Below are 121896 nucleotides of genomic sequence, written 5' to 3'. Positions count from 1 at the left end.
ATTTGTTTGATATGAATATTAAGCATGTAGACCTAGTGCAGCATGGGAGCCACTCAGGAAGTTTATGCAATTAATAAACTTTCATGCATAATTTACTATGAAGTATGCAGAATTTCAGCCACTTCTCTACACTTAACATTTAGTTGTATATGTGAACTCTCCTTTCTTAACTGGGGAATGTAGCATTATATAGTATGTTGTTAAACTTAATTTTAATTTTAATCCTTCTTGACATTAACTTTTTGTTTTGTTTTGCTTTTGGGGGGATTGTTTTTGGTAAACCAAGTGATCTGCCTTTAAGCAGTTGTCTGATTTTGGTTCTTTGAAACTGTGATTTTTATTTCATTTGTACCCAGCCATTGTAAGTATTTTGTTTTGTTTCTTGGAAATTTTGTTTTGAAACAGAAAATAAAGGCTGTGTTATAAAATGAATATGTTATCTTATTAAAATGCTTTCATAGTCATTGCAATCACCTGGCTTAAACTGGTTCTTCATTTATCCAGTGTAATTTAGCAGATTTAAAAAATTTAGTCCTATAGATTATGCTGACTGAACAAATTAACCAAGCCGTGTATTACCTCTTGATTTATAGCCCCAGGAAATTTTGAGCTGTACCTCTTCTCCACCCTTCTCAATGAGCCATAATTGTAACAGTCACTATGACTTTCTTAGTACTTGTTGTGTTATCTAGGCCTTTACCTGTGGTATTTTTAATTCACAAAACAATCCTATAAACTAAGTCTGTTATTATCTCCACTTTACAGAGAAAATTTATGGATCAGAGAGATTAAAGAATTTTCCATGGTAACATAGCTAGGAAATGGTGAAGCCTGTACCCAAACCCAGGTCTGTCTGACTCCCAAGCTCATGGGAAAAACTCCAAGCCATACAACTCTCAGATATACTGTATGAAAAATAATGCAAATACATTTGCAATAAGTTTTCATCTATTATCAGGATTACTATGTACTCTTTTCTTATATATCTTTCATGAGGTTATATCCAGTGCTTGTTTCTTTTTAATTTTTTAACGTTTATTTATTATTGAGAGACAGACACAGAGTGTGAGCAGGGGAGGGGCAGAGACAGAGGGGGAGACACAGAATCTGAAGCAGGCTCCATCCAGGCTCTGAGCCGTCAGCACAAGCCCGGCACGGGGCTCGAACCACGAACTGAGATCATGACCTGAGCCGAAGTCGGTAGCCCAACCAACTAAGCCACCCAGGCGCCCCTCCAGTGCTTGTTTCATAAAGGATTCAAAATGTGCCCTTTGCACAAACTTGAGTTTTCCTTTCATATTGACAATGTTTCAACAATACACCTTTAGCAAAAAGTACGTTTTGAAATTTCCCTCCCACATCTCTCATTTATCACACTACAGTGACTTGGGAAACTGCCCAATGAGATCAGATCACTTGTTCACTTGATAACTTAGAAGAAACATGCATATGTTTATGCAAACAGCCCTGGAGGAAGAGTTAGAGGCTTATCAAAATTATCCAAAATTAGATGAGGATTTTAAAAAATCTATTACCTTATTGACCTGGTAACTCTGAGGCATTGTTTCCAGACTAAATGAAAAAGCATATAAAGAGCTTAGCATTATATCCGGCACACAGTAGGCTTCTTCAAATGATAGTAACAACTACTCAAGGGACGTTACATATTCGCTATGTTAAGAGGAAACAGGTGACAAAATTGGACCCAACTTGTGAGTCAATGTGAGGTCTGTTGGTGGAGGAGGTTAGGTATTGGCCCAAAAGGTGTTGGATGATGTGACAGAGTGAGGTTCAGAGGTGAAAGTGTTTCAGTTGGGGCATAAGACAATATAAAACCCATTTAAAATGTACACCACTAGATACATGAAATGGTAGAGAGCCACCTGGGTGGCTCAGTTGGTTAAGTGTCCTATTCTTGATTTCAGCTCAGGTCATGATCTTTGTGGGTTTGGGCCCCACATCAGGCTCTGTGCTGCCAGATTCTGTGCTTGGGATTCTTTCTCTCCCTCCCTAGCTGCCGTTGCCCCAGTGTACTGTCTCTGTCTCTCTCAAAATAGATAAATAAACTTTAGGGGCGCCTGGGTGGCGCAGTCGGTTAAGCGTCCGACTTTAGCCAGGTCACGATCTCGCGGTCCGTGAGTTCGAGCCCCGCGTCAGGCTCTGGGCTGATGGCTCAGAGCCTGGAGCCTGTTTCCGATTCTGTGTCTCCCTCTCTCTCTGCCCCTCCCCCGTTCATGCTCTGTCTCTCTCTGTCCCAAAAATAAATAAACGTTGAAAAAAAAAATTTAAAAAAAAAAATAGATAAATAAACTTTAAAAAAAGTTTTAAAAAAAGAATGAGATGGTAGAATTTTCTGTGACTAAAGAGTTTAGAAAGAGCTGAACTAGGGGCGCCTGGGTGGCGCAGTCGGTTAAGCGTCCGACTTCAGCCAGGTCACGATCTTGCGGTCTGTGAGTTCGAGCCCCGCGTCGGGCTCTGGGCTGATGGCTCGGAGCCTGGAGCCTGTTTCCAATTCTGTGTCTCCCTCTCTCTCTGCCCCTCCCCCGTTCATGCTCTGTCTCTCTCTGTCCCAAATAAATAAATAAACGTTGAAAAAAAAAATTAAAAAAAAAAAGAAAGAGCTGAACTAGTAGTAGTTGGGGAAAAGAAGGTGGGGTCTTACAAAGGAAGCTCAAGACAGAAATGAAGATGTACAGCATAAGTAATGGTCCAAATAGGAGCAGGACCTTGTGATAAAGAAATGGAAAGGACTAGCTCACATGCACGTTACAAATAAGGAAACAGCCTCAAGAATTTAAGCAGTATTGGGGCGCCTGGGTGGCTCGGTCAGTTGGCTCAGGTCATGATCTCGCGGTCCATGAGTTCGAGCCCTGCGTCGGGCTCTGGGCTGACAGCTCAGAGCCTGGAGCCTGTTTCAGATTCTGTGTCTCTCTCTCTCTGACCCTCCCCCGTTCATGCTCTGTCTCTCTGTGTCTCAAAAATAAATAAACGTTAAAAAAATTTTAAAAAAAAAGAATTTAAGCAGTATTTGTAAGGGTTCTACATTCCAGCTCAGAGGTTCTCAACACTGACTGCATATTAAAATCACCTGGGAAGCTATTTAGAGCTATGTAAAGCACAACAATGTGAATATACTTAACACTACTGAATTGCACACTTGAAAATGGTTAAGATGGTAAATTCTGTTGTATGTATTTTACCACAAGTGAAAATAAAAAATGTGTCTGTGTCCCATCCCTATAACCAGTATCATTACATACACACAGTAATGTAATTAAGGTTGAGGACCACGGTCATCATCTCCTTTATTAATCAAATGACTTCCCTACTTGTTATTAGCCAGTTATTGGTTCAAGAAAAGCAAGAAATATGACAGCCTCATTAGACCTTCTAATGAACTACTTTCTATAACCATATGAACCTATAGCCTCTCAAACAGGGCCCAAGGATTTGGGCAATAGAGAAAGCTAAGTGGGCCCCTTGCAGAAACTGAACAGCTAGTTGCTACTTAAGTGGAAGATGTCAGAAGATTGAGTCCACTGTCAACTCTCTGTGCAACTTCTTTATGTTTCTCTCCACCCTTCATGACACGAGTGAACATTTATTAGGAACTTACTGTGCCAGTTATTGTGCTAAGCACTTTACATCATTTAATCTTCACATTTAATCTTCACAATCCTCACAAGCTTCTGAGGTAAGTATCGTTACCATCTCACTTCTAAGCTCCCTGTCGAAAACTGCTTTTTCCCCAGTGCCCAGCTTTATTCCAGGCATGTAGTAGGTGCCAAATCTGTTGAATAAATTAACGAGTCCCTATTTCATAGATACAGTAAGGGATCAAGAGGCTAAGTAACTTGTTAAAGTCAGATAGCTAATAAGGAGTTGAACTGGTATTGGAACCCAGATCTTGGCTCCAAAGCACGCACTTCAACTACTATTCTGTGACATCTATTGTCCCCTCTCAGGGCTTCAACTTTCAGGGCTTTGGCCTATGTTATCTCTACCCTCTTTGGCCAATCCAGCATAAAGTTTCAACTGTATTATGTTAAGACTCTTGTGTACAAGTAATAGAAATCTGATGTGAACAAGCTTAAGCAAAAAGAGGAATTTATTATAAAGATGGTAGTGTCTCACAAAACCCAGGGATAATGCAGATGGGCCTTAGGAACAAATACATCAGATGCTTGAATGCAACCAGGATTTTTCATCTCTCCTCCAGCTCAATCCCAAATTCTCTATGAAGGTACATGAAGGATGGCTCCTGCTGCAGCCCTGTGGATAAGGCAGAGAAGGTGGTAGAAAAGGGGTGCTGGGAAGACAAAACAACGGATGTTTACTTATACTTCTCTTCTTCATGGTCCATCAACACATATGCCATCTTCCCCATATCTACAATTCCCAAATGCCCATACCTAACATAATCCACGGACAACTGCAAGTCACATGCAACTTCTGCAACCGGAAGCAATAGCATGGCATAGACCTGCCCCTTCCTCGTCTACTTCAGCGACAAGCTAAACATAACTCCTCTTGATCCTGCAACCTTTAATAAACTTAACTACTAACAATAAATCTAACATGAGAAATAGAGAAACAGATTAACCACAATCAAAATTCCCCTTTAGGAAAGAAGGGCACACCATTATCAGCCACCAGGACCAAGTATGCACCGAAGTGCACCTGGATAGGAATAAAGGAATAAATTACAGGCATAGAAAAATTTATGGGAGTCAATTTACCTTCTCACTTAACCAGTCTGTACTTGGGCCTAGGGCATACTCTAGAAGAGCGGCGATTCTCAAACTTGAGAGTGCATTAGAGTCACCTGGAGGTGAGACCGGCAAAAACTTTCCTGACATGAACTCTCCCTTCAAACACCTGCACCAAGAGACTTGACCAAACTTTAGTATGGCTTCTAGCAGCCTAAGGCTAGTCTCTGAGATGACCCATTTCCCATCTGGAAAGCTTAGGGCTATCAAAAGAATTTATAGTTTGTTCTAGCCAACACTTAAAGATAGGCCCCTGACCTCCCTTTTAGAGCCTTGTGAGTTCTTCCCCTGTCCCCTTGAGATGTATATGTATCTCCTACAACTCAGATATTTCTTAAGTACCTGAGAGCCACTCCTTTGAAATGTAATCATCAGGAAGGCTAGGGCCTTTACCTCCCCCCCCCCAGTCTGTAGGAGGATAGCATCCTAAGTTCAACAACTGCCAGCTAGCAGACCAAGCTGACCTACTCCCTTTTACACTATCACCCACTTTTTGTAATTTTTCACTTCCCTCACTCTACTTGAGTCCTTGTGCCCTCCTTCTCTTTCTTCCCTCATCCTCTCTTTAAAACACCTAGTCACCTCTGTGCAAGTGGGAACAGAGCTCAGTTTTTTTTCCCCCTACTGGCAGTAGTTACTGAATAAAATGTTTTCACTGCTTTAACTAATGTTGAGTTTTGTTTATCTTTGACATTACTTAAAATGAGTATTGCTGGCCCCACTCACGGTTTCTGATTCTGGAGGTCTGAGGTGAGGCCTGAGAATTTCTAACAGTTTGTAGTTGATGCTGATGCACCAGTCCAGGGACCAAACTTTGAAAATCGCTGTTCTGACTCTGGTCCCTATTCACTAGATACGATTTTCTCGTGATAAAACTTCCTCAGAACCTAATTTGACTGCCTGTGGATTTCATTTGAGGGGACTCTGAATGCTAATCAGTCCAAGAATCTTGTCAAATTATGCCCTTTGAATCTTCAGATCTACTAAAGGGAATAATCTGGCTCATCCTGTTGCAGTTTCTATTTCTTAGCACTCTACCTAACGACTTGGCTCATTCTCCCTAGGATTCCACTCAAGATCTTCAGTTTAGAGCTTAAGTAGGAAATAATAGGCTGTGTTCAAGGCTGTAAAGCCTCTCTTTTCTGATCTGCTCTGGGAATGTTACGCCTACCCTCTCTTTGATTCCAGCTAAATCCATTTACAGAAGGAGACCTCATCACATTTGGGGGATTTGGAGAACAAGGAATCTATAGAGGCTTACACAGATAACCTCATTCCAATTACCTAAGTGCCAATTTCCTAACCACTTGAACCACTGAAACATTTGACATGAGACAGAGTTCTACCACTGTTAATTCAGCAAAGCCCATGCTCTGTTTTGAGCCCCGAGAGCAGTAAGCAACTGCTTTGCTGCCAGATAACACAGAATGCCAACTTCCATTAACTGATGTGGGATATCTCCAATCTCTGCCAATTTCGTATTTTAGGGTCTGTAAATTGCCATACTCTATTTCTCATATCAGGTCTTGAACTTTGTTTTTGGTCATAAGTAGTTTCTAACTACTTTGTAAAAGTAGTAATAATAAGTATATGGGGTTGCCTCACAGAAACCAAGGACTAGAAATGTTTCAGGAATGATAACCTGGAACTTAAACACAGTGAAGACTATGTCTCATCTCTGTGCTGAGAATCTGCATTTTTCTTCTCTTTCTGTAGATCAGTATCTTATACCTCTGTCCCTGTGGTGGGAAAATCGCTGACAGCTTCCAAGTTTTATGCTTAGGAAAAACTGATCTCTGTGGTTCAATTCTAGCTTTCTAGGGAATGAGTCTGATGGACCCAGCTTGGATTATTTGTCCACCTGTGACCCACTGAGCTACGGTTATAAGAACATGACAGTTTTTGCTGTAACTCTGTCAATGGGAGGAGAGTCATTTCCCAGAAAAGGAGGGCTAAGCAGACAATCCAACAGGTGTTCACTGTACTAGAAAACCTCTATTCTTTCCATCTTTCATCCATTCAAGCTACTGTTCTCTACTTTCACTGGTCATTTTCAAGAGTTCCCTATATGCACTGCTTCACCATTTATTTATTCTTTGCAAATCTGTCTTGTTCTATCTCCACTATTCTTTTATGATAAATTCCTTTATGGAGCTTGAAGCTTTTACAGCTTTTGCATCCTAATAGACTGTTCTCCAACTTCATTCATCTTTACTACTCTTGGGCTCTGCACTTTTGCATTCTAACTCTGCCTGCCATGATCTCCCATCTCTCATGTTCCAAGCCAGATCTGGCTACTATTACAAAACATGTTTTCTGCCCTCCTCCTGCTAAGAGAGTGGGCCCTAAAGGCCAGCCAGAAGACTGGTGCTACATCAAAAATCAACTGAAAATCTATTTTTTTCAAAAGATTATGATTCTGTCCGTCCAGAATTGTAGCCCTTGCAGTTATTTTGCAAAAGCTTCCTGACAGATTGATTCACGATGAGGTTTAGAAACAAAGGTCCTAACTATACAACACTGTAGCTCAGTGAGTACTGGAAAGATACAACTTGAAGTTTAAGTTGTATTGGTACTTATTTTCCACACCAAAGAGATTTTGAAGAAAAGGGATACTCAATTTCATTTTGTTTCTGCACTGCGTCCGGCAAATAATGTCAATTTCACCACTCATAAATTGGGGCCAACAATGCTTTGAAGAATTATGGTAGTTAAAAGTTAAGTGGATTACTACAGAAATGTCGGTTATCGCTTTTAAATTTCATGTGTCCCATCTCATTCATTAAAAGCTACGCATATTATTCCCCCACCACGCCCCAGCAAAAAAAAAAAAAAAAAAAATTCTCCCTCCTGGAGAATTTTAACATACTTTAGCTGAATTCAATTAATCCATTCTACTTCCTTTCCCATGATGCATCACTTCTCCCCAAACTCCTTTTCCTGGAAAAGGCGGTAAATAGCCTGAAGCAACTAGGCGGACGCCAGGAGTTGTAGTGCAAATCCTAAACACATATCACACCCCACCACTTCGGATCCTGTGAGCTCAAGGGCAGAAAGGGGTGGTAAATCTTGTTCCTAGACTGCATCCTGAGGCCGTAGAGAAGACTACAACTCCCAGGATGCCCCTCCGCCCCGCCCCGCCCTGCTCCCCCTCCCCCGTCTAGAAAGCGAGTACCATAGAGAAGACGAGGCAACATGGCTCCCGGCGGTGGAAGGGAGAGCCTTCACCCCTTTTGAAGCGGTGAAGCGCGGCCGGAGGTGGGGGGGGGGGGGGGGAAGTGACTAGAGTCCATCATCGCTTTTATCCTCTCAGCCTTCCCTAAATCCGGCCGGCCTCACTCCTCCTCCTCACCCAAATCCAATCTGTTGGTCTCCTCCCCACCCCGCCCTCATCCCCTCGCCCGCTCACCCCTCCCCTCGGGAATCCTTTTCCCGCCCCCTCGCCCCCCGCGGAGTGCGCACGCGTCCGTCCCCAGCTTCGCGCCCAGATCGCCACCTAACCTGCTCGCGCAGCCGCCGTCTCGTCTGCCCACCGACGAAGCATGGGCGTCCAGGGCTTCCAAGAGTTCCTGGAGAAGCGCTGTCCCGGGGCCGTGGTGCCCGTGGACCTCCTCAAACTCGCGCGCACGGTCTCGCGCCAGCAGCAACAGCACCAGCATCGCCAGCTGCCGCCTCCGGCAGCGCTAGCTCCCGGGGCTCCACGCACCGCCAGGGGCTCTGCGCCTTTGCAACCGCCACTCCCGCCCGCTGCCTTGGGTGCCTACTCCGGGGGCGCGGGGCCGACTCGGCACCATCACCCCGCTCACCACTTCCACCACCACGGCCAGGCGCACCCTGGGCTGCACCCGCCGCCCCCTCCGCTGCCCGGGGCCCGGGTGCTTGTGGACGCGGGCTCGGCGCTTCCGCGGCTTTATGGTGGCTACCAGACGGATTGGGTGTGTGGTGGCCAATGGAACGCCATGCTGGGCTACTTGTCAGCGCTATGCCAGGCTTGTGCCTATCCCGGCGGCGACGGCCTGGAGCTGGTGGTCATGTTTCCCGGGGGCCTGGGAAAGGACCGGCTGGCCGAGTGGGGCCGTCGGTGCCAGGCCGAGCGGCAGACAGCGCAACTGATCGTGGGACACGTGGGCAACAAGGGCACCCCTCCTCCACGGGCCTGGTTCCTGCCACCGGCCTGCCTGAGCCACTGCGTGAGGCTAGCACTCATCCGCTTCCGGGTCAAGGTGAGGGAGGGGCCGGATCTTAAATAATATGCCCCACACCTATACCCTCCCAGCTAAACACCTAACCACCCACTAACCTGCCACCCATCTACCCACTCACCGCCTAATCAGCTAATCCACTTGCCTAATTATCCACTGTCATTTTATCCATCCACCTTCCCCTTCATACCACCGCCTACCGATTCGCTGACCAACAGAAGTACATCTCTACCTGTGTCACCCCAGTAACTCTCTTTACTTTCACTTATCCAGTGACCCGTCTCTGGATTTTAGCCGAATTTCTTTTGTAGCCCCATCTTTCTCCTACTGTCTTCTGCCTCAAGCTGAAATGCCCTTTCCAGTTGGCATCTCTCTTCAGTATGTCTCTTTTCCAACCTTGCAGCAAATCAGTTAAACAAATGTTACATGAATACCTTTCGTCTACAACTTTCCCCCCATTTGACCCATTGAGATTTTTTTTTTACCCATGTGTCCATTCAGTCTTTTTCATTTGCATATGCTTCTGTTTCCTCCTGCTTTAGCCTAAACAAAAAATTTAAAAACCCACTGACTCAGTCACTGTTCAACAATTATTAGACCACTGAGAGTAAGGGGTTTAAGGGACATGTGAGACATGGGGGTCCTACCCTTGGAAAATCAAATATGTAAGCATGGAAGATTTATTTAATGGTATAAGTGTGTATGTGATTATGCTTCATGGTACAGATTGTAAGTACAGTATCTGTTGTGTGTGTGTGTTGGGGGATATCTGTGGGCTACTATTGTAAGGGGAGGCTTCCTCAAAAAAGTTGGATCTCATTTAGTTCTTCAGGGATGGGTTGGATTTGAATGGGTTATGGGTTTGGGAGGAGGCTGCTTTAAGTAGGAGAAAGAATGAGGAGCAAAAGGAATATCAAGCATGTTAGGCCCCATGGACAGTTAAGTCCAATCTCTGCTTGTAGTTGGTTACTGTTTATGGGGCCTGGGGAACAGCTTGGCAGCCTCCCCAGTTCTTGGCACCACTCCTGCTGCTCTGATACTTTCCCATACTCTTAGGTTTCAAGTTCTTACGTGTAGGGAATAGCAAGGTTTGGGAAGTAAAGGAGGTGGGCAGGAAGAAGAAAAAGTACAGGGTTGGGTAGGACAAAATCTCAAACCCTATTCCCATCCGAGGCTCTTGGGTATGTGCTCACAGTTAAAAGACAGGACAGTGAATTTTGAGAATGATAAAGAAATGGTCCTGGGTGGAGAAATGAGGAGGAAAAAAAAATCTCATTGAGAGACTGAAAGCTTGCAGTGGTCATAGAGTTTGTGGCCATAGTTCAGTCATGCTAGAACGCCTTGTGCACATCAAATCTGTGCCTGGGCTGGATAGATTATAGATGTTTTTAATAATAAAATCCAGTCATGAGCTATCTTAAATATATATAGTAGAAAAAAATAATAGACATTCATTTGCTTGCCTTCCTGACCATATTTCAGTAAATTCTTCATTCATGATGATTCTTTCCACTTTGTTTTCATTGCTGCCACCCAAGCTTTAAGGACTTTTTACCTCATTTGTCATTAACCTGGTTGCTGGCAACAATGACTAACTAATGGAATGCTTAGTAGGTGTCAGGTGCTAATCTATGTGCTTTAACAACAAAATTATTTTATTTGATCCTCACAATAACCTGTGAAGCAGTATCATCCCTGTTTTCCAAATGAGGAAACTGAGGCACAGGAGGTTTAGAAACTTGCCCAAAGTCACCCAGCTATTAATGGCAGAGCTGAGGTTCTGGGATCCATGCCCAGGCAGTCTGGCTCCAGAGCCCATGCTCTTAACAACGGTGCTCTAAGATGAATCTTTCTAGAGTGCCAATGTGATTAGATCATTCCCATACTCAAAATGTTCCCTGGCTCCTTGGTAAAGACAGGTCTGGGTCATTCGTTTATATTCATTTATTGAGTGCTTGCTGTAGGCTAGGTACTATGCCTGTTGCTGAGGATTCAGAGGTAAAAAAAAGAAAATCCCTATACTTAAGGAGGTCAGTTTAGTGAAAGACAAAACCGAGTTGCAGATACTGTTAGCTAATTGCAAATGATGAAAAATATGGCCCCTACAGGGGTCATAGTTAATTCTGGGTGAGGGTTTGAAAGTTGGGGGAGGCTTCACAGATTGGTGCTGAGCCTTGGAGAGGGCTGGAAAGGATAAGCAAGGTGGTGGACAAGGGTGTGGAAACCTAAAATGGCTAGCCATGAGATCTGAATGGATTTGGATTAGAGGTTGGCAGGAGAATTAAACACGGAGTATGGATTTGTGGTTTCCAAACTTTTTTTGTTCATGCACCCCCAGCAGTCAAAAGTTTTGAGAAGCAAACTTAATATGGCTTACCAAAATTCTCCATCACACATAGTCTCATTTTTAAAATCCCAGCAGTTTATCACAATAAGATGGATTGATATGTGATAAAGCAAGTGTGGAGAAAATGGTAGAATCTCAGCGGTGGGTATTTACTCACTGTAAAATTTCAACTTTGCCAAATGTTTGAAGTTTTTCATAATAAAATATTGGGGAAAAAATTCCCAGCAGTCCTCTTCAGTCCTGAGAACTACCATTTGGGGAATATATAAATCTTATTCCCTATGCTACATTGTAAACACTCTTTGATCTTTTCATATTCTCCATAATATGTTGTATATTTTGGGTTTAGGACACATTTTTTTCCTGAATGAATAGGTAGGTCAGTAATTCTGAGAGAGTGGATTGTATGAGTAACCTAAAAAGTGTGTAGTGTGGCTCTTAATATAGTGAATTTAAGACTGACTGCAAAATCACATACGTAAAGAAATTATTTATTTTCGTTACCAGTGAATGAAGTTCTCTTTCCTGATTTTGGTTGGTGATCTTTGTTGTTGGAATGATGGAGAGCTTCCTGGTTTATAGTACACACTTAAAAGATACTGGTTAATAGCTGAGGTAAACAGCTGTGATTTGCTTTTATAGAGGAGTGTTCCACTATTTTGAAGATAGCAGATTTTCACTCAGATGATCTGCATGCTTACCACTTCTTTTGACTGAAATGCTAGTGCTTCAGAACAAAACCCACTACTGTATTTCTCTTCTTGGTTTTGTTCTTCAGACTAAGCTACAAAATGAGTCTTTATTCCTAATCTTATTTCCGTTTGTGCAGGTATTAAATAAAAGATAAATTGTTGGGTTGTCTGGTTAACGTTAGGTAACTTAAGACTGCCCATGAAAAGATTATTGGCATGAGTTTTGTCATTTGGTTGGTTTCATTGCTATGTCCTGCAAACCTTTGTAAGTGTAATCGTCAATAGCATTAAAATGAAGTAAACTGACCAATTGCTAGCCTGGGTCTCAAAAGTAGAGCAGCCAAAAGCAGTTTTAGAATGTGGTTTGGGAAATGATGTGGGGTGGTTATGGGGATGAATACTTTAACGGTTAAAAAAAGATAACACATAAAACCCACCACTTCACAGCTATAATTCTTTAGAATGGGACCAATTAAAGAAAAATGAGTTGATTTAAAGAAAAGTATTAAGTTACAATACTTGGATGTGGCAGAAATCATGTTGGTAGTACATGAGCGATCAAAGTTTTGAAAAGTCTGACCAAGAGCTGATACCATTTTATGTTTTCATTCTCTAAAATGCAGTATAGCAATGACTGCTATGCTTCCGGGTTATTTACTTATACCCTCAGTGCCACTCCTAGGTGCTCTAGTGGTAGGAAAAATTATTATAATAATTATTATTACTTCTTGAGCACCAAGTTGTACATAAAGTGCTTTTTAAATACCTCATTTATTCCTCACAAGCTTGCAAGAATGCCCAGTATTCTTCCCATTTCTTTGGTCTGGATGCTATTAGGTGCTGGATAAAAATCCCTGTTCTGGGTCTGTATTGCTCAAAGTCCCTTTCCAGAGTTCCACTACACTATTTCCTTCTTTTTAAAAAAATTTTTTTAATGTGTATTTTTGAGAGAGAGAGAGAGAGAGAGCAAGCGAGAGTGAGCAAGGGAGGGGCAGAGAGAGAGGGAGACACAGAATCTGAAGCAGGCTCCAGCTCTGAACTGACAGCACAGAGCCCGACATGGGGCTCGAACTCCCCAGCTATGAGATCATGACCTGAGCTGAAGTCAGACGCTTAACCAGCTGAGCCATCCAGCCACCCCTATTCGCTTCTTTTTGTATCTTCTTGTGTAAGATTGTGTACTTTTATTGGCCAGATAATATGAATAAATACATGAAGAAAAATAATAATAAATCAATTTGTTAAGCACTCTATGCCAGCATTGCTAAATGCACAAATACTACCAATATAAAGCACATGTGTAAGCTAAGTGTGAAGTGAGTGAGTCCTAGCAATCTTTCTTTTCTGCCTTTTCAGTCTCTCTCTCTCTCTCCCTCTCTCTCTCTCTCTCTCTGTGTGTCTCTCTCTCTCTCTGGTTTCTTTCACTTACAGCATAAACAAATAATCTTCAAACAACAAAAACCTTGCCTTTACTTTGTAATTCCCTTAAGCCATTATCTTTATCCCTGTTCTTCCCTTTTAACCATTATTCATGAACAAAGAAGACTGTATTAATTCCCATTCCCTAGCCTATTGCCACTTGATATCTAATGTCACCATTCTGAAGCTGCCGCATCCATTTCCACTGTTACCCTTTCTTGGTCCTTTTTGAGGTAATTTTCACTATTGAGCTATCCTTTCTTTAAATTTCCTTCCTTGAATTTCATAATGCTGCTCACTTCTGATTCTCTTTGTACGTCTCTAGTTCTTTCTCCTTTCCTAAGTTATTCCTCCTCCTCTGCCTGCTTCCTTAAGCTTCAGTGTTCTCAAGACTTCTGTCCTAGTCATATTCTCCTATATTCACTTCCTGAGCAATCTTCTCCATTATCATGGCTTTAAATATTAACTATATTCTGATGATTCTTATAGCTCTTTCTCTACCCCCAACCTCTCTCATGAGCTTTCAAAGTATCTTTTCAGCTCTGCTACTCAATGTCTTACAGGTCACTTAAATTAAAAAAAATACTCAAGATGGAGCTCATTATTTTCCCTCAAAACGTGTTCTATTTTCAGTGTTCTCTTTTCCTTTGAACTTTGTCTTTTATCTATTTCAAGCCAGAAAAGATGGAGTCCTTAATTCTTCACTCTCCTGTCACCTCCCATATCCACTTGGTTACCCAGTCCTGTCACCTCTATACCTCAAAAATGTCTCCTGAGTCCAGCCACTTCCACCCCCATTGCCTTAGTTTAGGCTGCCATCATTTCTTATCTGAACCATGAAAATAGCCTTAACTTTTTCCTTTACCACTTTCTGGATAAGAGCCCGTCTTCTACATTACTGTCAGGGATATCATCCTGAAAACCAAAGCCGACTTCATTGTGTGCCCAAAGATAAACACTGGCTACTTTTTACCTACCCTTCCAAGTCCAGACTTCTCAGCCTGGCAGACAATGCCTTTCACAGTCTGATCCCAAACTCTTGGTGTTTACCCACACCTGGTCCAACCATTCGGAATGTCCCAACCATTCTGAACTTTTTAGTTTCCTGGGTATACAGTGTGTTCTTACATAGTGCTTTTCTTATGTCGCTCTCACCCTTGCATAGCATATTCCTACATATTGATCAAAAATAATCAATATGACTCTTTCCCAGCCAAGGTTGATGATGTGCGACCCAAATGCTCTTGAATTACCTCTCATTTTTTCTCTTTCATAGTATTTTTATATCACATTTAATTCTTTTTTTTCCCATGCTGTACATTACATCCCCAGAGCATATTTATTTTATAACTAGAAGTTTGTATATAATTCTCTTTTAATTGAATTCCAAGACGGCAGGGATTTGCTTTTAGGGCTGGACACATTGTATACAATAATGGTTGTTGTGAGAAAGAGATTGGTTGGTTGATTGACTATAGAGAGCTTTAAGGGTCAGATGAGGAAGAATTTAGAACCAGTGTTTTATAATGTTACATATTAATTCCCTGTAAGTCAACTTAAATTCCAAGTGGAATTGAAAAACTCTGTTAAGTAAAAGTAAGTTTGGTAGCTACTTAGCAATACATTTATAGAATACATTCCTTCTTGATGGTAGTAACAATAGCTACCACATGGGCTGGGTACCTTACATAGATTCATTATGTCATTTCATCCTCACAACCATCTCTCAGGATATATATTAATGTCCTTTTTTTTTTAATGGCTAAAATAAAAACAGAATCAGCATAAGTTTGCACTGCTAGAAAACGGTTGAGCCAAGATACAAACCTAAATATATTTGAGACCAAAATCCTTCATCTTTAACATATTGCAAAATAGCACAGTTGCATTTCAAACTAAACCTTTTCCAGAATATTTTTCTTATATTTAGCTTGTGGAGCATAATGGCTAAGACAACAGAACTTGGAACCAGACTGCCTGGGTTTAAATCCTTGTTTTTCTCCCTACTAGATAGGTAAACTTAGGCAAGTTAACCTCTCTGTGCCTCCGTTTCCTCATCTGGAAAATGAGGGGTAGTAATAATACCTGTATCACACATTTTGTGGTGAGTCTTAAACGATTTAATGCAAGTAAGGTGCTTATAACATTACATGGCACATAGTAAATCCTATATAAATGCCAGCTACTATTACTTTGAACAGAATATCTTTGGTGCCACGTATGTTGGACCTAGATCATTTCACTCTCATGCTTTAAGCTTAGGATGGTGGCCTGCAGAGTCCTTCGTGTTCTGCCTGCCATTCTCTGGCCTCATTTCATCCTATTTGTCTTCTCAGAACAGTGAATGGTTTTCAGTTCAAGTAACATTTTTTGAGCATCTTCTTTGTGCCAGACCCCATGCTAAGTACTATGAACAATGGAATTCATTCATTCAATAAATATTTATTGCACGAGTCCTGTGTGCCAGGCACAGTTCAAGATTATGAAGATAAAGTAGTGAACAAGACAGTTTTCTGATCTTATGAAGTTTACATTCTAGTGGGGAGGACAGACAATAAGATAAAAAGACAAAATATATATAATATTTTAGGTGGTATAGTAAGTGCTGTGGAGGAAAATGAAGTAGGGATGTGAGTTAAGGGAGTGTTGAGGTCAGGAGGATACTCTGTCTCTCCAGGACCTTTGTTAGGTGAGACAAGTATGAAAATACTAACAATATGAGCCCAGAGGATCATTTCTCTGGCCCTTGTCATAGGCCCAAGGACATAGTCAATGGAAGTGGCAGAACCACGATTTGCATACCAGACACCAAAACCCTTACTCTTTTACCATAAAGGAAATTACAAAGATTATGGCAAGGATGGCAAACTGGCAGCCAGTAGGCCCATACATTTTTTTAAAGAACTCCATTGATCTTTATTGATCAGCAGTGTTTTGATCAGTAGTGTTTACCAGAATCTGAAATCAAATAGCGGGTTTGGACTGAATATTAAGGCATCATCTAGTTGAATGATGTTTCATTTCCCTCTATCATTTAACTTGCATTATATGAACACATTTCTTTTTTGAAAAGTATGGATTTCTTGCCAGCATTTAAAAAATTGTGAAATGTTACAAAAAATTCTGACTTTCCAACCACTCTTGAACTATCAGACCCTTTGGCAACACCGATTGCCCCCTTTTGCTGAGCCACATGGTCTTCATTTATTGGAATCTCTGTGATTCCATGGTGTCTTCCTGACACAGTGACCAAGTACCTCTTGCCATTCATGATAGCCATCTTATATCAATGGCTCCCAATGATTCCCACCTGCTGGTATTCACACTCTTGTGTAATCTCCCCCCATCCCTTGTTTATGGGCTGGACCTAGTGACTTGTTTCTAATGAACAGACTACAACAAAGTGATGAGATGTCACTTTCAAGATTAGGTTATTAAAAAACTATGACTTCCATCTTGTTTGCGCTCTCTCTCTCTCTCTCTCTCTCTCTCTCTCTCTCTCTCTCTGGCTCTTCTTGCTTGATCACTCTGATGAAGCAAGCTGCCATACTGTGAGCTGCCCTATGGAGAGGCCCACATGACAAGAAATTGAGGGCAACCTCCAACTAACAGCCAGTGAGGAACTGAGGCCCTCAATCCAACAACCCACAAGGAACTGAATCCTGTCAACAGCCAAGTGAGTGAGCTTGGAAATGGATCCTTCCCAGTTGAGCCTTGAGATGACTGCAGCCTTGGCTAATACTCTGATTGCAGCCTGTGAGAGACCCTGAGCCAGAGGACCCAGTTAAGCCATGCCCACAGATACTATGAGATAATAAATGTTTTTTTGTAAGCCACTAAGTTTTTGGGGTAATTTGTTACACAGAAATAGGTAATGAAAACATCATTGATTGTTGTACTTTTTAATAGTAGTTTTGATAAGCATGAAATATTTCTTGCACCCACATCTATGAAAAGTGACAAAATCACATAAGAAGGTCATGTATTTAAAGATCATAATTTTTTTAATTCAGTGACAAGAGATTGTTGTGCTATAGTGAAAAGACCAAATGAATTAAAGTCCAAAGACTTGCATTCAAGTCACTAGTGGGATCTTGGGTAATTTATTACTTCATTTTGAGAATCTTCGTTTATGAAGTGGATAAGAAAGTGATACCATGTTTCCCAGGACAGTCGAGAGAATTACCAGCTATAATATATGTGAAACCTACTACATACGTGTTAGTTCATATTAATTTCAGTCTCTCCTGTGTTTCCATAGTACTCTATATATTTCCATTGGCTTGTACCATAATATATTGTGATTATCTGTTATATGTAGGCGACTTGATCTTTGCATCTACTCACACAGTATTTGGGCAGGCACATGGCAAGTGTGCAGAAAGCACTGGTTGAAAGAATGAACAGTTGTTACATAACTAATGAAAATTTAAGGGGCGCCTGGGTGGCGCAGTCGGTTAAGCGTCCGACTTCAGCCAGGTCACGATCTCGCGGTCCGTGAGTTCGAGCCCCGCGTCGGGCTCTGGGCTGATGGCTCGGAGCCTGGAGCCTGTTTCCGATTCTGTGTCTCCCTCTCTCTCTGCCCCTCCCCCGTTCATGCTCTGTCTCTCTCTGTCGCAAAAATAAATAAACGTTGAAAAAAAAAATTAAAAAAAAAAAAAAAAGAAAATTTAAAAACACTAAAATATGCTTAAAATTCTTAACCGAGGTATCTTTCGTCTTTGGGAAACTTCCTTTTGCCAATTTGCTGATAGGCATATCTGTAAAGAGGTCAGTTTCAGCAGAAAGGTCTTCATATCAGGTCACTATGTAAGGCTTAAATTTGGTCTATTGAACAATTCTTAGCACAGCCGAAGCACCTGATCCAGAACTGTATGAGGAGGCTAGTCCATCTTCTGGGCACTGTTATGGCACAAAGAATACACTGAAGTACTTAAGTCTCCATACATTTTATGCCCTAAGGCAAAAAGCAGTCATGGAGCTTGAGGTGTTGTCTACCATTTGTAAGGCTTCCATTTGTATCTCAAATACCAGTTTTAGATATTCACTCTCTCTCTTAAATCAAAAAGCTGGCAATAATCATCTGAAGAAGATCACATATTTAAAGGAAAATCAGAGAGAACCTATTTCTTGGTGAAAGTGATGAGTATTCCTCTATATCTAAATAAAATATGTCTGTTGAAATACTGCAATTTAAGACACCATTTTAAAATAAACCATTGTAGGAAATATGACCAGTGTATAAAAATGAAGAGTGCTGAAACAAAACTTTTAATGGGGCTTGGAATTTCAATAGGCTGTGTTTTGGAATACAGACAGAGTAGGTGATACTGTTATGAAATGCATTTATATAGTAAATGAAAGCATTGCCAGAGCTTGAAAATCTTGTCGGTGGTAGTTTAAGAAAATGTCTGTTGAATACAGCAGAAATTACATAATGAACAAGCATTTGTAAAGGTACGAAATACTGTTGCTCAGGATGTTAAACATTGGTGGCTGAACATTTTGGGGACAGTAAGTTATTTGTGAAGTTTTAGATCTCAGTTGGCTACATAGATATAAGCACTCCCCATATAGCTGTACACTTCACTGTGCCTAGCCAGTAGTTCTCACAGTATGGTTCCTGACCAACAGTACTGTATCACCTAGAAACTTGTTAGAAATGCAGATTCGCAGACCCTAGTCCAGACCTACCATATCAGAAGCTGGAGGTGGGGTTTGTCAATCTGTTTTAACGAGTCTTCTAGCTGATTCTGATGCACCCTAAAGTTTGAGAAAAATTGCACCTAGATATAATTCATGTGTTAAGAATTTTGATGGAATCTAATTCTTTGGGACTTGGAGCCTATGACAGGTACATTCACAAATACCTGGATTTTGTGTGTTAAGGAAAGTCATGAAATTTTTGGTATAGGTTGGTCAAAATTATGACTACAGAAGGTGCTTCTGCCATAGTGTTACTCTTGGACTCAGAATATTTCAATTTGAAGCAGAAACACTTTATAAGGACAAAGATTTTAATTATGTCACTCCTTAGGATTCAATTATTATGCAAAAATGTTCAAAATGAATCATGTTAGGAACTAGTGATTAATAATGTGGCTTACACCAAACAAAGCTGAATACTTTGAATTATTAGATGCACGTTATGGAAATCTGCCCTATTATATGTAGATTGATTGCCTTGGCTGAGGCGTGGTGCTGAAGATACTAAAAAAAGGGACTTCTGGCATCCAAAGAGCATTCAGTGCACCAGCAAAGATTGAAATAGAATACTTGACCTGTTTGGTTGACATTGCAACTCATCTAGAGAGGCACTCTGAATAAAAGCAGGTTTATTCAAAAATACCTTCACAAATGTATGGTTGTATTTGCTCGTTTCTAGCAAAATTACGCCTTTGGGAAACTCATTTGGCAGGTGATAAACTGGCTGACTTTGCTGAAATTGGTTTCCAAGAAATGAAAGTGATGGCCTGAACTACATTCCCAAAATTGTGAAGTTGTCTGTTACATTCCAGGAAAGGTTCTCTGGCATTATATTTTCAGAAAAGGAACTAATATTGTCCAGTTAGCCTTCCTCAATGTTTATGGTGTAAAAGAAGAGCTACAATGGAGATACCGAATTACTGTTTTATGGTATTGAAAATGAAGCATGGTGTCATTGGGATACCAGAATTCTACAAATATCTTGGGGGTCGTTACCCTAAATATAAAAAACAGTGTGCAAAATGTCTGTGTTTGGAAACTCCTACCTTTCTAAACAGCTGTTTTCTATTACAAGATGGGATAAAATTAATCATTCCCAAGGACCCAAAGCTAAATTCTTTACTGCACACCCCAACACAAAAATACAAAACCTAACATTGACCTCTTGGCACACTTGGCATCAGACCTCCTGTTCTAAGTTAAAGGAGAAAAATCACACACACAGATGTAATGATTAACTTTTTTCTATTTTTAACTTGTGTTATTAACTTTGAATTTTAAGATGTAAACTCCAGTATCTTGTATGTTTATATCATTAACACTGACAGTGTAGTGTAGTTTAAAAGAAATTAGGGGCACCTGGGTGCCTCAGTCAGTTGAGTGTCCAGCTTCAGCTCAGGTCATGATCTCGTGGTTCATGAGTTCGAGCCCCGCGTCGGGCTCTGTGCTGACAGCTCAGTTAGACTTTGAGGCACAGAGGCCTTGCAGCTGAAATATAAACTGTCCATATTTCTATTGCTAAAGCAGACTTATACATAATCCACCCCTCCCATTGGCTTTTCTTATGCTTCCTCGTCATCTCTGATTTCTTTTCGCTTTGGAATTGAGAACAGAGGGAAAGGTGGACTACAGAGCTCAGCCTGAGTCAGATACCAGTTTGGATTTAACACTATGTGGGGAATGAGGCTAGCAATTCAAGAGAATTTGGGATGAATTGGAGGAAGTCAAGTATCACAGAGGTCAGAAAGTGGTGTTGCTTCTGTATTAAGCTCTTTCTGTGGTCCAGGCAGGCTTCTAGACAGCCAGATGGATATAATAAAATCACAGCAACTAACAAGCTCACAATCTATTTATTCTTTATGGCCCTATGATTATTGTATTACTTTATGAATTGATCTGAAGTTAGTGAATACTCAGTTTTCCAGTAGCCTTTATTTGGTAAACATGTTCGATGGAAAGAGCATTATTTTGCAGATAGACCTAACTAGGTTCAAGTCCAAGTTCTGCCATGTGGCTGGCTGTATGATTTGGGGCAAGTTATTTAAATTTTTCTATTGAGAAAGAGTCGCCTGGGTGGCTTAGTTGGTTGAGCATCCATCTTCAGCTCAGGTCATGATCTCGTGGTTTGTAAGTTTAAGCCTTGCATCAGGTTCTCTGCTGTCAGCGTGGAGCCCACTTCAGATTCTCTGTCCCCCTCTCTCTGTACCTCCCGCACTCATGCTGTCTCTCAAAAATAAATAAAACATTCGAAAAAAGGAGGGAGGGGGATTAAAGATACTCATTTCACAGATTTAGAAAGATAAGTGAAATACATCTTAAATTATTTAGCCTGGTGCCTATCATGAAATAGTAATCACTAGAATGTCACCTCCATGAGGACAGGAATTTGGGCCTCTTGGTCACTACAGTATTTCCACACCTAGATGAATGCCTGGCATGTATCCGTGCCTGGTCCAGTAAACACTGGTTGAAAGTCAAAATGTACCAAGAAATCATGGCCTTCATGGCGCTCACATTCTAGTGATAAATACTTCTAGTTGTTTCTAATAGCAAGTGTTTTTCAATAAATTACTTCTGAAAGAACCAAAGTATGAGAGATAAAATGGAGGGGCGCCTGAGTGGCTCAGTTGGTTAAGCATCTGACTTTGGCTCAGTTCATGATCTTACCGTCTCGCAGTCCGTGGTTTTGAGCCTCATGTTGGGCTCTGTGCTGACAGCTGGGAACCTGGAGCCTGCTTCAGATTCTGTGTCTCCCTCGCTCTCTGCCCCTCCCCCACTTGTGCTCTATCTCTCTGTGTCTCAAAAATAAATAAACCTTAAAACTTTTTTTAAAGATAAAATGGAGAATATGAGCTCAGGTTGAAGGAAAAGCAGGAGTACCTTTCCTGTCTGGTGGTTTTGTCCAATTCTCCATCTACCCAAATACTGGTTTGGTAAGCACAATTTGAAAGCCACTTCTTTAGACTACTTGCTATTGTAAATGAGACATTAAACTTTTTTCAGAGAGCTGTTTCCCCCTGAGTTTTATAAATAAGTGTCGCTTCCTCTAGAAATCATTGCCCCATTGACTGGTCAGGTGCCTTTGGTCTATGTTTCCATGGCACCCTATGATTATAACTTCTTAACGTATTAAGTGTCTTACTCTGTGCTTTCTGCCTCCTGGCACTTAGAAGGCCCCAATTCATATTTGTTGTATTGAACAGTGAGCTAGCAATTAAAAGCTAGAGGCAGTTGTTGAGAATCTCAACTCTTACTTTCTTTAAAGGTCAAATGTGCTTCTTTCTTGATTAGTTACTTGGGTATGTTATTGTTTAAAGCTCACCTAAATCATTTCAGTCTCCTGAAAAATTACAGAGTTAACAACTGAACTGGATCCGTTTGAGCCAGGAACTGAAAGTCCTTCTGCTTACAGATGGTAGCATTCATCATACATGTGGAAATGGAGCCAGGGTACTCAGCTATTCTGAAGGGTGTTGTGGCTAGAAGGCTTCTTCCTTGCCCTGATCAGGATTTAATTGCCATCAGTCACTCTAGATGATATTTTGCTAAAAAATAACAATCTGACTAGAGAGCACTGTTTCTTAAACTTACCTCATCATGACAATCATCTGGGGTTCTTGAAAGCAACCTCAGTGTCTATTGTTGGATGAAAGAGTAAAGAAAATATGGCATATACATACAATAGAGTATTATTCAGCCTTAAAAAAGAAGGAAATCCTGCCATTTGGGACAACATGGATGAATCAGAGGACATTATCCTGAGTGAAATAAGCCAGACACAAAAAGACAAATACCATTTAATAAGGAGTCTAAAATTGTCACTCATAGAAGCAGAGAGTAGAATGGTGGTGGCCAGGGACTGTCAGGAGGGAATATTGGGGAAGTATTAGTCAAAGGGTACAAAGTTTTGGTTATGCAAGACAAATGGGTCCTAGAGATCTGAACAGCATAGTGCCTATAATTAACAATATTGATTTGTGTACTTAAAACTTTGCTTATGTTAAGTGCTTTTATCACAAAAAATAAAGAGGGCAGGAGGAAACTTTTGGAGGTTATGGGCATGTTTATGGCATAGACTGATGCCAGTGATGATTCTTATCTCTGACCTCAAGGTGTATACATTAATTATGTACAGCTTTTTGTATGTCAGTCGTACCTGAAAAAATACATATATATATTTCTAGGCTAGCGCTAGACCTACTTCATCATACTCCTCAGAGTCGAGAGGCCTGGAATGGGAATTACCTTCAGGGAATGGAGGTAAAAGGTCTGCAGGCATAACCTCATTTTATTGTATTTTGCTTTATTGCATTTCACAGATACTGCATTCTTTTTTTTTTTATTTTATTTTTTTTTATATATATGAAATTTATTGACAAATTGGTTTCCATACAACACCCAGTGCTCATCCCAAAAGGTGCCCTCCTCAATACCCATCATCCACCCTCCCCTCCCTCCCACTCCCCATCAACCCTCAGTTTGTTCTCAGTTTTTAAGAGTCTCTTATGCTTTGGCTCTCTCCCACTCTAACCTCTTTTTTTTTTTTTCCTTCCCCTCCCCCATGGGTTCCTGTTTAGTTTCTCAGGATCCACATAAGAGTGAAACCATGTGGTATCTGTCTTTCTCTGTATGGCTTATTTCACTTAGCATTACACTCTCCAGTTCCATCCACGTTGCTACAAAAGGCCATATTTCATTTTTTCTCATTGCCACATAGTACTCCATTGTGTATATATACCACAATTTCTTTATCCATTCATCAGTTGATGGACATTTAGGCTCTTTCCATAATTTGGCTATTGTTGAGAGTGCTGCTATAAACATTGGACCTACCCTATGGCCCAGCAATAGCACTGCTAGGAATTTATCCAAGGGATACAGGAGTACTGATACTGCATTCTTTACAAATTGGAGATTTATGACAACCCTGCATCAAGCAAATCTATCGGTACCATTTTTTTCCAACCGTATTTGGTCACTTCCTGTTTCTCTATCACATTTTGGTAATTCCCACAATATTTCAAACTTTACTATATTTGTTACAATGATATGTGATCAGAGATCTTTGGGATGTTACTCTTTTTCATTGTTTTGGAGCACCACAAACATCATCAATACAAGATGGTGAATTTAATAAATGTGTGTGTTCTGACTGTTCTACTGACCAACAGTTCAGGTTTCCCTATTACCCGAGACATAAGAGTATTAAAATTAGGCCAATTAATAACCCTACAATGGCCTCAGGTGTTCAAGTGGAAGGAAGAGGTGCACATCTCTCACTTTATTTTTTAGAAAAAAGTTTTAATGTTTATTTTTGAGAGAGAGCAGGTGAGTTGCAGGGGAGCAGGGGAGGTGCAGAGAGAGAGGAAGAGACAGAATCTCAAGCAGGCTCCATGCTCTCAACCCAGAGCCCGATGCAGGGCTCAAACCCACAAACCGTGAGATCATGACCTGAGCCGAGGTTGGTCACTCAACCGACAGCCACCTAGGCGCCCCACATGTCTGTCACTTTAAATCAGAGGCTAGAAATGATTAAGCTTAGTGAGGAAGGCATATCGAAAGCTGAGACAGGCCAAAAGCTAAGCCTCTCATGCCAAAAAGGTAATCAAGTTGTGAAAGCAAAGGAAAAGTTTTTGAAGGAAATTAAAAATGCTACTCTAGTGGGGCACCTAGGTGGCTCAGTCGGTTAAGCCTCTATTGATTTCGGCTCAGGTCATGATCTCAGGGTTCTGAGTTGGAGCCCCATGTCGGGCCCTTCACTGACAGTGGGGAGCCTGCTTGGTATTCTCTCTCTCCCTCTCTCTCTCTCTCTCTGCCCCTCCCTTGCTCACTCTCTCTCTCAAAAATAAATAAGCTTGTTTAAAAACGGTACTCTAGTGAACACATGAATGATAAGTGAAACAGCCTTATTGCTGTTATGAAGTAAATTTGAGTGGTCTGGATCAAACCAGCTACAACATCCCTTTAAGCCAAAGCCTAATCCAGAGCAAGGCCCTAACTCTCTTTAGTTCCAGGAAGCTGCAGAAGAAAAGTTTGAAGCTAGCAGAGGCTGGTTTGTGAGGTTTAAGGAAAGAATCAATCTCCAGAACATAAAAGTGCATGGTAAAGCAACAAGTGCTGATGTAGAAGCTGCAGCAAGTCATCCAAAAGATAAAATAGTTCATGAAGGTGGCTACACTAAACAGATTTTCCATGTAGGTGAAATAGCCTTCTATTGGAAGAAGATGTCCTGGGGTGTCTGGGTGGCTCAGTCGGTTAAGCGTCCGACTTTGGATCAGGTCATGATCTCATGGTTTGTGAGTTTGAGCCCTACGTCAGGCTCTGTGCTGACAGCTTAGAGTCTGGAGCCTACTTCAGATTCTGTGTCTCCTTCTCTCTTTCTCTCTCTCTGCCCCTTCCCCAACTCACACTCCTGTCTCTCTCTCTCTCTCTCTCTCTCTCTCTCTCTCTCTCTCTCTTTCAAAAATAAATAAACATTAAAAAAATAAATAATAAAAATTTTAAAAAAGGAAGAAGATACCCTCTAGGACTTTCATAGATAGGAGAAGTCAATGCCTGGCTTCAAATATTCAAAGAACAGGCTGACTTGCTAGGGGCAGAGGCAGCTAGTGACTTTAAGGTGAAGCCAGTGCTCATTTATCATTCTGAAAATCTGTGGACCCTTAAGAATTATGCTAAATATATTCTGCCTGTGATCTATAAATAGAAAAACAAAGCCTGGATGACAGCACATGTATTCACAACAAGGTTTACTGAGTATTTTAAGCCCATAGTTGAGACCTACTGCTCATAAAAAGAAACCTTTCAAAATATGACTGTTGACAGTGCACCTGGTTACCCAAGAGCTCTGATGGAGATGTACACAAGATTAATGTTATTTTCATGCTTTCTAACACAGCATCCATTCTGTAGCCCATGAATCAAGAAGTATGATTTCAATTTTCAAGTCTTGTAACTTAAGAAATTTTATAGGGGTATAGCTGACATAGATAGTGTTTTCTCTGATGGATCTGGGCAGAATACACTGAAAACCTCTGGAAAGAATTCAGTATTCTAGATGTCATTAAGAACATTCATGATTAATGGGAAGAAGTCAAAATATCAACATTAACGAGAGTTTAGAAGAAATTGATTCTGGTCCACATGGGTGACTGAGGTGTTCAAGACCAACAGAGGAAATACTTGCAGATGTGGTAGAAATAGCAAAAGAACTAGAATTTGAAGTGGAGCCTGAAGATGTGACTGAATTGCTGCTATCTTATGCTAAAATTAATGGGTGAGGAGTTCACTTTTATGGATGAACAAAGAAAGTAGTTTCACAAGATCGAATCTACTGGTGAAGATGCTATGAAGATTGTTGCAATGACAACAAAGAGTTTAGAATATTGCATAAACTTAGTTGATATGCAGTGGTAGGGTTTGAGAGATTGATTTCACTTTTTAAAAAAATTTTAATATTTTTTTTTGAGAGAGAGAGAGAGAGAGAGGGAAACAGAATCTGAAGCAGGCTCCGTGCTGTCAACACAGCCTGCTGCAGGGCTCAAGCACACGAACCTTGAAATCATGAACTAAGCTGAAGTTGGACGCTCAACCCACTGAGCCACCCAGGCGCCCCAATTGACTCCACTTTTGAAAGAAGTTTTGCTGTGGGTAAAATGCTATTGAATGGCACCACATGCCACAGAATAATCCTTCCTGAAAGGAAGAATCGATGAGACAAACTTCATTGTTGCCTTATTTTAAGAGATTGCCACGGCCACCCCAGCCTTCAGCATCTACCACCCTGATCAGCCAACAGCCATCAACAATGAGGCAAAACCCTCTACCGCCAAAAAGATTATGACTTACTGAAAGCTCAGATGATTGTTAGCATTTTTGAGCAATAAAGTATTTTTAAATTAAGGTATGTACTTTTTTAGACATAATGCTATTGCACAATTAATAGAGTACAGTAGGGTATAAACATAACCTTTATATGCACTGGGAAACAAAAAAAAAACCTCATTTTACTTACCTTATTGAGATACTTTATTGCAGTGTTCTAGAACTGGACCTGCAATATCTGAGGCATGCCTGTATTACTTTTCACCATATACCTTCCTGTATTCCTGATTTTATTTTTACCTGGAGTATGTTCTGCTTTTATTCAGTTGTAATTTACCTTTTGAATTAAATGTTGCAATTCATGATATAAAAATTCAAAAGGTTGGGGCGCCTGGGTGGCGCAGTCGGTTAAGCGTCCGACTTCAGCCAGGTCACGATCTCGCGGTCCGTGAGTTCGAGCCCCGCGTCAGGCTCTGGGCTGATGGCTCGGAGCCTGGAGCCTGTATCCGATTCTGTGTCTCCCTCTCTCTCTGCCCCTCCCCCGTTCATGCTCTGTCTCTCTCTGTCCCAAAAATAAATAAAAAACGTTGAAAAAAAAAATTCAAAAGGTACAAAAGGATATATGATAAAAGAAAAATCTCCCACCTCTGTCCCTAGCCACTAGATTCTTTTCTCCAGAGTTGACCAATATTATCAGTTAGTTTTGTATTCTTCCAAAGTTATTATGCATATAAGAGCAAATACTTATAACCACTTAGTGCACACACACCACAAACAGACCTTTAATTTAATTTTTATTTATTTTGAGAGAGTTAGAGAGCAAGTGGGACAGGGGCAGAGAGAGAGAGGGAGATAGAATCCCAAGCAGGCTCTGTTCTGTCAGCGCACCCTGATACATGGCTCAAACCCAGGAACTGGCTGAAATCAAAAGGATGCTTAACTGACTGAGCAACCCAGGCACCCCCACAAATATACCTTTTAAAATCTGGGAGCATACTGGGACACCTAGATTGCTCAGTTGGTTAAGCATCCGACTAGACTTCAGTTCATGTCATGATCTCAGGGTTGTGAGATGGAGCCCTGCATTGAGTTCCTCGCTGGGTGTGGAACCTGCTTAACACTCTCTCCAGGCACCCGGTGGCTCAGTTAGTTGAGCTTCCAACTTCGGCTCAGGGCATGATCTCACAGTTTGTGAGTTCGAGCCCCACATCAGGCACACTGCTGTCAGCAGAGCCCACTTCTCTGTCCCCCTCTCTCTCTGCCTTTCCCCTGCTCACATTCGCTCTCTCTCAAAAAAACATTTTTTAAAAATATTCTCTCTCTCTCTCTCTTTCTGTGTGTGTGTGTGTGTGTGTGTGTGTGTGTGCGCGCGCGCGCGTGCATGTGTGCGTGCCTGGGTGGCTCAGTTAGTTTGGCGTCCGACTCTTGATTTCAGCTCAGGTCGTGATCTCACAATTTGTGAGATTGATCCCCGCCTCAGGTTGTGTGTTGAGAGTGCGGAGCCTGCTTGGGATTCTCTCTCTCCCTCTCTCTGCTCCTCGGCTGCTTGCATGCGGTCTCTCTCAAAATAAATAAACATTTTTTTTAAATGGTTGCATACTAAATTTGTACTTTGCTTTTTTCATTTATTGTATCATGCTTTTTTCATTTATTGTATCATGCTGTTTTCCATGTGAGTACATAAAGTTTTAATTTTTTATGGTCCCACCGTGTTCCATTTTACACATATGTTATAATATATGGATAGTCCCTTATTGATGGGCAATTAGATTTTTCCAGTTTTTAGCTATTATAATAATGCTACAATGAATACTTGTACAGTTGCAATGCTCTTGCTTATACAAGCACTTGCAGTGTTGTTCCAAGTGCTTTACATATCTAAAAGATGAATGTGTAGAAACAAAATTACCAGGTCAAAAGGTATGTTCATTTGTAGTTTTGACAGATCTTGCCAGATTTTTCTCCAAAGACATTGTATCATTTACACACCTACCTTCAATATTTGCGAGTGCCTGTTTCCCTTACCAGTGTAGTATTTGGTAATCTTCTAGGTGAAAAACCCTCTTTCAGCATTGTTTTAATTTTTACTTCTTATCACAAATGAGTTTTATCATCTTTTTATATGCTTACAATCTACTTGTGGTTCCTTTTTTGTGAACTGTTTTCTTGTGTTGTTAGGCTTTTTAAAAATTTTCTGTTAGAGGAATTAGCCCTCTATACTATGAGTTGCAATTTTTGTGGTTTGTGGGTTTTTTTTTGCAATTTGTCATTTGTCCTTTGAGTTTACTTACATTGGCTTTTCCTAAACATAAATGTTTTATTTTTATTTAGTCAAGAAGGTTGATCTTCCTCTTTACTGTTACTGGTTTTTCTCTTATATGTAAACTTCGAAACTATTATATGTAAACTCTGAAATTATTTTTAAAAATTCTACATGGAGTCTTCTATTATTTTTATAGTTATCCCAGTTAAAGTATGAGGAATGGATCTAATTGTTCTCGAATAAATGTCCAGTTATTCCAACACCATCTGTTGACTAATCCATATTAACTGTGTAATTTAAAAAGTGAGTTATGGATTTTGTAACAATTAAATGGCATTTAATAAAGTCAAGGGCAACTGTTACAAGATATGTAGAAGCTGTATCATCCAAATGCAGCATGTGGACCCTTTTTGGATCCTTATTTGAACAAACCAAATGTCAAAAAACATTTTTAAGGCAATCTTGGAAAATAGAGTAGCTACTGGATATTATGGTATTAAGAAACTTGTTAACTTTGGTGAAATACTAGTATTATTTTAAAAGTATTTATCTGTTACATATAAGGAATGAAGTATTTATAGGTGATTTGATATCTGCAATTTGCTTGAAAGTATGCCAGAAATGACCAATAATCATATGAAAAGATGCTCAACATAACTATCAGAGAATGCAAATGAAAACCACAATGAGATATCACCTCATACCCATTAGGATGGCTACTATAAAAGGAAACAAAAGAAAAGAACCAGGAGTTGGTGAGGTTGTGGAGAAGTTAGAACCCTTGTACACTGTTGGTGGGAATATAAAATGGCACAACCCCTATGGAAAGTAGTATGGAGTTTCTTTCAAAAAATTAAAAATAGGGGCGCCTGGGTGGCGCAGTCGGTTAAGCGTCCGACTTCAGCCAGGTCACGATCTCGCAGTCCGTGAGTTCGAGCCCCGCGTCGGGCTCTGGGCTGATGGCTCGGAGCCTGGAGCCTGTTTCCGATTCTGTGTCTCCCTCTCTCTCTGCCCCTCCCCCGTTCATGCTCTGTCTCTCTCTGTCCCAAAAATAAATAAACGTTGAAAAAAAAAATTAAAAATAAAACTACCATATGATTGGGGTGCCTGGGTGGCGCAGTCGGTTAAGCGTCCGACTTCAGCCAGGTCACGATCTCACGGTCCGTGAGTTCGAGCCCCGCGTCAGGCTCTGGGCTGATGGCTCGGAGCCTGGAGCCTGTATCCGATTCTGTGTCTCCCTCTCTCTCTGCCCCTCCCCCGTTCATGCTCTGTCTCTCTCTGTCCCAAAAATAAATAAACGTTGAAAAAAAAAATTCTTTAAAAAACTACCATATGATTAAGCAATTGTACTTCTGAGTATTTATCCAAAAGAACTGAAAACAGGATCTTGAAGAGAGATTTGCACATCTATGTTTATAGCAGCACTATTCACAATAGCCAAGAAGTGGAAGCAACCCATATGTCCATTCAGTGATGAACAGATGAAGAAAATGTAGTATGTACATACAATGGAATATTATTTTAGCCTTAAAAGGGAAGGAAATCCTGTCACATGCTACAAAGTGAATGAACCTTGAGAACATTGTTAAATGAAATGTCAGTCATAAAAAGATAAATACTGTATAGTTCCACTTATATGAGGTATCTAGTCAAATTAATTGAAACAGAAAGTAGGATGGTGGTTGCCAGAAGCTGGGGAAGGCGGAAACAGAGAGTTGTTGTTTAATGGGTATAGAGTTTCAGATTTGCAGGATTAAAAAGTCCTGGAGATCTGTTTCACAACAATATGAGTAAACAACACTACTGAACTATACACGTAAAAATTGTTACATTGGTAAATTTTATGTTATGTGGTTTTTTAGTCACAATTTAAAAAGTGTATTTAAAATTGGCAGAACAAAAGCAGGGCACAGTAGATGAAACAAGAATGACTTAACATAGATAGTAGCTGAAACAGGATAATGGTATCATAGGGGTTTATTATGGTATTTTCTTTACCTTTGTATGTTTAAATTTTTCCATAATAAAAAGTTTTAAAAGGGAGAGTTCGGAAGCATGGGCATTGTGGACAGAGCTGAATTTTTTTTTTCTTCAATATATGAAGTTTATTGCCAAATTGGTTTCCATACAACACCCAGTGCTCATCCCAAAAGGTGCCCTCCTCAATACCCATCATCCACCCTCCCCTCCCTCCCACTCCCCATCAACCCTCAGTCTGTTCTCAGTTTTTAAGAGTCTCTTATGCTTTGGCTCTCTTCCACTCTAACCTCTTTTATTTTTCCTTCCCCTCCCCCATGGGTTTCTGTTAAGTTTCTCACGATCCACGTAAGAGTGAAACCATATGGTATCTGTCTTTCTCTGTATGGCTTATTTCACTTAGCATCACACTCTCCAGTTCCATCCATGTTGCTACAAAGGGCCATATTTCATTCTTTCTCATTGCCACATAGTACTCCATTGTGTATATAAACCACAATTTCTTTATCCATTCATCAGGTGATGGACATTTAGGCTCTTTCCATAATTCGGCTATTGTTGAGAGTGCTGCTATGAACATTGGGATACAAGTGCCCCTATGCATCAGTACTCCTGTATCCCTTGGGTAAATTCCTAGCAGTACTACTGCTGGGTCATAGGGTAGGTCAATTTTTAATTTTTTGAGGAACTTCCACACTGCTTTCCAGAGTGGCTGCACCAATTTGCATTCCCACCAACAGTGCAAGAGGGTTCCCGTTTCTCCACATCCTCTCCAGCATCTTTAGTCTCCTGATTTGTTCATTTCGGCCACCCTGACTGGCGTGAGGTGATATCTGAGTGTGGTTTTGATTTGTATTTCCCTGATGAGGAGCGACGTTGAGCATCTTTTCATGTGCCTGATGGGCATCTGGATGTCTTCTTTAGAGAAGTTTCTATTCATGTTTTCTGCCCATTTCTTCACTGGATTATTTATTTTTTTGGGTGTGGAGTTTGGTGAGCTCTTTATAGATTTTGGATACTAGCCCTTTGTCCGATATGTCATTTGCAAATATCTTTTCCCATTCCGTTGGTTGCCTTTTAGTTTTGTTGGTTGTTTCCTTTGCTGTGCAAAAGCTTTTTATCTTCATAAGGTCCCAGTAATTCATTTTTGCTTTTAATTCCCTTGCCTTTGGGGATGTGTCAAGTAAGAGATTGCTACGGCTGAGGTCAGAGAGGTCTTTTCCTGCTTTCTCCTCTAGGGTTTTAATGTTTTCCTGTCTCACATTCAGGTCCTTTATCCATTTTGAGTTTATTTTTGTGAATGGTGTGAGAAAGTGGTCTAGTTTCAACCTTCTGCATGTTGCTGTCCAGTTCTCCCAGCACCATTTGTTAAAGAGACTGTCTTTTTTCCATTGGATGTTCTTTCCTGCTTTGTCAAAGATGAGCTGGCCATACGTTTGTGGGTCTAGTTCTGGGGTTTCTATTCTATTCCATTGGTCTATGTGTCTGTTTTTGTGCCAATATCATGCTGTCTTGATGATTACAGCTTTGTAGTAGAGGCTAAAGTCTGGGATTGTGATGCCTCCCGCTTTGGTCTTCTTCAAAATTCCTTTGGCTATTCGGGGCCTTTTGTGGTTCCATGTGAATTTTAGGATTGCTTGTTCTAGCTTCGAGAACAATGCTGGTGCATTTTTGATTGGGATTGCATTGAATGTGTAGATAGCTTTGGGTAGTATTGACATTTTGACAATATTTATTCTTCCAATCCATGAGCAGCGAATGTCTTTCCATTTCTTTATATCTTCTTCAATTTCCTTCATAAGCTTTCTATAGTTTTCAACATACAGATCTTTTGCATCTTTGGTTAGGTTTATTGCTAGGTATTTTATGCTTCTTGGTGCAATTGTGAATGGGATCAGTTTCTTTGTCTTTCTGTTGCTTCGTTATTAGTGTATAAGAATGCAACTGATTTCTGTACATTGATTTTGTATCCTACAACTTTGCTAAATTCATGGAACAGTTCTAGCAGACTTCTGGCGGAGTCTATCGGATTTTCCATGTATAATATCATGTCATCTGCAAAAAGTGAAAGCTTAACTTCATCTTGCCAATTTTGATGACTTTGAATTCTTTTTGTTGCCTGATTGCTGATCCTAGAACTTCCAACACTATGTTAAACAACAGAGGTGAGAGTGGACATCCCTGTCGTGTTCCTGATCTCAGGGAAAAAGCTCTCAGTTTTTCCCCATTGAGGATGATGTTAGCTGTGGGCTTTTCATAAATGGATTTTATGATCTTTAAGTATGTTCCTTCTATCCCGACTTTCTCAAGGGTTTTTATTAAGAAAGGATGCTGAATTTTGTCAAATGCCTTTTCTGCATCAATTGACAGGATCATAAGGTTCTTTTCTTTTATTAATGTGATGTATCACATTGATTGATTTGCAAATGTTGAACCAGCCCTGCATCCCAGGAATGAATCCCACTTGATCATGGTGAATAATTCTTTTTATATGCTGTTGAATTCAATTTGCTAGTATCTTATTGAGAATTTTTGCATCCATATTCATCAGGGATATTGGCCTGTCGTTCTCTTTTTTTACTGGGTCTCTGTCTGGTTTAGGAATCAAAGTAATACTGGCTTCATAGAATGAGTCTGGAAGTTTTCCTTCCCTTTCTATTTTTTGGAATAGCTTGAGAAGGATAGGTATTATCTCTGCTTTAAACGTCTGGTAGAACTCTCCTGGGAAGCCATCTGGTCCTGGACTCTTATTTGTTGGGAGATTTTTGATAACTGATTCAATTTCTTCGCTGGTTATGGGTCTGTTCAAGCTTTCTATTTCCTCCTGATTGAGTTTTGGAAGTGTGTGGGTGTTTAGGAATTTGTCCATTTCTTCCAGGTTGTCCAGTGTGTGGGCATATAATTTTTCATCGTATTCCCTGATAATTGCTTGTATCTCTGAGGGATTGGTTGTAATAATTCCATTTTCATTCATGATTTTATCTATTTGGGTCATCTCCCTTTTCTTTTTGAGAGCCTGGCTAGAGGTTTATCAATTTTGTTTATTTTTTCAAAAAACCAACTCTTGGGGGCGCCTGGGTGGCGCAGTCGTTTAAGCGTCCGACTTCAGCCAGGTCATGATCTCGCGGTCCGTGAGTTCGAGCCCCGCGTCAGGCTCTGGGCTGATGGCTCGGAGCCTGGAGCCTGTTTCCGATTCTGTGTCTCCCTCTGTCTCTGCCCCTCCCCCGTTCATGCTCTGTCTCTCTCTGTCCCAAAAATAAATAAAAACGTTGAAAAAAAATAAAAAAAAAAAAAACAACTCTTGGTTTCGTTGATCTGCTCTACAGTTTTTTTTAGATTCTATATTGTTTATTTCTGCTCTGATCTTTATTATTTCTCTTCTTCTGCTGGATTTAGGCTGCCTTTGCTGTTCTGCTTCTATTTCCTTTAGGTGTGCTGTTAGCTTTTGTATTTGTATTTGTATTTTTCTTGTTTCTTGAGATAGGCCTGCATTGCAATGTATTTTCCTCTCAGGACTGCCTTTGCTGCATCCCAAAGCGTTTGGATTGTTGTATTTTCATTTTCGTTTGTTTCCATATGTTTTTTAATTTCTTCTCTAATTGCCTGGTTGACCCATTCATTCTTTAGTAGGGTGTTCTTTAACCTCGATGGTTTTGGAGGTTTTCCAGACTTTTTCCTGTGGTTGATTTCAAGCTTCATAGCATTGTGGTCTGAAAGTATGCATGGTATGATCTCAATTCTTGTATACTTATGAAGGGCTGTTTGTGACCCAGTATGTGATCTATCTTGGAGAATGTTCCATGTGCACTCGAGAAGAAAGTATATTCTGTTGCTTTGGGATGCAGAGTTCTAAATATATCTGTCAAGTCCATCTGATCCAATGTATCATTCAGGGCCCTTGTTTATTGACCGTGTGTCCAGATGATCTATCCACTGTTGTAAGTGGGGTGTTAAAGTCCCCTGCAATTACCACATTCTTATCAATAAGGTTGCTTATGTTTGTGAGTAATTCTTTTATATATTTGAGAGCTCCCATATTCAGTGCATAGACATTTATAATTGTTAGCTCTTCCTGATGGATAGACCCTGTGATTATTATATAATGCCCTTCTTCATCTCTTGTTACAGCCTTTAATTTAAAGTCTAGTTTGTCTGATATAAGTATGGCTACTCCAGCTTTCTTTTGACTTCCAGTGGCATGATAAATAGTTCTCCATCCCCTCACTCTCAATCTGAAGGTGTCCTCAGGTCTAAAATGAGTCTCTTGTAGACAGCAAATAGATGGGTCTTGTTTTTTTATCCATTCTGATACCCTATGTCTTTTGGTTGGCGCATTTAATCCATTTACATTCAGTGTTATTATAGAAAGTTACGGGTTTAGAGTCATTGTGATGTCCGTAGGTTTCATGCTTGTAGCGATGTCTCTGGTACTTTGTCTCACAGGATTCCCCTTAGGATCTCTTGTAGGGCTGGTTTAGTGGACGAATTCCTTCAGTTTTTGTTTGTTTGGGAAGACCTTTATCTCTCCTTCTATTCTAAATGACAGACTTGCTGGATAAAGGATTCTCGGCTGCATATTTTTTCTGTTCATCACAATGAAGATTTCCTGCCATTCCTTTCTGGCCTGCCAAGTTTCAGTAGAGAGATCGGTTATGAGTCTTATAGGTCTCCCTTTGTATGTTAGCGCACGTTTATCTCTAGCTGCTTTCAGAATTTTCTCTTTATCCCTGCATTTTGCCAGTTTCACTATGATATGTCATGCAGAAGATCGATTCAAGTTACGTCTGAAGGGAGTTCTCTGTGCCTCTTGGATTTCAATGCCTTTTTCCTTCCCCAGATCTGGGAAGTTCTCAGCTATTATTTCTTCAAGTACACCTTCAGCACCTTTCCCTCTCTCTTCCTCCTCTGCAATACCAATTATGCGTATATTATTTCTCTTTAGTGCATCACTTAGTTCTCTAATATTCCCCTCATACTCCTGGATTTTTTTATCTCTCTTTTTCTCAGCTTCTTCTTTTTCCATAATTTTACCTTCTTCTCTCCTCTGCCTCTTCAATCCGAGCCGTAGTTGTCTCCATTTTATTTTGCAGCTCATTGATAGCATTTTTTAGCTCCTCCTGGCTGTTCCTTAGTCCCTTGATCTCTGTAGCAAGAGATTCTCTGCTGTCCTTTATACTGTTTTCAAGCCCAGCAATTAATTTTATGACTATTATTCTAAATTCACTTTCTGTTATATTGTTTAAATCCTTTTTGATCAGTTCATTAGCTGTTGTTATTTCCTGGACGTTTTTCTGAGGAGAATTCTTCCGTTTCATCATTTTGGATAGTCCCTGGAGTGGTGCAGGACTGCAGGGCACTTCCCCTGTGCTGTCTTGAATAACTTGCGTTGGTGGGCGGGGCCGCCGTTAGACCTGATGTCTGCCCCCAGCCCACCGCTGGGGCCACAGTCAGACTGGTGTGTGCCTTCTCTTCCCCTCTTCTAGGGGTGGGATTCACTGTGGGGTGGCATGGCCCATCTGGGCTACTTGCACACTGCCAGGCTTGTGGTGCTGGGGATCTGGCGTATTAGCTGGGGTGGATTGGCCAGGTGCACAGGGGTGGGAGGGGAAGCCTCAGCTTGCTTTTCCTTCAGAGATCCGCTTCGCGAGGGGCCCTGCGGCACCGGGAGGGAGTCAGACCCACCGGAGGGATGGATCCGCAGAAGCACAGCGTTGGGTGTTTGTGTGGTGCAAGCAAGTTCCCTGGCAGGAACTGGTTCCCTTTGGGATTTTGGCTGGGGGATGGCCGAGGGAGATGGCGCTGGAGAGCGCCTTTGTTCCCTGCCAAGCTGAGCTCTGTCATCCGGGGCTCAACAACTCTCCCTCCCGTTGTCCTCCAACCCTCCCGTTCTCCGAGCAGAGCTGTTAGCTCATAACCTTCCAGATGTCAAGTCCTGCTTGCTGTCGGAACACACTCCATCCGGCCCCTCCGTCTTTGCCAGCCATACTCGGGGGCTCTGGCCGGTGGGACACCCCTCCACACCGGCTCCCTCCCGCCAGTCCGTGTAGCGCGCACCGCCTTGCCGCCCTTCCTACCCTCTTCCATGGGCCTCTCATCTGGGCTTGGCTCCAGAGACTCCATTCTGCTAGTCTTCTGGCAGTTTTCTGGGTAATTTAGGCAGGTGTAGGTGGAATCTAAGTGATCAGCAGGACACGCGGTGAGCCCAGCGTCCTCCTATGCTGCCATCTTCCCAGGATCCCAGAGCTGAATTTGATTTCTAGTTCCATTTTTTTTAATTGGGTTAAAAAAATTGGGAAATAATTCACATAATGGCATAAAATTTACAATTTTTTATGTACAATTCAGTTGTATTCACAGTTGTGTACAACTGTGACCACTAATTCCAGAACATTTTTATCACCCCAAAAGTGAACCCAGTACCCTCTACCACTCATTCTTCATTTCCCTTTTCCCCCAGTCCCTGGCAACCACTAATCTATTTTTCCATCTCTATGGATTTTCCTGTTATGGAATATTAATATAAAAAGGAATCATATAATATCTGGCCTTTGTGTCTGGCTTCTTGCACTCTGTAGTGGTTTTAAGGTTCATTTATGTTGTAGAATGAATCAGTACTTCATTCCTTTTTATAGCTAAGTAATATTCCCTTGTGTGGATATATCACATTTTGCTTAACCATTTTTCTGATGATGGACATTTGTTTTTGTTTTTTAATGTTTCTTTATTTTTGAGAGAGAGACTGAGACAGAGAATCCCACGCAGGCTCTGTGCTGTCAGCACAGAGCCAGACGTGAGACTCAAACCCACGAACTGTGAGATCATGACCTGAGACGGAATCAAGAGTCGGACACTCAACCTGAGCCACTGAGACACCTCTGTTGATGGACATTTGGAATGCTCTGTGGCCCTGAGCATGGCATCTCCTTTCTCTGAGCCTCAGTTTCCTCATCTGTAAGATGGGGCTTATAACGCTCACATTGTCTGATTGTGATGATGAGAGGGAAGGTTTCACACTTATACCCAGTACAGGCAAATGCTCAATAAGTGACTTGTATAAGAGGTATGCTGAAAAAAACTATCACCAGGGGGACAGCATAAACTGTACTCCTATCCTGACCCAATTGGAGTTTATCATAACTCTAGGTGTAAATATGTTGCAGTACAAAGTAAGGATTTTTGGTTCCTTTGTTTGGATATCAAACATATACAGACATTAGTTTGCTATCTGCTTATCAGTGTCCCTCCCCCTGTGGACTTAATGTGTGACATAACTATCTACTGTGACTAGACTCTCCATATCCTGGGAGAAACTTAATGCACTAAAATCCCTGTCAGACTCCAGAAAACTACCATTCTTTTATAATTTAAATGAAAAAAAAAAAAAACTAGGTCAGTTGAGTTCAACAAAAATATATAGGTCCACAGGCTCTAAAGCCAAAATCCAAGCTTTGTTCCTTCCAGTTATGTGACCTTAGGAATAGCAATGTAAAAATGGGAATGATAACAGTTATAGCCTTATAAGATTATTAAATGAATTAATGTGTGCAGAGTACTTGCAACATTGCTTAGCACATAGTACATGTTCAGTATCTGTTAGCTACTTTTATTCATATCATGCTCCAAGCATTATCTTGGAGCCCAAAATCGAGAGATAAATAAAGTCTCTGCAGTCAAGGAAGTTAGTGTGGTAGAACCAGTATGCAGATTATTTCAGTATGCTCTAAGTGCAGTGATAGAGGCATGCACAGGAAGACCACTTAACAGTCTATTATATAAAAAATAGTGCTTTCCAGGAAGAAGCCTGGTACAACGGAAAGTATGTATTCTCGAGTCAGAACAGCTTGGGTTTGAATCCTGTGTACACTTATTCATTATGCAGCTTTGAGGGGAGAGAACCTCTCATACTTTTAGTTTTCTCATTTCTAAAATGGGGTGAAGATTCTGACCTCTACCTGCTGGAAATGCCCTGTTTGGGTGCTCTGTGGTTTAAGGTGGTTCTAAAAAAAAGCAAGCAAGAAATTTTTTTTTTCTGTTTTTTTTTTTTTTAATTTTTTTTTCAACGTTTATTTATTTTCGGGACAGAGAGAGACAGAGCATGAACAGGGGAGGGGCAGAGAGAGAGGGAGACACAGAATCGGAAACAGGCTCCAGGCTCTGAGCCATCAGCCCAGAGCCCGACGCGGGGCTCAAACTCACAGAGCGCGAGATCGTGACCTGGCTGAAGTCGGACGTTTAACCGACTGCGCCACCCAGGCGCCCCGCAAGAAATTTTTTTAAAAGGAGTTAGATGAACTTAGAATCAGATTCTTACTATATGTTATTTAACCTCTCTGTATCTATTTCCACATGTAAGTTTTTTTATCCTTATCTACCTTGCTCAGAACAACCATGGTTGTTCTGACAATGAGATAATGTATGTAAAGTATATGTGGCATTTCAAAGGTGCTAAGCAATACATAATAGTTTTATTTCTAACAAAGATATCTTCTGTTATTGTTTAAGGTGAAAACTTAAGTAATATATACCATGTTAATTTCAGTATTCTTTTTTTTCAATTTATTTATTTTGAGAGGGAGAGAGAGAGCACGTGCTGGTGGGGCAGAGAGAGAGAGGGAGACAGAGAATCCCAAGCAGGCTCCACACTGTCAACACGGAGCCCGATGTAGGGCTCGAACTCATGAACCTGTGCCAAAACCAAGAGTCAAACACTTAACCTACTGAGCCACCCAGGCTCCCTAATTTCAGTATTCTTTTGAAGAGCCTCACACGACAGTTTCATGAAAGGACTGGGCATTTAAATGGATACATGGATGGTGATGTCTTTGTTTATAGTAAGAATAATCAAGTTCAAAGATGAGAAAGACTTTTTTTGAAGAGTATTGTGTTCAACCATTTGTGATCTTAAATTCAACAAACTATAAAATATAGTTGCTAACCTGGACTTCTAACCAAATATATCAGTTTCTGTTGCATGATATGTTCTTCTCTCCTTCCCTCCTAGGTCTTTCAGAGCCTTGAAGACCACCATTTGGAAGTGGTGGCTTTTTTCAGGGAAAATGGCTTCCATGGCCTTCTTGCCCATGATTCCGAGTATGCCCTCTACAATATTCCCTCTTACTACAGTTCCCATGCTCTGAAGCTGAGCTGGAATGGGAAGAATCTCACTACCAATCAGTTCCTGATGCAGGAAGTAGCCAAGCAGCTGGGCTTGAAACGGATGAATTTTCCTATATTTGCTGCACTGCTCGGTAGGTATCCAAAGAAAAGACTCCAGTGATTGGTAAAGTTTCCTCTTCCAATGCTAAGACATGAAGACCAGAGCAATTTAGCCTGTCACTATTGAATTTATCTTTTTTAAAGTCCGCATGACAAAACACTATGCTGGGGAAAACCCAGCAGTCTTTTGGGCTTCTTACTAGAAACTCGGCATCTTTGTCTTATGAATTTAATACAGGATATTCCAGAAAATATTTCAATTTTTCTAAAAACTTTTTTGTTATATTCCATTATTATTTTATGCAGAGCACTGTCTTAGGCTAAATGTTTTATTAGTCTTAGATAGCTTTGGTTCCCCATTCAGAGCATGAGCATTTCTTTCCCTCTACCTCAATTTACTTTTTTTTTTTTTTTTTTGGCTCTAGCACCTTTCCCCTCCGAATCTGTGTCTCAATTTAGATCAAGAACATAAACTGCTGTATATGTTTTTCTTTTTCTGTTGTGCTAACATTTTATTGTGAAAATTTCCAAACATACATCAAAATTGAAAGAATTTGGTAGTGAAAATCCTATATCTGCCACCAGTATTCCTGCCATTAAGATTTTCCTATATTTGCTTTATCATATATATCAGTCCAGTCTAGTCATCCATCAATTTATCTTTCAAAAATGCATTTAAAAGTAAATTACAGACAGGTGATTATGTTTTGAGTTGGTTTTCCATGTACTGACAGCATGATGGTTAATATGTTGTCTCAGGTGTAACCTCTGCTTATGATCCCAGTGGATTTGAGTTTGGTTCATATAACGGAGCCACCACAATTTTTAGAATTAGGCCTATGGCAAATTACTGAAGTTACACCTGCCTGGTTTCAATTTCCTTATCTGTGAAATAGAACAGTATATTTCATTGTGTTACTGACAATATTAAGTGAAATGAGATATATAAAACACCCAGCACTTACTGGGCAGTCAGTAATTGTAGCTGCTATTATAAAAAGTAGAATGATTAGGTAATAGATAATAGTATGTGCTTTGAAGTCCTCTTCTTATCCTGGTGTGGGCATTTAAGTCACCAAACTTAATGCTACTTTGTGCTAAGTCACCAAACTTGTCTGAACCTCAGTTACCTTATCTGTAAAATAGGGATAATAATACTACTGGCATGGTTATTATAAGGATGATACATATAATGCATAAGATACATAGTGGGTAATCAAAACATAGCTACTATAGATATTACATTGAAAATCTACAACTATGTGAATTATTTTATTATTTTCTTACCCAGAGGCCCTTTCATAGCCTGGAAGTTCTATGAATACATTTGTACTGTCAGTAAATGACAAATGTACTTTATAGGTAACCACATTCTCCCAGATGAGGACCTGGCTGCTTTTCACTGGAGCCTCTTGGGACCAGAACATCCCCTTGCATCACTTAAGGTAAAGTGTGCCCTTTCTTACCTATACATTCATGCCTAGGGGACATTAGGTTTTTTTCATCGGAGTTTTGATAGAATAATTGCCTTTCATTAGGCTTAAAATATTTCAAATACTTACAAAAAATTATAATTATGATCAAATCCTTAAAATCTTTTTTATTAACTTTTTATCTTAATTCCAGTGTAGTTAATATACAGTGTTAGATTATTCTCAGGTATACCATATAATGATTCAACAATTCCATTCATCACCCAGTACTCTTCACAACAAGTGCATTCCTTAAACCCCATCACTTATTTCACTTTTCAACCCCACCACCACCCACTTACAGAGTTTGTCCTCTATATAGTTACGAATCTGTTTCTTGGCTTATCTCCATCTTTTTTTCCCCTTTGATCATTTGTTTTCTTTTTCAAATTCCACACATGAGTGAAATTATATGCTGTTTGTCTTTCTCTGACTGAATTATTTCACTTAGCATTATATTCTCTAGATCCACCCATGTTGTTGCAAATGGCAAGATTTTGTTCTTTTTATGGGTGAATAACATGTATACACACACACACACACACACACTAATTCTTCTTTTTTAAAATTTATTTATTTAAATTCAAGTTAGTTAACACACAGTGTAGTATTGGTTTCAGGAGTAGAACCCAGTGATGCATAACTTACATATGACACCCAGTGCTCATCCCAACAAGTGCCCTCCTTAATGCTCACCACCCATTTAGCCCATCCCACCCCCCACCTCCCCTCCAGCAACCCTCAGTTTGTTTTCTGTATTTAAGAGTCTCTTATGGTTTGCTACCTTCTCTGTATCTTATTTTTCCTTCCTTCCTCTCTCCCTGAGAAAAAATCCCACACCTGCACAGTGTGTAGAATCTATGGTGTAGCACTGCTAAAACCAGCAAAGGTTGTATTCCCTCTGGGTGTGCCTCTGTCCCATGATGATGAAAAAGGCCTTTTGCTGGCACCTGCATGGTGTTTTGTCCTTGGGGAGGCAATAAACCCTTTTCCAAAAGTACTCCAGGAAGGGGACTGTTCTCTCCCAGTGTGCCCCAGAGATTCCTACACTAGGCTATGCACTCCAGAGCTAGCTCCCTCCTCCCCAGGAATGTGTGCCATAGCTCCGCTCCAGAGAAAGTCACGCACTTCCAAAACCTGAGTTTGAGCTCCAAATGCTGTTTAAGAAAAAACTGGGACACTCAGTACTTTTCGCCCCAAGACCATGATCCAGAGAGGTTTTCCTCTTGTTGTAACTTGATCCTACACTTTCTCAACCCATGTGTCTTTCTCTCCCTTTTGTCTCTCCATGGAAAGGGTTTCCTCCCCTCCACAGCACCACAATTTTTCTCTTCCCCAGTTCACTTCCACATACTTCACACCTGCCATGCTGTCTCCCTCCAACTGTGGAGGTCCTTCGGTCAGTCCACAGATCGATTTCCTGGGTATTCCAAATAATGTAACCTCAGTACAGCTCTGTTTGAGGGAGGAGGAAAGCCCAGGGTCCCCCTATTTGGCTGCCATCTTAACTCCTCTTATGCTATTTCTTCTTTATCCATTCATCTGTCAGTGGACCCTTGGGCTACTTCCATATCTTTTTTTTTATTAAAAAAATTTTTAATGTTTATTTATTTTTGGAAGAGAGAGAGAAACAAAGCATGAGTGGGGAGGGGCAGAGAGAGGGAGACACAGAATCTGAAGCAGGCTCCAGGCTCCCAGCACAGAGCCCAACATGGGGCTCAAACCCATGAACCACGAGATCATGATCTGAGCTGAAGTCAGATGCTCAACCGAGACACCCAGGTGCCCCAGGCCACTTCCATATCTTGACTATTGTAAATAATGTTGCCATAAACATGGGGGTGCATGTATCCCTTTGAATTAGTGTTTTTGTATTTGTGTAAATACCCAGTAGTGCAATTACTGGATTATGAGGTTGTTCTATTTTTAACTTTCTGAGGAAACTCCATACTGTTTTCCACAGTGGCTGCACCACTTTGCATTCCCATGAACAGTTCATGAATGTTCCTTTTTCTCCACATCCTCGCCAACACTTGTTGTTTCTTGTGTTTTCGATTTTAGCCATCCTGACAGGTGTGAGGTGATATCTCATTGTTAGTTTTGATTTGCAATTCCCTGATGATAAGTGATGTTGAACATGTTTTCATGTGTCTGTTGGCAATGTGTATGTCTTCTTTGGAGAAATATCTGTTCATGTCTTTTGCCTACTTTTTAATTGGATTATTTGTTTTTTGGGGTGTTATTTAAGTTCTTTATATATTTGGATACTAACCCTTTTTCATATGTGTCATTTGCAAATATCTTCTCCTATTCAGTAGGTTATCTTTAGTTTTGTGGATTATTTCCTTTTCTGTGCAGAAGCTTTTTATTTTGATGTAGTCCCAATAATTTATTTTTGCTTTTATTTCCCTTGCCTCATGAGACATGTCTAGAAAAATGTTGGTATGGCTGATGTCAGAGAAATTACTGCTTATGCTCTCTTCAAGGATTTTTAGGGCTTCAGGTCTCACATTTAATCCATTTTGAATTTATTTTTGTGTATGGTGTAAAAAAGTGGACTATTTTCATTCTTTTTCATGTAGTTGTCCAGTTTTCTCAACATCATTTGTTGAAGAGAATACCTTTAATATTTTAAGGATTCATACAGATCTATGAAGTCAAATACTAATACCCCAGTAAATGAAATAATGAGCAAAAGACTGAAGCAGACAATTCACAAAAGAAGAAATACAATGGCCAGTACTATGACTAGATAGATGTTAAATCTCACTAGTGATCAGTCATGCAAATGAAATTATTTTTTTAACCTAATAGTTTGGCAAATATTGAAAAATTAGTGTACCTACTCCTTTTGAGGCTATGTTGAGAGTAATACTCATACACTTCTGATGGTAGTTTAAGTTGCTGAATATATTACTTTTCTCTAGTTCTTTCACTCTGCTAGTTCATACCTTTTCCTCTCTCCTAACGCCTCTAATACTCCCTCCTCCTTGTTCCCTCAGCTCATGAGCTGGCTACATATTTCACTGACAAAATGTAAGCATTTGGAACAGAATTTCCACCAGCTCCTACCCTTTCATCTTCTCACCCACGTGCATCTGTGTGCCCACTTGTTCTGCCTGCCTTGTGTTAACCGTGGATGACCTGTCCTTGTTCCCATCTAAGGCCAACCTCTCTACGTACATGCCAAATCGCATCCCCTCTTACTAACTTAAGGTCATCCCTTTTGCAAGTCTTCCCTCTTTCTCCTGCATCAATTTTTCTGTCTTCATTGAATTTTTCCCATCCCATATATAAGCATGCATCCATCTTAAAAAATAAAGCAAATTCTGCTCTTGACCTTAGTTCCTCCACTGAAGCTACTATTCCATATTTCTTCTTCTCTTCTAGCCCATATTTCTTCTTCCCTTATCGCAAAGCCTCCTATAGAGTCGTCTATACTTGAGGTGTTTATTATTCCTTTTCCCTACTCTCTCTCAATCTGCTTTGCAGAAATGGCTCTTGATGAGCTCAAGGTGTTAATAAACCTCGATGTTAATAATCTAACGGCCAGCTTTCAGTGTTCATCATATTTGACCAATCAGCAGCATTTGACCCATTTGCTCGCTTCCTCTTCCTTAGAACGTGTTCTTCACTTAGCTTTAAGGACACCACTCTCTTCTAGTTTCCTTCCTATTTCACTGGCTGCTCCTGTTTCCTTTGCTACTTCTTTTTCTTCTTTTCTTATCTTTGGAGTGACCCAGAATTCTATCCTTGGTCCCTTCTCTTAGTTCTACCTATACTTTCTGCCTTAATGGTTGATCTCATACAATATCATGACTTTAAGTATCATCTGTCCATTGATGACTCTTAAATATATGTCTCTAGTTTTTTAAATTTTTTTTGAGAGAGAGATGGAGGGAGAGCACGTGCATGAGTGGGAGAGAGGCAGAAGGAGAGGGAGAGAGAATCCTAAGTAGGTTCCATGCTGAGCACGGATTCAGGATGATGCAGGGCTCCATCCCACAACCCTGAAATCATGACCTGAATCGAAATCAAGAGTCAGATGCTCAACCAACTGAGCCACCCAGGCACCCCTCTATGTCTCTAGTTTTAACATGCCTCTTGAACTCCAAATCGTAATATCTAACAGCCTACTAAACACCTCAGGGTCATATATCCAAGTGGAAACTCATGATCTTTCCCCTAAATCTGTTCCTCTGAGAACCTTCCACATTTTCATTAATCACAATCTCATCCTTCTAGTTGCTCAGGCTAAAAACCATAGAGTCATCTCAGATTTCTTTCTCTCTTTCTTACACCCTGCATTTCCTCTGTAAGCAAATACCATCAGTTCTCCCTTCTATATATGTCCACTTCTAACCATTTTCATTGCTACTACCCTGGTCAACTCACCATTATTTCTTGCCTGGATTATTATAACAGCTTATTAACTGTTGGTTTTCTGTTTGCACTCTCCCCTCTCCCAAATCTATTCTCAATATAACAGCCAGAGTGATCCTTTTAAAACCTTATTCAGATCAGTCACTTCTCTAATTCAAAATCCTCCAGTGGCTTTCCACGTCACTCACTCAATCTTTACCATGGCCTACAAAGTCTTGTACTGACTGGCCTCTGTTACAGCTCTGATGTCATCTTCTCTTTTCTTTTGCTTGTAGAACCTTTGTATTTATTATTTTCTCCACTTGGAATTCTTTTTCCTCCCACATAACTATGTCCTCACCCTTACAGGTTTTCTCAAATGGCATTTTCTCAGTGAGGCCTTTCCTGACCATCTTATTTAACATTGCATGGTTGTATGCGTGCACACACACACACACACACACACACACACACACTTGCATTCCCATGCCCGTCTTCTGCTTAGATTTTCTCCAGCACTTACCTATATATAACATAGTATGCATTTTACTTATTTATTCTGTAAGATATCCTGACACACTTACCCTAGAATTTAATCTTCCATAAGGGCAGCAATATTTATCTTATTCACTGCTGTGTTCTTGGTGCCTATGACAGTGCCTAGTTAGTACACAGTAGGCAGTAAATATTTGTTGAAGGAATGAATGGTACAGCTTTTTGCCCAAACAATTTTATATAAAAAGCCTTTAAAAAGTTTATACCCTTTGACTGAGTAACTACCATTTTAGGAAACTTGTAATTTAATAATTGGAATGTGAACAACAAATCATACCTACATTTTATCACATTAAAGAAAACCTGTATTTAAAATTTTTTCAAGCATCACAAAAGTAGATAAAATAATAATGTAGTGAATCACTATAGTAACATGTGTCCGAAGGCAAGGGAAACAAAAGTAAAAATGAATAGTGGGACCTACCTCATCAAGGTAAAATGGTTCTGCACAGCAAAGGAGACAATCAACAAAACTAAAAGGCAGCCAACAGAATGGGAGAAGATATTTGCAAATGACATATCAGATAAGGGTCATTATCCAAAATCTATAAAGAACTTACCAAACTCAACACCCAAAAAACAAATAATCCAGTGAAGAAATGGGTAGAAGGCATGAATAGACACTTTTCCAAAGAAGACATCTGGATGGCCAACAGACACATGAAAAGATGCTCAACATCACTCATCATCAGAGAAATACAAATCAAAACCACATTGAGATACCACCTCACACAGGTCAGAGTGGCTAAAATTAACAACTCAGGAAGCAACAGATATTGAAAAGGATGTGGAGAAAAGGGAACCCTCTTGCATTGTTGATGGGAATGCAAACTGGTGCAGCTGCTGTGGAAAACAGTGTGGAGGTTCCTCAAAAATAAATAAACGTTAAAAATTATTTAAAAAACTGAAAGCTGCCAAATGGTATTATGAAAGAAAACTGATTATGGCAGTGTCCTCAACTAGTGGTTATCTCTGTAGTAGGATTATAAATGATATGACGTTATCTTTCTTTATACTTTTTTGGGTTTTTTCCCCCAAGTGTTCTATGCTGAGAATTATGAGGAAAACTATTTTTTAATGTTTATTTACTTATTTTTGAGGGAGAGAGAGAGGAGCGGAGAGAGGGGGAGACAGAGAATCCCAAGCAGGCTCTGCACTGCCAGCGCAGAGCCCCACGCGGGGCTCAAACTCATGAACCGTGAGATCATGACCTGAGTTGAAACCAAGAGTCGGCCGTTCAACTGACTGAGCCACCCAGGCGCCCCTGGAGGAAACTATTTTTAAGGAAAATATTTTAACTATCTCTAAGTGGATTTACTGAATTTGAATTTTCTGGCTTACCCCTACATCACTCTTTCTCTTAGTGATCATCATCAACCTCAATGTACCTTGCTTATCTTATCTCTTCTAGGTCCGAGCTCATCAGCTGGTTCTTCCTCCCTGTGATGTGGTGATCAAGGCTGTTTCTGAGTATGTTAGCTCCATTAAAGACCCTTCAAATCTGGATGTGGTTGGGAAGGATGTTTTCAAACAGTCTCAGGTGAGCTAGACTTCTTCCTAAGAGTTGCCGGTTTTCTTACCTTCACTAGTGCCACCAGCAGATTTGATTTTTTTTCTGTGCTACCTACCTTCTCTCCACCTAGCTGCTTGTTTTCTCCATGCTTACAGACTGGACCCCCAAAGTTTCCTTTGAAAACATTACTAGGTCTGGAATGAAAGAGTTCTTTGCCTTTTTCCCCACTATCAAGATAAAAAAGCTTACTCTGGAAAATCTAGAAAATAAAGACACTTAAAATCTCATTACCCAGAAACAACTTGATATAGTTATCACTCTAGAATATGTGCTTCTACCCTTTTTGTGTTTCAATGTATACCTTGATATAAAGAAGGTCTTGCTTAGTTGAGGTTAATGGGTCATGAAAAAGACTACTTAAAGTAGGTCCACATAAAACAAAAATCAGTATTTCATTGTTAATAGTGAGAAAAAGACTCTACTGGGGAATTTGTCTTGTGAAATGAAGCTAAAAGTTAGGAAAATAAGTCAGTTTTGTTTTTAATAATTTAATTTAGACTTGCACAATGGGTTTTTCAGTTTATTTTTAAAGTTAACATAAAGTGGGCATCTGTGTGGCTCAGTCAGTTAAGTGTTCAACTCTTGATTTTGGCTCAGGTCATGATCTCATGGTTCATGAGTTCGAGCTCCACATCAGGCTCTGTGCTGACAGTGCGGAGTCTGCTTGGGATTCCCTCTCTCCCTCTCTCTCTGCCCCTCCCCCATTTGTGTTTGTGCACACTCTGTCTCAAAAATAAATAAACTTTTAAAAATTAACATAAAGTAAAACTGACTTTTATATGTGTGTGTATATAGTTCTCTGAATTTTTAGCACATGATTTATGTAACCACCATCACAATTAGGATCAGAACAGTTGAGCCACCCCCAAAAATCTCTCATGCTGTCACTTTGTAATCACACCCGAACTTATCCCTAACTCCTGGCAACTACCAGTCTATTGTTTGTCACTACAGTTATATCTTTTAGAGGATAACATATTAATGGAATCACACAGTATTTAATCCTTTGAGAATAGTATTTTTCATTCAACATAATGCCTTGAGATTCTTCTACATTGTTTCATGTTGCATCTATCAATAATTCTTGCTTTTTATTGTTAAGTGGTATACATTGTATGGGTATGCCACAGTGTATTTATTCATTCACCTCTAAAAGATATTTGAGTTGTTTCCAATTTTTGGTAGTTCGAATACAGTTGCTATAAACATTTATGTACAGATTTTTCTCTAATGAACATAAGTTTTTATCTCCCTGGTGTAAATACCAAGGAGTGGGATTTCTGGGTCATATGGTAAGTGTATGTTTAACTTTGGCTTTATAAGACCCCGCCAAACCATTTTCCAGTGTGGCTGTTCCATTCCTCACTAGCACTTGTTACTAATCAGTATTTTTTATAAGCATCCTAATAGGTGTGTAGTGGCAGCTCTTCATAATTTTAATTTGCATTCCTCAAATGACTAATGATAAACATTTTTTCTTGTGCTTACTTGCCATCCATATGTCTTCTTTGGTGAATAGTCTGTTCATGAACAGTCTTTTGCCCATTTTTACTTGAGTTGTTTATTTACTCACTGTTGATTTCTGCGAGTTCTTTATATATTCTTGCTTAAAGTCCTTTGTCAGATATGTGGTTTGCAAATATTTTCTCCTAGTCTGTAGTTTATCTTTACCTCCCTTTAACAGTGTCTTTTGCAAAACAAAAGTTTTTAATTTTTATCTTTTATGGATCATGCTTTTGGTATCATGTCTAAAAATTCATTGCCTAACTTCAGGCATGACAATATTATCCTTTTTTCTTATAAAAATTATATAGTTTAAAATTTTACATTTAGAACAAATCATTATTTACAGTTCATTTTTGTATAAAAGGTGAGGTGTTTTGGTTTGTTTTTGCATATGGATATCCAGTTGTTTCAACACAGTTTGTTGAAAAGACTGGCTTTTCTCCATTGAATTGCTATTTGTGTGGGTCTATTTCTAGACTCTGTTCTGTTCACTTGACCCGTGTGTCTATCTCTTTGCAAATAGCACTCTGTCTTGAATACTACAGCTTTGTGTAAGACAAAATTAGGTAGTGATCCTTCCAATTTTATTGTTTTTCAAAATTATTTTGTCTATTCTAGTTCCTTTTGTCTGCCCAAATTAATTTTAGAATAATCTTTTCTATATCTACAAACAATAATACTGCTGGGATTTTAATGGGAATTCCTTATATTAAATATACAGTTGACCCTTTAACAACATGTGGGTTAAGGGTACCGACCCCCCCCCATGCAGTAAAAAATCCATGTATAACTTTTGATTCCCCATAAACTTAACTACTAATAGCCTGCTTTTGACTGGATGCATTACTGATAACATAAACAGTTGATTAACACATATTTTGTATGTTATATGTATTATATACTATATTCTTATAATAAAGTAAGATAGAGAAAAGAAAATGTTAAGAAAATTATAAGGAAGAGAAAATACATTTAAAATACTGTATTGTATTTATCAAAAATATTCACATATAAGGGCACCTGGGTGGCTCAGTCGGTTGAGCATCTGACTCTTGATTTCAGGTCAAGCCATAATCCCAGGGTCATGGGATTGACCCACATTGGACTCTGCACTGAGCATGGAGGCTGCTTAAGATTCTCTCTCTTCCTCTGCCCCTCACCCCCACTTGTGCTCTCTCTCTCTAAAATAAAAAAAAAAATTCACATATAAGTGGACTCACCCAGCTCAAATCTGTGTTGTTCAAAGGTCAACCATATAGATGAATTTGTGAGTTTTGAAATCCAGTAATATGATATCTCTCTCCTTTTATTTAGTTCATCTTTGATTTATCAACATTTTATACCTTTCAGTATACAAGTCCCATACATTTTTTTAAATATTTATTTATTTTATATTTGAGGCACCTATTATAAAGGATATTGTTTTGTTCATTCCTAGCATATAGAAATATGATTGATTTTTGTGTGTTAACCCTGTATTCTGCAAACTTTCTAAACTCACGAGGAATTTTTTTGGTAGTTTTTTGGTATTTTCTGTGTAGGTGATCATATTTCTCTAAATAAGGACAGTTCTATTTCTTTTGTAGTCTGTGTCTTTTTTTCTTGACTTAATACACTGTCTAGGATTTCCAAACGATGTTGAATTGTAGTGATAATAGAGGATATATCTTATTCCCAATCTTTGGGAAAAACAGTCAGCATTAAGTATTACATTAGCTGTAGGTTTTGTAGATGCACATTATCAGGAAGTTCTCTTCTCTTCCTAGTTTACTGAGAGTTTTTATCATTAAAGGATGGTATATTTTGTCAAATGTAATTTTTTGCATCTGCTGATAAGATCATGAGCTTTTTGAATATTGAACCATCCTTGCATTCCCAGGATGTGGTCAAGGTATATTATAATTTTTTTATATTATTGGATCTGAATTAGTAGTATTTCAATGAAAAGTTTTACATTTATTTTCATGAGGAATATTGGCCTGTAGTTTTTTGTGCTGTCTTTCTCTGGTTTTGATATCAGGGTACTACTGGACTCAAAATGAGTTAGCAAGTGTTCTTTTTTTTTTTTTTTTTTTCTTGGAAGAGATTGTGTAGAATTGTTTTTTCTTTTTTTTAAGTTTATTCATTTATTATTTCTGAGAGAGGGAGGGAGGGAGAGAGAGAGAGAGAGAGAGAGAGAGAGAGAAAACGCACAAATGGGGAATGGGAAGTGAGAGAGAGACAGAGAATCTGAAGCAGTCTCCAGGCCCTGAGCTGCCAGCACAGAGCCTGATGTGGAGCTTGAACTTCACTGAGCTGAAGTAGGATGCTTAACCAACTGAGCCACCCAGACACCCCTGGTTTTTCTTCTTTAATTATTTGGTAGAATTTGCCAGTGATGTGTACTTTGAATTCTGGTCTTCTTCCCCAATCCCCCTGCTAGTGTTTACTTTTCAGAGTCTTCAAATAGCTGCTCCTAGGTTTTATAACTACCTTCAGTGGAAATACAGTAGAGTGTGCTTACTCTATCTTATCCAGAATGGAAATCTCTCTGTAGATTTTTTTTAGGTGGACAAAGCATGAAATCATTGCTTCATTTTGGGGAGCATAAATTTTCCTAACCAATTATATGATAGCACAATCTAGCATCCATTACTTTGCATCTGACTTTCTAGCATAATATAAAAAGGGCTGGTTTTCATTAAAAAATATACTTGGGATTTATTTTCCCTAAAGGGTCTAGTTTCTTTTGATATTCAAATCATTGTTTTTTCAAGTGCCTTTCCTGCCATCATCTTTCATAATTCGTTCTTCCACCATTATTGAACACTAACTGTAGTGATACTTACTTGTCCATGACTTCTAGCATGATGTGTGCAGTCCTCCATCATTTTCTTTGACTTAAGGAAATCCTGACCTTTATGACAGATTTTGTTCATTCACTTTGTTGATTTGCATTGTACTTTCAGCTGCTGGCATCAGACAATTAGGAAGAGACTGACCCACAAAGAAAGAAATTGACATAGTGGGGTAGGGAGAGAGGCTAATATTAAGTAGGGGATACTGTTTAGATGGAGAATAAATTAAAATTCCTTTTTTTATTGTGGTAAAATATACATAACATGAAATTTACCATCTTAATCATTTTAAGTGTACAGGCCATTTGTATTAAATACATTCATAATGTTGTATAACCATCACTATCATCCATCTCCATAACTCTTCTCATCATGTAAAACTGAAACTCTTTACCCATTTTTTAAAGAAATAATGGCCATAATTTTTTTAAGTTTATTTATTTATTTTGAGAGAGAGAACCAGCAGGGGAGGGGCAGAGAGAGTGGGGGACAGAGGATCTAAATCAGGCTCTTCACTGACAGCAGAGAGCCCGGTGTGGGGCTCCAACTCACAAACTGTGAGATCATGACCCGAGTCAAGGTCAGACACTTAACCGACTGAGCCACCCAGTCGCCCCAAAACTCTATACCCATTAAATGATAACTTCCCATTTTCCCCTCCCCTCCAGCCCTTGGCAACCACAATTCTACTTTTTTTCTCTATGATTTTGACCACTTTAGGTACTTCATCTAAATGGAATTATACAGTATTTGTCTTTTTGTGACTGACTTATTTTACTTAGCATAATGTCCTCAAGGTTCATCCATGTTGTAGCATGTTCCAGAATTTTTTTCCTTTTTAAAACCAAATAATATTCCATTGTATGTTGACAGAGGAAAAATTTTATAAGTTTTCAGTTGAGTGGTGAATATTTTTAATGTGATAACTTTTACTTCCCTTTATAGCTTCATGATGTTTGGAACCTGGATAATGACTATTCAAGGATCCACTTTTTCACTAAACAATAAGAACAAAAAATTTTTAGAGGTTTTGCTATTAATTCCACTCTAAATGTTTTATAGTGTTTCCTATAAACATTCCTTTTGTATGTATGTTTTGAGGTGGTAGTCATCTCAGTGTAAAAAGTGTCTGCTTTTTTCACTGAACATTATGTCTTAAACCGATTTTCATTGTTGTTATATAATTTTCATAAAATTTCATATAATCATTTTTAGCAATTGTAGAATTATGAGAGCTCTTCTAAACAAACATGCAGAAACTGCTAGGTAATAGCATCAAAGGGATGGGATTCTACTCTGCTACCTATGGCCTCTGGGGATCTATAAAAGAAAAGGATAGGACTTTATTAAATATGATCATGTAGTAAATACTGAATGAACTTCCACAGGCAAGGTCCCATGCTAGGCACTAAGATATAAATGTAAATAAACCATTCTCTGTTCTCACAGAACTTTAGGTTAAATGGGAGCAGAAGCAAATAAATAAGTATAACAAAGACAAACCACAATAAATGTGTCATAGAAAGAGAGTTTTCATAGAAGTGGTGTCCTTTCAAGAAAGAATAAATGTTTGTCAGGGCACAGAGCAGTGGTACACTGAGGGAAGTATATGTAATTTGGTATTTCAGGGGATTAGGTCATAAGATCTATACTCATTGATGTTGAATAGTTTGCAAGTTAAATGCAGAAAGTGAGTTGAAAGACAGTATAATATGATTCTATATGTATGAAAAAAACAAAACCATATTGGTGTACATACATGTGTCTGTATAAACACAGCAAAAGTTATGATAGGACATATACCAAACTTATAACACTGGTCACCTCTGGGGAGGGAAGTGAGTATAGAGCTATAGATATTAAGGAAGACTGTGTATGGCTTGTATCTTTTTAGGAGATTGTTATGTGTGTAATTAAATATAATATGGAAATAATAGTGAATACATAACTAATGGAACCTTGATAAAGCAGAACACTATTCAACCAAATATATTTCATTCTATAAGTCAGTAATTTGCAGATATTGTTTAGATTTGGAACGCTTTTTCAAACAATTGTACTAAGTCTACAGTTTTTTGAGAAAGCCAAACGATTTTATTTCTAAGCAAGGCTGGAGGACCTGGAGATAGATAGATAGATAGATAGATAGATAGATAGATATTTTGAGAGAGAGAGAGAGAGTACGAGCAAGTGGGAGAAGAGCAGAGGGAGGGAGGGAGAGAGACACAGAGAGAGAGACAGAGAATCTTAAGCAGGCTCCACGCTCACTGCAAAGCCCAACGCTGGGCTTGATCCCGGGATCATGACCTGAGCCAAAACCAAGAGTCAGACACTCAACTGACTGAGCCACCCAGGCTCCCCTAAAGATCTTGATTTCTGTGTTTGTGTGCCTACATACATGCAAGTAAAGAGATCTGGAATGCTATATAGATCCTAGAATGTTAACAATTACAAATTCTGAGAGAGAAGATTATAAATGTTTTCAATTTTCCTTTTTTGGATTGTATGTTTTAATATATATTCTCTATGTATTTCTATAAGAAATGTTTGTTGCAATTAGGAGATGATTTTTCTGTAGAGAATATAAAACCCTGGAGCTATGTGGTGACTTGGGCAATCTTATGCATTGATGATGAGAGTATAATGTGAGACATCTGTTTTGGAAAGAGATTTAGTATCATGTGTCAAGAGTCTATGAAAATGACCATATCCTTCGACCTAGTAATTCCACTTCTAAGAATATGCCCTATGAGCATTGAGGAGGGCACTTGTTGAGATGAGCACTGGGTGTTGTATGTCAGCGATGAACCATGGGAGTCTACCCTGAAAATCAAGCACGCACTGTACACACTGTATGTTAGCCAATTTGACAATAAATTATATTTTAAAAAATAATAATGAATAAGATAAAAAATAAAAACAAAAGAATATGCCCTGTGAAATAACCCAAGAAACTTATGTAAAAATATGCTTATCAAATAATTATTTATAATGATAAGTTAGAAATGGCTTTAATAGTTTATATTCCATTTGATGAAACATGAAGTTCACAAAATTAAATTCAAGAGGACTTTAAAATTTATGGGGCGCCTGGGTGGCGCAGTCGGTTAAGCGTCCGACTTCAGCCAGGTCACGATCTCGCGGTCTGTGAGTTCGAGCCCCGCGTCGGGCTCTGGGCTGATGGCTCAGAGCCTGGAGCCTGTTTCCGATTCTGTGTCCCCCTCTCTCTCTGCCCCTCGCCCGTTCATGCTCTGTCTCTCTCTGTCCCAAAAATAAATAAACGTTGAAAAAAAATTTAAAAAAAAATAATAAAATAAAATAAAATTTTGTTGGAAAAGGTTTGATAAAGAAAAGTTCGGGACACCTGGGTGGCTCAGTAGGTTAAGCGTCCAACTTCACCTCAGGTCATGATCTTGCAGTCTGTGGGTTTCAGCCCCGTGTCAGGCTCTGTGCTGACACCTCAGAGCCTGGAGCCTGCTTCGGATTCCGTGTCTCCCTCTCTCTCTGTCCCTCTCCTGTTTGCGCTCTCTCTCTCTCTCTCTCTCTCTCTCTCTCAATAAATAAACGTTAAAAATTAAAAAACAGGGGCGCCTGGGTGGCTCAGTCGGTTAAGCGGCCGACCTCAGCTCAGGTCATGATCTCGCGGTCCGTGAGTTCGAGCCCCGCGTCGGGCTCTGTGCTGACAGCTCGGAGCCTGGAGCCTGTTTCAGATTCTGTGTCTCCCTCTCTCTGACCCTCCCCCGTTCATGCTCTGTCTCTCTCTGTCTCAAAAAATAAATAAACGTTAAAAATTTTTTAAAAAATTAAAAAACAGAAAAGCTCCTTTTCAGTCAGCCTCAACCCTTCAGAGATAAATAGTATGTTTACTTCTATTGCCATAGATTAGTTTTGCTTCTACTTGAACTTTATATATTCTCCTTTTTGTCTCTCTTCTTTCACTCAGCATAAAGTGTTTGAGATTTATTTATACTGTTGCATGTATCAGTACTTTGTTCTTTTTGTCAGTGTATAGTTTTCCATTGTATGAATATATCCATTTATCCATTCTTCTGTTGGTATACATTTGAGTTAATTGAGTTTGGGGGTCTTTTTAAAAAAATACTTTTGTTTATTATTATTAATTTTGAGAGAGAGAGAGAACACAAGCAAGGGAGAGGCAGAGAGAGAAAGAGGGAGAGAGAGAGAATCCCAAGCAGGCTCCACACTGCCAGCACAGAGCCCTATGCAGGACTCGAACTCACAAACCATAAGATCATGACCTGAGCCAAAATCAAGAGTTGGAAGCTTAGCCAACTGAACCACCCAGGCACTCTGAGTTTGGGGCTTTTATAAATAAAGCTGTTGTTAGCATTCTTGTTCATATCTTTTGGTGGACATATGTACTCATTTCTCCTGGGTAAATACTTGGGAGTAGGATAGCTGTGCCATATGGTAAATATATGTTTAACTTAATAAGAAATTGCCAAACTGTTTTCCAGACTGTACCAATATACACTCCCACCAGCAATGTACTGGAATTCAAGTTATTCCATATCTTTGCCAGTGCTTGATGTTTATAATCTTTAATTTTAACCATTCTGGTGGATATATAGTGATGACACATTGTGGTTTTTGTATATGTTTAAGTGCTTTTTACTTTAGTGTTCATACCTTTTGAACAATAATTCTACTTTGGGGACATTTTCCGAAGGACATAATCAGAAATCCAGAAAAAATTGATCTGTACATGTATGTTCTTTGCTGCATAACTTATAAAAGCCAAATGTGAGAAATAACCTAAATGTCAGGTATTAGGGAAGTAGTTACATAATTTATGACACATTTATAATGATAAAATATACAGTCATTCAAAATTATAAAAGAACAATATGAAATTGTATATTATCAACTATAGAAAATTGTGTATTAAAATAGACCAATAATATGTTAACAAAAAGTTTATTTTAAAATACTGGAAGAAGCCTTATCAACAATAGCCAAACTATGGAGAGAGCCCAAATTTCCATTGACTGATAATATTACTCAGCCATCAAAAAGAATGAAGTCTTGCCATTTACAAACACATGAATGGAGCTAGAATGTGTTATGCTAAGTGAAATAAGTCAATCAAAGAAAGACAAATACTGTATGATTTCACTCATATGTCGAATTTAAGAAACAAAATAGATGAATATATGAGAAGGGGAGGAAAAAAAGAGAAGAGAGGGAAGCAAACCATAAGAGACTCTTAATGATAGAGAACAAACTATGGGTTGACAGAGGGAGGTGGGTAGGAGATGGGCTATATGGGTGATGGTTACTAAGGACAACACTTGTTGCAATGCGTACTGGGTGTTGTATGTAATTGAGAAATCACTGAATTCTATTCCTGAAACCAATATTGTACTGTGTGTTAACTAAAATTTAAATTATAAAAAAAATCTTTAAAATAAAATGAAATAAAATAATCAAAATAAAATAAAATACTGGAAGAAAACAGAGCAAAATGTCTTTGGGTGGCAGTACTATGTAATTTTCTCCCCATCCTAACCTATTTTTTTCTAATGGTCATGTGACCATTTTAGAATAGCACAAAATGTATTTGTTTGTTTTTAAGCTTAATTTTTTTAAGTATTCGAAATGTTGCATTCTTTTTTAAAATTTTTTTTAATGTTCATTTTTTGAGAGAGAGAAACAGAACGCAGAGTGGGGGTGGGGCAGAGAGAGACAGAGACACAGAATCCGAAGCAGGCTTCAGGCTCTGAGCTGTCAGCACAGAGCTCCATGTGGGGCTTGAACTCACCAACCACAAGATCATGACCTGAATTGAAGTCAGACATTCAACTGATTGAGCCACCCAGGCGCCCCGCAGATTTTGCATTCTATAATGCTCTCTCCCTACCTAATCTTTTCTGCAACATGAAAAATTGCTCTCTTGGTTTTCTCTTATTTTTAATGTTCATTTATTTATTTTTGAAAGAGAATGAGCAGGGGAGGGGCAAGAGAGAGAGAGACAGAGAGAGAGAGGGAGAGAGAGAGAGAGAGAAAGAGAGAGAGAGAGAGAGAGAGAGAGAGAGAGAGAGAGAGAGAATCCCAAGCAGGCTCCATGCTGAGCAACCCCAACACAGGGCTCTATCCTACAACTGTGAAATCAAGATATCAAGAATCGACGCTTAACTGACTGAGCCACCCAGGCACCCCTGCTCTCTTGGGTTTCTTAAAACATTTTATTTCTGCTACTGTTTTGACTTTCTGATTATAAATTGCATGAAAAAGACACTCTCATGTTCTTTCTTTTCCTGAACATCTAATGTTCTAACATCCAGTCTAGGACAGAAGATAAAATAGAGAGATTCAAGAAAGCAGTTGAGTACTATTCAGTCACAACCAAACTCTCTTCACTGCCAGTGGGTCCCTCCTCCTTTCTAGGTAAGGCTTCTATCTGATGCTAGCTGCTGTATCCAAAGGGGAAACTGAGTCCCTCCTGGGAATTCCAGGGCCAGAGTGGAATGCCTTGTTTGTATTACACTCTTATAGAAGTCATTCTTGTTTGGTGGGCACTCTCCTTTTGACTTCCATGTAATAAGAGTGGTGACATGAGGCAGGGCACTGATTTCTCAAATTTGTAGATGGGGTCTAATGCTATTTCCTTAGCTTGGGCTTCTTCCGGCACTAACCTCCAATATGGCCTGGTGTATATAAAATAGCCCTGTCTTTGGTTTCAGCCTGAGTTTGAATTCTACCTCTGCTGCTTAATAGCTGTGTGATCTTAACTAGTCACATTTGCATGTATGAAATACAGCTCATGATACCTATTTTATGGGGGGTTTTTTAGATGAAATAATTTCTTTAAGTTTCTTGGCATGGCACATAGCTGCTGTTCAATAAATTATAACTTATTAATAATAATTTTTCAAGCAATATGGGGTTAGCAGAATATAATATAGTAGAATTATTAGGATTGATTAAAGTATGGCCCTTTCTCTTGGCTTCAGGTTTTCGGAATAATCGGCTTGGAAATCCTCCCCTTCCACGAAATCAGATGGGCACTATCTCTGCTGGAAAGCCAATGGTAATATCTTTCAAGAGGCCCAAGACCATTTGTTATCATTAGACTCAGGTTGCTTCCTGATTTTTATACTCTGAGTTAAGGAGTTAAGGTAATTCAGTGTTATCAGAATATCAAGACTGTATATACCTATGTCATGTTCTCAACACACTATGCAAAGAAAACATCCAAATCACTAACCAATAGGATGATGTGAAGGTAGATTAGCTAATGTCAGAGAATGGTTCTAGGAGACATGGTTGGGCCATTGTCCTGCCTCTGGAGTATTCTGTCCATATATCACTGTTAGAATAATTTCTTATTATTCTCAGTAGTTTCTTTGTATCCCAATAATTCCCGCTTCTGGCATTATCCACTGTGTCACAACTTCTGAGGGAGCTATTTTGGAGCCAGTTCAAATGTTAAATAGCTTTTCTATCTGTTTTATTCTTTAGTTTTCTCACCATGTGCCCCAGAAAATGAAATATCCACCACCATTCCCAACGGGGCCCAACTCCTCTCTTCTCTTCTCTTCCCATGCTTTGGGGGAATCCCATCCTTTTTCTGAGGATCCCATGCTGCAGGACAGCCCCTTTGCCAATTGGGCTGTCTCTTATGACTCCTCTGCATCCCAGTTTCCCAATTACCTGACTTCCAAAGCTTCACCTCCTTTGGGACCAGACTCTTCTCACTCCTCTTCCTCTGATGGTGATGAACCAAATGGAGCCAGCTCTGAGTAAGTGTCTGAATAGGTACCCAAGGGAACAGACTTCTGAAGCATCTGTATTTCTCTTTTTGCTGGTAACCTGGGTTGGAATGTGGAGGAGTATATGTTCCTTGATTTTCTCTGTGGCTCTTTGCTCTTTTTTTTAATGTTTATTTATTTTTTGAGAGAGAGAGAGAGACAGAGCATGAGCAGGGGAGGGCAGAGAGAAAGGGAGACACAGAATCCAAAGCAGGCTCCAGGTTCTGAGCTTTCATCACAGAGCCCAATGCGGGGCTCGAACTCTCAAACCATGAGATCATGACCTGAGCCGAAGTTAGACACTTAACCGACTGAGCCACCCAGGTGCCCCTGTGGCTGTTTCCTCTTAAGTGAAGTAGAAAAACTCTATGCTTGGCTACTTCATACTCATTTTGACTCTGTACAGGTGGTAATTTTCAGATACCCAAGCAACTGAAGTAAAAGGAAGCATAGCAGCTGGTTAGGGAAGCCCTAGGTATGAGTGTGCTACATTTCATGGCTGTCATTTCTCAATTTTTGAGGGCTGTGGATCAAATGTAAAAAATAAGTGAAAAGAATTTATAGAGTTGAAGTATTAGAATAGTTGAGTAGGCAGTTATATTAAGACAGGGTTCTGATGATTAAAACAGTGGTGTTTTGTACTAGCTTATTTGTTCTTAGATTATTTCTCCAAGCAGATTATTCTGGGGAAAATAGAGCTGCTCTGAGATTTCAGTTGTAATTAGTTTCTTAGAACATAAGCTGACTCAAGGCATGGCATCTTACAAGGTGTAGCTGAAAGGTATCAGGTCCAATACTAACCCAGTGTCTTGACTTCCAGAGGGTTTGTAAGATTCCTTGGGATCAGACAGACATCTTGAATTGGAATATCTTTATCAACCTCCTTTCTTCTACACGGTCTTCCTAAATTTTTAGTCGTATCACGGAAACACTTCAGCAGCAGCCTGGATGGGATGATCCAAATGGTGACAGAGGGTCCTGGGTACAGCCCATCGATGCTGGAGTTTCAGATGCCAGCCTGGGTGATGGCGAGCCCCACATCCCATCCCTGCTGTCTATGTCTACAAGGAACCACATGGACATCACCATTCCACCCTTACCTCCAGTAGCTCCAGAAGTCTTGCGGGTTGCTGAACACAGACATCGAAGGGGTCTTATGTATCCATATATCTACCATGTTCTCACTAAGGTAATAAAGCACATCAGCACCTACCTCCCTGCTTTTACCACTGTACTTCACACTTCCTAGAGCCATAAGTTACCAGAGAACATTCTAATTGGTATCTGAAGGGAGATAAAAGGAGATCAAGTATGCTGGGGCTCCTCTTTACATTAAGGGCCCCAGATGAGGTGAGACCAGCAGTAGATGGGACTTTCCAATAAATGAGGCCCCAAGAAGATAACTATAATTGTAAAATAATATAATCTGCTCTAGCCAAACACCACAGAAAGAAGATAATGCACCATGTTGGTCTAGGGCTGGGCACAATCTAAGAAGAGGCTTTATGCCCTTGTTCTTTACCTCTTCCTCTATTTCTTCAGAGCTTTGTTCCCTTCCTCCAGTCTTACTATACAAGTCCATCCCCCAACAAAATGTCCAAGATGGACTTAACCCATTTATTCAGCTATAGTCAGTCATAGCACAGACTCTAAAAACCGTAGCTTTTATGCTGGTTATGGTTATCTAGGCCTTTTAGTCTGAAACTCTGTTAAATACAAGTAGCAAATTTAGTAGCTAGGCTATAGAGGCTGTAGTTCATGACTGATTCTTCTCAGCTCAATTCCAAACCTTGAGGTAACTCATTTTGTTCTTTCCCCTGGACCATTTTCTTATTAGGGTGAGATTAAGATCCCCGTATGTATTGAAGATGAGTGTAACATGGAGCTGCCTCCAGCTGCTCTCCTGTTCCGGTCAGCTCGTCAGTACGTATATGGGGTCCTTTTCAGTCTGGCAGAAACACAACGGAAAATGGAACGCCTAGCTATACGGCGGCGGCTACCTGTGGAAGGTAAGTATTGTTTTAACTTCAACAGTTCTCTCAAAGTTTGGTGTGGAACAAAAACATCTGTGCAAGCACATCATACCTGTGACAATGGAGCAGTCTTTGAGAAAATGCATAATTCGCCAGAATACATATTGGTATGGCAAATGCATTAACTTAAGCCTCAGTTCTTTAATCATTAAGCATTCAGAGTAGCTACTACTTATTAAAACCATGCTGGACTTTGGGAATGTAGAGGTGTATCTGACATGGTTTCTCCTCCTCAGTAAGGATCTGTTTGGGATTTGATCCTGTAGAGTTGGAGCCATTGAGGTGTTTTAAGCTGCAGAGTGACATGGTCAAATTAGTGTGTTCAAAAGAACCCTCTAGATTTCTGCTTCTGGGAAGATAGAGTACATATACTGTCCTTATTCCTCCTGCTAAATACACCTAAAAGCCCAGGATATTATATATATAACAAGTACAAGACATTCTAGAAGGTAAAGAGAAGAAGTCAGAGTGGCTAAGGACTTTGGGATCCAAGGAATAATGCAGTGGTGAGTTCCCTGGGTTTTCTTATTGCTGCATATATCTTAGACTAGGTGTGAGACCAGCTGGCAGCCCAGAAACACCAACAGGTACAGACCAGTAAAAGCCCCAAGAAATGCCTTCTCTCTCTAGTCAAAGGACCCAAAAGAAACAACCTAGCAAACAGAAAATTTTTAGGTAATAACTAATCTGCTCTAGCCAAACACCACAGAAAAACTGCAGCCAACCATCACCCCTAGTAGCAAAGACTGGATGAAGAGCCTAGACTTCTACTCTTGTCAGACTGCAACAAGCAAGAGGAGGAGCTGAATGTGGAGCCAGGACTTTCACTCCCACTTGGCAGTGATGACAAAGCATCCCCCTTCACTCAACAGAGTGATGTCAGAAAAGACCTGCTAAAACACAAAATTAAAATAAGACCCAGAGTCTTTTAATATAATACCCCAAATGTCCAGGTTTCAATGGAAAATCCCTCTTCATACTAAGAAACAGAAAGATTTCAAACTGCGATCTCAAAATAACCAAAGAAAGAAAATCAATAGATGCCTACATTGAGATAACACAGATGGTTCAGTTACCTAGCAGGGATTTCGAAGCAGCCATTGTAAAAATGCTTTGACAAACAATTCTGAATATGTTTGATACAAATTAAAATCAGAAAGTCTTAGCAAAGAAATAGGAGATATAAAGAAGAAATGGAAATTAAGAACTAAAAAATACAATAACAAAATACTTAATAGTTGAGTTAAACAGCAAATTGGAGACAATAGAAGAAATAGTGAATTTGGAGATAGAACAATAGAAATTACCCAATCTGAATAATAGAAAATACACTGAAAAAAAATGAACAGCGACCAGTAAAACTAGAACAAAAGGTCTAATATTTGTATCATCAGAGTTCCAGAAAGACAGAAGAAAGAGGGTGGGGCTGCAGGAGGATTCAAATAAATAATGGCTGAAATATTATCAAATTTGGGAAAAACAGAATCAGCCCACAGAGTCAGGAAGCTGAGTGAATTATCCACAGTATAAACCCAAAGAAATCCTTGCTAAGATCTATCATGGTGAAACCTTTGAAAGCTAAAGACAAAAATTATTGAAAGCAGACAGACAGAAACAATGCTTTACCTATAGGGGCAAAATAATATGACAGCTGATCTCTCATCAGAACCCAGATTCCAGGAGGAAGTAGCACAACACTTTCTAGGGCTGAAAGAAAAGAAATCAGTTCAGAATTCTATATCAAACAAAAACATCCTCCAGGAATGTAGGGGACATCAACACATTCTCAGATAAAGGAAAACTAGGATAATTTTTCACAAGTAGCGCTAATGTAAAAGGATGGCTAACGGTATCCATCTGCACAAAAAGGCAATGATAAAAGGAGAAATATTGGGAGGAGCTTGGGAACATGGCAGAATAGGAGGACCCAGAGCTCACTCCATCCCACATTTCAACTAGATATCATCCGCATCCAAGTTAATAAATTGGAGAGTGATCTAAAGACCAGCAGAAGAAACTCCACAACTAAATATAGAGAAGAAGCTGCATTTGAAAGATTAGGAAGGTCAGAAAGGTGGAGTGAGGCTGCCCACCGAAGGGAGGGAGCTGCATGCACAGAGAGGACAGAGGACCTTCACACCAGGGAGTTTCCACAGGAAAAAACTAATCCCCATTGCTTTTGGCTTTAAGAAACAGCGGAGCAGAATTCCGTTAGTTTGTAAAATCTGTGGGACTTGGAAGCTGGAGCTTTAAAAATCTGTTTACTGGGGCACCTGGGTAGCTCAGTCCATTGAGCCTCTAATTCTTGATTTCAGCTCAGGTCATGATCTTGCAGTTCCTGAGTTTGAGCCCTGCATTGGGCTCTTCACTGACAGTGCAGAGCCTGCTTGGGATTCTCTCTCTCCCTCTCTCTCTGCCCCTCCCCTGATCTCGCTCTCTCTCTCTCTCTCTCTCTCTCTCAAAATAAATAAATAAACTTTAAAAAAGTACTAAAAGTCTCCTGAGTCAACACTGAGCCAACTGAGAGGGTGAGTGACAGTCGGGTTGCTGCCCTTAAGGAAACAGCAGGCTGGGTGGAGAGGCAACATAAAAACAGCAGTTTACACAGCTCTAGAGGCAAATAGGAGACAGATATGTTCATATTTATTTCTGAGCATGTTGGGAGACTTCAGAAATGAGGGAGCTGGCAGGTGCCACTTTCCTCCCCTACCTCCCAGCATAAGCACAGAGACACCTGCTGGAGGTAGGACTGCACAGACATTTGGTACCTAACCCACTAGCAGTGCAAGGACTTGCCCACTCCAGGCCTGCTGGCCTCAGCCCTGGGCTCAGGGCAGATTTTGTTAAAGCTGAGTAGGTGCCCCACCCAGCCACCAGGTGCACAGCTGCCACCGAGCACCAGGCATGTCTGCCATGCAGTGCTTAGCTGCGTGGCCCCAGGCACACTTGTGTGTTCCTAAGCCACGTGCCCCCAGTCACCTTTGTGTGTCTGCCCAGCCAAGTGCCCATAGGCACCATATTGCACCATGTCCACCATGCACCCCTGGCTGCTATTGTATGTGTGGTTGCCCAGGGCACAACCCCTAGCCACTGCAGCACTTAAAGAGATCTGACCCAGCACACATTTTGCTAATACTGTCGCCCTGCTCCCATTCTCTGGTGGGCATGCCCCCCCCCCACTCCAGGCTGGCTTGCTTGGGTCCCACTAACACCACAGGGAGCAAGTACAGCCCACAACAGGCAGAGAGTCAGTGCAGACGACTACATGGAAAGGAAAAGTGACTCAGACACAACAGCAGGGCATAAGCAACATACCTAGGATACTGTCCTAAAGTGCCAGATTCTGGTGAACAGGGGACCTCCACCACAGGGCACTCCAGGACTGAATCTTCATAAATTCACTATTTTCAAGAACAGAAGACACAACTGACTTTCTTAACACAGAGAAATTGATACAGAGAGGCAGACAAAATGAAGAAACAAATTTATCCCAAATGAAAGAAATGATAAGTCCACAGCCATAGATCTAAGCAAAACAGATATAAGTAACATGCCAGATAAAGAAATTAAAGCAATGATCATAAGGATACTCACTGGACTTGAGAAAAGAGTGGAAGACATGAGTGTGACACTTCACACAGAGATAAGGAATGACATAACAACAATAAAGGGCACAATAAATGAGATGAGAAACACACTTGATGGAATGAACAGCAGGATAGGAGAAGCAGAGGAACAAATTAGTAACCTAGAAGACAGAGTAATGGAAAGTAATCAAGCTGAACAAAGGAGAGAGAAAAGAATTATGCAAAATGAGAATAGACTTGGGGAACTCATTGACTCCATTAAATGTACTAACATTTGTATTATAGGAGTCTTAGAAGAAGAAGAAAGAGAAAGGTGGTCAGAAAATTTATTTGAATAATAGCTGAAAACTTCCCTAATCTGCGGAAAGAGATATTCCGATTGAGGAGGTATAGAGAACCTCCAACAAAATCAAGAAAACCACACCAATACTAAGACATATTGTAATTAAATTTATAAAATATAGTGATAAAAAATCTAAAAGTAGCAAGACCAAAGAAGTCATTAACTTACAAGGGAAAACCCATAATTTTTCAATAAAAATTTAGAAAGCCAAAAGGGAGTGGCATGATATATTCAAAGTGCTGACTGGGAAAAATCAGTAGCCAAGAATACTCTATCCGGCAAGGTTTTCATTCAGAATACAAGGAGAAATAGAGTTTTACAGACACACAAAACTAAAGGAGTTTGTGACCACTAAACCAACTCTGCAAGAAATATTAAAAGGCATATTATGAGTAAAAAGAAGATACCAAAAGTGACAATATAGAGGTAGGAAACACAAAAGCAGTAAAAATGAATTTTTCTGTAAAAAATAAGTCAAGGAACTCACAAAAAAATGATATGCAATATAATAACATATACATAAAATGTGAGGAGGGAGAAAATGGTTCAAACATAAATGACCATCAACTTAATATAGACTCCTATATGCAGAAGAGGTTATATACAAACCTAATGGTAACCATATATGAAAAACCATTACTAAATATACAAAGAATAAAGAGAAAGAAATCCAAATACAGCACTAAAGAAAATCAGCAAAACGTGAAAGAGACAAAGACAGGAAAGGATCAGAAAACATCTTCAGAAACAACCAGAAAATGTAATAAAATGGCAATAAATACATATCTATCAATAATTACTTTGAATGTAAATGGACTAAATGCTCCAATCAAAAGACATAGGGTGGTAGGGAGGTGGGTGGGAGAGTGGGCTAAATGGGTGATGGGTGTTAAGGAGAGCAGTTGTTGTGATGAGCACTGGATGTTATATATAAGTCATGAATCACTAAATTCTACGCCTGAAACCAATTTTACCATATATTTTAACTAGTATTTAAATAAAAACTTGAAAAGAAAAAGACATAGGTTAGCAGAGTGGATAAAAAACAAAACCCATCTATATGCTGCCTACAAGAGACCCATTTAAAAATTTTTTTACATTTATTCATTTTTGAGAGACAGAGACAGAGCACAAGTGGGGGAGGGGTAGAGAGAGGGAGACACAGAATCTGAAGCAGGCTCCAGGCTCTGAGCTATCAGCACAGAGCCCAACGTGGGGCTCGAACCCACAGACTGGGGGACCATGACCTGAGCCGAAGTTGGATGCTTAACCGACTGAGCCACCCAGGCAACCCTCAAAGAAACCCATTTTAGACCTAAAGACACCCACACATAGAAAGTGAGAGAGGGTGGAGAAACATCTATCATGCAAATAGATGTCAAAACAAAGCCAGGGTAACAATACTTCTACCGGACAAAACAGACTTTAAAAGAAAGACTGTAACAAGGGAAAAAGGAAGACGCTATATAATAATAAAGGGGACAATCCAACAAAAAGATATAACAATTGTAAATATTTGTGCAACCAAGACAGGAGCACCTAAATACATAAAGGAACTAATTCGGAATAATACAATGATAGTATGGGACTTTAACACCCCAATTATGCCAGTGGAGAAATGATCTAAACAGAACATCACCAAGGAAACAATGATTTTGAATCACACTAGAACAGATGAAATTAAAATATCCATTCAAAACATTCCATACTAAAATAGCAGAATACACTTTCTTTTCAAGTATGCAAGGAACATTCTCCATAATAGATCACATATTAGGCCACAATACAAATCTCAAAAAATTCAAGATCAAAGTCATACCTTGCATACTTTCTGACCACAATGCTATGAAAGTAGAAGTCAACCACAAGAAAACATCTGGAAAGACCACAAATACATGGAGGTTAAATAACATGCTACTAAACAATGAATAGGTCAGCCAGGAGATAAAAGAAGAATTTAAAAAGTACATGGAAACAAGTGAAAATGAAAGCACGATAATCCAAAAGGTCTGGGATGCAGCAAAAGTGGTACTTAAGAGGGAAGTTTATAGCAATACAGGCCTACATCAAGAAACAAGAAAAATCTCAGATAAACAACCAAACCTTACACCTAAAGGATCTAGAAAAAGAAGAACAAACAAAACCTAAAACTAGCAGAAAGAAAGAAATAATAAAGATTAGAGCAGTAGTAAATGATATAGAAACCAGAAAAATAATACTAGAGCAGGTCAGTGAAGCCAGGAGCTGGTTCTTTGAAAAGATCAATAAAATTGATAAATCTCTAGTCAGACTTACCCAGAAAAAAGAGAAAGGTCTTAAATAAATAAAATTACAAATGAGAGAGGAGAAATAACAACCAAAAACACAGAAATATGAACAATTATGAGAGAATATTATGAAAAACTATATGCCAACAAATTGGACAACTAGAAGAAATGGATAAATTCTCAGAAACATATAAACTACCAAAACAAAAACAGGAAGAAATAGAAAATTTGAATAGATTGATAACCAGCAAGAAAATTGAGTCAGTAATCAAAAATTCACCCAACAAACAAAAGTCCAGGACCATATGGGTTCACAGGCAAATTCTACCAAACATTTAAAGAATAGTTAGGAGCACCTGGGTGGCTCAGTCCATTAAGTGTCTGACTCTTGATTTCAGCTCAGGTCATGATCTCACAGTTGTGAGATCAAGCCCCACATTGGGCTCTATGCTGGGATTCTCCCTCTTCCTCTCCCTTTGCCCCTGCCCCACTCATGTGCTCACTCTCAAAAAGAAAGAAAGAAAGAAAGAAAGAAAGAAAGAAAGAAAGAGACTAGTTAATGCCCATACTTCTTGAACTATTCCAGAAAATAGAAAAGGAAACCTTCAAATTCATTCTATGAGCCCAGTATTACCCTGATACCAAAACCAGTTAAAGACACCACTAGAAAAGAGAACTACAGGCCAATATCTCTTATGAATATAGACATAAAAATCCTCAACAAATACTAGCATACCAAATCCAACAACACATTCAAAGAAATCATTCACCATGATCAATGGGATTTATATCTGTGTTGCAAGGAGTGGTTTAATATTCACAAATCAATCAATGTGATACATCATTAAAAGGATAACCATATGATCATTTCAATAGATGCAGAGAAAGCATTTGACAGGGTACAGGATCCATTTATGATAAAAACCCTCAACAAAATAGAGTTAGAGAAAACATACCTGAACATGGTAAAGGCCATCTATGAAAAACCTACAGTTAACATCATCCTTAATGGGGAAGAACTAAGAGCTTTTCCTCTAAGGTCAGCAACAAGACAAAGGATGTCCACTCTTACCACTTTTATTCAACATAGTACTGGATGGTCTAGCCACAGCAGTCAGACAACAAAAAGAAATAAAAAGAATCCACATCAGTAAGGAAGATGTAAAACTCTCACTGTTTGCAGAGGACGTGATACTATATATAGAAAACCCTAAAGGCTCCACCAAAAACTGCTAGAACTGATAAAGAAATTCAGTAAAATCACAGGAATCAAAATCAATGTACAGAAATCTGTTGCATTTCTATACACCAATAATGAAGCAGCAAAAAGAGAAATTAATAATCTTATTTACAATTGTACCCAAAATAATAAGATTTGGTTAGGAATAAGCCTAACCAAAGAGGTGAAAGACCTGTACTGTGAAAACTATAAAATACTGATGAAAGAAATTGAAAATGTCATACAGAAATGGAAAGACATTCCATGCTCCTGGATTAGAGGAACAAATATTGTTAAAATGTCTTTACTACCTAAAGCAATCTACACATTTAATGCAATCCCTATCAAAATACCAACAGCATTTTTCACATAGCTAGAATAAACAATCCTAAAATCTGTATGGAACCACCAAAGACCCTGAATAGCCAAAGCAACCTTCAATAAGAAAAGCAAAGCTGGAGGCATCACAATTCCAAACTTCAAGTTATATTACAAAGCTGTAGTAAATCAAAAAGCATAGTACTGACACAAAAATAGACACATAGATCAATGGAATAGAACACAAAATTCAGAAATAAACCCACAATTATATGGTCAATTAATCTTCACCAAAGCAGAAACAATATACAGTGGAAAAAGTCTCTTCAACAAATGCTATTGGGAAAATTGGGCAGCACCATTCAAAAGAATGAAACTGGACCACTTACTTATACACAAAAATAAGTTCGAAATAGATTAAAGACCTAAATGTGAGACCCAAAATCATAAAAATCTTAGAAGAGTACACATGCAGTAACTTCTTTCACACTAGTCATAGCAACTTTTTTCTAGATATGTCACCTGAGGCAAGGGAAACAAAAACAAAAACTATTAGGATTACATCTACATAAAAAGCTTCTGCACAGCAAAGGAAACAATCAAGAAAACTAAAAGGCAACCTCCAGAATGGGAGAAGATATTTGCAAATGATATATTTCATAAAAGGGCTAGTATCTAAAATATATGAAGAACTTACAAAACTCAACACCCAAAAAACAAATAACCCAATTATTAAATGGGCAGAAGACATGAACAGACATGTCTCCAAAGAAGACATCCACATGGCCAATAGACACATGAAAAGATGCTCATCAGGGGAATGCAAATCAAAATTACAATGAGATGTTACTTCACACCTGTCAGAATGGCCAAAATCAACAACACAGGAAACAATAGGTATTGTCAAGAATGTGGAGAAAGATGAACCCTCTTGCACCATTGATGGGAATGCAAACTCATGCAGCCACTGTGGCAGGCAGTGTGGAGGAGGTTCCTCAGAAATTTAAGACTAGAACTCCTTTATGATCCAGCAATCTCATTAATGGACATTTACCCAAATGATACAGAAACACTAATTCAAAGGGATACATGTACCCTTTTGTTTATAGCAGCATTATTTATTATAGCCATTTTATGGAAGCAGCCCAAGTGTCCAACAATCGGTGAATGGATGAAGATGTGGTGTGTATGTTTGTGTGTGTGTGTGTGTGTGTGTGTGTGTGTGTGTTTAATATTGCATTGGATTATATATTGGAATATTATTCAGCCCTAAAAAGTAATGAAATATTGCCATTTGCAATGATACCAATGAAGCTAGAGAGTATAATGCTAAGCAAAATAAGTCAGAGAACGACAAATACCATATGGTTTCACTCATGTGGAATTTAAAGAACAAAACAAACAAGGGAAAAAATTGAAAGAGAGACATAGTCCAAGCAAGAAACAGACTTTTCACTACAGGGAATAAATAAAATCATGGTTACCAGAGGGGAGGAAGTTGGGGAGATGGGGATGGAAATTAAAGAGTGCACTTGTGATGAGCACAGGGTGATGTATGGAAGTGTTGAATCATTGTATTTTACACCTGAAACTAAAATAACACTGTATGTTAAGTAACCGGAATTAAAATAGACAGTTAGAAATAGAAGGATTCTTGTAACATCAGGAAGGAAATACAATGGAAAGAACAAAAATGTAGATAAATACAGTCATCTTTGCTTTTCTTGAGTTTTCACAGTGAAAGCAAAACTATCACTGCTTAATGTGGTTCTCAATGTCTGTAGAGAAAATATTTAAGACAATTGTAAGTGGGGAAGGTTAAAAGGGACATAACAGGTCAGGTTTTTATACTTCACTTGAACCAGTAAAATGTCAACACCAGTAGACTTTGGTGAGTTAGGTGTAAATAATGCAGTGCCTAGAAAATGCACTGGAAAAGCTGTACACAGAGAAACACTCAAAAACACTATAGATAAATCAACATGAAATTCTAAAATAAGAACATGTAACCTATAGAAAAGGGAGAAAAAGAAAGCAGAGATAGGAAAATGGAGAGAACAAACAAAACAAATGATAGACTTAAGCTCTAACATATCAATAATTACATTAAATTTAAGTGTTCTAATTACACAAATTAAAATACAGACATTGACAGATTGGATAAAAATCATTACCCAATTATATGTTGTCTACAAAAAAATTCACTTCAAATATAAATGATAGAGGTATGTTGAAAGTAGAAGGATGGAAAATTATATATCATGAAAACATTAATGAAAAGAAATCAGGAATGGCTGTATTAATACCACATAAAATGGACTTCAGAGCAAAGCAAATTGCCAGGGAAAGAGAGGGACATGATATACTGGTAAGAGGGTCAATATACCAAGAAGACTAGCAATCCTAAATGTGTATCACCAAACAGAGCCACAAAATATGTGATGCAACAACTGAGAAAACTTAAATGAAAAAAAGGCAAATCCCCAATTATAATTAGAGACTTCAACTCCCCTTTCAATAATGAATAGAACAACTAGACAGAAAATCATCAGTAATATAGAACTCAACAACCATCAATTGATTCTTAATATAACATGCAGCAAGAGCAAAATGCATGTTCTTTTCCATGCCCACAGAACATATACCAAGATGGATCATATCCTGGGCCATAAAACAAACCTGGATAAATTTAAGAGAATTAAAACTATACAGGGTATATTCTCAGACCACTATGAAATCAAATTAGAAATCAACAACAGAAAGATAACAGGAAAATCTAGAAATACTTGGAAGATAACAAAGCACTTTTATCCAAACCTTGGGTCAAATAGCAAAACTTTTTTTAAAATCTTTTTTTAGTGTTTTATTTATTCTTGAGAGAGAGAGAGAGAGAGCGAGCGCACAAGCGGGGGAGGGGCAGAGAGAGAGGGAGACACAGAATCCGAAGCAGGCTCCAGGCTCCAAGGAAAGTCCAATGCAGGGCTCGAACTCACAAACCGTGAGGCCATGACCTGAGCCGAAGTCGGACGCTTAACCAACTGAGCCACCCAGGTGCTCCCAAATAGCCAGTCTTAAGGGAAAGAAGGAAATACATGGAACTAAATGAAAATAAAAATACAGCATATTAAAATCTGTGGTATGGAGCTAAATTTCTGAAAAGGAAATTTATAGTCCTAAATGCTCAAATTAGAAAAAGGGATAAATTTCTAATCTGTCCTCTGAATTTTCACCTCAAGAAACAAGAAGAGGAGAAAGCTAAACCTACAGCAAACTAAAATGAAGAAATAATAAAGGGCAAAGGTCAGTGGAATTGGAAACAGAAAAATAACAGAAAAATCAGTGAAACAAAAACTTGATTCTTTGAAAAAAACAATGAAATTGATGAAATTCTAGCAAGACCACAATAAGGAAAATAGAGAATATACAAATTACTAATATCAAGAATGAGGCAGGAGATAACACCACAGTGCCTACAGACATCAAAAGGATTATATGGGAATACTGTAAACAACTCTACACATAAATTTGACAACTTAAACAAAATGGATCAATTCTCAAAATTACAAACTACCAAAACACACCTGATATGAAATAGATAATTTGAATAGCCCTGTAAATATTAATAAAATTTAATTTAACATTTCCCAAAAAAGAAATCTGACTGAATTAGTTTCACTAGAGAATTCTACCATATTTTTAACAAATACTTAATTGTCAAATCACTATGTTGTATACTTGAAACTAATAGAACATTGTATGTCAATTATATTTCAATAATAAAATTTTATATTATTTTTTAATTTTTATTTATTTTTGAGAGAGAGATACAGACAGACAGAGCATGAGCATGGGAAGGGCAGAGAGAGGGAAACACAGAATCTGAAGCAAGCTCCAGGCTGTGAGCTGTCAGTGCAGAGCCCAACGACAGGCTTGAACTCCTGAACTGTGAGATCATGACCTGAGCCGAAGTCAAACTCTCAACCTATTGAGCCACCCAGGCACCCCTAATTTTGTTAATGTAAACTCTACAGCCAACATGGGGCTTGAACTCATGACCCCAAGATCGAGAGTTGGATGCTGTACCAACTGAGCCATCCAGGCACCCCTCAATAATTAATTTTTTTAAAAAAGAGTAGATAGAGACTGTCTCATAAATCTTTTTATTTCCAGCAGTGCTTTGCACAATCAGGCACTTATTGTGGACAATAAATATTTAAATTAAATTAAAAAGAATTACCATCAATTCTATACCATCTTTTTCAGAAAATAGGAGAGAACACTTCCCAAATCATTCTACAAAGCCAGTATTACCATGATAGTACAATCAGATAAAGACAGTACATAAAAATAATACTTCACACCAATATCCTTTGTCAATATAGATGTAAAAGTTCTTAACAAGGTATTAGTCAATAGAATTCAGCAATATATAAAAAGAATTACACACCATAGTAATTTGGTAGGGTTTGTTCTATTTTGCAAAACTAGTTCAATATTTGAAAAATCAGTCTATGTAATCCACCATACAAACAGGATAAAGAAGAAAAATAATATGGTCATCTCAATGGATGCAGAAAAATATTTAACAAAATTCAACAACCATTCATGAAAAAAAAACTCCCCAAAAAACTAGGAGTAGAGGTGAATGCCTATAACTTGATAAAAAAACATCTACAAAAACCCTTCAGCCAACATTACACTTAATGGTGAAAGACTAAATGTTTTTCTCCTAAAATTAGGAGCAAGTCTAGTTATGCCCTACTGCAGCTCTTCAGCATAGTACTGGAAGTTCTAGCCAGCACAAGAAGGCAAGAAAACGAAATAGAAGGCATACAGATCAGAAAGGAAAAAATAAAACTGTCCCTAATTGTAGATGACATAGCTTATGTAGAAAATCCCAATTGACAACAAAACTGCTAGAACTAATGAGTGAATTCATCAAGGTTGTAGGATATACAATAAACATACTAAAATGAATTCTATTTCTATACACTAACAATGAATATGGGGCACTGAAATAAATACAATACCATTTATAACTCCTCCAACAAATGGAGTACTTAGGTATAAATTTAACAAAAGATGTTCAAGATCTGTATGCTGAAAATTATAAAATGCTGATGAACGAAATTGGTGAAGACCTACATAAATGGAGAGACATAGATCTCCTTGAATTGGAAGATTCAACATAGTAAAATGTCAATTCTCTCCAAATTGATATACAGGTTTAACACAATTCCTATCCAAATCCCAGCAGGATTCTCTGTAGATATATAGAAGATTATTTTTTTAAGTTTATTTATTTTGAGAGAGGGACAGTGCAAGCAGGGGAGAGGCAGACAGAGGGAGAGAGAGAGAATCCCAAGCAGGCTCAGCACTGTCCACACAGAGCCCAGTGTGGGGCTCAAACCCACAAACTGTGAGATCATGACCTGAGCCGACATCAAGAGTTGGATGCTTAACATTTATATGGAAAGACTTAGGAATTAGAATATCTAAAACATTTTTTGAAAAGAAATAAGTTGGGAGGAATCACTCTACCTTGATTACAAAACTTACCATGTAGCTACAATAATTAAGACTGTGTGGTGTTGGTAGTGGTATAGACACATAGATTAGTGGAACAGAATAGGGAACCCAGAAATAGCCCCATACAAGTACAGCCAACTGATTTTTGACAAAGCTGCAGAAGTACTTCATTAGAGGAAGGATAGTCTTTTTAACAAATGGTACTAGATCAATTGGACATCAGTAGGTGAACAAATACCACATATCTAGACTACTATCTAAAATATACAAAGAACTCTCAAAACTGAGCATTATGAAAACTGCCCAATTGAGCATTATGAAAATTGTCCAATTAGAAGATCAGCAAAAGAATGCTGACATTTCACTGAAGAAGATATACATGGCAAATAAAGACATGAAAGGATGTTCAACATCATTAGCCATTAAAGAATTACAAATTAAGGGGGTGCCTGGGTGGCTCCGTGGTTTAAGCATCTGACTTTGGCTCAGGTTATGATCTCACGGCTTGTGGGTTCAAGTCCCACGTTGGGATCTATGCTGCTGACAGCTCAGAGCCTGGAGCCTGCTTCGGATTCTGCATCTCCCTCTCTCTCTTTCTGTCTGCCCTTCCCCCACTCACGTTCTGTCTCTGTCTCTCTCTCTCTCAAAAATAAAATTTTTTAAATTTTCTAATAAAATTTTTTAAAAAAGAATTGCAAATTAAAGCCACAATTATATATAACTACATACTTATTACAATGGCTAAAATTAATAATTTTATTCATTTGGATTGGATGTGGAGAAACTGGATCACCGATAAACTGTTGGTAGGAATATAAGATGGTACCACGACTCTAGAAAGTAATTTGGCCATTTCCTTTCAAAACTTAAAATAGACTTACAATGCAACCTAGCACTTATACTTTTGGGCATTTATCTCAGAGAAAGGAAGATTTATTTTCATGCAGGAACTTACACACAAATATTCATAGCAGCTTCATTCATAATAGCCACAAACTGGAAGAACCCAGATGTCCTTCAAAAGGTAAATGGTGAAACTGTGGTACATCCATACCATGAAATACTACTTGGTAAAAAAACAAAAAACAAAAAACGTACTGATACATGCAACAACATGGATGGATCCCAAAAGCATTATGCCAAGTGCAAATGCCAATCTCAAAAGGTTGCATACTATAGGAGTCCATTTATTTAACATTCTCAAATTGACAAAATTGTAGGGATGGAGAACAGATTAGTAGTTGCCAGGGATTAGAGATGGTGCTGGAGGGTGTTGGGTGTGACCATAAAAGGGGTAGCATAAGGGAGATCTTTGTGGTAATTGAATAGTTCTGTATCTTAACCTACTGAGCCACTCAGGCACCCTGAATACTTCTGCATCTTGATTGCAGTGGTGGTTGCACAAAACTACATGTGACCTAGAACTATCCACACAATTATACCAGTGTCAGCTTCTTAGCTTTGATATTATAATTGTTTTAGATACAATCTTTGGGGGAAACTGGGTAAAGGGTACATAGGACCTCTCTCTACTATCTTTGCAACTCCCTGTGAATCTATATTTCAAATTAAAAAGTTTTTTAAGAAGAGCACTCTCATGGTGGTGGAGCATGCGTATGAGGTAGACTAGACAGAATGAAGGCAGGGACAAGTCTCCAGAATTGTTGTCAGGTGAAAGATGATGAGATCTGAACCTCTGTACTATTTGTTGTGATAAAGACAAGGGGACAGATAAAAAAGGATGATAAGGTAATAGAATCAGCAGGACCTTGGCAATAACCAGATGTGAAGCAGATAAAGGATAGTGTGGACTCTGGGATGACTTCCAGGTTTCTAGCTTGGGTAATTGAGGAAATGCTGGATGTCTTCAGTAAAACAGGCCATAGCTTAAGAGCCTGAAGTATACTAGAAGTAGACAGAAGCCATGTTTTCCTTGTCTGTTAAACCTTCAAAAATCTAAAAGATATTTTTTTGAGAATTTTTTGAAATTCTTTAAAGTCCTTTAGAGTATCCCACAATCTGTTATGAAGCCAGATATTTATGTAATTCCTCCTTGGACTTCTTTCCTTGCCTAGCCTAGTACATTTACTTAAATGGGTTTCAACATAATTAACTGTGTGACTTTGAGCCTTTATTTTTTCAATGAAAAAAGAGCACTGTGTTTTATGATAATGTAGTTACAATACTTCTCTCTCGGGATTAGAGTTCTGAGTTTTGAGAAGTAAATGACATTTACATTCATATGTAAAGTACCTAACACATATCAAACATCTATTAAGTGCTGTTCCTACTGCTAACAATAAAAATTCTAATGACAAAAAATAAAAAGATGTTGAAATGGGACAGATCCTGTCACTTGCGGCCAGAAATTTTACAGAAATGCTCAGGAATTTTCTAGAGCCTGTTTTTCCTCAATTTCTGTTTTCCAGTTCCTTCAGTGATCCTCAAAGAGTGGTCTGCCTATAAAGGGAAGTCACCTCAAACCCCCGAGCTGGTGTCTGCACTGACATTTCGGGAATGGACTTGCCCAAATCTCAAGAAGCTCTGGCTCGGCAAAGCAGTGGAGGACAAGAACAGAAGGATGCGGGCCTTCCTGGCCTGTATGAAGTCAGATACCCCCAGTATGCTCAATCCAGCTAATGTCCCAACCCATCTGCTGCTCATGTGCTGCGTACTCCGGTAAGCCATGGGACAGGGAAGTGACCGGTTCAGTTCTCTTTTACTTTTGTCACATTTCCCTTAAGCATGTGTTTTTATGGTGTTTGGGGATGGGGAGGTTATCGTTTGAAGTTCAGCTTAGAATTCAGAAACGCTGAAATTGATTGCCATGATAGTTTCTTCAGTTCATGATCCTCTGTCATCATCAGTTCATTCATGACCTGCATGAACTTTTATATTTGGTTTTATATTTGGCTTTTGTCTCCTTCAGTCTTTATTCATGATCTTATTCACTTCTCTTCTCTTCCCACAGTTACCCACTCTTGGGTATTTGGTGTGTGTCCTTTCATGCCATTTGCCATGTATTTATTAAGACATATGTGTATCCATAGTCTATAGTGTTGTTTGTATATGTAGATTTTTTCCTTTTGTTAAAAGTTTATTTTTTATTTTTATTTATTTTGAGAGAGAGAGAGAGAGCAAGCAGGGGAGGGGCAGAGAGAGAGGGAGACAGAATCCCAGGGAGGTTCCATGTTGTCAGTGCAAAGCCCGATGCGGTGCTCGAACTCACAAACCAGGAGATCATAACCTGAGCTGAAATCAAAAGTTGGGCACTTAACCGACTGAGCCACCCAGGTGCCCCGATTTTTTTTCCTTTTTTTTCAACATGAAAGATATTGTGCTGTACATATCATTCTATTTCTTTTTTTTCTACTCAGTGTTATTTTTGATATCCATCCATACTCCTACATGGTTCATTCCTCGTAACTGCTGGATTACGTTCCTTCATATAGTAATGTCACAGTATTTTATTTATTGATTTCCAGTTCTTGGGTATTATAAACAGTGCTACAGGAAATCTCTTCATAGAAGTCTTTGTTTCTTTATGTTCCTGTACCAGTTTATCTGAAGTATATACTCAGGAGTAGAATTCCTGGATCCTATAAAATATGCATATAGGTTTTTCACCCAATATTGCCATGTTGCTCTAGATCGTATTCATACTAATCTAGTCCTGTGAACAACACATAAGGGCTTCTATTCTTCATAGTACTGCCAGTACTGATATCATATAACTTCTTAACTTTCGCTAGTCCAGTGGGCTTCAAGTAGTATCTTTGATTTTAATTTGCATTTATTTGACTACAGATGAGGTGAGCTTCTATTTCATACAGATTACTTGTTTTCTCATTCTCTGAAGTGCCTATTTATTTACCTTGCAAATTTTCTTTTAGGTTACTTGTCTTTTTCTTGCCAATTACAGAAGTTTCTTGTCAAATGTGTGTGTGTATACATATACATATATAGCAAATATCATTTCTATATCTGTGTGTATATCAAATATATTTTCCAGTCACAGTTTTTCAAAACTACATACAATGTCTTTGTTGAACAAAAGTATTTCCTTTTCACCAATATTTTTATTGCTATAACTTCACACACACAGAACAGTTGGAAGAATAGTATGATGAACACTCATAAGCCCACCAGTCAGATTCTATAATTAATATTTTACTAAACTTGCTTTATCCTATATAACCGGCCATCTGTCCTTCTATAGCCATCCATTTATCCAGCATTTTCAGTGCATTTTCAAGTAAATTGCAGATATCATGTACTTCATCCCTCACCAAGAAATATTTAATTTTGGTTTTGTCAGACACTTTTCAAATTGTACCCTTGTGGTGTATGCTTTTGGGATCTTATTTAATAAATTCTTCCCTACCCCTGGGTCATAAAGATAGTTTTCTACATTTTTTAATGTTTGTTTATTTTTGAAAGAGACACAGAGTGTGAGTGGGGGAGGGTCAGAGAGAGGGAGACACAGAATCTGAAGGCAGGCTCCAGGCTCTGAGCTGTCAGCACAGAGCCCAATGCAAAACTCGAACTCACGAACAGTGAGATCAGACCTGAGCTGAAGTCAGATGGTTAACCAACTGAGCCACCCAGGCACCCCAATACTTTTCTACATTTTTAATAGTTTTATAACGTTGCCTTCCATGTCAGGTCTTTAATTATAGTAGGTATCTATTCTATATATGCTGTAGGCAAGGATCTGATTTTATTTTCTTTACATAATAAGCTAGTTTTCCCAACTCCATTTATTAAATGATCTTTTCTTTCCCCACTGATGTATATTACCACCTTTCTTGTGTACCATGTTTCTATATATGCATTAGTCCATTCCTGAACTCATTTTTTTCCATTGTCTATTTGAACTCTGGCCAGGATCACATTGTTTCAATTATGATAGGTTTTTAATTTGCCTTAATATCAGATAGGACAAATCTCTACTCTGTGCTTTCTTGTTTCAGACATGTACTAATTATTTCTGAATCACGTGATCTTTATTCTAATACATGTAATTTAGAATTAGTCCAGTTTCCACACTATCTGGTTGGGTTTTTTGGTGTATATTTTTGTCAATAAATTCAATTTATAGATTAATTTGGGGACAGTTGACATCTTTATCATGTTAAGGGTTCCCATCCAAAGATCATAGTTTACCCATCCCTTTATTTAGGTCTCTTCCTTTATGTCTTAGTAGAGTTAATTTGTTTCCATAGAGGTCTTCTGTGTTTTAAAGTTCTGTACTTGATATATATTGTTGTGATTATGGATGACAATTCTGTTTTCTGTTACACTTTCTGATTGTTTATTTGCTGATATATAGGAAGTAAATTTATGTACAGAGAAGTCAGTCTCTACAAGACATCAGAGGATTATAGAGCATTGAGCTTTGAAATTGGACAGACTTTAGTTTGAATTCTGGCTCTGCAGCTTTTCAGTTTGGATAAGTCACTTTAACCTTTAGAACATCCATTCCCTCAACATAAATGGGTATAATAATCCTTATTTCTCAAAGCTGTTTGAGGATTGAGGTAATAAATGTGGAGGCCCTATCACATAATAGATGCTTCATATTTGTTAATTTTCTAACTGCCTTGAGATTAAAATTGGTGATGTAAGTCTTACCAATAGGAATAATGACAGGATTCATTCCTCCTAACTTCTAAAATGTTCTTGGGCCACAGCCCTGCATTGTCCATATTAACTCTGGAATTATATGTTTTGTTTACTTTTATTCTCAGAAGTACAGTACTAGCTCATTTTTCCATTTATTTGATTCTCTAGGTTTTTTTTGGAACACCTCCAGGGACATGAAAATAACAATGGCTTATGAATAGCTATAATAGCTATCACAAGACAAGGCTGTAATGGTCTAAAAGGTTCCATTTGCTTTCCCTGAAGAGAACCCCCTAGCTTCCTGCTCAACCTATTTATTCTTAATATATACACATTTCTGACAATTTGGCTATCTGATTTCCTAGTGTACGGCAGATCAGAAGTGGCAAATTATAAGGGAGGTGAGACAAGGAGTAGGACCTATTCTTAGAACCAGCCTCAATGACAGTAATGAAAAGTAATAGCTTAAAAGCTGCCTAAAAGCAGGGGAAAAGATATAAAGATTACTTTTAAAAAGACCTAAGAACCCATTTAGTGTAGGGGGAAACTGCCCTGTATAAATCAGTAACCCATATAAGATCATTAGTAAAGCACAAGGCAATAATCAGTGTTCATAAAATCATCAAGAACAGGTTCTATAATATTACATGTTATGTACCTGGCAGTGTGCTAAGTCAGCCCTTTCTGTTCAGTGCTACTAATCTTCATAATAGTGCTAAAAACTAAATATTATTTACCTCCATTTATTGTTGAGGGAACAAAGGCTCAAAGAGAAGTGACTTGTGCAAAGGTTACATAGCTAGTAATGGGTAGTGCAAGAGTTGGAACCCAAGTCTCTCCAACTCCCGATTCCTATGCTCTTTAAAAGACAAAATGGCAGGAAAATAGTCTTAAAGATTAACATAAAATCTAAACTTCTCAGTTTAGCTGAGAAATAGAACAGAAGTAGAACCTGAAATTTGACAAGGTCATCCTTCTAGACCTTGTGTAAGGTTGAGGAATCTTTTCTGAGAAATAATTTAATTCTTTTAGGAAGCAGTGGGTTTGTTATCAGCTCTAATAGGGCATTGGAGTTAACCAAGTGCCATCCTAATATGTAAAGAGTAAAGACAGATAAGAACTTGTTTTTTTTCGCTTGACAGAATAATTCCGAAGTTTATTCGGAAAAGCAAATGAATAAGAATAGCTTGGGATTGAAAAACAAGAGCAATCTTGGCTCAAACAAAGAAAAATGTTTTATAAACTTACACTAAAATGAATTGTTACTGGCATAAAAATTGACAGGTTATTGTTTTAGAGCAGATAATACTGATTAAGATCCTAGACACGTGATAACTTAACATGATAACTTAAAATATGGTAAAGGAAGCTTCACAAATCAATGAGGAATAGATGAAGTTTTAAATAATTGTTGAGAAAATTGTATTGGTATTTGGAGAGAAAACATCAAGTTAGGGCCTCGCCTCTACTAAATTCCAGATGGATTTATTATAGAGATAAATGTAAAGGAAAAAAGATAAAACATAGAATAAAAACTAAGCAATGATTTAACTGATCTTGAGACAAGAAAGGAATTTTTTTTAATGAAAAATAAATAAAGAAGCCTCAAGTCCAGGGCAGTATCAAAAACAATAGCAATATCAGGGAAGGCCAGCACCTCTGTTTCCAGTGACTGCCATACACCATGCTAAAAATTTGGGAGATGTGGGCAACAAGACAATCATAAAGGGCTTTGATAAACTGCTTTATATTCCTGGAGATCTGAGATGTACATGCATAGGGCTATATACACACTCAAAAGAAACTGGGAGAAAGTCCCAATTATATATGCCTCCTAGGCTGAACATGAGACTTGCACAAGGTAAAAATCAAAGCGCAACTTATAACTGCCTAAAATTTTAATGCATGCCGCAATCTACACTTAGATCCCCTTGGCAAAAATGGAAGCTTTATTGGCTCAAGATGTTTCTGCACAACCTTTGACTAATTGTTGGCTGATCATTAAGCTATGCTGATCCAAAAGAGATGCCTAGGAAATTAGTCTTAAAAATGAAATAAAGAGTTAAAAATAAAAACAAAAATCTAAGCAGGGATATCAAGCCACCCACTGAAGGAGGGACAGGCTCTCCAAAATTAGTCTAGACATGTCACTAAACAAACAAAGCACCAGCAACAACAATTCTTGGAGAGAGTTGCTACAATATATTATTGAAACCGTCCACTGTCCAAAAAAATTGTAAGATTTGCAAAGAAATAATGTGTGGCTAATACACAAGCAAAAAGCACTCAATAGAAATGGTCTTGAAGGGAATATGGCTGTAGGACATAGTAAGTAAGGACTTTTAATCACCTATAATAAATACATTCAAAGAACTAAAGAAAACCATATTTATTTATTTTTTATTTTTTTTTTCAACGTTTATTTATTTTTGGGACAGCGAGAGACAGAGCATGAACGGGGGAGGGGCAGAGAGAGAGGGAGACACAGAATCGGAAACAGGCTCCAGGCTCTGAGCCATCAGCCCAGAGCCCGACGCGGGGCTCGAACCCACGGACCGCGAGATCGTGACCTGGCTGAAGTCGGACGCTTAACCGACTGCGCCACCCAGGCGCCCCAAGAAAACCATATTTAAAGAATTAAAGGGTTCTACTCCTGAAACCAGTACTACACGGTATGTTAACTAACTTGAATTTGAATTTAAATAAATAAAAAATTTTGATTACAGTGACTATCAAATTGAGAATAGCAATAAAGAGATAGAAATTCAAAAAGAAACCAAATAGATATTCTGGAACTGAAAAATACAATAGTTGAAATGAAAAATTAACTTGAAGGAAAGGGCTGAATAGCAGTTTTGAACTGAGAGAAGAAAAAGATCAGTGAATTCGAAGGCAGATAAATAGAGATTACCCAATCTGAAGAACAGAATGTAAAAATGAAAAGAGACCTATAGGATATCAGACATAGCAACATATGCCTAAGAGGTGACCCAAGAGAAAGGGGGATGGTTAAAAAAATATGTGAGGAAATAAGAATTGAAAACTTCCCAAATTTGATGAAAAACATAAACCTACACATTCAAGTTTAAGAACTCCAAATGTCAACTCAATGATCCACACTTAGGGGTGCCAGGGTGGCTCCGTCGGTTAAGCGTCTGACTTCGGCTCAGGTCATGACCTTACGGTCGGTGAGTTCGAGCCCCGCGTCGGGCTCTGTGCTGACAGCTCAGAGCCTGGAGCCTGCTTCAGATTCTGTGTCTCCCTCTCTCTCTGACCCTACCCCGTTCATGCTCTGTCTCTGTCTCAAAAATAAATAAACATTAAAAAAAATTAAAAAAAAAAAAGATCCCCACTTAGACACTGTTAAAAGACAAACACAGTCTTGAAAGAAGCATGAGAAAAACAATGTATCACAAAGGAATCAGAAGAAGATTAACAATAATCAAAAGGTAGAAGTAACCCATTTACACTGATGGATGCATTGATAAAATGTCATATATACATAAAATGGAATATTATTCAGCCTTAAAAAAGAAGGAAATTCTGACACATGCTACAACATGGCTGAACCTTGAAGACATTATACTTAAGTGAACTAAACCAGTCAATAAAAACAAATATGGTGTGATTCAACTTATATGAGGTACTTAGAGTAGTCAGATTCAGAAATAGAAAGTAAAATGGTGATTTCCAGGGGTCTGCAGTTGGGGGAATAGGGTGTGTTTAGTGGATATGAGTTTCAAGTTGGGAAGAATAAAAAGTTATGCATATGGATGGTGGTAATGGTGTAAATGTCCTTAATGTGCTTAATGCCACTGCAAATGTACACTGAAAAATTATTAAAGTGGTAAATATTATGTGTATTTTATCTCAAGGAAAAATAAAAAAGGAACACAAATGGTGGGACTTCCAGAAGGACAGAGTAAGGAGGTAGACAAACCCTCTTTCCGGCAAAATTACAACTTGTGAAAACTATTTTTTTTAATCATTTAATCCTTAGGCATATATAGCCAAGAAGAAAAGGGCTCCTTCTCCTCCCAGCTCTTCTTCTTGGGTTATGGTTTCACCTGGGAAAGATAATATTACCATTTCTCATCAACTCCAGCCCTATGTCCAGGTAGGCATGGTAAAGAGGATCACCCACCAACCCCCCACTCAGGGTAGCCATAAGAATCTAGGCATAAGAATGAGGAGCTCCACACCTACCCAAAGGGACTGTTTTTATTTGGAGCAGAGCATGGAAAATTCCATGCCTAACAGCATGTCAAGAACATAGGTATCTTGATGATGAGTAGTTAAGAGGAGACTGGTAGTTCCATGATATGAGCAGAACACCAGGGCATCCAGAAGTTTTATAGAGAAAACAAGAGAAAGAAACCCTAAGAGGGTTTTTTCCCTCTTGGAGAAAGCCAAGAAGAACCCTCCTAGGATTACGGTAAACTCTGGAGATCAGGAAAGGTGTGTGCATATCCTAGATGGCACCCACTCAGGAGGAACCAGAACAGGACATGGGACAGACTTCAGAGCATTCCCCAAACCACCCAGAGACCATCAATACAGGACAGATGCCTCACTGGCACAAGCAATAGAAATACCACCTCTGACCAAGCATCAGCTGAACAATAAGCTTCTCTGACCCAGAGGCAACTCCTAGGAAGCCAGATTTAAAACTAAAATAAAACACATCATTCCAGACTGGAAGATTGTGAATACCCAAAGTTATGCTTTCTCAGCAGTACCCTAAGAAGGAACCTCCAAACTAATTATCCCTCACTGAATGTGGGGCAAAAATGTATAAATTCCCTGAACTATGATAGCAGCCTTATTCCACACACATATATTCAACATAAAAGGTAAAAATCTAACTGGCTAAGAAGACTTAAGCATAACCTTTGACCAATTAGTGGCTTAAGCTGACCCAGGAGTAACATCTAGGTTGCCAAGCTAAAAGAAAAACAAGGGGAAAACTCTCAGTAGAGACATCAGAGGCTGCATCCTACATATTTCAGAAATAGAACTCACAAAATTAATGCAGTCAAGTCACTAAAAAATAAAAACAAGAGAACAACCAGGCAAACATCAAACCCTGGGCTGAAGGGTAGGGTCAGTATCTAGCATTGTTACAATTTATTATCTAAAATATCCAATTTCCAACAAAAATTTTATTAAAAATTTTTTTTTAAATGTTCAAAGAACTAAGTGAAACCATACATAAAGAATGAAAACAATCACGCACCTGGTTAAGCGTCCGACTTTGGCTCAGGTAATGATCTTGCAGTTTGTGGGTTCAAGCCCCACATCGGGCTCTGTGCTGACAGCTCAGAGCCTGGAGCCTGCTTCCAATTCTGTGTCTCCCTCTCTCTCTCTGCGCCCCCCCCACCCCGTTCACGCTGTGTCTCTCAATAATAAATAAACGTTTTTTAAAAAAAAGAATTAAAACAAGACATGATGACAGTGTCTCCTCAGATAGAGAATATCAATAAAGAGTAAGTATCAAAAAGAACCATATGGATATTCTGAAGTTGAAAAGTAAAATAAGCCAAAATGAAAAGTTTACTAAAGAGGATTAACAGTACACTTGAGTTGGCAGAAGAAAGAAGCAGCCAAGTTGAAAACAGATTAATACAGATTATGTGGTCTGAAGAACAGAGAGATAAAAGAATGAAGCAAACTGAACAGAGCCTCAGAGAAATGAGTGACACCATTAAGTGCACCAACATTCACATAATGGGAGTACTAGTAGGAGGGGGGAATAAAAATATTTGAAAAAAATGGCTGAAAATTCTCCAAATTTGACAAAAACATTATTTTATACATCTGAGATGAACCCAAAAAAGAACCACACTAGATCATAATCAAAATGGTGAAAATCAAAGACAACAAGAGCATCTTGAATACTGTAAGGAAAAAATGACCAATCACAGGCAAAGGAACCACAAACAACCATTGTCAGAAACAATGGAGACCAGAAAGCAGTGAGACAGCATAATTCATTTTTTTTTTTAATTTTTTTTTTAACGTTCATTTATTTTGGGGACAGAGAGAGACAGCGCATGAACGGGGGAGGGGCAGAGAGAGAGGGAGACACAGAATCGGAAACGGGCTCCAGGCTCTGAGCCATCAGCCCAGAGCCTGACGCGGGGCTCGAACTCACGGACCGCGAGATCGTGACCTGGCTGAAGTTGGACGCTTAACCGACTGCGCCACCCAGGCGCCCCGAGACAGCATAATTCAAAGTGCTTAAATATAAAACTCTCAGCTGCAAACTTTATATCCAGTAAAACTATGTTTCAAACATGAAACTGAAATAAAAACATTCAAAAATAAACTGAGAGAATGTGTTGCTAGCAGACTTCCCTTATAGGAAATACTAAAAGAAGCTCTACAGGCTGAAAGCAAATAACAACAGGCAGTATTCAGATATTTAAAAAAACAATACTGATGAAGATAATTATGTAGGTAAATACAAAAGACAGAATAATTTCATTGTTCTTTTTTTTCCTCTTATTTAAAAAGTAGGGGCACTTGGGTGGCTCAGTCAGTTAAGCGTCCAACTTCGGCTCAGGTCATGATCTCACAGCTCATGAGTTTGAGCCCCACATCAGGCTCTGTGCTGACAGCTCAGAGCCTGCTTCAGATTCTGTGTCTCCCTCTCTCTTTCTGCCCCTCCCCAACTCACACTCTGTCTCTCTCTCAAAAATAAGTAAACATTTAAAAAATAAGTAATTGCATCAGGGGCACCTGGATGGCTCAGTTGGTTAAGCGTCCAACTCTGGATTTACACTCAGATCATGATCTCGTGATTTGTGAGTTCGAGCCCCATATTGGGCTCTGCACTGACAATGCAGAGCCTGTCTAGGGTTCTCTCTCTCCCTCTCTCTGCCCCTCCCCAGCTTGCTCTTTCTCTGTCTCTCAAAGTAAATAAATAAACTTAAAGTAATTGCATCAAACAATATGTATATAATTGTATTGTTGAGCCTATAACAGAAATATATTTGACGATATCAGCAAAAAGAAAGTGTAGGGAAACAAAGGTGCATTGGAGTAAAAAATGACACCAGATGGTAAATCCACAAGAGAACTAGAAATAATTAGGTTAATACGGCAAAACTATAAATATGTACTCTTTTCTTCTTTCAATGCTTTTATTTATTTATTTATTTATTTATTTATTTATTTTTAGTGTTTATTTTTGAGAGAGAGTAAACACAGTGGGGGAGGGGCAGAGAGAGAGGGAGACACAGATCCTGAAGCAGGCTCCAGGCTCTGAGCTGTTAGTGCAGAGCTGGACTTGGGACTCAAACCCACAAACTGTGAGATCATGACCTGAGCTGAAGTCGGATGCTTAACCAACTGAGCCACCCAGATACCCCTCTTCTTTCAACTCTTTTAAAAGAAATAAGATTATATAAAGTAATAATTATGACAGTGTATTCTTGAGTTTGTATAGATGTAACATGTAGAGCAATAATACCACAAAAAAAGAGGGGAGGGAATGGACCTAGATTATAAGATTAAAGTTTTGATAATTATACTGGAATGAAGTTATTGTATGTCTGAAGCAGATACTGTTAAGATGTATATTAGAAGCCCTAGAGAAAAGAACTCAAAAATGTAATTTAAAAATTATTACATTAAAATTTTACACTAGAAAATATCCACTTAAAAGAAAGAAGACAATAAAGAAGGAATAAAGTATCAAATAACACATGAGACATATACAAAGCAAAATGGCAAATACAAATCTAAACATTAAGTTAATAACATTAAGTTTGAGTGAATTAAATCCAATTGGATTAAAATCCAATCAAAAGGCAGAGATTATCAGATTACATAAGAAACAAAAGCCAGCTATATGCTGTCCACAGTAAACAAGCTTTAGATTCAAACATACAAATAGATGGAAAGTAAAAGGATGGGAAAATATATACATACAAACAACAACCATAAGATTGCTGGAGTGGCTGTAATAACACCAGACAAAATACATATTAAGACAATAAAATGTTACTGGAAAAAGAAGAACATTTTATAATCATAAAATGGTCAGTTCATCAGGGAGCTATAACAATTATAAATATATGCACTTAACAAAAGGGCCCAAAAATATATGAAGTGAGAATTAATAGAAATGAAGGGAAAAACAGACAATTCAACAGTAATAATAAGAGATTTCAATACTCAACTTTCAAAAGAGGATACAACTATACAGAAGATAACAAGGGTATACAATATATGATCTTGTATGTATAAAGGCCTAAACACTCCACAAAATTGCTATTAGAACTAGTAAATGAATTCAGCAAAGTATCAGGGATACAAAGTCAACACACAAAAATCAGTTGCTTTTCCTTTTTTTAAAATGTTTATTTATTTTGGAGAGTGAGAGAGAGAGACAGAGTGTGAGCAGGAAAGGGGCAGAGAGAGAGGGAGACACAGAATCCAAAGCAGGCTCCAGGCTCAGAACTGTCAGCACTGGACCATGAGATAATGACCTGAGCCAAAGTCGGACACTTAACTGGCTGAGCCACCCAGGCGTCCCAGTTGCTTTTCTATTACATGAACATTGAACAGTCTGAAAAGGAAATTACAAAACCAATTCCATTTATAATAACATCAAAAAGAAGAAAATACTTAGGGATTAACTTCAACAGGTTGGTTGAAAGACTTGTACAATGAATACAAAGTGTTGCTAACGAAATTGAAGAAGACATAAATAAATGGAAGCACATCTCGTGTACATGGATGGGAAGACTTAATATAGTTAAAATGTCGATACTACCCAAAATTATCTATAGATTGAATGCAATCCCTTCCAAAATCCCAATGACATTTTTGGCAGAAATAGAAAAACCCATCCTAAAATTCATATGGAATCTCGAAGGACCCCAAATAGCCAAAACAATCTTGAAAAAGAAAAAACTGAAGGACTCACGCTTCCTAATTTCAAAACTTGCTACAAAACTACAGTAATCAAAACATTATGGTATTGGCATAAAGATAGATGTATAGACCAATGGAATAGAATAGAGAACCTAGAAATAAATTCTCACATATATATGGTCAAATGATTTTTGACAAGGGTGCCAAGATCATTCAATGAGGACAGGACAGACTTTTCAATAAATGGTGCCAGGAAAACTGGATATCCACAAGCAAAAGACTAAAGTTGGACACTCACCTAACACCACATACACGAATTAACTCGAAGTGGATCAAGAACCTAAACATAAGACCCAAAACAATGAAACTCTTAGAAGAAAATAGGACAAAAGCTTCACAACATTGGATTTGGCAAGGATTTCATGGGTAGGACACCAAAGATAAAACAAAAGAAAAAAATAAATAAATTGGACTTCATGAAAAATTTTTAAATGTATGTGTCAAAATACACTGTTTACATAGTAAAAAGGCAACCCACAGAATGGAAAAAAATATTTGCAAATCATGTATCTGATAAGTGATTAACATCCAGACTATATAGAAAAGTTCTAAAACTCAACAGGAGAAAAACAACTTGATTCCAAAATGGTCAAAGGATTTGAATAAACATTTATTTCCCCAGAGGTGTACAAATGGCAAATAAGTACATGAAAAGATGCTCAACATCACTAATCATTTGGGAAATGTAAAGCAAAACTACAATGAGATACTAACCCATGCCCATTAGGATAGTTACTGTCAAAAAAAATCCAGAAAATAACAGGTATTGCCAAGGATGTGGAGAAATTGGAATCCTCGTGCATTGTTTGTAGGAATATAAAATGGTATAGCCACTTTGGAAAACAATATGACAGTTCCTCAACAAAATAAAAATATAAATGCCATATGATACAGCAATTTCACTTCTGGGTATATACCCAAAAGAATTTAAAGCAGGGACCTCCCTGCTCCCCCATGTTCATAGCATTATTCACAATGCTCAAAGGTGGAAGCAACCCAAGTGTCCATCACCTGATGAATGGATATGCAAATTATGATATATACATACAATGAAATATTACTCAACCTTCAAGAAGAAGGATATCTTGGAATATGCTACCACACAGGTGAACCTTGAGGACATTATGCTAAGTGAAATAAGCCAGTCACAAAAAGATAAATATTGTATGATTCCACTGTATGAGGTACTTAGGTAGTCAAAATCATAAAGACAAAAAATAAAATGGTAGCTGCCAGGGGTGGGGGGTGGATAATGAGGGAGTTATTGTTTACCAGGTATAGCATTTCAGTTTTACGAGATGAAAAGAGTTATGGGGATGAACGATGGTGATGGTTGTACAACAATTTGAATGTATTTAATACTACCAAACTGTATGCTTACACATGCTTAAGATGGTAACTTTTGTGTTATGTGTATTTTACCACAACTTTTGAAAAGTGCAAAGAAAGAACTAATAAATGAGTTCAGCAAAGTCACAGGATATAAGATCAATATAAAAATATTAATTGTATACTAATACACTACTAATCAATATTCAAAATATAAAAGAAAACAACTCCTTTTATAATAACATCAAAAGGAATAAAGTGCGTAGGTATAAATTTAACAAAAGAAGTACAAGAATTATACACTGAAAACTACAGTTAAAGAAGAATTAAATAAGTGGAAAGATATCCCTCATTCACGTTTATGAAGACAAAAGATTCTTAAGATGACAATACTCCCCAAATTGGTCTACATATTCAACATAATCCAAAATCCCAGATCTCTTCTTTGCAGAAATTAACAAGTTGACACTAAAAAAATGTAAATTTAAGGAACTCACAGTAACTAAAACAATTTTGAAAAAAAGAACAAAGTTGTAGATTCACGCTTCCCTATTTCAAAATTTATTACAAAACTACAGTAATCAAGACAGTGGTTTACTGGCATAAGGATAGACATATAAATTAATGGAGTACAGTTGAATGTCCAGAAATAAACTTTTCCACTTGTGGTAGATTTAATTTTGACAACAGTACCAGGACAATTCAATGGGGAGAGATAGGCTTTTCAGCAAAGAGTTCTGTGATACTGGATATCCACATGCAAAATTATGAATTAGGATCTCTACCTCACATCATATATAAAAATTAACTCAAAATGTATTATCACAGACCTAAATATAAGAGCTCAAATTGTAAAACCCTTAAAGATAACAGGTATAAATATTCATGACCTCAGGTTAGGCAATGGTTTCTTAGATATGATGCCAAAAGTGTTAGTGCCAAAAAGATTAACTGGACTAGATCAAAACTTCAAGCTGGTGTTCTGGAGACAATGCTGTGAAGAAAGTGAAAATACCATCCACAGAATATTTGCAAATCATATATCCAATAAGGATATAGTATCCAGAATATATAAAGAATTCTTACAGCTAAACAATAAAAGAAAAATACTTTAATTTTTTAAATGAGCAGAAGATTTGAACAGACATCTCTCCAAAGAAGGTATGCAATTAAGCAGAAAGCACATAAAAGATGCCCACCATCACGGATCATTAGGAAAATGCAAATCAAAAATACAATGACAAGGAAGGAGCTAGAGAGCATAATGCCAAACAAAAGATGTCCGTCAGAGAAAGACAAATACCATGTGATTGCACTCATGTAGAATTTGAGAAACAAATAAAAAGAAACATACCCCCAGACTCTTAGCTATAGAGAACAGATGGTTACCAGAGGGGAGGTGGGTGGGGGGGGTGGGTGAAATAGGTGAAGGGGATTAAGAGTACACTTATCTTGGGGCGCCTGGGTGGCGCAGTCGGTTAAGTGTCCGACTTCAGCCAGGTCACGATCTCACGGTCCGTGGGTTCGAGCCCCGCGTCAGGCTCTGGGCTGATGGCTCAGAGCCTGGAGCCTGTTTCCGATTCTGTGTCTCCCTCTCTCTCTGCCCCTCCCCCGTTCATGCTCTGTCTCTCTCTGTCCCAAAAATAAATAAACGTTGAAAAAAAAATTAAAAAAAAAAAGAGTACACTTATCTTGATGAGCAGTGATAGCAAATAGTAAATAGAATTGTTAAATCACTATATTGTACACCTGAAACTAACTTCTTTTTGTAATTTTTTTTATGTTTACGTATTTTTGAGAGAGAGGGAGACAGAGAATACAAAGCAGGCTTCAGGCTCTGAGCTGTCATCACAGAGCCCAATGCGGGGCTGTAACCCACGAACTGTGAGATCACCACCTGAGCCAAAGTCTGACACTTAACTGACTGAGCCACCCAGGTGCCACCACCTGAAACATAATTTAACACTGTATATTAACTATGCTGGAATTAAAATTTAGAGCAATACATAAATATATATCATAAAAAAATTAAAAAATGAAAGATGTCCTTCAGATTGAAAGGAAATGACACCAAATAGATAAATTAATGACCACCTGTAAAGGTAATTACATAGGTAATATAAAAAGTGGCATAAGTATATTTTTTCTCATTTCTTCCTTTAACTGATTTATTTTTTTTTAAGATTTTATTTTTAACTAATTGCTGTACCCAACATGGGGCTTGAACTCACAACCCCAAGATTAAGAATCACATGCTCCATGGACTGAGCCAGCTAGGCACCCCTCACTTAACTGATTTAAAAGACCACTGCGTAAAGCAAAAATTATGAAATTGTGTGTTGGTGTTAGAATGAAGGTATAATATATGTGACAATATTACAATGGAGGGAGGAAAGAAGAGAAATATATTGGAGCAATCTCTCTATATTCTACTGGAATTATTTAGTATTAATTTGAAGTAGTGTGTCGATTAAGATGTACATTGCAATCCACAGAGCAACCACTATGAAAATTACCAAAAATATAGTTAAAAAAATTAAAATGCTACATTGGAGAACATCTGTTTAACACAATAGAAGAGTAAAAGAGGAAAAAGCAAAAAATAAAAAAGGTATGAAACATCTAAACATAACTACATCAAATGTAAATGAATTGAACAATCAAAAGGCAGAGATTGTCAGATTGGGTAAAAAGCATGAATTGTGTACCAGAGATATGCTTTAGATTCAAAGACTCAAATAGATCCAAAAGAAAAGAATAGAGGGGCGCCTGGGTGGCGCAGTCGGTTAAGCGTCCGACTTCAGCCAGGTCACGATCTCGCGGTCCGGGAGTTCGAGCCCCGCGTCAAGCTCTGGGCTGATGGCTCAGAGCCTGGAGCCTGTTTCCGATTCTGTGTCTCCCTCTCTCTCTGCCCCTCCCACGTTCATGCTCTGTCTCTCTCTGTCTCAAAAATAAATAAACGTTGAAAAATAAATAAATAAATAAATAAATAAGAAAAGAATAGAAAAAATCTACAATGCAAACAGTAGCCATATGAGAATTGTAATGGCTATAATAATATCAGACAAAATAGACTTTAAGACAAGTAATGTTATTAGATAAAAAAGAATGTTTTGTAGTGTTAAAAGGGTCAATTCATTGTGAAGATATGCCAATTATAGACATATGTACTCCTAACAATGCCCTAACAAATTATAAACATATGTACTCCTAACAAAGTGCATGAAGCATAAAACGATAAAACTTAAGAACAAAATATACTTCAACAGTAACAGTTGAAGTATTCAATACCCTACTCTCAATAATGGCCAGAACAGCTAGACAGAAAATCAGCAAAAATATGGAAGACTTGAGCAACACTGTCAACCAATTTGACCTGACCTGATAAAAATGATGAATTTAAATCCTTTATACACAAAGATTACTCAAAATGGATAATAGATAAAAATCTAATATTTAAAATTATAAAGCTTACAAAAGGAAACATGAGAAAATTTTTATGAATTGGGGTTAGGTGAAGATTTTATAGATACAACAGCTAAAGCACAATGCACTTAAAAAATGGATTTCATCAAAATACCAAATTTGCACTTCAAAAGCCACCATTAAGAAACTGAAAGACAAGCCACAGGAAATATTTATAAATCATATATCTGATAAAGGACTTGTATCCAGAATATATAAAGAACTCTTGCAACTTGTAACAAAACCAACAACCAGTTTAAAAATGAGTGAAAGAGGGACACCTGGCTGGTTCAGTTGGTAGAACATCCAACTCTTTTTTTTTTTTAATATTTATTTATTTTGAGAGAGAGAGTGAGTAGGGGAGGGGCAGGGAGAGAGGGAGAGAGATCATCTCAAGCAGGCCCTGTGCTGTCAGCACAGAGCCCAATGAGAGGCTTGATCCCATGAACCATGAGGTCACAACCCCAGCCGAGATCAAGAGCCAGATGTTCAACTGACTGAGCCACCCAGGTGTCCCAAACATGCAACTCTTGATCTCAGGGTCGTGAGTTCAAGCCCACATTGGGTGTGGAACCTACTTAAAAAAAAATCACTCTCTAAGAATGACTAAAAGATGTGAATAGACATTTTGCCATAGAAGATATAAGATTGGAACATAAGCACATGAAAAGATTCTCAAGTTGAGTAATCATTAGGGAAATGCAAATTTAAACCACGATGAAATATCACTCCACTCAGAATGATTGAAAAAAGGTAGACAATAACATATGTAGGTCAAGCTGTAGAGAAATTGGAATTCCCTCCTAAATTGCTGGTGGGAACTAAAATGGTTAGTTACTTTGGAGATTAGTTTGGCATTTTCTTAAAAGGTTAAACATAAATGTATCATTAAGACTCATTTATTTCACTGCTACATACCTACCCAAAAGCATCAAAAACATATATCCACACAAAGACTTGGACATGAATGTTCATAGAAGCATTATTCATAATAGTTAAAAAGTGGAAATAACTCAAATATCTGTCAACTGGTAGATGGATAAACTAGAGGTATATCCATCAGTGAAATATCACTCAGCAGCAAAATCCAACAAATTACTGATACATGCCAGAGCATGTAAAATCATTATGCTATATGGTAGTGAAAGAAATCAAAGAAGGAAAGTTCATGGACTGGAAGACTTACCATAGTAAAGCTGTCGTTTCTCCTCACATTGACCTATAGGTTTAATGTAATTTCTGTAGGAAGAAAGATTTTTTTTAATGCAAGATTTTTTTGTGTGGACATAGATGAACTTATTCTAAAATTTATATTGAAAGGCACAGGTCTTACAGTAGCTAAAACAATCTTGATAAAGAAGAAAAAAGTGTAGGAATCACTCTACCCAATATTGAGGCATAGTATATAGCTAAAGTAATCAAGACAGTGGCGGTATTTGCTAAGGTATAAACACATTGGTTAATGGAAGAAAATAAAGAACCCAGAAACAGAGCCACACAAATACAGTCAACTGGTTGTTGACAGAGGAGCAGAAACAATTCAGTTGACAAAGGATAGCCTTTCAACAAATGGTAGTGGAGCAATGGGACACCCGTAAGCCAAAAACAAAAGCAAAACCTCCTTGATCTAAACCTCACCCTTATACAAAAATTAACTCAAAATAGATCATAGACTTAAAATATAAACATAAAATTATATAAGTTTTAGAAAAAATACAAAGTCTTCAGGAACTAGAGTTAGGCAGACTTTTTAGACTTATAACCAAAAGCACAGTTCATAGAAGGAAAAATTAATAAATTGGACCTCCTTAGAACTAAAAACTTTTGCCAGTTGAGGCTCTCTTCTTCCCTCCTTCACTGTCCCATCCACCCCTCAGCCCCAATCCCCCACTCCTCCCCAGTAGACCCTCCTGCCAGGACTCAGTGCCTGGCACCAGGCTTCCAGTTGCTAGGCTCCCCTGTGGCCACAGGGCATGGAGTTGGCCAGCACCTGCGGGAGGGGAGTTGGGAGATAGGGCCAGCTCAGGAAGCCACCTGGTGCTAATAACAGGGAGCAGCTGCAGCCTGGGTGGTCAAGCGCTCAGCAAGCGGGGTAGAGTCGATTGTACAGCGTTCCACAGTGAACAGCCCAGGGAGAAACAGTAAAGTCATGGAGCCTAGAAATGAACTGGCCTCCTTGAGCATGCCCAAGCCCTGGTGCCAGGCCTGTGTCCCAGCACTGAGGGCTTCCTCATCCATGAAGGCTTTGATCCCAGGCTGGATGTAGGCCCCTACTCCTGGGCTATGGAGCACCTTCTTTGTAAGAAGACAATGTTTGCTTATTTGGCACATGAAGCTGAGCTACAGGCACTGACCTTGACCCTGGAAACTTCAAGATACTTTTTGATCATGCTGAGAAAAATGAGCCTTGGCCTCCAGGCCCGATAAGGCAAAAATTCCTCTTATGTAGAATAGTGCTGGTTCCTGAGGACTTGAATGCCTGCAACCCCAGGGGGATTAGCGAAAAGCAGTCTTGTTTTCCTGCTCAGAACAGAGTGGCTGCCTTGAACACCTCTCATTGTGATTCACGCCAATTTGAAGAAATAGTTCAGCTGCTGTGTGCTGGCCTTTCTCCTATTTGTGGTCATCTGTGTGTGGCAGGAGAAGAAAGAGTAACTATGATTCCCTTAAATTGCAAACCAAAGGATTCCAGATGTTGAGAAGTCTGGAGAAACAGTCTGTGACTTCAAGCAGCAACCAGGCTCTCAGCAGTCCCCAGGACCCAGCTAAGGCCAAGCCAGAGGCCTCCTTCCAAGTGTGGAACAAGAACAGCTCTTCCAAAAACCTTATCACCAGTCTTCAGAAAATCTGGAGAAATTATCTGAACCTTAAGAAGTACAAAGTATCTTATAAGAGGCCAAGGCGGGGGCCAAGTTCAGTGCAGAGGCCCTGCGCTGCCACCTCTGGGACCATGTGAATGTATCCACAGTAGAGGCCACAGATTTTCCCTTTAGCCTCTCCAAATGGGAGGGTTTTCTGCCCAAGGAGAACATTGGAACCAAGGCTGGGCTGTGGGGCAGGTATGCTGCTGTGGGTGGGTTTTGGGTATTGAGGAGGGCACCTTTTGGGATGAGCACTGAGTGTTGTATGGAAACCAATTTGACAATAAATTTCATATATTAAAAAAAATAAAATAAAATAAAATAAAATAAAATAAAATAAAATAAAATAAAATAAAATAAAATAAAATAAAAAAGTAATGCTGTAGAGTCAGGGCTCCTAGACCCAGGATTCTGGACTCCTGGCCTCATGTGCTTAAGGGCCTCTTAAACGTGAGCTCTAGACCAGCCGTCTGGGAGCTGGAGTGCTCACTTGCTGCCAAATCCTTGGCTTATATAAGCAGTAGAAAGAGCTCTGAAGGAAGAAGCCCTGGGTTTTCAAATCAATGATCTCCTGTTTACTAGCTGTGGCACCATGGGCATATTCTCCTGAGACTGTTTCCACATCTGTAAAACAGAGGTGATGAGCCTACCTCAGGACTGTTGTGAGGGTTACAGGAAACAGCTTTCCTGGTTCTGTACTTGGCACATAGCAGGTGCTCTGTACATTGTGGTTTCCTTCCTTCCTTCCTTCCTTCCTTCCTTCCTTCCTTCCTTCCTTCACTAAGGATCTGCTCTGTGCTCATACCTGGGGAGGAAATTGCTTTGAGGGAGGCCAGAGAGGGGGTCCTGTCCTCAAGGAATTAACCATCCTATTGGGAGACAACAACTACCCTGCCTGGAACACCCGGGAAAACATCTGAGGTAGTAGAGGGTGAAGAACATGCCTCTCCTCTACCTCCTCCCTGCATGCAGCTCCTGCCTGATTCTGCTTGGGAACTGGTGGAGCACTTGGGCCACTTACTGCTATGTGGAGCGAATCTTTTCCACCTCTCTGGGACCATGAATTCCTGGCTTGCTTTTTATAAAAAGTAATCTCTACACCCAATATGGGGCTTAAACTCACAACCCTGAGATCAAGAGTTGTGTGCTCTACTGACTGAGCCAGCCAGGCACCTCTCCGGCTTGTTTTATGCTCTGATTGATGCACTCACTGCAATCTTTGAATCACAAACAGTGAGTGAGAGGAAGGTGGCATTCCATCAGCAAGAGATAGGCATTCGTGTGGACACTGAGATGCTAGCTTTTAATTATTATTAATATAAGGGATCAGATTAAGTGTGATTCTAGGTCTACAGAACTTTTAATTCCATGTTCTCTCTATACAGAAACTAATAAATTGCAAATACGATAGGGGTATTATTGTTGGTCTGGTGAGATGTTTAATATTTGTGACAGATAACTTAAAAATGATGACTGAGTGCTACAGGAAAGTCCCTGTCCATAAGGGATTCTGTCTTCATCGGTAGCCATCTATGCATCCTATATCATGAGGTTCCCCAATCCTTCCACCGATCACATAAGCTATTCACATTGGTTTGGAGACCTCAATCTCAGAAGCTTCTGAAACATGCCTAATCTAATTCTGAATTACCCAAAGATTATGTAAAATTTTTCAATAAATGGCATTTAAAAAAATACTTTTATCAGTTGAAAGAAAGCCCATGTGAAGAGGATGAAATTAGAATGTGGGCAAAATACATGAATAGACATTTCTCCAAAGAGGATATACCATAGCAAATAAAATAAACACATGAAAATATGTTCAGTATCATTAGCCATTAGGGAAATGCAAATTAAAACCACAGTGAGATATCATTACACAGCTATCAGAATGGCTAATATAAGAAGTAATGATAATACCACATGCTGGGGGTATGTGGAGAAACTGGATCATTCAAATGGTGGTTTTGGAAATGTAAAATGCTACATCCACTTTGGAAAACAATTTGTCAGGTTTTTTTTAAGAAGGTCCAATGCAGGGCTTGAACTCAAAACCCTGAGATCAAGACCTGAGCTGAGATCAAGAGTCAGATGCTTAATTGACTGAGCCGCCCAGACATCCCCAATTCGTCAGTTTCTTTAAAAATAACTATACAACCCAGAAATTGCACTCTTGGGCATTTATCGCAAAGAAATGAAATTTTATGTAGCCACAGAAACCTGTACATTAATGTTTATAGCATCTTTATTCTTAATACTCCCAAATTAGAAACAACCCCGATGTCTTTCAACAGATGAATTGTTCAAGTATTGCACATACATACCATGGAATTCTACTGACCAATAAAAAGCAACAAACTTTAGATAACACACAATAAGTTGGATGAATCTTAAGGGAATTATGCTAAGTTAAAAAAGCCAGTCCCAAAATATTACATGCTATGTGACATTGTTGAAATGACAGAATTATGGAAATGGAGAACAGATTAGTGACTTTCAGGAGTTAGGAACATGGATTGGGAAGAGGGTGGGTGTGGTTATAAAAGACAATATGAGGGATCCTTGTGGTGATGGAACTGTTTTTTATCTTGACTGGGTCAGTGTCAGTATCCTGGCTGTGATGTTGTATTATATTTTGCAAGATAATACCATTAGGAGAACTAGGTAAAATGTTCGAGGGATCCCTCTGTTTTACTCCTTACAACTGCATGTGAATCTACAACCATATCAATCTTAAAAGTTGAATTAAAATAAAAACTATGCTAAGGAAAGAAGCAAATTACAAAAGACCACGAAATTCCATTTGTATGAAATGTCCAGCAAGGCAAATCTATGGAGATAGAAGTAGATAAGTGGTTGCCTTCAGGGTGGAAATGAGGAGTGACTACATGTGAGCACAAGGGATCTTTCTGGGGCAATGAAAATATTCTAAAACTCAATTGTGATGATAGTTGCACAACTCTGTAAATGTACTAAATATTAAATTCTATACTTAACAATGGATGAATTTTATGGTATGTAAATTATACCTCAACAAAAAAATTAGAATAAGTTTCTGTATATGTAAAATTTTTGCAAAATAAAGTATTTATTTTAAAAATTGAGTAGTGTTGGGGCGCCTGGGTGGCTCAGTTGTTTAAGGATCCGACTTCAGCTCAGGTCATGATCTCACAGTTTGTGAGTTCAAGCCCCGTGTTGGGCTCTGTGCTGACAGCTCAGAGCCTGGAGCTTGCTTCAGATTCTGTGTCTCCCTCTCTTTCTGCCCCACCCCCTGCTCACACTCTGTCTCTCAAAAATAAACGTTAAAAAAAATTGAGTAGTGTTGGAGCACCTGGGTGGGTCAGTCAGTTAAGCGTCCAACTTCAGCTCAGGTCATGATCTCACAGTTCATGAGTTCTGTGCTGACAACTCAGAGCCTGGAGCCTTCTTCAGATTCTCTCTCTCTCTCTCTCTCTCTCTCTCTCTCTCTCAAATAAACATTAAAACATAGCTTTGTATGATGGCAGATGTTTGCTACACTTGTGAGCAGAATGTAATGTATAAACTTAAGCCACTGAGTTGTATACCTGAAACTAATGTAACATTGTGTCAACTATACTCAAATGAAAAAAAAAATTAATGAAAAGATGTTCAGCGTCGCTCCTTATCAGGGAAATACAAATCAAAACCACACTCAGGTATCACCTCACGCCAGTCAGAGTGGCCAAAATGAACCAATCAGGAGACTATAGATGCTGGAGAGGATGTGGAGAAACGGGAACCCTCTTGCACTGTTGGTGGGAATGCAAATTGGTGCAGCCGCTCTGGAAAGCAGTGTGGAGGTTCCTCAGAAAATTAAAAATAGACCTACCCTATGACCCAGCAATAGCACTGCTAGGAATTTACCCAAGGGATACAGGAGTACTGATGCATAGGGGCACTTGTACCCCAATGTTCATAGCAGCACTCTCAACAATAGCCAAATTGTGGAAAGAGCCTAAATGTCCATCAACTGATGAATGGATAAAGAAATTGTGGTTTATATACACAATGGAATACTACGTGGCAATGAGAAAAAATGAAATATGGCCTTTTGTAGCAACGTGGATGGAACTGGAGAGTGTGATGCTAAGTGAAATAAGCCATACAGAGAAAGACAGATACCATATGGTTTCACTCTTATGTGGATCCTGAGAAACTTAACAGGAATCCATGGGGGAAGGGAAGAAAAAAAAAAAAAAAAGAGGTTAGAGTGGGAGAGAGCCAAAGCATAAGAGACTGTTAAAAACTGAGAACAAACTGAGGGTTGATGGGGGGTGGGAGGGAGGAGAGGGTGGGTGATGGGTATTGAGGAGGGCACCTTTTGGGATGAGCACTGGGTGTTGTATGGAAACCAATTTGACAATAAATTTCATATATAAAAAAAAATTTTAAGAAAATGAAACAAAAATGTTTTTGAAAAGTAATGAATGAGGCATTCTCATAGTATAATGAGTGAAAAAAGTATATATATTATATATTTATAATATATAAAAGTATATATATTATATAAATAATATATACAATTAGTGATATTATTAGATATATTATTAGATGTATATACTAATATATTATACTGTACTATACTATTATTAGGTATATTATTAGATATATACATTATATACAATATATAATACATATATAATGTAATAGAGAAAATTGAGATTTGAGAGGTTAGGAAGAAAAAAGCCAAAATCATAACAAACATAACAGTGGTAATATCTGAATGGTAAGAGTAAAAATCACTTCAGTTTTTATCTTTTGTTTTCTTTATACTTTTCTGTTGCATTTTTTACATTTTCTTAATGATAATGAACTTGAGCTTTTGAAGTAAGAATGAAATCATAAATTTTATTTTAAAATTAAAAGAAGTGGGGGCGCCTGGGTGGCGCAGTCGGTTAAGCGTCCGACTTCAGCCAGGTCACGATCTCGCGGTCCGGGAGTTCGAGCCCCGCGTCAGGCTCTGGGCTGATGGCTCAGAGCCTGGAGCCTGTTTCCGATTCTGTGTCTCCCTCTCTCTCTGCCCCTCCCCTGTTCATGCTCTGTCTCTCTCTGTCCCAAAAATAAATAAAATGTTGAAAAAAAAAATTTAAAATTAAAAGAAGTGGATAAAAGCAGAGACTACCATATTTTAAAACATATTTAAGTTAGAGTGGGAGAGAGCCAAAGCATAAGAGACTCTTAAAAACTGAGAACAAACTGAGGGTTGATGGGGGGTGGGAAGGAGGGGAGAGTGGGTGATGGGTATTGAAGAGGGCATCTTTTGGGATGAGCACTGGGTGTTGTATGGAAACCAATTTGACAATAAATTTCATATATAAAAAAAAAAAGAAAATTAAACTCAACCAAAAAAAACATATTTAAAATGTAGACTAGCATTGTACTGGCATGAGAAATAAATATAGAATAAATAAGTAGAAACAGATCTTTGTACATATGAGAATTTAATATATGATATGGGGGCTTCACCAAATAGTAAAGGAAGAATTCGACCATAATTGTCTCAGTTACAATGGTAACCAAGAGTGCTACTATGACAGGCACTAGGCTAGGTGTTTTTACATGCATTTTCTCTTTTACCTATTATAACCTTTTGAGAGGTAGGTAAAATTAGCCCCATTTTAGAGATGAGGGAGGGAACTAAAGCCCCTAGACACTAAAGTGTTTGCCCAGAGTGACATAGAAAAATAGTAGAGGGGCACCTGGGTGGCTCAGTCTGTTGAGTGTCCAACTCTTGGTTTCAGCTCAGGTCATGATCTCATGGTTCACGAGATCGAGACTTACATCGGCCTCTACACTGGCCGTGGGAAGTCTACTTGGAATTCTCTATCTCCCTCTCTTTGCCCCTTCCCCACTCATTCTCTCTCTCTCTCTTTCTCTCAATAAATACATAAACATTAAAAAAAAAAAAGAAAAGAAGTAGTAGGACCTAGATTGGAACCCAGTATGTCAGGCTCCCAAGTCTGTATTCTTTGCTACCATGTTCTATGTATATAAAGTTTATGTCAGGGTGTCTAGAATACAAGAGGCATTTAGTAAATGTTGTTCCTATGAGTAACTTATAGTTTGCTGCATATACTGTAATATATATATATACACACACACATACATATACATATATATGTATATATATATAATGATTGTGTGTAGTATATATAATAATGTAAATACTACTAATAGTAATAAAGCTGTCTTGTAATTGAGATTGAGGAACTTCCATGGGAAATTAGTACTCCTGTGGTTGTACAAAATTAATCCCCAACGGAATCATATAATTTAAAAAATAACACATGATGAGCATTACTAAATATTGGTTGATTTAATAATTACTATTTCCTGCTATCTCATTAATGAGCCTCTGACTCTTTGGACACTGTCCTCTCTTTCACGTAATTCATTCGAGGCTGGTTGAATAACAGTGTTGGCCAAAAGATGGAGCTAGCATTTCCTTTGGAATATCCTGCCATAGCCTCATTTGTTCAGCAAACATTTTTTGAGCATCCATTCTGCCATGCACCACACTAAGGTTAGAGAAACATGAAAAATTGCAAGTTAACATTAATGAGTATAATCCAAACCAACCAAAAATCTCACATCCCTAGGAAATTAAATGTTCTCCCCTCTGTGAGGCCTTCTCTGAGTCTCCCAGGTGAATTTAGTCACTGTTTCCTTAGAGCACCCAAAACAACCTATTCAACTTGTAAAGTCACATCCTTCTCATTTTATTAGTCTTTCAGTGATCCTGCCTGTCTTCCACACTTGACTCCTTTAGGAGCTCCTTTAAGTCAGTTTTTCTCTCATAGTAATCAGGATGTGACTGGTACAATTCAGCTTTGGAGGATTTTTGTTGAGATTTTTTCTTGGTTTGGGGGATTTTTTCCATGACCTGGTTGATGCATTCAGTCAGTCCCCTAATAAATATTTACTGATATGTACTCTAGGCCATGTACTATGCTAGATAGTTTATAATAAATATTAATAAGAAACAAGACAATAGATGAGGCCAAACAAGGTCCTAGATCTCATTGGAACTCACATGGGTTCTTGAATATGTTTTCAGTCAAGCATTTGAACCTTATTTATTGTATTTTTCAAATCTTCTGTGATTTTAAATGTATCTAAGGCACATTTTACATGTCATAGCTTAATGGTAGTATGCTAAATTCTTCTATTATAATTGCATTTCAGTTCACTTTTGTCTATTTTTGCTTCATATTTTGCCAACAAAATAAGATGGAAAGATTAAAAATAAAAGAATGGGCAAAGGTAAATCAATCAAGGAAGTATAAATCACAAGAAAGAAGCATTATTAATAAATAATATAGTCCCCAAGGCAAAAAAACATTGAGGGCAAAGGAAAATATTTTATATGGATAGAAGATATAAACTCTGAATTGTGCACTATATAATACAGCATCAAAAAGTATAAAATAGATTATAAAGTATGAATAAATTTTCCACATGGAGAAAGTGTTGGCAGGGAGGAGGGTATAAACTGTTCTTTCTGTGTGGCCCAGAAAGATACCTCCTAGAAAGGTCAGTCATTTAGAACTTTGTTTGTTTGTTTGTTTGTTTTAAGTGTTTTTTGTTTTTGTTTTTGTTTTTTGAGGGAGAGAGTGCACATGCACACAAGAGGCGAAAGGGGGGGTGGTCGGTGTGGGACAGATGATCTGAAGCGGGTCTGCCCACAGACAGCAGAGAGCCCAATGTGGGGCTTGAACTCATGAGCCTGAGATCACGACCTGAGCCACCCAGGCCCCCCTAGAACTTAGTTTGTAAAGAAGCAACAGGGCTTGTTGGCATGTTCTGCAGGCCCAGAAACATCCTGGAGTTGAGAGAAATGACAGCTGGGCTTGAAGAAAGAGTAATGGCAGTAGGGCTGCCTGTGCTGTTGTGATCTTTCCAGGTGAGGAAACAGCAGGTTAGAGATTCAAAGCCAGGTTCTTTCCAGGGCATCATACAGCCTCCTGGTAGTAGTTACTGGATCAGAGTCCCTACAGATTCATTCCACGTGCCACTCAGAAAAGACCATCCCTTGCTTTAAGGGCCAGCTTTCTGAAGTCTCACACAGCTCCAATAATTATGAATGATCATTGTCTTGTGGGTCTTTCAGGGAGCTAAGGACATAGACTTTGTACTGATGTATTTTTTTTCATCTTTCTTCCTCTTTCTGCATCTTGGTGCCTAGAATGGTAAGACATATTCAGTTCATGAAATTCAAGTCAAATACTCATCAATGAGTACTTATTTATTTTAATTAATGGATTTCTTATCTTGAGGAATGGCCCTATCATCTAGCCATCTGCTCAAGTCAGAATTCTAGGAATCTTAGGCTCTTCCTTTTTCTTTACCCCCTTCCCATAACATGCATGACCAAATCCTATGGATATATCTACTCAGTAGCTCTTGTCTTTGTCCCCTGGCCCTCTCCAACCCCTGAGCCAGTGCCTTTGTTCATACCTCTTCAGGCACAGATTGCTGCAGTTGCCTCCCAACTGGCATACATGCCTCTTCTCTCTTACCCTATGAGCCAGTCAATATCACTGTCCTGCTGATAATCCCTAAGTATCTTCTTATATTTTCAGAATGAAAGTCCAAATTCCTTAATACTGTTTTTGAGACACTTAATAATCTGACCTTTTTTTTTTAGTTTTATTGAGAAAAATTGATATACATCACTGTATAAGTTTAAGGCATACAGCATGATGGTTTCATTTACATGTATTGTGAAATGATTGCCACAATGTTTAGTTAACATCCATCATTTCATACAGGTATAAAGAAAAAGAAAAATTTTCTCCTTATGATGAGAATTCTTAGAATCTACTCTCTTAACTTTTCTATAGACCACATAGCAGTGCTAACTACAGTCATGTACATTATCTCCAGTACTCATTTATCTTATAACTGGAAGTTTATACCTTTTGACTACCTTCCTCCAATTCCCCCTCCCCTTCTGCCACCCTCCCACCTCTGGTAACTACAACTCTGATCTCTTTTTCTATGAGTTGTTTTTTTTAAGATTCTACTTATAAGTGAGATCACGCAGTATTTGTCTTTCTCTGTCTGACTTATTTCACTTAGCATGATGTCTTCACGTCCCTCCATATTACTGCAAATGATAGGACTTCCTCATTTTTTATGGTTGAATAATATTCGTTGTATTTGTATATATACCACACCTGCTTTATCCACTCATCCATCAGTGGACACTTAGGTAGTTTCCATGTCTTAACTATTGTAAATGCTGCTGTAGTGAACATGGGGGTGCAGATATCTTTTTGAGTTATGGAGCCTACTATATCATACTGAACTCCACACCTCTATGCCTTCACATATACTGTTCCCTCAACTAGAACATCCTTCCCCGCTTTTTTTTTTTTTTTTTTTTTTTTTACTAATTTCTACAGGCCCTTTGAAACCCAGCTCCTGCTATTTTTTCAGGATACCCTCCCTCACTCCTTTAGCCTAGCCCTCTCCTGTGCTCTTGTAGCACCCTGTACATTCTTCTATCTTGGTACTTATCACACTCTCCTGTCATTGTTGAGGCACATGCCTGTCTCCTCTACCACCTAGACCACAATAACCAAAGGTGAAGATGCTTTAACTTTATTCTACTGAAATTGTCAAAACCTGGCCCGTGATAGGTTCTTAGCTTAATAAGTGTTTGTGAAAGGAATAAATGAGCTTTTTTACCTTAATAATTATGCTTTTATTTTCTAGATACATGGTTCAGTGGCCTGGTGGCCGAATCCTGCATCGCCATGAGCTAGACACTTTCCTTGCACAGGCAGTATCTACCCAGCTTTATGAGCCAGATCAACTTCAAGAACTCAAGGTGATTTGATTTAACCTAACTTAAAATGTTTCTTTTATGAGCTCAATGCTTTCCTTTCGGTCTTTTGTTTCCCCTGGTGCTGAGGAGAAGAGTAAGTTCTACAGACAAATGTTTGATTTACTTTAGCCAATCATGTATGTTTATTAATAAAACCAAGAGGTACCTGCACCACTGCTCCCATACTGATAGGTGAGAATGGACAGAAAAGATGGATATTATACATTACAAATAAGTTGTGGCCACAAACTATGGTAAGGTTTCTGACTCTTGCAAGATACACTACAGGGGATTCTTCCTTGTGTCCTGAGTTTGTCTCTGAGTAAATGCCTGCCTTTTTAGTAATATTTATTGGATGTTAGAGAGAAGTCTAGAAGAACATAAGGAAGAAAGCAAATCCACCATCTAACTGAACACAGTAGAACATAGTAGTTTAATTTTTTTTCAAGTTTATTTATTTTTGAGACAGAGACAGAGCTCCAGCAGGGGAGGGGCAGAGAGAGAGGGAGACACAGATTCCGAAGCAGGCTCCAGGCTCTGAGCTATCAGCACAGAGCCCGACACGGGGCTCGAACCACAAACTGTGAGATCATGACCTGAGCCGAAGTCGGACGTTTATCCAACTGAGCCACCCAGGGGCCCCAGAACACAGTAGTTTAAAAGGTAGGCTCTGAAGCCAGTCTGCCTTGGGTTTGAATCTTGGCTTCATTGCATCCTAGCTGTGTGATCTGAGGCAGGTTGCTTAACCTCTCTTGCTTCAGTTTCCTTACTTGTAGGGATATTAAATAAAGTAAATAATCCATGCAAAACACCTAGAACAGTGTCTTGCATATCTTAAGTACACAGAATCCAATTATACTAGCTATTAATGCAGAACACCCCTCTCCTGACTTCAGTGGCCATGGATTTTTGAGGCCCTAGGATAAACGTGGAAAAGATCTAGCCCAAGAAAGCTAACAGAATCTTCCTTTAAGTGAGATTAACTAAGGGAAAGACAAAAACAGTCTAAGAAAAACAGTGTTGGTTCCTCCTTACAGTAAGTATAATATTGCTTGGCCCTAGGGCAGTTACTGTCTCCAGATCACATGTAGGAGGGGACTTGCAAGTATTTCTCCTTTTCCTGTTGAAGCCATCTACCATGCCAACTTGAGATAATAAATATAAACATTTTCTACACAGTTGAGGTATTGTGTATGTGATTACATATTGTGTTTTTAAACTTAACATAGCACATATTTTCTATGTCTTAAAAAAGTTTAAGAAATTTATTATATGCATGTATCAGCTAATTATTATAATGTTGGCCTTTTGGTTTATAGTTTTCCCCTATTAGATGTAACATTACAATTAAAATCTTTATACATAGAGTTTTATTCATAGCTCTACTTCCTTAGAATAGATTCATGAAAGTAGGATTACTGAGTCAAGAAATGTGAATATTTTTCAGGGTTATTCACATACTGCTTAATTGTAATGTACATTTCTCATCAGCTTTATATGAATGTGCCCATTTATTTCATCCTTATCAGCACTGGGTGTTCTTTTTCTCTTTGGATTTTTAAATTTTTTCTAACTTGACAGGTAAAAACAAAATGGTTGGTGCCTTTTTGAAGTTTTAAAGCTGATGTCTTTTTTTTTTTGTAATGAGTATCTTTCAAACTGTAATGAGTATCTTTCAAACTGTGTCAGGGAGTGACATGGATAGAAGCTGCTTGTGCACTCAAATGTCTATATTAAGAGGCAACACGCTCAAGTTTAACTTGAATAATCAGAATAACAGGAACAAGAGTAGATGTAACCAGTAACAGTTTTTAATAGTAGTTTTTCCTCTGTGGTGGTTTCAGATTGAGAAACTGGATGCCCGAGGGATCCAGCTTGCTGCCCTCTTCATGAGTGGGGTCGACACAGCTCTGTTTGCCAATGATGCCTGTGGCCAGCCAGTCCCGTGGGAGCACTGCTGCCCCTGGATTTACTTTGATGGCAAGCTGTTCCAGAGCAAGTTGATTAAAGCAGGCCGAGAGCGAGTATCCCTGGTTGAGCTCTGTGATGGCCAGGTACCTTTATGTCGGGCAGCTGCTAAGGGCCATCTCTGATCCACTGTGGGGATGAATGGGCAGAGGGTGGAAAGGAACAGAGACATTGGAGAGGGAGGTAGCAGAAGTAGGGGAATGTGTGACATTAACCTAACTGGGTCAAGGATAATCCCAAAGGCCCAGAGTCTTATATGTCCATGTTATAAAACCATACGTTGGAAAGTGTTTTTAATGAACACCAAATTTTCCTATTGTTTTCTTATCTGAGTATTTCCTTCCCATGGAATAGGGCTTTCTTGCAATTCTTGGGATTTCATTTCCCTTATTTGCAAAAACTGTAAGTCACTTCTGCAAATGGTGATAACCTTTGTAAAGGAACTATGTTTGGAACTAGAAGAGAATAGTAAAGTAGATGACAGAGTAGAAGCAGGGGATTCTTTACAATGAAACCTTAGGAAAGACAGGGAAAGGAACCCTTACTTACTCCTTTATCCACTTGGGGGGAATGAGCTGAGGGACTAGAGCAGGGGGTGGCAAAATACCTCAAAACTGAAAACCTTGAAATTTTTATTCCAATAAGGTTTTATTGGAACACAGCCACATCCATTCATTTACATATTGCTTATGACTGCTTTCCCACCACAACAGCAGAGTTGTATAGTTGTGACAGAGACCATATGGCCTACAAATCCTATCTGGCCCTTTTCAGAACAGGTTTGCTGATCTCTGGACTAGAGGCATGGGCTTCTCCTGGACAGAGGTCATGGTCTCTGATCTTGGGTATGGGGGAGAAGGTTAAAAAACTTTGTGCATGTCAGGTTTTATTCTTTCACCTAACTCTGTTCTATCCATCTTAAAAAATAACCTAGCCTATTTCTGGTCATGTGACAGACCATCAGTAAATACTTATTGTTATATTTGTCTCCCTTGACCTAGTCAATGTGCCTCACAAGGCCTCGGTCAGAGCTAGTGTGGTAGTTTGGTGTCATGCAAAAAGTGGGTCTTTGGTGCCAGACAGGTTTCCCTGAGTATGACTCCTTGAGCCATTTAACTCCAGGCCTCAGTTCTCTTAATGGGAATAGATTTGTGAGACTGTCTCTAGAGTGCCCAATACTGTGCCTGAAACAAAGACGTTAAAAAAAATGGCAGCTGCTGTTATTAATTCTGTTCTTCATTTGAAGGCTGATCTGGCAACCAAAGTGGAAAAGATGAGACAGAGTATCCTTGAAGGAGTCAACATGAACCATCCACCACCTTCCGCTCTACTTCCGTCACCTACTTTTGTGCCTCCCATGGTGCCCCCTCTCTACCCTGTTTCACTTTATTCCCGAGCCATGGGCTCAATGCCACCTCCCCCTCAAGGAAGGAGCCGGGGATTCACAGGTCAGTACCTATGAGTGATGTATTTGTCATCCTCAATCTATTTCATAATAACCCATCTGGTAGTTAGTACCAGTCACAGAATCAGCAGTTTCATATATATCAGGCCCAATACTGTGCCTGAAACAAAGATACTGATCCTAATAACTCAAACAACCTTGGTGAAACAGGATTTTTTAATAGGGACATTTTGACATGAAGTATCAAGGTTCTGTGATCAGGTGGGAATGTCATTGCTATGGTTCAAGGTATTTGTTGTCCACTGTTCATCATTTTAAAAATAATAAAGCTGGGGAGGTTCTTGGGGGGCTCAATCTGTTAAGTGTCTGATTCTTAGCTCAGGTCTTGATCTCAGGGTCGTGAGTTCAAGCCCTGTGTTGGGCTCCACCCTGGGCGTGAAACCTACTTAAAAAAAATAAAGCTGGAAGTTTATCTAGGGTCATAAAATTCAGTATGCATATTTAGTTCAAGGCTCTACTTGGATGAGCAATGTGGATGTTTGCTCTGTTCAGTCAGGTAATGATCAAGTTTTACAAACCAGGGAGCCATTCCATTCCTTGAAGCTGACTTTACAGATCTTTGTTCCCATTCTTTGCATGTTGATTTTATTGTGTCTCAGAAGACAGCTTTAATTAAGGCTAAGTTCTCAGGAGATCCTTGCCATTGTCCCAGCTCCCAGTGATGCCTAGTCTCCAGTTACTGGTGGTTCATGAAGAGGTGGTTCATGCCTCCTCAAAGGCCACAGTAAGATCCCCAAAGGCAAGTCTTTCTAGCCCTCTTAGAACTGGCTAGTACCCTGGTACCTTAGACACTGTTATATGAATGAAGGGCTCTTTACTGACAACTGGCTAAATGAGTAGAGGGTTATTAACATTTGCTTTTTTTCCATAAACTAAAATTAAAGGTTTACTAGAACTGTGGATTCTATGAAGGCTTCCTTTTATGCCAAATTACAAAGCTCTACTGTGCTTGTGAGCTCATACAGACTGAGTTGGAATTTCCTGTTTTAAAGAGATATGCTATCTTGTCTTGAATTAGTTCTGGTTTTCAACTGTTGCTATTCTTGCTTATTAATTATAGATTACTTTCAGTTTAGTTTCATTATTTTCAGTTCAGTTTGCTGGTTTGGCTGATCCTCCATTGTGTAGTGATACATATTTGAATCAAAAATGGTTTAGACCCACTTTAATATTAACTAACTGAAATTTGAATAAAAGCTTAAAAAGAAAAAGAAAAGTGGTTTTGGTCCAAATGAATAAACAAAAAGCGGAATCCAGACCCATAAACAGAGAAGGAACTTATGGTTGCCTTAGGGGAGGAACGTTGAGGGGATGGGCAAAATGGGTGAAGGAGAGTGGAATGAGTTATGGAGTGAGTAAGTCACAGGAATGAAAGGCACGGCATAGGGAATAAGGTCAATGGTATTGTAATAGCATTGAATGGTGACAGATGGTAGCTGTACTGTGGTGAGCACAGCATAACTACAGAGTTGTCGAAGCACTAGGTTGTACACCTGAAACTAATGTAACATTATGTGTCAACTAAACTTTAATGCAAAGAAAAAAGAAAGGAAAATAGAAGTGGCATTTGGCTTATAATTTTCTAATAACTAGATTTTAGGACATTCATTCTTTTAGCAACTATTGAATAGCTACTATGTGCCAGGCCCTGTAGCAAAAAAATGAATTGTCCATACCCCACTTGCTAAAGTAGATGTGTACACAGGGCATCTGGGTGGCTCAACCTGTTAAGCATCCTACTCTTGATTTCGGCTCAGGCCATGATCTCACAGTTCATGAGCTCAAGCCCTGCATTGGACTCTGCGCTGACAGTGCAGAGCCTGCTTGGGATTCTGTCTCTCCTTCTCTCTCTGCCTCTTCCCCATTTGTGCACGCACTTGCTCTATAAACAAACAAACATTTAAAAAAATAAAGTGGATGTGTACAGAGCTTCAACCCCCTGTCCCTAAATTTGTTTCCACCATGAACCTTTGTTGTTATGACAGAGTGTTTATCATAGAGAAATGGAAATAAGCAGAGTAGGTGGGCTGTAGGATCTTTGTTCCCACTTCTTATCCTACCTTGCACTTAGCATTCATTACTTCCTTCTTCCTATCTCTCCAGGTCTCCATCCAATCCCTCCCCAAGGAGGAAAACTGGAGATTGCTGGGATGGTTGTGGGCCAGTGGGCTGGCAGCAGGTCCTCCAGGGGCCGAGGCTCTTTTGGCATGCAAGTGGTCTCGGTTGGTGGGCCAGGAAAAGGGTATGTATTCCAATAGGTTGGTATGAGCTAGTGTTAATCAAGGTGCTATTGGGAAAATATCCACCTATTGAATACTTCCATTAAGGTAAGAGGCATTGACTAACTTTCCATAAGAGGGTCAAACTTCCTAGAGGAGGTGATTAATTAAGTGAAAATGTGGGCTTTATATATTCCTCAGGATCACTTTTCCCCTCACTTTCTACAGGCATGGAAAAGAACAGACTGGTAGAGGATCCAAAGGACACAAAAAAGGAAATAAACAAGTAAGCACTGTTCTGAGATTATCTACCTTCTGTTTGATACATCTTGTCTTTTCAGCTAACTTGCAAATGATCAGATCAGGCCAGAAAACTGTGAGTTTTCCTAGCTACTCCCAGCATTTGATTTCATTCCCTCGCTCTCTAGCTGTGAGTTAGTGAGTGTTAACTGCCCACACTGTTCCCACAGTGCTGCAGAGTGTCATCTTTCTCCCTGAGTGAAGCCACAGGATAGAAACCAGGTACTGTGTCCTGAACACCTGTACCTAGCATAGTATGTGCTACATGCAGCCAGAAAAGGGGCCAAAGTGAAGTTAACAGTGGGATTGCCAGCTTCTCGGGGTTTTCTGAGGGCTTTCTACCAGAGATGCTCAGAAAATTGGACTTTGGCCTTTGCTGAATATGAGAAGGAAGGAGTTGTTGCCATTTTGCTTATTCCTGATGGCTCAAAATGGTCTTAAACTGTCCTCTAATGTACACTGTGAATTATAACAGTTTCCACTGATGTTCATTAGACATACCCCTCTCCCCAAATATCATGACCTGAGCCCATATCAAGAGTTGGACAGTTAACCAGCTGAGCAACCCAGGCACCACAGGATTCTCCATTTTAAACAGAGGAAACTGAGGCTCAGAGGGATGAAACATCTTGCCCAAAATTATCCATCAAGTCAACATCCAAGTTGCCATTCCAGCCTGAGCTGACGATTCCAAAATCCTGCCCTGTCCTGATTGTCCTGATTCTACTACAGTATAACAACTCTAATTGTTAGAGACAAGACTCAGACTTAGGTCTGGCTGACTCTAATGCATATGCTCTTAACCATTTCTACCAGAGCTTTCTTCATGTAAGTGTAAGCTGTAAGGGAAGCCATGATATCAGAAGTTTGCTTGGGGACATGGAATCAAAACAATAATATTAGCTAGCATTTATTGAGTTCTTACAGTGTGCCAGGCACATCACATTCTAAGTGCTTTACATGGAGTGTCTCATTGAATCCTTATAGGAATGTAAAAAATAGGTACTGTTATTATTATTTTTTTTACACATGAAGAAACTAAGGGAAAAGAAGGGATTGTGGATGATCATAAGTTTCTCATTGCTAAGATTACTGGGGATACTGTTATCTACTCCAGAGGTAGCCTGTCCAAGGAAGTTCTCATGTTGACTTTGTTTTTAGCTAAAGCATCATCCCTGGACAGTGGTGCTGTCCATCTCACGAACCGTGAGATCATGACCTGAGTCCAAATCAAGGGTTGGACACTTAACCAACTGAGCCACCCAGGCGCCCCCTACTTCATTCTGAGTGTCCTTGAGCAATGTACTTTAATCTTTCTGAGCCTCAGCTCCCTCATCTGTAAATGGTGCATAATATCTACCATTTAGGGTTCTGACTAGCATTAGAAAAATACATTGTAAAGCTTTATAAATGATATCTATGTCATTATGTTGTTGTCTCAGCCATTGAGTTTCAGTCAAATCCATCTGTGGTCACCCTAAGTTATCAGGACAGTTATCAGAGCACACTTTACTAGGTGTTTACAGGCTTTGGGCTTTCTGATGTTTTTGAAGAACTGAAGCAGCTTCTGCAAGCTAGCTTACGAACATGCTTGGGAACTGTCAGTCTGGGATTACCATTTCAACTGAATATATCTGTTTTTGACAGAGCACTTCAGATGGAGTTTCTAAATCCCTAGAGCCTCATCAGGGTCGGTCCCACTCACAGGTAAATGGAAACAATGGCACATTGATCAAGGAAGAGAAGAGTGATCATCATCTTCCAGCTCCATCACAGTGTGCCTTATCCAGAGACAGCAACGTGTGTACTAATGGTAACCGCTACTTCCCTGTGAAGAATGGGGAGAAGAGCCGCTTACGAGAGCAAAAGCTAGGAACTATGGCACAACAGAAGGAGGAATAATGAGCAGAAGATGGCTTCAGCAGATCAGGAAGAGAGGAAAACCTTTACCTTTCTGATTGTAGGCCCAAGTTAGAGGAAGACATAAATGCTTACCCTAGATTTATCCAAGATTTTGTTGGGACAGCCTATTGTATTCATCTTTTCCCTTTCCCTGTCTTTTTCTGACCTCCAGACTTCATGGTCTGCTTCTGGGGAAGCTCTGGTAAAAGATGAATGGCAACAGGACTAGGTCCTATTCTCAAGTAGAATATGTAATGCCAGTATTCTCTTTGCCTCCCCTGGGAGTGTAGTAAGGCAGTGTCTGTCAGAAATCTGGTGTCATCATGTAAGGCCCTATAGAAAAGCTCCAGCTTTGGTTTTCTGAGTCTTCATCATGTTACTCTACAAAACTTGTGGGATGGCAGGGACTGCTGTCTGTGGCTTCCTACCTTGCTTTTTTCTCTATGAATTCGTGAGACCTTGGTATATAATCAGTATCTGCCTTCCTCTCGTTCTTTCCCCCCATTCACCTAACCCAGGATTTTATACAACCGCCTCTAACTCTGGCCTGACAATCAGATAGGTAAATGTTTTCAGGGAAGTGAAATAGTATTGGTTATTTTATTTTATTTTATTTTATTTTATTTTTTATTTTATACACTTTAAAAAAAAAACAACCAATGGCCTTTGTACTGGGGGATTCAAGTGAGTCAGAAAAGTACGGGCAGATTTTTCCTGCCTCTGAACTAATGCATTGTTTGTAAAATAGAAGATGTGGTGCAGTTCACCCACTCCCTGCTGCCCACACCCTGAAAGGGTGGGAATCAATGTAATGAAACTGAGTACGAAAAGGAACTCAAAAGATGGTGTGTGCGTGTGTGTGCGTGTGTGTGTTTGGGTATGGGCGTGTGGGTGTATGTATATATGAATGTGTGTATCTATATGCATACACATACCCTTTATATAAAGAGACAGATCTATTTATCTATACATATTTTATATATATAAATATATGTGTGTGTGTGTGTATGTGTGTGCGTGCACACGTACCTACATACATGGTGATGTCCCAGAAGATTTGCTGAATTTCCCAGAAATGCTTCCACTGCTATGGAGTGGTGGGTTTCAAAAGATCACACTTTAAAATCCTTACTGAGTCACAGCCCATCGGTTATGAGAAGATGGGCTTCTCTAAAGCAGACAAAAAAGTACTTTCCAGAGATTGCCCGTTCAGAACAACAAACAGTTGGGTTGTCACAAGTTTAATCTTGAACGGAGTCCTCACATCCCATATAGTGAACAAGAAGGTTGGAATGGGGTGGGGAATATTTGGGCATTTCCTTCTGCTAGAGCAGCCTAGTTCAGAGAGAGAAGGGGGATGGGAGGTGATTACCAGGGCTTGCAGTTAATTTGGAGGAAATCTCATCTGGAGCTTCTGGGTCAAACCGACCTCAGGCTAGAATTGATTGCCATGAATCCCTGAAGGAGAGAGAACTAGCATTGGAAAGATGGGGTAGGGAAGTGTGAGGAAATCAACAATTTGGTTTTACATGCCTAGATTGTTTTATTTGTTCATTGACATTTTGACTACTGGATCTTTTCATTTGCTTTGCAAGGAAGACTTCAGAGGACTCTGGCCCAGGCCTTTGGGGGTACTCTGTAAAGGTTCCCAGCCCCTGATGAGGCCAGAATCTGCCCAGGACAAAAAAGCTGTTCTTCCCTGCCAGAGATACTCTTGAGGCAACCTTGCATTTCCAGTTTCCCTCCTCAGCAGCTTAAGTATGAGGGATGGGAACATGGCTTACAACAGATTAGCATTGTGTCTTCATTCAGGAATTGAGGCTTTCAGCCTCACACATCTCCTTTTGGGCTTTGTGATACTCTTGCCCAAGAAGTACCATGTCTACAGGAATTCAACTGACTAGACTTCTAGCAGGATTTCTCTCTCTTTTTGAAAAACCCCATGCACCTTAACCCACAGTAAGTCCTTGGTGATTATTTTCCAGACAACCAAAAGTCTGTTTGCTTACTGCCCACTTACAATGAGCGCATCATGAGAGATTGAAAACAGTCTCAGACTGTTTAATCCTAGTCTAGCCCAGTTTAAGAGAACCCACAACTTGTAGGGGGAGGGAGCCCTTAGAATGTCTCTCCCCCTGCCCAGACACTTCTTACATAAACCAAAGCAAGATGACAAAAGTGAACACCTAGCAAGATATAACCAGAAACAAAGTGTACAAAAGCCTCCTCTTTGGAATTTGCTCCTTTAATTTGGTCCCCCACCCCTCTTCTCTTGGGCCTGCTCAGACTTTTGCAAAAATCTTGAAGGTTAGGATTTCTATGTCCAGCAAGAGAGGGATTCGGTACTGAACTTAGACAGCTTGGAAATTTCTTTCTGGAGCCAAAGAGGGAGGGATCCTTTGAATCTCTAAAAATAACCAGAATTACTGAGCTGAGTTAAATTAAATATATAGACACCATTTTCTAATAGGAAGTACTTGGAGTTATATGGAAAGGTATTTTCTTCAGTTGCCATTTCTATGCATCTTGAATCTATTCGACACAATCAAGTGACAGTATTGTTAACTCTCACAGCCTTAAGAAAATTTATTTTGTAGGCATTCACTGTGAGAAGTAAAATTGCTGCTTTGACAGGGGTGATTCCAGTTTGCCAAAAGGCTTGCTTTTCTCCCTTTCACACCCCTCTGCTTTCTCCTAACCTGGCCAAGGGTGAAATAAGTGGCTCACTTCCAACCTTGATTTTTATTTGGATTCAGCATTTTGGGTTTGGAAGGTCATAATAAAGAACCATAAAGGGCCATATTCCTGTATTTTAATTTATCTACCAAAATCTACAGTTTTGAAGCCAGAAAGGCTAAGGTTCATTACTGGAAGATGAACTTTTTCTTACCTGAGGACAAATTGGGGAAGGTGGGTCTGATCTTTGCTGCTAGTACCATTTGAAGAGACTGTCATCCTTTACTTGAGGCTCCATTTCTGACTATGATGTGTGTGCCTCTCTTGAACAAAGTCATATAGGAACCCCCAGAAACAACCCCTTGACCTTGTAGGGCCACAAGCAAAAGCAACCCTGGTTGTATATAGCCACTGACTCCCAAGGACTTGGCATCTTGATTTCTGCTGGCCTGTCTTGGGGTCAGCCTAAAATTCCCACCCTTATTCAGTGGCCAGTCTGGCCTGAACCAGGCCTGACAAACTTTTGCTCACTTGCATCATTTTCATTCTGAGCCAGGAGGACTTCAGGTAGACTTTAAAGCCCAAAAATGGCACTTGGTTTGGCCAGTGACATTTGATTTTTGTCTCCATCTTGATTTTCTGGCATCATTGGCCAAGTCACATGAACTTTTTTTGATCACTGAGAAAAACAGCCAGACAAGGCATTAGGGAGGGTGGTTAAGGTGGGGGTGGGGGGGTGGGGGGAGGAATGCTTACGTAGGGTAGGAAGAATGTGGAAGTAACTGTTTGGTTATAGTGATCCAGTCCGTTGGAACCTTAGAAGGCTTGTGTGGGCATGTCAGTGCTACCCTTTCAGTCTCTAAGACCCCCACTTCCTTTGAAATGACAACACAAGTAGACCACAGTTTAAAGTAGCTAGTATAATTCTACTAAGGTTTAATCATTGTTACTTGTTCACTTCCTAATGCATATTTCCTAAATATGCTTGGGGTTTGAGGGCAGGGGGTAAGTTTTCACTGTTCCATTGTATGTCACTCTCTATTATTCTCCCTCTTGTGACTTTGGCATCTTTAATTTGACTTTCCACTTTCTTTCCCTTGGCTTCCTGCAGTAGTCTGCTGGGGCAGGTAGAGCTCAGTGCACTTATTCCCTTATTACTGCTAATTACCCTCAATATTGTCAGAGGTCATTTTGATGTTCTAAGAAGATAAATTCATTTTTTTTTTTTTACAAAATCATCTTTTCCAAGTTAAAAGCAAAGTAAAATACCCCCTGTGCTAGGGTGCCCATTTCAGCTTTTGACATTGCCCTTGTACTTTTTAGATGCTCTTTTGTCCGTGTTGATAGTAACTAATGACTAGTGAATTTTCATGTAAATGAAGCAAATTAAATATTTCAGATTTTATTAATCTTTCATAACCCTGCCAAATCTGATGACTTCATTTTAGTTACTTCCCAGAAGACACCTCCCCTCCTTTTATTTTATTCTATTCTCTTCTATTTTTAGAATAACATACTAGGTTAAAGAAACTTTAACTGCAAGGAGTCAATGATTTTTAGTGCTCCCTGATAAATGATGTTATTGACAAAAGTAAATTCTTCCATTGTTTTTTCCTGTGTTAATATCTCTTCTCCTGTGCTCTTGACAGTGTATTTAGTGGATGGATAATATGTATTTCTCTTTCCCATTCCCAGATTCCAAATTCCCTGCCATTTTGGCCCACCTCACCACAAAAGCTCCATAGTTTATTAATGTAAGTTTGAATGGATGCTTCTTAGGGGAACCTGCAGGAGTTTCTGGAAGTGTTTCAGAAAGGAATGAAAATGTCTCAGGAGTTCTTCTGTGATGGAAATTGGTCTGTTGTTCTGTTAATGCTGATGGAAAGAAACTTACAGTGCTTAATAAAAGTCTATTCTTTTAGTAAAAAAAACTAAAATAATTTTGGGTGTGTGCAGTTTACTTTCTTCCCCCATCTGGATCCCTTTCTGCAAGTGGGGGATATGCTTGTTTCAATTCAGAAGTGTTACACAGAGAGTTAGGAGCCTACTTGTAATTAAAGAGAGCAGGCAATGGAGCCAGTATAAGAATCACAAAAGGAAGGGCATATATAGCTTCCAGCTGAACTTCTTTATTTGGATGTTCTAAAGGCACTTTTGACTTTTCCCAAACTGAACACATCCTCTCTTCTGAAGTCTGCTCCTCTCCATGAGTGATGCTACCTTCTAGTCAATTGTCTAAATCACAAACCAACCTGGGAGTTATCCTAGCCTCATTTCTAAAAGCCAACTCATGACAAGATCTGTTGGTAACACTCAACCATTGTTCTGTTTCTCACATCTATCTGTCTCTCTTTTGTCCCAGTTGCTGTGATTCAGTTCAGGCCTCTTCATGTCTCACCTGAATTGTTATAGCTGCTCCCTGGCCTTACTCCTAACCAGGCAATTTTTAAGCAACATTTTGTGTTTAAGTGTATGTGCCTTTCCCCGGTGAGAGGGCCTATACTTTTTTTTCGGGTTCTTAAAGAAGGCTATGACGCAAGAGACGAAGAACCACCGATTTGATCCACCATGTGTACAGCTTCCAGAGTAATCTGTCCTTCTAACATGCTGTACCCCCACCTCCATGGTCCCTTCATGATCTTGCCCCTGACCACTTCTCTAGCCTCATTTCCTACAACACCCAACCCACTTCAGCAACATTAAAGTGCATCCCGTGCAGCTATTAATATCCATTTCTTCTCATTTGCTTGTACCATTGCCTAGAATGCCTCTCTCCCCTCGTCTCTGGTGCATTCTCAACTTTACCCCCCCCCCAAGATTCAGCTCATATCCTTGTGATTCTTTTCCTGATCCCTGATTAGGGATCCCTGTACAGATTCATCACACCCAGTCCCTATATCTGTCTCACCTGAAGACAGACCAAGGGGCACATCTATGCCCCTTGATTAAACTTGACCATCTCTGTCTTCTTGGCACCAACCACCCAGCATGCACTTAGTAAATGATGACTAAACCAAGGGCAGCTAAAACACCTTTGAACATATTCCCTGGTATAAAGCAGATTGTAGACTTCTAAGGCAGGATATGTTGATGGCAAAAACACACAAAAAAGTTTGAGTATGAAGGTTCAGCACTGAATGGTATTCATTTAAATGTGTTGTGGGGCTATGAAAAAAAACCCTGAGCTCTGAGTCACCTTTGAGCAATAGAGGGATGCTTGGAGCAGAGTCTGAAGCCAGGACTCGAGGGCATTCTTGTTACCTTACTGCTTCCACAGAGTGACACTAGCTGGGCTTGGCCTCCCTCACTGCTCTGTGCCTTGTGTGTACAGATTACAAAAGGAAATAGCTGAGTCTAAAGGTGAGCATTAAAGGCTTACTGAAACTTGTAAACATGTTACCCTTAAATGAAAACTCTATTATTTGTAACATACTTTGTTTCATATTGGATTATGGCTACAGATTCCTTTTCCTAGCCTTTGATCTTTGGGTGTTGGGACTCA

At 39.0% G+C, this 121896-nt stretch overlaps 1 protein-coding gene across 2 annotated transcripts; it reads left to right on the top strand.

Moving 5' to 3' along the window:
* Positions 1–8270: 8270 nt before the first annotated feature.
* On the top strand, positions 8271–119116 carry FAM120C (family with sequence similarity 120C). Of its 2 annotated transcripts, XM_030305314.1 has the most exons (16): positions 8271–8992; positions 40201–40447; positions 41778–41860; positions 48216–48344; positions 59026–59128; positions 59695–59771; positions 60203–60483; positions 61408–61681; positions 62330–62501; positions 78218–78467; positions 107753–107867; positions 109709–109918; positions 111079–111280; positions 113401–113539; positions 113745–113802; positions 115464–119116. In XM_030305314.1, exons 1-16 carry the CDS (start codon positions 8312–8314, stop codon positions 115716–115718), a joined length of 3276 nt encoding a protein of 1091 aa, XP_030161174.1. In that variant the 5' UTR covers positions 8271–8311; the 3' UTR covers positions 115719–119116. The 2 variants fall into 2 exon arrangements, with proteins under 2 accessions (XP_030161174.1, XP_030161175.1); XM_030305315.1 differs by lacking the exons at positions 40201–40447; positions 41778–41860; positions 48216–48344; ... (10 more) ...; positions 113745–113802; positions 115464–119116 and adding an exon at positions 16967–17256.
* The last annotated feature ends 2780 nt before the right edge of the window (positions 119117–121896 follow it).

This window comes from Lynx canadensis, chromosome X (genome assembly GCF_007474595.2).
Source record: "Lynx canadensis isolate LIC74 chromosome X, mLynCan4.pri.v2, whole genome shotgun sequence".
In the NCBI taxonomy this organism is placed as follows: Eukaryota; Metazoa; Chordata; class Mammalia; order Carnivora; family Felidae; genus Lynx; species Lynx canadensis.
The sequence above is the reverse complement of the archived record's forward strand: the minus strand, read 5'-3'. Positions and strand labels throughout refer to the sequence as shown.

Coding starts and splice junctions, on each gene's coding strand:
- FAM120C (XM_030305314.1), top strand. CDS start 8,312: ATGGGCGTCCAGGGCTTCCAAGAGTTCCTGGAGAAGCGCTGTCCCGGG. Junction 41,861..48,215: donor ATCCCCTTGCATCACTTAAG/GTAAAGTGTGCC, acceptor TATCTCTTCTAG/GTCCGAGCTCATCAGCTGGT. Junction 61,682..62,329: donor TCTACCATGTTCTCACTAAG/GTAATAAAGCAC, acceptor TTTTCTTATTAG/GGTGAGATTAAGATCCCCGT.